Source organism: Nipponia nippon, unplaced genomic scaffold, assembly GCF_047370975.1.
Source record: "Nipponia nippon isolate SJK-2023a ecotype South Korea unplaced genomic scaffold, ASM4737097v1 scaffold_5, whole genome shotgun sequence".
Lineage (NCBI taxonomy): Eukaryota > Metazoa > Chordata > Aves > Pelecaniformes > Threskiornithidae > Nipponia > Nipponia nippon.
Genome location: NW_028262369.1, coordinates 97,478,768 through 97,608,005, shown reverse-complemented (window position 1 = coordinate 97,608,005; position 129,238 = coordinate 97,478,768). Strand labels below are relative to the sequence as shown.

General features: G+C 40.2%; 1 long non-coding RNA gene across 3 annotated transcripts; it reads left to right on the top strand.

Annotated features, from left to right (window-relative positions):
- Window positions 1–60,943: 60,943 nt before the first annotated feature.
- On the top strand, window positions 60,944–120,146 carry LOC148052400 (uncharacterized). Of its 3 annotated transcripts, none has more exons than XR_015698953.1 (7): window positions 60,944–61,080; window positions 61,336–61,398; window positions 92,256–92,344; window positions 100,081–100,221; window positions 101,435–101,513; window positions 117,511–117,626; window positions 119,237–120,146. It is a non-coding gene; the product is annotated as an uncharacterized LOC148052400 (long non-coding RNA). The 3 variants fall into 3 exon arrangements; XR_015698952.1 differs by having other exon boundaries at window positions 117,511–118,028; XR_015698954.1 differs by lacking the exons at window positions 100,081–100,221; window positions 101,435–101,513 and having other exon boundaries at window positions 117,511–118,028.
- The last annotated feature ends 9,092 nt before the right edge of the window (window positions 120,147–129,238 follow it).

Sequence of the window (129,238 nt, the reverse complement as noted above, 5' to 3'; positions counted from 1 at the left end):
TACCGCCACATTTCCATACTCCTTCCTCCGTCACCTTCACCTAGAAAGAAAATTAAAAATACAAGCACCTCCTGTCAATGCTAATAGTGGACGTAAAGTCCACTGCTCAAGTAATGTGTAGTTCTTATTGCTCTTACTGGCATAACTTGCGTGAGCGTTGAGTTGCAAGCCGTGTCGTTTCTCATGTCTCTTACTCGTTCCGAAGTCACTTACAGCTCGTATCTGAAATTAGATTTTAAATTTTGTGGCATCCTGTGCGTTTGTGAGCTCCCATAGTTTGCTCAAGGATCTGGCTGTTCTTCATAGTCTTCAAGAGTTCTTATAAAGAACTGTAAAACTTTAGGTGTAAAAAGACCATGAAAATGATAAATGTTACTATAAGTTACTGTTATTACTATTGATATTTTAATTAATACTGAATTTATTGTTTATGTTTGGCTTGTCTGTGCCTGAGTCATTGGTTTCCCTGAGTTCAAAGACTAGCTGCCTCTGTCTCTGAAGAGAGAAAGGGTTCGTTTCAGGGATGGTTTCAGAGACAAAGTTTCACTTGGGTGACAAGAGCTGCTCCAACACCTCTATTTTTGTGTTGTGTTAAAAAAGTCAGCAGAAGTCAAAAATTGCCAAATATCAAGCAGATTTGCTACCATGCAAGGATAAAATACCTATTGCTGACAGCGCGTAATGTGAAATCACCCTTAAATGATTGTCCTGTTGTGTTTGAGTGTCAGCCTGCACTAGAGTCATACCGAACGTGGTATATGGAGGTATGACCACACACAAGATCAGGGCCACGGTGACCTGCTGCAAAGACGTTGGGGCTCTTCCCTGTACATTCAACATTTTATTTTAAGAGATTCCTTTAATCGCTTTGTTTAATGGGTGCAGAGAATAAGGAGCAAGCGCAGCAGATGTCAAACTTTCCAGGTTTGGATGTCTAGCTGAAGTTGGCCAGATTTATATCTGGAGTCTACACGGCCGTTAATTAAAACACCAGCCTGGTGTTCCACACATGGAGTGGCTGGGGAAGTGGTGAGAGCGGAGAGACGGAGGGAGCTGCCAGGCATCCCCGGGCCCTGGCAGAGGTGGCCAGAGCTTGGTGGGCAGCTCCCGCAGCGGTACCGGGGCACCGTGCGGGCGGCAGCCTCCCTCTTCTGCCCTCCTCTGTGCTCGAGGGGCCACCAAAGGTTTGTCCCTCCCGTGTCTTCTTCTCCAGTTGGTGTGAAAACTGTCTTTTTTTCTCTTGATGAGTTGATTCTTCTTGAGGACAGGAACTGGTACAAAATGGTTCCTTTTTTGCTGTGTTAGTTTCCTGCCCGTTTAGCGAACTTAGCTGGCTGGTGGAGGGGGCCAGGTAAATGTTAGAGCTGTTGGAGGGAAGCAGTGGGGACACGCAGCTGGAGTAAGCGGAGGGGAGCAGGACTGTCCCTTTCAGGTGGACCTGCTCATAGATCAGCTAAGACACCTAGAAACCTCTTCTGAAGCAAGAAAATAGTAGCCTTTTGGGTTAGTACAAAAAAATCCAAAATCCATTTTGGATCTACTTCACAGAACACCATTTTTCTTAATCTTAATGAAATTAACAATTGCAAATTTTTCTTCGTATACATAAGTACCTCACTGATTATCAGAATAAAATTTGGATGACAAGTGTTGTGTAGGGAAAATATGGAATTTGCACATGAGAAAAATCTATAGCTTCCTTAAAAACCTTCACAAAGACTGAAAACACTTTTAACGAGATTTCTTTATTTACTAGCAATCTTTATGTACTAGTAATCTTAATTTACTAGCACGTTTCGTGTATCAATAGATATTTTCTAGTATATTTGCCTTTTCAGGTTACCAATAATCTTTATTCAGTCTATTCTGCCTTATTCTGTCTATTCATTAATTTGCCTTTCCACTTCCATTCAGACATGATCCTGTGGTTTCATTTTCAGGCATTGTGTTCTGCTGCAGCTGTTGGGTTTTTTACTTTCTTTTGTGGGTAACTTAAATCTTTCTGGGAAGAAGTGCAAAGTATTGAGGATATTTCAGCTTGACTTTAAAGTCTGATTGAGAAACACTTTTGATTTACTGTCAAACGGAAAAATGTCTGACGCAATTTTGGAGGTCTTAAATCTTTAGTTTCTAATTATGATTGCTTTTTTCGTGCTATAATATATATTCTTTGGCATTGTTTAAAATTGTTTTCCTGATCAGAGGTCAGATGAAAATGAAACAATGTTATCAGAAGCAAACTGAGTACAAATTTGCACCTTTATGAGGAACATTAACTTGATTAATTCTTGAAAACAAAAAATACAGAAGAAAGTGTAACATTGATTAGATGGGTTTAAGGAGAAAATTAAAAGACTTTAAGAATTATAACTAGAATTAAAGGGCATGAGTGCTAACTTACTGAGAAAAAAAGTGCCTCCTTTCTTCTGCCCAATCATATTTTTGATCATTTTATAATATAACAATAAAACTTCTCTAGCACATTGTGTTCAAGTTTTTAAAGGTCACCACATTTACACTTTAAGTAAATCAAGATGCAGAGAATGACGTACCCTAGCCAAATATTTTTACCAGTATAAAAAGGCATAAAAAAAATCTACTCTTTTCTCTCCTATTTTAATAATATATATTTTTTTTAATGATGCAAGGCAGGTAAACCTCAGCAGTCCTCCAAAGACCTGTCGTTTTCTTCTTCTAAATCACTCTGAGTGAGGTACGACTGCCGCCCTAAGTCAGTTGCTGCAGTATTTCCCTGCCATTAGGGTTTCCTACGTGATGCACTGCCATTTCTCTGTCCTTTGGCATGGTCAGCCCATGGTCCCACACCCTGCACATTCATGAGAAGATCCGAAGTGATCCTGCCTTATCTCCTTAGCCTGGGGGTGCGCGGCCGCCTGGCTCCTTCGGACGCTTTCAGGATCTGCCGGAGGCATTCTGGGCCGTGCCAAGAGCCGGCATGGTTTGTCCTGAGGTCTCTCTGGTGCTACGAATCATCCCTCTGAGAAGCGGGGAAAGGCAGCTCCGCATGACTTACGATGCCAAATTGAAAATTTCTAATAGAAAGTACAACACTATGCTGAAATGTATGAAAATGGCCTTATTGTATCTCACTGGAGCTGCTTTTTGTCATGTAGTCCTTGCACCTTCCCCGTGAATCCCTTGCTCCAGTAAAGTTAGTGCTTTGCCATTTACTTTGGTAGGGCCACACTTTTGTCCTGGTTTTGCTTGTTTTTATCTTTCATGACCTACTTTTCCCTCTGTAGATCCAGTACGTATGAAGGAGAGCAGAGCTAGAATTCAGTTCTGACTCAGACAGCCAGAAGAAAAAATTAGCTGTAAAATCTGGCTGCCAAATCTTGGTTGTTTAGTAATCTGTGACTTGGAAAGAATCCAGAACTGGAGTAAGTTTGCACAGCTCGTATTAAAAAAATAAACCACCAACCCTCTACTTTTTTACTTATAGTGTGATTTGATTTCATCTGGAAATTACCAAGATGCCATAAATATGAGAACCTGCAGCAGAAACTTTTCGGAGCCACTGTTCAGAGGAGAGCTGCTCTTCAGGGAAACTTGATATTATAGCAGTAGAAACCGGTTTAGATTTATATTTAGTGACTTGCATACTTAGTCAGTGATTAGACTCTTTTCCATTTTCTGGCATGGGTGAAATGGTATGTTAAGACAGGATATAATCCTTTCACACTCTGCAGGCAATGTCACAGTATGATGTTGGCACCGTGTTAGGCTTCCTTAACCCTAGAACATGTTGCGTATTCGCTCTTGGCAGTATTTTAGAGGCTACAGGCAGTAACCCAGAAGTAATCTTATTACCTGCAACCAACTGTATCTGCATGGAATGGGGTGCTGACTACTGAGCGAAACACAGTTACAGGCATTTGAGATTCAATTAAAAACTGTTGGTTCAGTCATTTTTGTGAGTCTGAAGCAGGTTTCTTCAGCCTCCTCTTGGAACTGACAGTTTCATTGAGAATTTTCTGAAATAACAAACATAAACTGCTGGTCTTCCTTCAACACATAAATTGCATTTTAAATGCATTTTGCAACATGTTTTGTAGACAAATGTGAACTATACTCTTATTTATCTATACAGTGTATGCTGTTTGGAATTCTTGTTTCTACCAGCTTGGTCAAAAGGCTTTTATTTTGGAGAAAATACACTGCTTACACAAGTATTTCTTTATTATGAGATGTTTCTGCAAGTTTATCTCCCTTCCTTCTTGCACAGCACAGCTCATCCAGGACCACTCTATGCATGCGCGCTAAGAACTTGGAGACAGAGACAGGAATCAAACCTTGTCACAGAAAAATAGCCTTCTCCTGCTAAAAAAAAAATCCCTGGAAAACCAGAGCACTTTATCAACAATAGCCACTGCAGCAAAACAGAGCAATTTTCTACAAAAGAGGTGGAGTTTATTCTCTTGCACAGTTCCATTCAAATATCTTTATTTATAAGATAGAAAAATAACTGAGAAGCTGGATGTAAATATTGTGGCTGGTCGACCTTGATGCTATTGAGTAACATTGTATGGCTCCTGTGCAAGACTGCTGGTAAGAGGCAAACTGTATATATATACATATATACATAAACAAATGTATATAACGGTTATAAGGGTCTATAAGGACGGTAAGGAGTGTGGAACTGCTGAACACTGAAGACTTGCTTGTGACCAGTGAAAGGAATGATGGAGAGAGTCCTTTTACACCCTTAACTCTGTGGATTAATTGTTTATCGTAAATCTCCGCTGGCACTAACTGAGGGTATATCTGGCTGGTACGTGTTTTGTGACAAGTTCTGTGGGAGGCAATGTCAAACATCTTATCACCAGCATTTCAGAGTACTTAGGTACAGTCATCACTTCTAACAGTTTAATCAAAGTCATATTTAAACTATTTTTGCTGCCCAAAACTATTCCAGTCCATTCTTTACTGTTATTTTTAATAAATCAGTAAGTAAACTTTTACGTTCATTATGAGTCACCAAGATTTTTAGATACTTGCCAGCGTATTTTGCAAGATTTCTGCTGTTCTAATTAACCACAGAAAACCAAAGTGTAACTGCTTGAACCGTAGGGGAGAATCTCAATGACATATCTGTTAAAGAATGGTAGAAAAAAGACAAAAGACATTTCTAGACTTTTAGCTCCTCTTGGGCTTTTTGGCTGATGTCAGTACCAGCAGCAAAAACTGTAAATCACATTACAGTTGTTTGTGTGAGCCTTAACCACATCCATGAGAACAGCACGCTGCTCACGTCAATAAATTACCATAGTCCAGATTAATTAAAATTGATAGTTTCATTCAAAATTATGATTTATTTGTTCATGAAAAACACATTCTTTAAAATACTTGTGAGGTTTAAAAGTTTGTTGGTTTTTTTTTCCCCAGGATAGTCTGGGTCCTATAGGCTCTGTGGTTTTAATATTCTGATAGGCAAGTTCCATGTGTGAGAGTAACATAAACTTGCTGTTTCCTCAGTGAGATGCTAGGACGGAGATTTTGTTCTTTATACAGGCACATGATAGGCACTGTCTGCCAGTGACAGTACACGTGAATAACTGTAAGTGAGATCCATCCTGTCTGCATTATATCTTCTGAGTTCAGTTATTGATACGAGAGGGCCACTTGAGTTACAGCTGGGGGACCAGGTCCTGACTCTGCGTATAGGTGGTGCATACATATGATCAAATATGAGGTTAAAAAGTAACAGCACGGAAACTTGAGAGATGAATTGGTGAAATTGTTTGCCCCAATGGTTTACATCATTCTTATAAATAGCTTCCTGTTCCTCCTCTGAATCACGAAAATCAACCAAAATCCATTCCCTTCTGAATCTGGGCACAAAGCTATCGATTATTTCTGTCAACAGATCTTTTTATAGACTTTGTAACTCTGGGCCCAAATAAGCTCCTGTTTAAGGTGTGTGTATATTTTTATTGTCAGTAAGATGGCAGATCACAAGTGCAGCAACCCAAAAATTATAATGTTCGGGGATTGAATTTCTGGAGTTTGGTGCCCAAAGCAGTGCAAGAGGAACAGGAGGTCTTTGTCATACAGCTCGGTCAGTCCACTTCAATATTCAGCCATTTGATTCTACCTTCTTTTCTCAATGTACCTTTTTTCCCAAGACAAATATATCCTTTGAGGTTAGAGCAAGGGCTGGAAGGTTTAGATAGAAACAGGAAAGTTTCATGAGAGAGAGAGAGAGATATACCTCCCAGTGGCATATCTGCAGTGTCAGCAGACAGAATAATCTGCATCTTCATAAAATATGAAGCAATAACTTAAGGACAGTTCATTTCAGTATCAACCTTGACCATTTTCCCTTTTCACTTCCAAATTTACTTTGGTTAAGTTTCAACGTTTCGGGTGCACTAAATATTAGGAAACATGTGTTTCCAGTGCTACAGCAGGGCCTCGCTGGAGGTTTGGGCTTTGATGAACAAACACCTTTAGGCTTGTTTGGAAGAGCCTCAGTGGTGACCACAGCGACCTCGCTGGTATTGGCATTTGTCGGTGTGGGACGAGAGCCGGCGCTAGCATGACCAGGATTTATGCAGCATCTTGGTAGGGAGAGATTCATTTATTTTATCAGGAAAAGAGAGCAGCCTGGAAGGGAGAGCGAGAGCCCGAAACACGACTGGAAAGCTCAGACATGCTTAAGAACATATTTTTCCCCCTTGGAGAGTTCAGTTTTGAATAAAGCGCTCCCTGGGCTCTCACACTTGTTTGCCAGATGTGGCTTTCCCGTCTTTTAGCGCGCTAATTGTGTCCCAACTGGTGTGTTTTATGGCTTCGCCTGTACCTGTAGCAGAACAATTAAGAATTCAATTGTGCCTCTGGAGAGAGAGAAGGGACACAGAGGTGGGGAGGAGAGCGGTGGCCCCAGGGAAATGGCAGGACGTATTACGCCTTTACAAACCACCGTGCCTCATGAGCATTAATACCTGCAAAACACATGTTGTAAACACCCTTCCCAGACTACCAGCACATGTTTCCCTGCTCAAGAGGCCCCTTTTAATACTGCTGGCATTACTAATCTAAATCTGTTATGGGGAGAAGGATTATTGCCCTATGCTAGCGTGTACGAGTAGGGAGAAAATTCCCTACGAACATCCAGGTCTCTGTGTTTATGCTCATCTGGGAAAGCAGCTCATTTTTCTGTTTGGATTTTGCAGATAACAGATAAAATGATAGTTGAGAAAGGCGTGGCCTGCTCTGCACGTAGTAAAGGTACGAGATGCAGTTTTTACATCTGAAGCCCGTGCATGGGGGTTGAAGGAGCTGCCCCCTTCCCGGAGGACCTTCTACCTTCAAGCATGCCTCCCATCTTTAATGCAGCTCACATAGCAGCTGCAGTTGCTGGGGGTCTGCCCTGTATGTTTTATTGCGATAAATTAATCCCATTGATTGGTTTTGGTTTAATCTGATAAATACAGACGTGTTGCCAGTGTTCATCAGCTGCTTGTACTCCTGTCCTGGCTGGTATATGGAGACCTGAATCAGGTATCTCCAAAGCTGTGAGCTGCTACACATCTAACCAAAGAACTATAATTCATTGTAGATAGGAAATGATAGAGACAGGGGCTTATAACATATATTCTCCAATAGGCTATCAAATCTTTTGTCACCAGGAGTGCCCATAGTGGCCCGGTAATATGATGATGCATTACAGAAAAGCTTACTTTTTTATCAAGAGAAATACCTTAATGAAGATTGCTCTGAAAACTTGCAGGTTGGCTCTGTGTGAGTCTCTGGAGCTCTCTGTCACAGAGAAAACGTGAAACCTTAATTTACTTTTATTTTTAAGCAAAAAGGCAGACCTGAAGCATGACTTCGCCTTGATTGGTTAGGAATTGTGTGTGTTTGTTTTTAATATCTGTCAGAAGAGAAGAGGGTTTCTCAATATCATGCATTAGGTAGGGTTGCATGGGCTCGGAATTATTCGCACAGGTTTCAGGTCTGTTGAGCAGACAGTTACGTACACCAAATCCCAGAGCTCACTAAACTCTGATACAGTGCTGGAAAAACAGTAGCAAAGTTAGTAGAGACGTAAAGATAGTGATTTATAAGGGAGATGAAAAATTATCCCTCGAATGCCTCAGCAATATTTTCTGCCTTGAAAAAAAAAACAATTTCTGCTCCCTCGTACTGTCACCTGGCCCCACAGAGAAAAGTTTTAATACATTTTTAAAATGAGAAAGAAAAAAGCTGCTGTGCTCTGTTCTGTGTTGCATTATTAAAGAGGAGATGTTGGGTCATTACTAATGCAGTAAAGCACCTGGACCTTTGCACTTTGTTTAAACATGCATATCTTGGCGAGGAGATTACAGGAGGATAAAGTACAATATTTTTCAGACTTAAGTGAGCTCAAGTAGAAAGACTGTATTAAAAAAATAAAAATATGAAAGCCACTTATTACACTTGCCAAATTTAAGTGTTAATGTTAGGTTTGTTAACTTAACCTTTGCTAAACTAAGGACCTCGGGTCTGTTACTGGAGCAGATCCGCTGGTCAGGGGCAAGGCGTTCGGTGCGAGGCGCTGCACGCTCTGCAGGCTCCCCGGGCTGGGCCCACGCTTCTCGCTAAAACCCTCATTCAAAACCCTCCGGGTTCTTGGAAGCAGGGTCAGGAGTCGCTCCGGGGCTGCGGCGGCTCCTCCAGCTGCTCCGAGCACAATTCCAGGCAACGCTTGCTGACAGGGACTTATTGGCCACAGCTGCCACTGGACTCAGCGAGAAGAAATGCAAAATATCTAGAAAAAACAGAGGCCAGCCAGCAGAGAAGAGTGCAGTCCCAGGCCCGTTGCGTTGGCCTCGGCAGCGTAAATAGGTGTCCTCACTTTTTGGGCTCTGCTTCTCCATGCATCTGAAACCTGCTTCATCTCCCCTGGTGAAATTGTATTTAGGGGTAAAGAAAGTTTTGCTTTCCCAACTGCCCCTAACAGCACAGCCCAGGGCCTGCAATTGGCATGAAAAGCTGTGTGATCAAGGGTATTTTGCTGAAACTTTCAGGTTTTGCCTGATAAATGTGCGTGCTGTACGATGTAATTAGTGCCACCATGTCTTACTCCTTCAGCACGTCCATCGTCTTGGAGCAATTGCAATTCTGTGCTGAGACGTTCCCAGACAAATGGAAAAAGAGTGTGCTCACCCAGATGGATAAAAAAGCCTCTGGTAATGACAGACAAACTGTGTTACAGGACAGGAATGTCATGCATGATCAGGTATTTCAGCTAGAGCATTTAGTTTTTTTATTTTCCCTTCAAGTCTTTTGGGAAGGTGGGTTCAGCAGCTCAAGAAAAGAGATGCCATAGTTTCTGACAAGTTAATTAAGCTTTCACTTCTGAGTATTATATGTATAGTGAAGAAAAGAAACTTAATTGTCTTTGCAGTGCCTGACAAAAACCAAGAAAAATGCCTGCATATTTTCTCAGTTTTGTCTCTATTTTTGATACTTATTCAGTGTGAGCATTATACTTTCATGGGTTTAATTAAAAGCCAAGTTTTGGAAGCTTCTCAAATGTTAGTTTTGGTACATAGATGTATGCATTTAAAGAAATATTTATCTGAAATCTAAAGCCTAAAAGGAAGGAGAGAGGCTTTAAAATGGATCAGCTGCCTCCCTTTATTTCTTTTATCCAGCTACCTCCCACTCCTGGTATTCAGGATAACTTCTGAAGGGGGGAGGAAGCTGCTTAGTCCACTGCCAGGGACTGATGAACTCCCTGTCCTCATACAAACGCGACAAGCAGCTCTTCCTTTGTTAGGCACAATATTCAGCTTTGGATTTCTCTGTATTTATTTTTTAATCATTCTGTGCAGCACGTAAGCAAATTGTAGGTTTCTAAATAGCTTCATAAACAGTTACAGGAGGATTATTTTTTTTTTTTACCTTCAGCCATTTTGTCTTTTGCTGTGAGAGTTGTTAAAATATAGTTGCTATAAATCAAGAGTGGCACTGAGAACATGAATAAAGAATGATTATTCATTATTTCATGATAATTCAATAATGCAAGAATTGAAATGATAAGGTAGCTGGATAAAAAGAAATAAAAGCAGTGCTTATTCTCACAAGGTATAATTGAACCGTGGATCGCAGTGCGACAGGGTGGTGGTGGAAGTCAGGAGTTGTCTAAAGGGTTAGGAGTAATTTGAGTGATGAATTTATTTGTGGCTACTAAAGGACGATCTGGATATAGCGGACCGCTCAGGCAGTCCCTGTGCTGGCTGGTGGCAGTGGCTGGAAGGGTACAGGAGGAGAGAGTCCCTGTGCTCCGTGCCTTCCCTGAGCATCCTTATCTGTTACCGTCAGGGGTATGGCACGGGGCTGGACCAAACCTGAGATTGTATCTGGTACAGCTCTTCTGGGGTCTTCCAACCTTTGCAACAAATGTGTTGGAGGATTTTTTGCTGAACTTTTTTACTGAACTTGGGAAGATGGAGGTAAAGTGCCATGAAATATTTACAGGTCAATGCAAGAGAGGGGAACGCCAATGACTGAAGGGTTGGTTAAGGGAGAAAAAAAGAATAACAAAATAGGAGCCCAACGTTAGACAGGTGGGTTGTGTGCTATCTCTAGTAGGATGCAATTATTTAATTGATGGCCTCTTCTTAGTGCTTATCACAGGGCAGTTTCCATGAATGTGATGTTAAAGGGAAGCCATGAAATTTTATAAATATATCTGAAGAGATCATTTTGTGAATAGGGACTCTCTGTAGGTGTTCGCTGAAGAAGGGGAAAGGGAGTAAGCTATTGCTTTTCCATGCAGAAGCAGGATTTCTTCCTAATTGCTAGTGAGATCTTCCCTATGTGTAAAGTATTCATGCCACTCTGCACTTGGACAGTTTTTCCTGGAAACCCCTTTTGGAGATGGTACATTAAACAGTATTTCAATCTCTGACTCAAAACTTACTGGAAATCCAGTTATCAACCTAAGAGAGAGATAGAGATCTAGGGCATGATGAGCAGAAGTTTGGCTGAGCGCTGAAGTATCAGAGGCTCATTTAAAGGAGTGCGTGTGTGTCAGCAGAGATGCTGGAGGCAGGAGGAAGAGTTGACTATTTATTTATTTAATTACTCAGCTCTGCCAAGGCCTAGAAATCAGATTTTTAAACTGAATCCTCGAACAAGCTTTTTTTTTTCTCTCTCTTTTTTTTTTTTTTTCCCTTTTAAATTGCTAGAATAAAATATTTATTAAGCAACTCCAGACGTGGCAGGCTGCCTGGGCAGCACACAAGATCTTGCTTTTCTTTCTTGCAATCTTCTGTTCCAAGCACCACCTAACGGCTTCGCTGCAAAATGCAGAGCGCGCAGCCCCGCGCAGCAGCTGCCACTTGTTCGCCCGCGGATCGCTCCCAGCAGAAGAAAGCTGCAGAACTTCATAGATCAAATACCAGGCCAAAAATGTAATAGCTGGAGGGAGCCGGCCTTCGTTTTTATAGCATAATACAGCCCCAAATGCCCAGGATATTATGATTTCACCGTGTAAATGCATTATACTACAAAGTAAGCATTCAGAGCGGCAGACAGAGTGCTTGGCTCAAATGATTTGCCTAACAGAAACGGGGAAGCCTTAACTGTTTGAAACTTCTATATAACATTTGAAGGGAAGCATTGCACTTCTTATTTCCCTCCTTATTTTAACATTTTCAGCGAGAGGGAGCACAGAGCAGGAGCATTACTCAGCTTGGCTTCCCTGCCACTCGAATGAGATTTTTGCATCATTAAAGCATATCAGATGTGCTACTCCCATGCTACAGGCACAGATAATTTGATAAGGCAAACATGCATAACATAGGCTTGTATCAATAATTAATTTCTTTTAATACTGAGAATCTAGGGAGCCTGGGAATCTGGCTTTCCCAATAGCCATCTGAGCGGCTGTCTAGGAGCCAAGGTTTCTAGTAAAACAAGTAGGCAAATGACCCGACAGGAACAAGTCCTATCAGATTGATATGTTCCCCAAATCATTTTGATTTCAGCACGTCAGCATTTTTGAACAAAGCAAAATTTAATCAGAAACTCCTGGAACAGCTTTAGTTTTGACCTCAGTAATAGTTCTTCATGGTTAGAAAATGCCATTTCTTTACTCTCCTGTCGCTTTTCCGTCCTTTCCTCTGCTTTCTTGCTTTTTTCTTGCTTCATTTATGTTTTGGAGCATGATCTCACTGCTGCCAGATCTCATAATGTTGTTCGGAGTCTTGTCATATATGGTATTCTTCCCAAAGCCGCAGCCCTGCGAGTGCGTCAGGCTCTCAGTCTGAACTGAAGCAAAAAAGGACACTTCCAGCCCTTGCCAGTTTGAAAGAGTCCAAAAATATAAAATCTAGCCGCTAAAAAGCATCTTTTTAAAACTATCTCCTAGTTTTGGAGTAAGAGAAAGAGATAGCTCTGGTTTCTAAATGTCTGAGGCTGGCGCAGAGACCTGTGTTCCGAGCTTTGGTTTTTTGAAATTGCCTAAAAACTCTAACGTTTAAGCGAAGAAGGTGGAGGTGTCATAAAGCTGTTATGTGACACAGAAGAATTAGCCTGGAACATCTCAAGAGAATCACAGGCCAGAAACTGCAGGGGTTGAATAGCTCTTTGCTTTCTCTCTCTGCCTCCCCTTGCACGTGTCTAAATGCCCCGAGTTTCTAAACCTTGACATCAGAAATTAAAGATCAATAGTGCTGCAGGTATTTGCTGTCCCCGAAATCAGCATGTTTCCAGTTGTCTTTCATCAGGAGGGGTATTTTACTCTCAAATTAACCTTTGTTCTCCACAATTCTGCTGTTGTGCAACCTTTATTACTATGAATCAGAGATGCTGGACCATGAACTTGAAATTATATGTATCTAAAAAAAAAAAAAAAAAAAGGTAAGTAATTAATTCCACATGACAGTGAGTTTCCTGAGGAGACAGGGTGTGGGGGACAGTTTGTCCATCCCCCACTTCTTGCAATTCCCAACAGAAATTGTAGGCCAGCTGAGAAGCAGAAGAAAGTAGGGTTTTTTAAAAGGAAATTCTAATATCTTTTTTCTTCTAATCCAGCGACACACCCACACTAAATGCACACAGGGTGGGGGTAGCACCTGTTTTGGTATCCTCACAAAGGAAGCCCAGAGTTGCACACCTTCTTGTTTGCTGTCTTTCTGCTCAAAAGTTTTGTAAGTTGTTGCTGGAGTGGCACAAATCCAACGAACCGTCTGGTCCATAGCCTGCTCCTTGGCTTCTCAAGTAGGAGATTTATCCTGGGATATGAGGGGATTAAATGCTATAATTATTTTGATATAATGTGTGCTGCAGCTCTGGCTGAATTTTAAAATGGAGGCGACTTCAATACAATTTGAAGAGCGACTGCTCCCATTGCAATGTGTTAATTGCAACACTGGACACTTTTAAGACTCAGCTGGACAGGGTGCTGGGCCATCTTGTCTAGGCTGTGCTGTTGCCTAGAAAGGCTGGACCAGACGATCCCTGAGGTCCCTTCCAACCTGGGATTCTATGATTCCATGATTCTATGAATTGTTGTATCGGCTGCGTCAGACCCCAGCGGGTACCAGAGCCCTCTCCCAGCACCTCTGGATGCGCTCAGATGCAGTCTGGTAGGTACCTGGAGGACTTCCAGGCCAAACAGGATGATGTTTCGTGAGATTTATGTTCTCCCAGCACAAGTGGCTGGTGAGAAGGGTTGTTCTGGTTTATAGCTAGGATTGAGTCAATGATCCCGTGCCAAAGTCATGGTCAGGTGCTCAAGTCCTTCTGTGGGATGTAGCGCATGCAAACTAACCAGAAGCCAGAAAACTGCCAACGTAGGGTTTAGATGTTATCTACTTTTTATAAATTAAAACATTTTCATTTTTAAAAGGTTCTAAGCGCGCACATTTTTTAAAAGGTATCCAAAACCAAAATGCTGAGGTTGCAAGGGCAGGAACCATGGAGTTTTCCAAAAGAAAGGCACATTCTTCAGACTATCATTTTCCACATGTATTTATAAAAAATAGTACTACCTCCTAATTACAAATAAGTTTTAAAATGAATGCAGTGAAAATTAGTTTTTTCCAGTGCAGTTGAAGACTCTGCAAACTTCACCCTAAAGAAGTTGTGTTCAAGGAGGACATTGCTACCTGAGCAGGGACATTCATTCCTGTGGTTTTCTTGGAGACTTTAATACTCTGCATTTAGTCTCTCTGGCAGTAACCTATTTTTAAGAGGTTAAGTACTCATTAAGATAAGATGGAGCGAAAGATGGAATGCGTTGTAAAGGAACATTATCCATAAACTAATTTAGAGCTCAGTCACATGAAAGCCAAGCCCAGCTTTGCTCACACAGTACACGATAATGATATGTTTCAGGATTGCAGCTGAGAACAAATTTGACAGATCTGTGCACCGTGCAATCACATTTGCTAATGTTAGTTTTAAAACAGTAAAAATCAATCCCAGTTGAAAATATTTTCTTGGGAAAGCTGAGAACCTATCTTAGTATTGCCTGGTAATAGATATGGGCACCCATTCAGTAGGAGCACGGTGCATTTGCCCTTGCAAGGATATTGCTGCTGGTGGCCCCCATGCTGCCTGCTGTGTGCTCAGGCAGAGCTGCCGGGGACGTGGGTGCCCGATCAGTCACTGCTGTGACCATTCGTTATGCACATCTACAGACGCCTGCTCCAGGGCTGGGTTGTCTGTCCTGGGTGCTCTCAGCACGGGCACTTTGAGTGACCAACTCAGGCTACCAAATGAGAGCAGCGACACGGAGCATCCATCATCTCAGCTTGGAGATCATACAGAAGTCACCCTGCAGCTCTTTCTGAGCTGTATCTTGCCCGATATTTCATCTCTAGATAGAGGTTATGGTATTACTTAGGTTTAAGGTGTCATACCTGGCCTTGGACAGGCAAAATAGCTGCTTTTCCCAGTGCCTTCCTATCTTGCTGAAGGTGCCCACTCTGGATCCCGCTCTCTTTCCTACGGATGATAAGGTGTTGTCTGGCAAAACACTCCCTGGGAGGGCTTTTGGATTTTGGAACATGCTCACTCCAAGCCTGAATTTGATAATGTCTTGATATGCTGCAAGACATCTGTTTGAGGGGGTTTTTGGAGAGGACTGTGAGATTGCTTCCCATAGTGATGAATGAATAGAAAGAAGCTTCCATAGGTGTTTTGCTGGCTGAGTTCCTGCTGTAACAATTATTTCAGTGCTTCTGGGATTTCGTTATATTGTGTAATTAGTGAAGGTGTCAGGAAAATTTGAGCCTGGGATAAGCATGATTTTATCACTTTAGATCTTAATAAATAAATATTCTGAGGCCTAAGCTTTGCAAGTGGCTTAGACATGTGGGTCTCAGACGTAGAAGTCACCAGCATTAGCTTTGGGGTAGCAGCCCATGTACGTGCTGTTACTCTGAGGCAAAGGCAAAATAATTCAAATGAGAGAGCTGAGCTATCTCTCCGTACTTTATAATCATCACACATCAAGAATTCACACACTGACAGCTAAAACAGCTCAGCCAAATTGGGACAGCTGGTTATGTGTCCAACCCCTGTGATCCTTCCTCCTGTCTCTAGTTCACTTCTTAAAATACAGGTTTACGTAACAGGTCACATTTTTCAGAAGTTCCCAAATCTTTCTAACTTATTGGAGAGTTTTGTAAACGTTCAAAATATCTACAGATAAATTATGCAGATAGGATGGTTGAGAGATTCATCTGAACGCACATATTTATGTCCTACTCCTGCAGTCGTACCAGGGGGAGTTGATGCACATGAGCCGTCTCAGTGGATCCTTGTGGTTGTTATTGCAGAACTGGGCCTCGGAGTTAATCAAGTTTTGAAAACGCAATTTCTTTCCTATTCGAAATATAGGAAACAAAATTCTCATCTTATGCTTTTCTGTTTTGCTTCCAGTGTTTCAATTTTCTTTTATTCAAGTGAATTAATTTTGCTAGCTAAACGCAACACCTCCTCTGGAATGCCAAGCAGAGGGGAATACTGCAGCACGTTTTAATCTCGAAAACAAAATAATTGCTTTAAAAATAGTCCTGTATTTCTTCATTTTATGACGTGCTCTCTTTAGACTCGATAATCATCCTTTCTTGTACTTGAGATACCTTCCCTCCCCACACCCACTCCCTCCTATCCCCCGGAATGGTAGAAGATGTATCGGCAGCCTTATTTCCAACACTGGCGCGGGAGATGGAGGCAGCCAGCCTTCGACAGGGTTTTGAGAGAGAAGGTTTTTAAAATTTTTTTAATAAGATCTTAATGTGTTTCAGAAGCCCTTTGCTATCTGCAGCCACGTTTGGATGGTTTCTTTGGCACCCTAGGAGTTTGCAACTCCTAGAGCAAATGGTGGAGCACGTGCATGGGATCAGCTGCGTGCGGCTTTGCTTCAGGTGCTTTAGTAAAGGGCATTTTGATTTAAAAAACCACCAACCACCACCTATATTCACTTTGGGTGCAGAGGTGTGGGGAGCTGGGAATTAAAGGAACATGAAACAGTCCGAAGGATGTGATCAAATCATAAAAATGAATTGTTTTGGCTTCAGCAAAGCTGACAGTTTAGAGCTAAATTGGCTTTCTGAAACATACCTCAGTAATGACAAATGCTAAAAGCAGGTGGAAACAAATCTATCCAGCTGCCGCAGCCGAGGGGAAGTTGGAAGTAGTCTGAATTCAGCAGGTTTCTACATGTTACATGAAAAGCGGTTGCTTGTTCAGATTGCAGTGTTGAAAAGCCCATATTTTCTTAATGCTTTTTTAATGAAAAGTCAGATCCAGGAGAACTTTCGCATTCCTTCTGTTTTTAGATTGGCTTTCAAATGTTTCTTAGTTATCTGAGAGGTCACTGTAATGCTGGGCAATTCAGAAATATATGAAGCCTCCTTAGAAAATCTGTTTCAGGAAGGGAAAGGCTTTTGTTTCAATATGAATGACTTTTGCAAACGGAGTTCATTCTTTACATTCTGTTCTTTGTTGTGGCTCTGCCAAGTTATGAGTAAACAAAACACTTAATGCACATTTCTGTGTATGATTTGGTGAGGATGACGTACAAAGTTTGAAGGGAAAGTTAAAGCTTTTAGGGTGAATAAAATCCCAAGCCTTAAAAGTGGTGAATACTTCATGCTGAAATCCTGTGAAACAGCAGATTGTGCAAGAGTTCTCGAAAAAGATAAAAAGGGAGGGGGATAAGTAATGCTTCTGTATATTTGCTGTCGTAAGAAATAGGCTAGGAATGAGCCGTTCTCTGGTTCGGTCTGTAATCTCCTGTTAAGCAAGTGCTTATCGTGTATATTTTCAACCCACTTTCAAGGAAAATTTTTCCATCTTATTCAAGGGCATCAAAAACCAAAAGAAGGGTGAGGAAGGTGCTGGGAAGTGTGATTCTTGTCCATTCGAAATAACAGGAAAAATTGAGACTAATTTAGGTTAATAATTAGCTCTTTCAATTTTTATGTAGTTTCTGGCCTGTTCTTTCTTCTGGTGCAGAGGGCAGGGCAAAGGGGGAAACATGCCCTTGTTTTTTCCCCATGCACCTCTCACGGCGCTCGCTTTTCTCTCTCGCAGCCAAGCAAGCGGCGTGCGGGAAATCACCCCGGTCGTGGCTCCCGCTGTGAATTTGGTGATGTGATTCATGCTAATGCATTGCAGAGCATTTTCCTTTCTCCCTCAAAAATGAGAAACACCAAAAAAGAGAGTGTTATTTTGGGAGTCCAGATAATTTTCCTCCCTCTCCATTTCTTACCATCAGCAATAACCTGAAGGCTTCCCATGAAAATATTTTGTGGCTGATTCCAACTGTTAAAGATATTATAGAAGCTCCCAGAATTTGAACTTTTTTCAAGGGGATGGTGTTTGTTCTTCAAAGAACGCAGTAAATAATATTTCATTCTGAAGTCTGAGGTTTTCATGGAAAAATTCTGCTTTTCTTTCTAAGCAGATCGGTGGAAGCTTCTGGGTTGTGAATGCTTTAAGAAGTGTGGCCCCAAGGTCTAGTGATTAAAGGCAGCTTTAAATGTACAAGACATTTTTCACGTTAAAAATCTGTACGGGGAGACCAGTTAATATTGCAATCAACCTTTTCTAAAATGCCAATAATATAATATATTTTTCCGGCATAATAAATACATGTTGTGTATATACATCACTACAGGCTGGAGATTTTTGCACAGTAATTCCTGAATATCTAAAGCAAAATAGTACATGCAGTATAGCAGTAGATAAAAGTGCCGATCGTTCGTGTGTAGGTTACTGCAGAGTTACCACCATTTTACTCAGTTCAGAGAAGAGCAGCATAGGTGTAAACCAGGGAAACTGCTCTTAGCGTTGTGTTGAAAAAAGAGGCTGCTGCGGCTTGTGGGCTTTTATGGTTCAGACGATATGAACAAGCATCTAGTAAAACAGATGCAAAGCGTTTGGCCAGCCCTAATAACTGCGGTGCTGAGCCTTGTCTGAAATTGCAGACACTTTTTGGAGCAGCATCAGAAAAACAACCATAAGAAGTAAAGCTGGTTTTGGAGATTATTTGGAGGTTAATCTCCACGTTATTTGGAGAATACCCACGCATATATGTTTGTGTTGTTTGTTTTGGGTTTTTTCTCCCAGGTTCCTGTACTTTATTTTGTTAAGTGCACAAGTTTACAGAAAGGAGGGCCTCTGTGTTCAGTGGTGGAACCATGCATGCTCAACCTTTGGTAAAATGTCTTAAAATTTGGCTTTTTAAAGCAAGTTTGATGCAGTCCTACTGAAGTACTCACATTTGTACTTTGTGATAACTCAAGGCGTTACATAGAGCCGTGACCTTTCAAAGAGTGCAAACCCCGCGGGCGCAGAGATCAGCCCTTCCCGCAGGATGGAGGCAGCAAGAGAAGCACAACACAAACAGACAAAAACTCAGAGGTGAACTGCATTAAAAAACCCGAGGCAGCCCAGTTTGCCACGATGTCATCTTACTGGCTCTTTAGGAATTTCTTTGCCGTGTAGGTGTGACTTCCAGGTACAAAGAACCACTTCATTTTAGGGGTGCCCTGCTTTTGCGCCTTGCTTGAATCTGGTCCCAGATCCCAGTCAAACATTTCAATGATGATTGCATAGGTCTCAGAGGGGAAAAAATTCTAAAGAATAAAGTGAAATTTATTTCTGAGCTTTTTTTGACAGGCCTCCTATGTCATCCAGCTTTGGATGGAATCGGGCCAGCTTGGCACTTAGTGCCCCGGCTGGCCATGACCGCCGGCCGTGTAGAGGCCTTTTCTCTTTTCTAAGGAATGCTTCCTTCTCTCGAAGTGGTCTGAAAATATGCAGATTACACGTATCAAGGCGGAACCACGTCAACTCTTTATGAAGGGCGGTCACTTGCAGTGAAATCCAAGCTATTCTGAATAGAGGAAAAAACCTAGGACAAGTCTATGGAATAATAGGCAAAGTTTTTCCAGAAAAAAAGCACTGCTCAGCGTCAGCGATACATAAGCAGAGCCGAGGGAACCGAGCTGAGCAATTACAGCACTTTGCAGAGTCAGAAAAGTAAATAGCAGACTCTTATGAGAACAGCCACTGTGATCCTAGTAGATCTCGGAGAAAGAGCTATGAAACGACAACAACAACAACAAAAAAAAGCAGGAGGAGAGTTCAACGTCAAACTGGCAGACTCTACAGTGTCATCTGTAAAATGATATCATCTGCCAGAAAGCCTGCTGCCAATTCATACATTTTTCTGCATTCACAAGTTACAAGTGTGCAGCTGTGAGGCTATTGAATTTCATGACTGTACATTTGCAGCTTGTGAATTTGTCAGTAGGCATTTCCATCTTGATAATATTTGTTAAGAGCTGTGCAGTATGTATTACCTTTACGTTAGATATGCTTAGTAGAGTCTGCAAATGCTAATCAGAGAATCTCTGCTGGACCATAGTAAAAGTGTCTAAGACACACAATTTGCTTACTGGTTAGCATTTATATTTCTTGATTTGCCAGAGCTCTTAATCATGACTGGAACCTCATTGTGAAGAGTAGTTGAATATATATACTGAAATAGGGGAATGTCATCCACTCACATTATCATTATTTTCTATTCTTTGCTTTTTTGTGTTTAGCTCTGAGGAAACCTCATTCCCCAGCGTGCAATACCAGAATGCCAGAATCTTGTTGGGCTATTGTACAACTGTTTTTTTGGTTTTATTTTTTTTTTTAATTTAAACATGTTAAAAATACAACAGCGGTAATTTTTCACGTACATTAATTTGTTTGCATTTGTAGACCTCCAAAAAGTAAGGAAGCATTTCTTTGGCAAATGGAGGAAGCACAAATGTCTGTTTAAAGTAGTTTTCTGAAGAGCACATAGGAAATCTCATTTTTAGCAATGGTCTATAAATGCAACTCTCTTAAGCTGAGTATTCTAGAAATTCTGGGCAAAATTGTGCCTTAAAGGCACAGTTCTGAAGTAAAGGGATATCTGTGTGGAAGAAGGGGAGACCTAAGAAAAAAAGTCTTTTTCGTTTGGAGTTCACTTTGTAATAACTGGGCAGCACATTTCGCAGCGGGAACGCTGCCAAAAGCCTAGCTGTGTAGTAAATAAACATTTCGGGGAAAAGCTGGCTGAAAGAAGATGGCTAGCCAAGTAGGATCTTGAACAGCTATTTAGTCATTTATTTATTCACTTTAATTCTGTCCTTGTATATGGCACCTATATCTTCATGGTTGGCAAATGACAGGTTCATCCACCAGAATCAAAATATAATTAAACAATACCCTGCTGTGGCTGCAAATGCCAACTCTTCCTGCTCTAAAATGTGGTCTGAAGAAGCACCCGTCTCACCCAGAGAAAAGAGCAAGTCCCACGGTGTTGCTGTCTCCTCCCAACAGCCAGCCTTGCCCCCATCCCGCGCCATGTGAGATCTGCTTCACGAGCGGAGCTGTCACCCACAGAGGGGCAATTTGTGACTTCTTAGGTTAACGTGATCACAAAACACGTCTCGTGAGAGGTCAGACACCAATATGAATTATGCTCAGTGGATGTTTGGGATCCCAGTGCTTTGGCTGGCGACACACCATTGGGAGGAGGTCACCACCTTCTCTGGCTTGTCTTCTGGGCTCAATTAAGATCAGTAAGTGCAGGACTCTCAGTTTGACCAAACTGTGCCTTACAGTAATAAATCCCGACTGGGAAAGCTCCTTGTGCAATAACTCTTGTAATTTGATTGCTTTCTTCATCACATCCTTGGTGCTGGTAAGTACAAAGTTTCTCTTCGGGTTGTCCTGAAGGATCCTTCAGCCCAGCACACAGTTACTGGAGCACACACTAAAGAAGAAGCAAATTGTGAATTGGGTTTTCCCAGTCTGTCACAATCCGTGGCTGCTGGAGCAGTGAGCTGATCCAAACGCAGCTCTCGCTGGAATTATTTATCCCTTGCTGATATGTCTGCAGCGCCTAGGGAATAACAGAGCTTGCTGAAACCGAGATCTGTCTGCCACAAAAGTCCAGGTGCATCTTCATTTTTCCGTGGAGGTGAATCTTATTTCACTTTCCTCACCAGCTCAGGGGAAGATAATGCTAAAGATCTTTTGCTGGCCATAAGTAAATAAATAAACAAACTCCGGAGTTCAAGTATGTGTGGCATCTTGCTTTTCCTTAGCAAGCAATGTAAACAAACAAAGCAGTCTTTTTTTCCACTACTTCTGCAAAACTTTGCCAATTGATAACGTAGTAGTAATATTAACACATGCCTGTTCAAAAATGTGATACATACTTTTGGGTCTTTGAGATTAGTTCCTCTGAAGTGCTTTTTCTTCGGCTGCCTGACAAGGTTTTTGGCTCCACTTCAGTCTGGTAAGAAGACAGCTGCTCAACTTCTGATACGAATGAAGAAAATTGATGGTATGCCATCTCCAAAATTCCCTTTTTCCTGGCAGGCACTACTAGACTGAGTGATAGGAGTCATTCAAAGTTTCGTTTGTTTTTTTTTTTAACATTAGTTGGGGCAGGATTTGGGGATTGCTTAGTTGGCTGGGCTGCTTCTAATAACATTCAACACTTGTGTAGGGTCTGCATCTCTGGGAACATAGACAAATACCATAGCATTAATACTTACACTGCTTATACAGCTTGCTTGCTTAGCTGCTGTTGTGTACTGAATTATCATTAGCACGGTTTTGCATAATGTCTTAGCCATTTATTTATCTCTCTTTGTCATGGAAATGCAGGAGGCACAAACTCCAGTGAGGGTCCCTGTAAGGATGGGTCTTCTTGGGGTGTTTCTGCAAGTCTGGGTCCTCCTGGGATGTTTCTTTAAGGAGAGAAGATATGTGTCTGGGTGACCAAGAGGAATAATGTTTAGGAATAATGTTTAGGAATAACGTTTAGCCGCTAGCAAACTTACTTTGCCGGCCTTGATATTCTCCTGAACTCTCTGATCCTTTCTAGTGTGTGAGCCTAGAGATGCTCTCAGGATTTTGAAGACCACTCACTACAGGGTCCTTGTGTTTATTGTTTTAGCTGAGCACAAAGGGAACTCCTTTCTTCGTGCTTTGCTGCCAAGGTTTTCCTGCTCCTCAAGATAACACGAACTATATTTTCCATGTTGTTCCTCCTGGACTGTTTCCTGAGTCAAAGCTTTCATCTGCAAAAGACCTCAGCTGTTTGGGACTGTGTAAAGTATACCTTCAGCCCCCTCCGTCTAAAAAGTAGTAAAGTTATTGTGTTGCTATCCCATTACTCCAGAAATAAAACCCTACCTTTGTCTAGTTTTAGACTTCATGTCATGATTATCATTATTGCTGCAAAGAAGGGGTTGATTTTGATACACATTTTGCTATTCATTTTTAAACCTGCATGGAAGAGAAGCTATGTAAAGCTCTGAATAATGCACATGACATATGCTGCCTGCCTTGCAGCAGGAATTGAAGAACCTGACAGCACCGTGCATTTTTGGAGCTGGAGAATAGAGGCAGTAAGGTTTAGTCAGGAGTTTTTGGGACTTGGAGGTCAAGCCAAGAAGAGGAGTTCAGAGCCGCTCTAGCAGAGATGGTAATTAGATGGGGCACAAAGGATGTGCTCAGAGCTGGCCTGAAATGAAATATAATCTAGTTACTATTACTTCATAAAGACACCGTTTTCCTTGGGATGGTAAAACTTGTGTCCCTTGGATAACAGCGAAATCCCTTACCTAAAGTCCGAACATTTGGCAAACTTGCAGGAATGGGCAGCAGGATCTCACAGTTTTATATGTAAGGAAATGCTAATAAAGGTGGTGCTATTAACTTTGTCATGGCAATAAATGATGGCTATGTGCACAGCTCAACTCAATTTTCTTTGTTAGATGTGGAATTAATAACTACTATCAATTTTCATTACTCTCTACTGTTGTTACTGAGCAGTACCTGAAAGCTTGCATGCGATGGGTGATTCCTTTGCAGTAGCTATTATGCCCATATAGAAAGTAGGACACACACTGGTAAAAATGCTTTGTTTCTTTAAAGTAGGTAAAAAAGCTATACCCAAATATGTTGAAGCTGGGCTGCTATTAATTATTTTGTGAAGATAGCAAAATCCAGTCTGATGAGGAACTCTTGAGAGAAGAAGATTGAATTCTTGCTTGAGGGAAATAAGTGAGATTTTGTTAAAATAAAGTAAAAAAAATTCATTTTCAAGAATCAAATACTGACACCCCCAAATCTGATTTTGACTTCCATTCTTCATGGTGAGCTAGAAACAGGCTTAATCAAAAATGCCAGTTTTCTGATAAATATTTGGATGGAAACTCTTTCGTCAGCTCATTTACCAGCCCTTCGGAGGAGGCTGCTCCATGCGCAAGAGGCTGCTGAGCACCCGGTGGCAGCTGCAGCGCTGCCGGGGCTGCGTGGACATTGCTCTCCCTTCCCAGCGGCGGCGAGGGGCCCGCCAGCGCACGGCATCGACTTCGCGTCCATTAGCGACTGAAAGGGGATATCCTTGGATTGTATTAACTGGTAGCTAGCTTTGGCATTTTCATCTCAAACAAGTCCATTTCTTTGTTTGTTTTAAGAGATTTGGAGAATCGGTTTTGTCCAGCTGAGCTTTCCCAGAGCGGTGGTTTTGGTTTGGATCTCGTGCAGGTGGGGAGCACAGGACTCGTGCAGCAGAGTTTACCTCTTAAAAAAATGCAGCTAGCTCCTTTGTCTCTTAGGCAACTGCAAAAATAACTCCATCAAGAATAAACCTGCAAACAAGGGCGAAAAAGCAGAACTGTGTGAAGACATGAAATATACTGGTTTAAATAGCCCTGTAAAGCTATTTCCTCCCCATGTACCCTTCCAAGGCTGTAATGATGTGCTCTGATTCTTAAACACGAATCCTGACTTGCATAAATTCAGAGATTTCATCTGTATAGATCTGCAAATTGCCAAGATAGTAATACCTGGATATTTTATGGCACATCCTTAAGTCAATAGGCAAAAGGTTTCTGAATAAAAGCCTTAAAATTACCTTATGAATTATTAACTATTCCCTATATTACCTTTGAATTATAAAAGCATAGAAAAATAGGAAGGAGAATTGAAAAGCATCAATCTCGGGTTCTTTAAAAGTGTAAAACTAATCATTTGAGCAGTGTACAAATCTTTTATTAGAGATAAAGAGGAAGCCATACTTTTTTATTAACTTGAGGACATGTTCAATCCACATGATTAAAAATCTCATTACTAACTCAAGTCAAGGAAGTGATTTATTACTGAAACAAAATAGAAGGCATTTTGCTGCCCATAGCTGTATTTATCGTGAAAAAAACTACCAGTTTGTATCTACTTTTGTGTGTTAGGTGTTTCTAAGGGTGGATTAGGTTTTCCTGGGAATGGTGGGGCTTCGCTGCAGTCTGCAGCTGAAGTACTGCTACCTTAAGAGGGAAAGCCTGAACCAAAATTATAGGTACCAAGAGATACATTTTCACTCTATTAAATTTAGATGAAGCAAATGATTTTGTCTGATTAGGTAATGGGATGTGCAAAAATTCAGGATTTTATACATAGGTACTATTCAAATGTAGCTGATCCTGTAACTCAAGCATCTAACTGTAGATATTTTGGGCGTTCTTCATGTATCACGTATACTAATATTTATTGATCAGAATAGTACAGATGTACTGTTCAAAAAGAGCCCTTGAAGTCTCAGTTTGCAATGATAAAAAATGATCGACTCAATGTTATTTCCAGAAATACTATCGTACTTAGGGAGCTGTATCTATGGAATATATATAATGTTCTTCTCCTTACCGAACCTTAAGCAGGTCAAATATTTTGTCTAAGTGTTAGGCAACTATCTGGGTGCCTTGTCCTTGAAAAGGGTAAATGTCTTAAATATTGAATTATGCCCAGCATAAGTTCCAGTACTATTTATATTACATCCTACAATGTAAAATGGAGATAATACTGAATTTATTTACGTCACAGCAGCTGTGGAAAAACTGGGTTATACACACTTGCATATAAAGACAAGACATTAAATGGTGCCATCAATTCCTGCAAGCCAGCAGAAATAGCTTTTCTCTTCCTGATACCCATGCCTGGATGGCTCCCAAGGCTGAGCGCTGGTTTTGCGCATCCCACAGGAAGTTTGGATTCTCTCCTGCATCGTGGGTGGAAAATGCCTGGTATTATCATGACAGGTGCAATAGGTATTGAAACGTAAACCTTTCACCGATCCTGGGTAACATATTGCCAGTCCTGGGCTTTGCTCCAGAGGAGTGTTTTGGGAGAAATTACGTATCTTGAGGTAAAGAAACATTTCTGGAAATAGGTTGCTTCAAAAATTTGGCAGCTTTTCAGATGTTCAAAATGTTAGAAGGAGTCAAGGCAGAGATCGAACAGTGGGTGGAGGAAGGCAAAGAAAGCAGTTAAAGGTGCATAATGTATTGCAAAACTGTGGGAGAGATCTGTTGCACAAACATCGTGGTCATTTAAGGAGGGATTCATGTGACAGTTTGCAAAACTGTGATAAAAGAAATTGGTGGGCACCTTTACTCATCTCACTTGTTCTCAGTCCGCTGTTCCATTTCCATCTGGATTCAGTGTTTAACGCACTAAGCGACTTCACATTCCACTCACCAATTTCAAAATTTCAAATATTAAAAAAATAACTAAGGTGTCAGCGTGTTTCCAGTTGCTCCACTTAAAACTACGTCTTAATGATCTCAGGAGAGACCCAATGTAAAAGATTGTGCATGTGAGGTACAGAAATGCTGAGGGACCTGAGGGGACTTCTTCCAGAGGGTGGGACGGGAAAGCTGTTTTCTAGCGAGGAGGAGGACATCTTCCGCTTCCAGTAAGACCTAGCAAGTCCAGTAAAAGTCCAACAGGTCCCATAGACGTTAGGTAGTTTGCAGGGCAGGAGTAAATATGCTATGTAAATTTGCAGAGCAAGCCTTAAATATGCTCAAATCTTCAATTTGAGAACTTCCAGGATAGCAGAAAGCATAGGAAATATAGGTGGGGTTCATACTTCTGTGTTTGGCCTGGGCTAATTAAGCTACATGACTTTATGAGGAATGGCAGCATAAGAAAAATGCCACCAAAACATCTTTTTAAAATTTCACTTAAATCTATCCCCAGAGTGGTTTTTGTTGTCACAGTTTTGGCAGTTGAGGGAGGATCCTCAAGAGAACAAGAACTTGTTTTTTCTCTGGAAAATATGCTTTTCTTTCTTTTTTTCTCCTATATTTGCACATAAGTGTTGTTATGTTTTCGTTTCCATCTGGAAGGTACAGTCTTCATCTGAAATCTTTATGTCGTAGCTTTGTGAAATAGCATCAAAGTAGGTGATAATGAACATATTAAACATCTGATGATGATTAACAGGATACTTTTAAGATCTTGCTTTGTCACATGGAGGAATTTGTGTATGTAAATTCATTACATGCCAATGTCTGCTCAGTCTGAATCCTTCCAGGATTTCTCCTGCTTTCAAAGGAAAGTTTACATGAGTATTTTAGATTGGGTTGAGGGTGTGACTGTCCACATTTCTGTGCTTAGGTTTGCACCTTGGAGGCCCTCAGCACCAATTCTTTTGCTCTCTTGAGATGACCCTATTGGCTCTCAGTGCTCGCTAACGTAGACATAGCTTAGGTTGTTCCTTGCATCCTGTATTGTGAATGACAAAGCATCAATTAGACAAGATGAATTTAAAAAAGATCAGTGCATATGCTAAATGAGATAGCTGCTTACTTCTGAGCTTATGTGAATTTTGTTTTTCAGATGTTTACCTTCAGGAATATGCTTGGCAACTAATACATATTTGCCCAAAATACTGCATTCTGGATTTCATCTGCCAGACTCTGATTTTTCTCTTCATAAATCTTTGGTAAGTTTGTATTTGTGATTTGGCTTGAGTTTAACTTTATTTTAACTGTATTTTGTTGTAACTGTAACGTAATTTGTTGATTATTGAAAACTCTGATTTTGAAAATCTGGGAAAAAGACAACAGCTTGAAAAAATAATAGAAAAATCACAGAGCTAAATACTCACCCAAATAGTCTGTCTAATAACTATCAAAGTGATAAGTTTGGATTAGGATCTAATTTACGGCTTATACATACTGTAACTTTTCTGCATTTCTCATACCGTAGAATACCAAGTCAATGTCAATGATTTGACATTGCTTTCAAAAAGTACAATTATAGTATATTCCGCAGAAGAGTTATGTTTCACAGTAGTCCTTTGTTATAGTTGGCAATAAGTTTGACACAGCTTGGTTCAGAGCTGAGTAACTTTTTTTCAAAACATGATTCGATAAGACGCTCATAAGACTTTGCAATGTATTACGAAAAAGCTCATCTATGAAAATAATGCCATAGTTGTATTTATTTATGTATATATGTATTTATTTATGTATACGCATGTATTTTATGTGTATAGATTGATAAGTATGAAAAGTTTTCAAGGTCTCTGATGGAATATGTGCCCAACCTGAAGAGGTGAATCTCTGATAGGTATGCGGTAGCTCAAGAAATGCCACAACGATCCTAAAAAGAGAGCTGTGAAGAAAAGCATGATGTTGAAAGGGAATTAACATATATATTTTTGTTAACGTTTACGTTGTGCTTAAACAGATCACTCTAGACAAGGTCTGGCCTCTTTGTGGTGATTGTTGCACGTTATGAGAAGGCCTTTTTGTTCAGGCTTTACCTGGTGGCTTCTCAAATATCTCTGTGGCTTTTCAGGCTGGCGTTTTGTGTCTTGGGCTGAACCCTGGGGCTACTAATGCTTCTTATTTCAATATCATCCCATGCCAGCGCGATGCTTTTCTGAAACCAGGTTAGAGAAAAGCGAAGACTGAAATGGAAAAAATAAAATTATAGTTAGATAATGTATAGAAGACCCTATATTACGTTGTGTCTTCCTCCCATGTTCATCACCTCTAACTTGCCATTCAGGGTACAACTGCAGGGAAAAGTTTGTGTACTGTTGTATAAGTGAAGCGCGGGCCAACGGAGTGCCAATCCTGACTGGGGCTGTGGCAGAATAAGGGCTCTCGTTTCAAAAAGCCTTTAGATATGTATGCAAATAAGGACTCCTATGGAGAGTTTAAGCAGATTAGGCGGGTAACTCCTGTTGATTTCTTATGGAAAGGCACGCTTTACATCTTAGAATTACCTGCATTAGCTGAAGGCTAAATGCTGTTCAAATCCATCGCTGCTGTTTAATGTGTTTGAAATACCAACATTATCGTCTGCCAGCCAATGTTCTCAGGTAGTTTGTGGATGTAAGAATTTGTGTAGTAGTTCAAATTCTCCTGACCAACACATTTTTCCTCTCTAGTTTAATATTTGGGATAGGAGAATGATGAGACCTGTATTTTTCTTTCTATGTACTGGTATGTATCTGACAGGAGGGAGTGAATAACTCCTAGCCAGATCGTCAGGACATTCGCCACAACTCTGGAGGATCCCTCTTGTCTGACACGGGACTGAACTGACGTAGAAAGGGGAAAAAAAAAGTCATAAATGAAGGACTCTTCATGAAACAGCATTCTTGGTTTTTTTAGCCAACCGAACACAAAACTTGCATCATGTTGACTTCCAGGTCTCAGCCTGTTGGGTTAACAAGAGGCTTGGGGCAAGACCAGATGAGAGAGGTGCCGTTGTGCAACGTGGCAGCCTGTGTTACCACCTGTGGTTAGACTCTACTGTTTAGGCTTGACTGCCCCACTTTTGGGAATCCCACAACCTGCTGGACAGCAGACATTTTAGGAATTTCCCAGCAGATAATGGTTTATCTAATCCTTTTGGATTTACTACCTTAAAAGTGATACCATGTTTTGACAGATGGTGTCAACTTCACCACAAGATCTAAGACATGTTTAAGAAGATATTTGCCTAAAAATACAAATTTTTGGACCAAAACACTAAAAAGAAATATGCACTGTTAATATTATATGCAGTAATAAACACTGCTTTATTTGCTCCTAGCTTTGATGCAGGAAATATACCCTAGGTCTGGCCAAGCCAAGAGAGCCGTTGGAGTTGTGTATTTACTCCTGATGTTTAGGATGAGCAGTGTTGCAGGCAGCATGACACAGGCCTTGGTGATGGTCACTCGTCTTAACTTTTATAGTTATGCTCTTTCTGTGAATGTTGTAAAACACAAATTTAATACAAGAGACAGTGAAGCTGTGAGCAGCATACCTTAGTTTGAGTAAGTCCTCCTGCTTCTGCTGGGGGCACATTGCAGGAGCTGTGTTTGGCTCAACATGAAGCTGTTTGAAATGAATGTTCAGCACTTCACACCATCAGCCTCTGATCATAAACCTGATGTAATGGATGGGGCCTGAAACCCAAAGCTTTCAGCTCTTTGGGGCTGGGGTCTGTCGTTAACTGTTTCTGAAGGACATTTACAGGGATGTTCAGAAACAGAGGTCCCAACCCTACTGTGACTTACCTTAGTGTTATTAGGTGATTCCTTCAAATTCCTTCAGTGATATTGCTTTGGTGTAAAGGCACTAAAGAAGCAGGCTTAATGAAGTAATTATAATGAATATTACATAGGGGTTTAGAGCCCTCAGGCAGGAGTCTTAATATCATGGTCTAACACTTGATTTAAGAGAACATCTTGTATGTATTATTTACGTCAGATATTAGACCTGCTGTGCCAATGCCAGTGACTGCAACCCAGGGGATTTATTAGCACCAGATAATGCTATTTATTTGGAAGAAATACCATGTAATACTTGAAGCTACAAAATCAGTTTTGAAATAAATAGATCTTAATATCAGATAAACGGATGAGGGCTGCGTTCAGACTGCCTCCCTGATAGATCAGGGCAAATGCTCTGCTGGAGATTTAACATCAATGCAGCACAGCAGGGGATTTTTTAGGATATCATCCCCAATCTCTGTCATGTAGAGCAGTGATACATTGGGCTTCTGGAACGTCATTGCAGAGGTCTTCTGGACTGTGAGATGTTTCAGCTTTTCTTGTGATTACTTAAATACACTTAACTCTTTTTCATGTTCAAGTAGCTTCAAAAACTTTAACTGATTTTGTTCATTGATAAGGCTGAAAGCTTAGGTAAGGATGAAGAGAAACCGGTTACGATGGTGAAATGGCATGGGCACAGCAATCCTCATGTGTAGGTCTCAGAGTCAAATGGGGGTTATTGAGTCAAGCTGGAAAAACCCTTAATGTTCTGCAGGTCCCCAAAAAGTCTTTCTGTGGTGGAAAGAGATGCGGTTTTCAATTTGGTTTTAAATATTATTTTTCTTGAATGACTGTGAAGATATATGATCTTCCTATTGACACTTGGTGTTATTCCTACTGATACTACTGACAGTTATTTCAGCACAATTTTTGATGTAAGCCACGTAAGCAAGTTTATATCCAAATAAAACAAGTGTAATAACTGGAGGCAATATGGGAAAAGCCTGAATGTGGCAATGATGAAGTCCTGATCCTGAAGGTGCCCATATGTGTGCCAAAAGTGCTGCGTGAATGCATTTACAGTTCTGGATCTGGGACTTGTGTGATAACTTTCCTGTGGAAATCATCTTAAGAAAATAAAAATTTTCTCTGGCCAAGCATCTGGAAATCCCAAAATATAAGGGACTGATTCTCCTGAAACATTTTGGCCCTCTGGGTTTGTTCTTTCTCCCTCCCAACGATAGGCATGCACAGGTTTCTTGTGCTGCGAGAAGACTGAAATGTGGCCTCGTTACAGAGTTTTGCTGGCATAGCTGTGTTTGCTCCAGTTGTGAAAAATTCATGCCTCTAGACGATATCACTATGCAAAAGCCTATGATGTGGATGCAGCTACCCTGACCAAGGAACTCTTGTCCGCTTCGCTTATGTTCCTAAAAGCTGATGTTACTAAGCCAGCAGAAAAACTCCTTCCATAAGCATATGCTGCTTCTACTTTGGGGGCTCTGTCTATGTAACTACAGGAGTGTACAGAGACTTCCTTGTGCAGGTGAGGCATAATTTATATAGTAACTATATTTTTCTATAAGTGCTGCAGGTGAACTTAGTAAAAAGAATAGTTTTGCTGATGCTGCTACTCTTGGTTATAGGTTTTGTATCTCCTGTATTGCTGCTGAGGCCGGTTATTTCTTGATCCATAAATGTACAGGGGTTGTTGTAAATTTAAAGTAGCTTAATTTCATAAAGGAGAATGCAACTTGTGCATCATCTTTTTGGTCCCCCAAACAAGAAAGTAGATCTTTAATTCTGGGGATGAATGTACTGTTCTCTGTGCATCTAGGAACCCGTACGTACTAACTAACAGCATGCAGTCTTGGAAGAGATTTTGAAAAAGAACTTGGGCAAATACAATCCAGGTCAAAGCAATTCTCTTTCTGTTTCTACTTTGGCCTTTCATTTATTACTATTTTTTTAAAATTCATTTCTTTTCAGCACATGGGAGGAATACTGCCCACTGAGCTCCAGCTAACTAGCTGATTTATGGTTTACTTCCTATACACCCCAGTTTAATTAGGATGTTACTATTTCCTGCCCCTCATTACACTAACCCTGATCAGCGACACAGAACTGGAAGCAAATTATTATCAAAGCACAGAGGAATACAAGGCTACTAATTTGTTTTGGTCTCTGCTGGAAAATTGAAATTGTACATATTGCAAAGTGCTTTACAAACTGTATTATGGCCTGACAGAGAGCTTGGATATCTAACTGTTGCTTTTCAGAGGAGAAAGCTTTTGTTATATTATTAATTATACATAACTGTATATGTATTAATTATATTATCCCTTCCTCTTAGGACAGAGAAGGGGATTCAGGCGGGCAGTTCAGGTGGATGGGCTGCAGACCAGGAGGGCTCTTACTTTTCTACCATGGCTGCACATTGTGGGAAAACATACGTCCCTGCAGCCACGAGGGAAAACAGGAGAATTTTTAACAGAGGTTAACTAGCACATGTTAAAATCCTGGTGCTGAGATCACAAGTTGTAATTTTAGTATGTGTCAGCTGGCTGAGTTAAACCCTAGGTTAGAGTATTGCAGCCATATAGTATTCTGGCAGCGTTTTGTTTGCCAGGCGAAAAAAAACCACAACAAAAAAGACATGAATTCTGTGTCTGTGCCTTTCTTGTTTAGGTTTTAATAATAGCAAGTGGGGCAAATTCACCAGCTGCACAAATGGGTTCACAGGTACTGGAGTCATAGAAATCACGATCACGCGTGGCAGGAGGGGCTCTTTCACGCGAGGGTGGCAATGGCTGGGAAGCAGCGACACAGAGGAGAGCCTGCAGCTGAGGTCTTGTTTGCTAGAGGGCTTAAACTACGCTGATTTAAATTCAGAGTGCTGCTTTCTTCCTTGGCTATGATAGCATTTGCCTCGATGTGCTCTCGGAAGAGCTGGGGAGTTGTCGTGGAGAAATGTAGATGAGTTGCTTGGAGCTTAAGCACACAAGATGAGGAAAATATCGGTATAAAAACAAAACTGAAAGAGTAAGATGCTCGTGGCGTATTCGGAAAGCGTCCATCCTTGTCAGCCATGCGTCCGTAACATGTGGCGTTAAGGCCGTTGATGTAGGCAGTGCATTTTGGGCTGCAAACCCCCGGGGACACGGTAAGGTTTTAATGAAATACAAAGCCCTGCTAAGCTGGTTGACGTTGACACATCACAAATGCAACTACGGGCGTAAAGGACAGCGTAGTGCAGCGCTTTAGGTTCTTCACATTATACTGTGCTGACACCTATCATATAGGCAGGATACCGTTGTCCCTCTTTTGCGGTTTTACATTATTAGGGCCTGTTACCCACGTGCAGCTATGATACCTGAATGAAAACCGGCTTCTCAACGTGCAAAGCAAAAGATTTGGTAATGAAGTAAATTCCCTTTCCAACTGTTTGGCTAAAAATGGGTATTGTAAGAGATTTGCAAAGATTTTTAGGTACCTGAAACTGTTAGTTAATGGGAGTTACATATCCTACTGCCATTTGTAAGTTTTCCATTTGAAAGTTTACCTTTTTGTTATTAAAATAGTGTGAAATGTTCCTAGTAGTGACCCAGACTTGCTTCATTTAACCTCATTACAAATGCAGACTCAATTCATTAACTGTGTGGTTTTTGAGACACCTTCTGTGGGAGGAAAAGGGTTTATTCTGAATTAACGGCACCACCTTCCTCCCTCAGTTTTCTATTTCTGTTTCTATACCATGAGGCTTTGTGATGTTTATTATTTTGCAAGGTTTGGGTTTCCTTGAATCCGAGAAAATACTGCAGGCTGGAGCAGCATCTGGGTATCCAGGGCAATTCGAGCAGAGCTGGTGGAGGGGAAGATGAAAAATAGTGCACGGCTCCACCTGCTCCTGTGCAGCATGGGTCTCCAGCTCACAGCTGAGGGCCAGGAGCAACTTCTCTCTAACTTGCTGCTGCTCTTTGAATGCTCGAGGTGACTCTTTCCCTGCTTGTAAGTAAGTTGTTAATCCTGCAAGATAGCTGGTTTCTGACATAGTGTCTGAATTTGTTTGGTATGAGATAATATTGGTATTTGGGTTTGAACAGCATTGGCTTTCATATTAAGCAAAAATCTGCTTTGGAAGAGCACTTCCATAGTCTGACAAAATCAAACCTGTGCATGAAAGATGGGCTGGGGAAATTCCAGTTCTTGAACTAAGAAAACATGAAAGTTTGTGAATCTGGACCAGACTGTAACCTCTTTTAAGTGAATATTGGCATTATTATTTCTGTGCTCCACTAATGAGTCATAGAGGGAGAAGAGCATCTCAGATTCAGTTTGAGATTCTCCAGCTTGAGACGAGGAATAAAAACAGTATAAGAATTTAGAGGAAGGGAGTGGATAATGTTTAAACATTGCTCCATCCTTCCTAGAGAGACTGCATAAACTTCAACAGTATTGGAAATGACAGCTGAGATTAAAACAGGTCATCTCTTGTGAACGCTTTCACAATATCCCCGTTTCTGTGACATTGTAAGACGGAGAAAGTCTGCTGTTGGCAAGCCGTCGGGGAGAGCGCGTTTTGAAACGAGTTGTTCACTGTAGAGCAAACACGAGCGAGGACATTCTTTGGGAGTCTGTAAGAGCCCGCTGTTGGCTCGTGCTGTTTACAAAAAAATCTCTTTTCTCTAGAAATGCAAGTCAGCCAAACTGTGGTTTAAAGCTCTTGGTCTGGATATCTTCCTGGTTTGTGTAGGATGTATGGTAGTCAGTACTACAGCCTGCAGTATTTCATCCCTGAATGTGTGCTGAAATACTTTTCCTTCCTGTAACTTTTTCCATTCTTGATCATTCTGGGCGAGCCAATTCCGGATGGGTTGTGGCTGCAGAGGGGACAGTACGCAGAGAAGGAATATAATAATTTCCCACAGGGAAGAAATTTTTTCTGTGCTGTGACAAGTCAGATAACAATAACGTTAATGACAGACCAAACTTATATTTGCAGACCTTCCCACGTGCGGCTGGGAGCTGCATTAAAGAAATAATGAGTAAAAAGGGTCTCCGGTTCCCTGCGCAGGTGGATGTGGGACTGAGCTGCTTCTCTCACCACTGTGATTTTTTTTTCCCAACTGTGGAACATCCTAAAATGTTTCCCCTTTTGTAGGGGAACTTTTCATCTTAGAAGGATTGAGGGGAGTTCCTTCAGCTGTTCTTGAATTAATTACAGCACATCAGCTGTGAGCAGTGCAGCCAAGGGAGTACCCTAGTGCAACCTCTGCTTTCCTTGTGAAAGGCTCCTTTGCCTTGCAAATGCTTCAGGTACCTCATTTATCGCATTAAGTGCTTTAGCAACCGGGCGATTTTCCTGAACCGATCACAAATAAGTGTTTTCTCGGGCTTTAGAACAGCAGTACCTTCTAGAAACTTTGTGAACAAACTCAGGAGAAATTACTGCGTTCTAGATCTGCAGTCATAGAAAACAATAGCATTAGAAAAAGAATATCAGCAAAAGAGATATATTTTTCATTTAAGATTATACCCAGCTTTCTTAAGAAAGCAAATTAAATTGCACTTAACCAAAGCATACAGATAACAGTATTAAGTACAACAGAACATTTTGATTACTAAGAAAAACAAATGTACATGTCTGTAAGTGTAATTAAAGGAGTGCTGTATTTGCTGTGCATTAGTGTGACTTGTATGTCTGCAGTACAATAATTGACGTAATTCATCACTTGTTTCGGACTTGACAGTATGGTTCCTGTAAAGCTGTACGAGAAGACAGGAATTTGGTGCTTAGATGCAGCCTGTTTGTCAGGGTGTCTGCCCACTGATGGAGCGTCGCTGTCGTTTGTCTTTGTCATAGCCCAGCTTCAGACTGGCAGTTGTGCTCCAGGTAACTTTGTTCTGGTTGCCTGTGAGCTCCCTGGCAGCTCTCTGGGTTTGCTGGATGCCTCCATAGATGTCCTGCTGACGATACTCCAGCTCTAGTTTTTCATCCTTCGCTCTGGGATCAGGGACATGGATGGCTCAGGAGCTATCGTGATGCTGAGGAGACAAATCAATGCAATCTTTGCTGCAATAAGGACCGTGCATTGCAACATGTCGCTGTGGAAGAGTACTGGGTGCAGAAGGTGTCTAAGAGGGAAGCCTGCAGGAATGAATGGGAAGAGCCTAAGAATCGAAGAGGCTGAGCTTGTTTCCCAGATCTAGTCCTTGCAACTGTTTTCTCCTCTAGCTTCAGGATGCCCAATGACAGTAATACAGTCTTCAAACATGGAAAAGGCTGCTGCGAGAAGAAGCAAAGCAGTCTATTCTCTATGCCCCTTGTGATAGAAGAGGAGTAATGATATCAAAAAATCACAGCAGGGAAGAGTTGGTTAAAAAATGAGGGAACCATTTCTAATATTAAGCTGGTTAAGTACTGGAATAAATTCCCTACAGAGACTGTGAAAAGTTCTTCCCTGGAAGTCTCAGGACAGTATCTGAGGAAACCTTTCTGAGAAGCACCATGGTGGACCTTGATCCCTCCTTGGACCAGGTGAATGGACCCCATCATCTTCGGCCACCTCCTCCAGCCTGATTCCTGTGACTCCAGGGTGGGCAAACCCTGCTGTTTGGGGAGCTCTGTGGAAGACAGAAACCTGTCCTGGAGATTCCCCGGGAAATCCCTCCTGAGCAGGCAACGTAACCGCTGCAACGGGTTCCTCCGTGGTCACTACTGACCTCTCCAAGGAAAACAAGCAAATCCAGGTAGGAAATGATTCCTGGAGGTGTAACCAGCTCCCGGTCTGTCCTAGGGTTAAGAATATGTATCAAGAGGTAGGATAGACTTCTCTTTTTCCAGTCATCTTGAATTCATTTTCAAGCATCGTTCACCTATAGCTGTAGTGGCCAGTAAAAGTGCTTTGTTTGTGAAAAATACTAAAAGGTAGGGAACTAACCTCTTGTCACACATAACTTTGCACTGTTTTAGCAGGACAGCAAGGTAGTAAAAGCCAAGTGATGTTTCTTACACAGAGGACCTGCTCTCCCTGCTGTGTCCTTGCAGGTACAGACGGATCAGGTCCAAAGTGGAACAATGTCGTTAGGATAGCTGCTGGTTAATAGTTAATGAGCAGCCTTGGTTCAAATGCACATTCCAGAGATACCCCTGCTGACTGTATTTAAGCAATAAAATGCAACAGGCGGCTCTTTTCAAGGCGATTACAGTAGTCCCGTGTGGTGTTATAATGCACAGGACTGAGAGCTCAGTGACTTTAATCGCTGGAGGACTGTAAATTCACTGCCTGCTATTAGGAGATGGACTTTGAGTTTAAAAAAAAAAAAAAAAAGGCAAGTAAAACAGGCAGGCCTGTCAATTTACTGAATGTTATTGGCAGAAACATGATTTAATTGGCAGCCAGTGAGAAATCACTATTTATGCAGAAGTACCAGTAAGATTTATATAGCATGAAGGATAGATTATAGTTATTGTATAACCAAGTGATATATTTGATTGCATAATGCTAAGGTATCTACTTAAACAATGCTGTGCACTACGTTATTTGTTGTATTTGAGATGCTTTCATATATGAAGTTCTTTTAGTCACAGATAATAGGAACTATCTTGTTAAAATAACCCCAAGATTATAAAATTGTGATAATCCAGATGTGTTCTGTGCAACCACTGAAGCAACAACAGAAAAAGTATTTTTGTTTTTCCTTTGGAGCATTTTAAAAATATCAATAAATATCTTAAATTTGATTTCTTTTTTCAATAGAGTGATTCTAGGATGCCTGACAGTTTTAAAGTAAATCTAAGCAGATTTCGTATCCACTTAATGCAACAGATTTAGTAGTAAAAATAATTCTATTTTATGTGGAAGAAACATAAAGAGGCTAAGGCGACGTCTTGCATGTGAGACTGCTAAAATAGTTTAAAAGCTACGCATGCTCCTGAGAAAAACCAGAGAGCTTCGTTGCCACTCAAAGGGGCCTAAGGCAGAAGCAGCATTTGCTTCAGTAGCTCATGCGGGAACGTGCCTGTGCCCACATGTTTTCCAAAAGGCGATAGCTGGGAAGATGAACAAGAACAAACCTTTGAATTTGCATTGCATGTCTGGTAACAGGCGGAGATCGGCGGCATGGAGAACTGCATGGACCTGGGAGAAAGGCGTCTCAGCAGCAGAGAGCAAAGGAGAGGGCTTAGCTCACAACACGGGATTTTGCTCCTTAAGCCTCTCTTCAGTACTGGAGAAGGTTTCCTGGTTATCCAGCCGGGTTTGCGATAACACCATTCTTCGGTATACGTGCCCCTGATTTACTTTTATTTTCACTGACTCTCTGCTTTCATTTTGAAACTTCTTGATTTTCTTAAGCTCAAAGAAAGCTGCCAGCTGTCTTGGGCCATCACCCTGAGCCATGGAAATCTGACTGATTCATTAGCCCCCGAAGAGTGAGCTCAAAGCTTGAAACCCTTTTCAGACTCTGAGTAAAAGACATGGATTAGGGGGGATCTTGGTTTCCATCTCCCAGAGAGCTGCCAAATTCCCTTCTCCTCTCCTCCGGTTCTTATGCCACTCTGAAGAGTGCATTAAATAACATGACTAATATTTGTCATGTGTTACTTGTCCTTTTGGGCCTCTGTGGAAGGAGAAATATGTGCGTTGTTTTGACTGGCTGTTTTAATTTTTATTAATCTAAACATATGTAACTGTGTATGTTAGAGATAGTAGGTAAGAACGCATGGGGCAGGGTGTGATTTGGATCTGGAGCACTCTCTACTTCCAGAAAGAGTTTATTCCAGTCTGGGGCTAATTCTAGAAAACCTTATTTTACAGAGTGACTCGGTCTTTACTGTCTAATGAGCTTATGGCTGTAGCAGCAAGTGGGGGGACCCAGTGGGAGCAGATCTGTAGAGCAAGATGGTGCTGAGAACCCTCTGGCTGTGTTTGGTGGCTTTTTATTCTGACTCGTTGCGGTCTGGTGCCACAGGAGAGCATCCTTTACCAGCGCATCGGGGTTTTCCTGGGGCGCGTCCTTCAGTTTTGCTTCATCCAGAAGTCCAACCCCACAAGGTGAAGCAAAGCTCAGGTAGGAGGGAAAACTGTGCAAAACCCTGCTCCTTGTCTGAACTAAACCCACGGTGTGGCCGTACCCCCAAAAATGCTGTTGAAAAAATAACCCCCCGTATCAGATGCATGAGCCCTGTGCTAAAAGGTGTCATTGCCACTGAGACACTTTCGCCAGGACATTATTTGGCACATCTAGTCTTGCTGTTTTATTACCCTGCAAATGAGAGAAACAGTAATACCGCCACTAGAATTATATACAGCACCACGTATACTTTATATATTGCAGTCTCTTGTTCTCTTGTTAACTTATGGACACCGACCTCTCTCTCTGCAGCACTCATGAACCAGCGTATGTCTTAATGTGCCTCCTGTGCAAATTATTTTTGTTAGTTCAGCATGTCTCTAATAATCAGTCTCTATAATTTGGTTTTCTCCATTCATTGATTGCCCCAAATATGATTTTGCAATGCAAAGATCCCCTAGTCATAACTACAAAAATGACAGGCAGTACTTTTTGTAATCTCCATATTTGACGCATGAAAGAAGGCTAAATTCCTGTTTGAATAAACAACATAATAAGGTTATTGAGAATAAGACCATTACTATATAAAATTATGTCTAAGTGGCAGATATAATTAACATTGGATTGTAATTACACTAATTACAAGTCACATTAAGATACTCCAGTAATGACAAAGTGAGCACCCTATAATTGAATGGAATAAGCAGGGAAACATGCTGCTCACACTAATTACCTAAATGAGCTAATATGTCTTCAGAGTGACAGTCATGCTCAGTGTTATTACACAGGCAAGACAATTTTGTAAGTTAAAAAAAAGTCTAATTTCCTTCCTTCTCTTCAGGACCCATTTCAAATCAGCAGCAGCTTCAGAATTTCTCTCTTGAGCCAAAAATAGAGAGATCCCACAGTTTAGGCCTTTTCTAATTTTGTTCAGCAAAGTACAATTTTCAGGGTTACACTGTGATTTTGACGTACTCCTGCTGCTTTAAAAGTAAAATTTGGCTTGTTCTGTGTTTATTGGTAGGCTCCTTTGACAAGCCAATCCACTGTCGGTTTTTTTCACTTGTCTAAATTCGAAACAAACAAAATAATGTAACTTAAGCTCAGCGTGCTCTACAGCATAAAGCATACTTATTTTGTTGGCTCCAGAGTAACAAATATGGCTTATAACAGTCTGGCTCCAGTTGTGCCCTTGAGAGTGGTAAAATTTGAATTATTCAAGGCAATTAGTGGGAGCATTGCAGTGGAACTCAAATTTCAGCACGAGCTTCTAAGAATAAAAACTAATATAAGAATAGGATTTCTACATATTGTGGAAAAATGCACATTACTTTTTTCTTTAAACACCTCCAGCTGTCTGGGGCTGTGAGTTGGGAGGAAAAATAATGTAACAGACATTTTAACAATCTAAAATAGTTTGCTAAGAATTAAAAAATAGAGCCAATGCACTTCATCAGATTGTCTATACTTCAAAACTATCTGAAAGATTTATTGTTATTATTTTTACTTTATGTGTGGTTTGATTCTCAGGGACCCAGAGTACCAACGATTCCCATTCTTTTGGTGATAGCCAAAAATCTGAAGCATATGGTTTCTTAGCAATATTTCTGACTGTTGTTGTTTATTTTTATCCCGGGGCGTAGGAGGTTCACTCGCAGAGCAACTCAGTGCCAGCACTTTGATGAACTCTTTTCCTGTCACCAGGAAAGCCATGAGTTTTTAGGAAGCATTTGAGAGAGGATGAGGAGGTAGTTGAGTGGGATGGTGTCCTCAAATGTAAAGATATGTCAAAGCCGCTTATGGAAAATGTAGCGCAGGGGTGTCTTGAAGGTCCATCCTCCCCTAGAGAGAATGGAGAGGAGAAAAAAGGTGACGGAGCCTTGGAAGCTAAGGTCAGGGGGGAAAAAAAAAACTGGCAAGGAAATTAGGCAATTGGTGGTTTTAAAAAGGATGAAGTCATACTGGTTTTTGAGTTTAAGTAGAAGTAAAAGAGATTTGCAATGTTCCTGTCCTTGGAAGGTGGTTCTTTAGCAGAGCTGAAGAAGTCCTAGGGGAGGGAAGTGGAGGGAGGCGATCTGGAAGAGAGTTAGGGGGAAGGGACCCCGGGGAGAGATGGCAAAGCAGCTCCAGAGAACTCAGAAAAAAGGGGGGAAAAGGAGAAAGGGCAATGGGAAGACCATGGGTAGCATCAGGTGTTTTTAGGATGGCAGAGGCTAAATATGTGTTTGCACCATGAGAGGAAAGAAGAGCGGAATAAAATCTTCAGGGAATTTGCAAGAAAGAGAAAAAGAGGGATGAGGAGGAGGATTAGGACTGGGCTTCGAATGGGACACAGCCAGCGAGGGGATAGGAGAGTTCAGGGAGGAGAAGTGAACATATTTCTTTCTCATGGCCTTAAAGAGAGTACACAGAATTAGCTCATATATAGACATCTGTGTTCTAGACCGTGAAAATTTTATTTGGCTTACAAAGAATCACCAGTTCGATGGACCCCTGAACCATCCTTTATTGTTCTTGCAGGTAGAAAAGGAAATAAAAGATAAAGTCGTCGATCTGCTTAAACCTTTCATCTGGAGTCCACCTGGGTCCTGCATTGCCTTTTTCCTGATGATGCAGATTCATTTAGGGATGTAGTTAATTGTTTAAACATGTAGATCCTTCCTTGTGAAAGATGGAAATGTCAAAGTTGACAACATATTAGCAATCCACGCTACCTGTGATTTTTGGCCAGTCATATGTGACAACGTATAGAAAAAAGAGATAAAATAATATCTGAATTTATACTAGCAGTTGAGTTGATTCATTAATCTGCAGGCATGATGCAGATATGTGTTTTACAACTGGCTCGCAAAATGACATTGCTTATATTAATTAATTCCTTATTTGAACAAATAAATGAAAAATTGTTGCCAAAATGTATCAGTACATTTAAAAAAAGACCTTCAGTAACCAAAGTTTTTTGATTGAAAGCATTTACCCATAAAAAGTTACCTGAGAATTTAAATTCCAGAGAAAATTGTGATTTAAATTTGCAAAACCATCAAATGAATAATTTTAACAGATTCTCAGCTCTTCTTAAACAGATGACTGTGTGTTTGCAACTGAATGTTTGATAAATGAAAAGAGACAAAATGTTCTACTTTTCAGCACATTTTTATCCACAGCTGGTGCACAGACTGAGACTAAGTGTATGTTAGCTTTAGCCGTGATTTTTCAACTTGAGGTTTACTATATTTAGCTCTACATATATTTAGAATTGATGGAAGTAAATTTTTTAACTTTGGAAAATGTTGCTGAGCTGGACTTTGGTCCAGTTGAAAAATATCGGTGGTGCTCCTTGATCCCACGTCTATGATGTTGAGAATTGCTGGCTCCAGCGACCCCAGCCGAACCCGGTGAGAGGTTTTCATCGCTCCTAACGGCAGAGCGAAGCAATCGTGAGACACGCTCCCTCCCTTCCCGAATACGTGCACAGAATCCTACGCTCAGGTACATTCTGTTGTAGGCTCTGTGCTTTAATATATTTGTAACAGAAGGTATGTAACTGTTTATTAGGATCGTGCAGTATGTTTGAGGCATATCGTACACGTTTGAGAAAAATAAAGATACCTGGGGATTTGCTTAAGCATTTTTAATATCAGTTAATATGTTAGAAAGTATTTAACTTGGCAGAAACTTTTAGTGTATATTTTTCTAAATGGCTGTTTGCCTAACTAGTACGATAATAAAAAGGCAATTTCATATTCCCATTCCTATTCAGTAGGTGTGACTCTGCTTCAACACCTGCTGAAACATTCCTTGAGTCATCACAGTAATTACGAACATCCTTAATTTAATGTAGATGGTTTATATAGTCCCTATTAAACATACCCTTAACTTTTACGGGAATAATTGTTATATACTTTCTGCCAATAACTTTCTATGTGGCTGTGCAGAAGTTTTTCAACGTACTGCTTGCATTTCTATCTGTAAAATGGGGTAACATTGCATTTCTAGCTACGGATTGTGTTCTAGTATTGGTATTGGTATTGGTGCGGTTTTCTCGATTTGCTAAATGCTATGCAAGTTCTAGCTTATGAAAACATTATGTTAAAGCTGTTGAGTAAAAACGTTATTTGAATGATTATAAAATAAACAGCTCAAGGCTCTTACCATGCTAATCAAAATACCAAAGTTAATTTAGTTGTTATTTAGAATAGCAATTCATTCAGATAGGCAACAACATAGTTCCCAGCCACTCAAGATAAATAACAATCATTAAAAAAAGAGTAATTTATTCCAATTCGATTATATCAGCATAAGCACAATACTGCTGGACTGAATAGGGAAAATTGAAGGCTCTGTAGCACTTCACTATAGCTGTCTCTGCCAAACTCCTTCAGCAAAGGTGTTAACTGGGTTGTATCAGCATTTACTGTAGGGACAGCCACTCTACAGTCAGCGTACTATCTGCTAACGGATTGCTCCGTTTTCTTAATACTGAGATTAGCATAATGTACCTTATCTGTAATGTGGTGTAACTACACCTTTTGTATTGCAAAAATACAGAGGGATTTTTCGTGGTCTGTGTATGTTCACAGAGCTGCTTTCAGCTGGGCTTCCGTTTGGCCTGCTTGAGCAGTGTGTGGTCCAGTTCTTGCACACGTCCTCCCGGTAGCTTCAGTGTGCATTTTATTTTAGGCTGCAGAAAGAAAACATGAAACTCCGCAGTGAGGGCAGTAAGGGACCTTAACCTGGTCCCACTCTTGCCTTGCTGAAGACATGAATTAAGGTGGTGGTGGCCACAGTCTGTGCTGTGGAGGAGACCTGCATCTGAACTACATGTGGCTACACAAATAATAATCCTCTTGGTTTACTCTGTAATTAAATATCTTTGGCGAGTCACTCCTTTCACATGATGCAAATATTTACGGCTTGTAAAGAACATGATATCCAATCAAGAAACAGACTTTTCTGGTTAGTACGGAGAAAACTAGATATCTGAGAATGAGAAACTCGGGAGATCGTATTTGCTTAGGAGAACAGAAAGACTTTGACGATACAAAGTGTCCTCCAAAGCCAAGCCAAATCCTTGCTTTGAGAAACCCAGCTTTTGTTCAGACTTTTATTAGGGAAGGTGGGGACTCTCTAAAGCTCTGTGAGATGAAAAAAATATGCAGAAGTATTAGGCGTCTGGATTCAGCCGCTTTACATTGCGACATATTAGTCCCTCTTTGGAGCTACTGGGCCTGAAATTCTGTGTTTCTCAGCCAAATACAAGTTTAATATTGCCTTGCTGATGGACGTGTGGTCCTACGAGACCAGACCTCCTGCCCTCCGCATTCCCTGTTCCCACAGCCTACCAGCCAGGGGGGTTATCCGTCGTCGCTCCCCTCCACCGGCACCAGCTTTGGACATATTGAAAGGAGGAGAGAGAAAACAGGAATTTGGTTATAGCCCGCTGAAGTGCAAAATGAATTGATGTGCCTCCGTCCTTTCAGAGCCGGCACGGCTCGTGATTTATTTTGAAGAAAGCTCGTTCAGGTTTTAGGGTAAGCAAAGAGGATCCATCTGGTGATTTTACAGCTCATGGGCTACGGAAGGGACTGAATTGACAGCTTTTATAGCTCTGTTGTCTCAAAATCTGGAAACATTAAAAGTTTTTCATTAGAGGAAAACACTGATCAGGAAACAGCCTACACTGGGAGTCCATATGAAGGGCAATTACTGACCAGTTCACTGATGTATTGAGTACCAGTCTAATTTAGTAATTTTAAATTTTGCACTTTTTATAAAAATAAAGGACTGTGTGATTAAAACATCAAGTCTGATAACTCAGGCTCACAGGAAGCAGTGACCAAATTAGTTCACTAAATAGTTATCCGTCTTATTCAGATCTCTCTTGAGGAGTTTGAAGCGTTTGTGCCAGGTCTGAAGTTGCTTCTTGATAATCTTAAGTATAGGAGACAGGCAGGAGTCCTACTTCATAGATTCCTCCTCAATCTGGAAGTGCAATTAATCCCTTCTCCCCATCCCCACCCTGTACAATAGTTGGTTTGATTAGTGCCAGTTGTTTATTCCTGCAATTCATTTATATAAATTACCTCCTGTTTATTTTAATGTAAATCAGCTGGGAATAGAGATATTCCCAAAGTGGTTTGTCTTTTATAATGGAATATTTAATGTAGGAATGCTACAATATTATAAAACCTGCTAAAATGACTTCACTCTTGCACCATTTCTGTGTATAATGAATCAGTAGAGGTACTAAGAGCAATTTGGAATGCAGTATATGCCTTGCCAAATTAAGAGATTAGGAGAAGTATATATAAGCTAAAAGCACCAAACCTCTTGCCAAACTGCAATTGCCAGTTCTACTTTTAATAAAACCAGTTCATTTGCAGAAAATAGGAGGAAATCTGAAAGGAAAGTTTGTTCTTATTTTTTTTTTTTAATTGAAAAACTGTAATCTTGCTTATTAGAAACAGTTATTAAAACTTTATAAACCGAAAAAAAATGAGCTGAGATGAATCACGCTGTAGATGAGCATATAAAGGAAAGGATGTTTCATGCTCTTTTTGCACATATGGCTGTGTGAAATGAATGTAGCTGTTATCAGCCATCACACTTAGAGTGAAGATGATGGTCAGGGTTTTATGCATTTTCTTATTCATCTTCTTCTTGTGAAAATGACGCGTTTCAAGCCTTAAAGCCATCTTTTTCATCTTTTCATCTTTTTCTTGTGAAAAAGATGGCTTTAAGGCTTGAAACATGGCAAATCCTAGAGAAGAATGGCCTGAGGAAAGAAGTCTCTGAAGGTGCCCTTTGAGAATGTGCTCCCCATTCAGTCTATTGACTGTTACGCTTGTGTTACCATCAAAAAATAAATAGTTCACATATCCTGCACCAAAGCTGGAGGACTCCAGGACTGCACGAGGTGCCAGGTTGTCTAGCCTGACAGGACAGGGATTTTATTGCATCTTTTCTTCATCTTCTTGAATCTGGGGCTGATTGAGGACTTCCTTTTCTGGAAAATTACTCGTAGAATATGTGTTGGAGGCACATCTTGTTTTTCAGTGACCCAAGACACAGGGACATCTCAAGACTTTAATTTTTCCTATTATTTCATATTTCCATTTCTGCTCTGCTGAAGTTCCATAGAAGCCTGAAATTTTATGCTGCTTCTTGCCTATTCTTTTCCTTCCAGTTTCCTCCTGGAGTAGAAGGATGGAATTAAATCACCATAAAGCTTTGGCCGGTCTGGAACAAGCTCTGGCTACCGGTCTGTTTTGCAGAGCCGTTTCAGGCAGTGACCTGAGAAGATTATGAATTCGGTACAGATGTTGACAGCCCAAGTCTACTTTCTGAAATCTGTTTAAATGGCTTTAGTAATAAACAAGGCAATGTGGTAATGTGTAACACTTAAAACCATAATTGAGTAATTTCAGTTACTTTAAACCTTTTATTTAAAGGCACAGAAGAGTGATGTGATGCGACCAAGCTATTGCTATCAGCTAAGGAGTTTCTGAAGTCAATTCCTGCCTATTCCTGTAACACAGTGAATTCCTGGTGCTGGCTGTTTTGGTAGATCTACAACCGAGCGATACACTTTTCCATGCTGGCCACGCAGGAGACTTTTTGTAGGTGGCTGCTGCCTCCCAGGCCATGGTTATGGGTTCCTGGTTCTATAGCACAAATCAGTATTCAGATGCTTCTGGCTAGTTTCTTCTCAGTTCCTAAAATTCCTCTTTACTGATGTAAAAACTTGATTTAAAAACTTGATTTCTGTAATTTTACCATCTCTGAGGCTCATGTCAGAAGAAATGTGTTTGGATTCCATGCTAAATCTGGAAGCTGGGTTTGTGTTACTAAACTAGAAATAGCATTTTTATTGAATGAGGATCTAGCTGATATGTATTGTGATCGTAGTCCAGGGTCCTGGTCAAGCTATACTCAAAAGGGTAGGTTTCAAAAACTAAAGTACTTTTGGGATAGAGACTGTCAAAGACGGCTCTATCAAAGATATCCAGCATTAGTCTAATGAAATGAGACTATAAATTATGTCAGTGTGAAGTGAAACACTTAGTAGTTCTGCTGCATAAAATGGGACTGGCAGCATCTTCCTCGCTGCCATGTGATGTAGTTTCTTAATTACAACCACAGCTGAAATGAGTCGTCTTTGGGAATTGGAATGAGTTCATATAAGCACTTACATTATCAGGAAATATAAATAGTTTATTTATTCATAGGGCAGCTACCATCTTCCTACTATACGTTTTTGATGGACACTTGTGCTGTCTCAATCCACTCAGAATTCAGAATTGTTCTTTTGTGCAAGAACTTTATAGGCAAAAGCACTATAATTTCATTTAGTATAATGTCTTTAAAACAATGATGTTTGTTTTTTAAATGAATATTTTATATGTTGTGTTTAATTAAAATAAAAGTCTGCTACTGATCTAGGAAACGCAAAACAGACTCGAGTTCGTATTTATGAAGTGTAACAATATTGGCAAGAAACAACTTATCTTGTTTATGAGACATGCCTCCCATTACCGCTACAGATTGCAGACGTTTTATTGCTGAGCTTTACATGGTTTACAATTCAACAAATGTAGCGAAACTGTCATCATGAAAATAAGCCTATAAATGTAGGTTTGGAGGATTTTGTTTTTAAGGAGAGTATTTACAGATCAAAATGTGTTTCCGGTAACTCTGCATTCTGGAAGATTTCTTGCTTTTAAATCCCTGTAAAGACAGAGCAGTCCTGGGGAACACTCTTCCAAATACAAAGGGGAAACAAGTGAATTTTTTGCATCTATTTCCAAGTTACGTATAAATGACAAAGCGTGGCTTGACTCTCTAGAAAGGGGGTTAATTGGTTTGAGAAGGAGGAGACTTGAAAGAATGAAAATACTTGAAAAGTATTGCCCATGAATATTGCAATTATTAGTTTTGCTCTTTGCTCGGCGGAGCTGCAAACGTTGGCTGTGGCCGTCCCTGCGCTATGAGGAGCAGCAGATTGAGAGCTGAGCTCCTGCTGCACCCCTCCGTGGCTTTCACAATACTTTGCTCTAATTAACGAAAGCACACCCAGGTCAAAGTACGACTCAAAGCTTTTATATTTTTCATTAAAACATCTGACAACATTAAGTATCTCCTATAGCTAGCCATTTAGTTGCATATCTTTCCAGGATACTCATTAGCGTGGAGGGTCTGTACTTCAATAATAATAATAGCATTATGAGCTGAACACTCTGCTGCAAGAAGAGGTAATTAATTAAAGCAAGATCCTTGTGATGCCAGCAGACCTTATCCATTTTTCATGTGAGAAAAGGTGAGGTGAGCAGCGAAGTGGATGTGCCATGCTCGTACCATGTGGCATGGGAAGAACGGTGACTAAAATTCATGACTTTCTCCTTCCAGACAGGGTGCACAGTAAATGCAAATGGAAACCCTCGGTGGTAGCTAGATGCTATGAAACTGGTCAGCTCACTCAGTTGCAGGGGTAGGTTTTTATAAAAGATTTGTTGTTTTCTTGCTTCACATCCACATTTATTCAATGGAGACAAAATAAACAGGAACAAAACAGAATAGGTTGAAGCTACAAAGTGGTACAAACCTCTGAGCACTATGGTGCAGGGCTGTTTTTTGCGACCCCCTGCCTGTCTTCTCCTGCGCTCCGTCTCATCCTGAGCATGTTCCACGCTGACAGATTTCTTCTAAGGTTTTTCAGACGACTCAAAATCCAGAGATTCATTATCCTCTGACTTACTCATTTTTCACATAACAATATTTTGACCAGTTTAATCATCTGCATGGAGAGTGTGGAAGTCTTGGCAGCTACTTGGCATACTAAGATAGATTCCCAAAAAGACCAGATATGCTTCTGCAATGCTGGAGGAGAAGTGATGATATATAATTTGCTTATTAATCATATAGGCGAACAGACAGAGTAATGCCTCTGCTCTTCACTTACTTCTCTCCCTCTCCCCAAATTCTTTCTTGCCTGAATACCTGAATCACTTAGGAGAGAAATCTGTGCTTTGTTGTTTCATGTTTATTTGGCTCCATTTCTTCTTTAGAAAAGCAAAATGAGTTTCTTAAATGTTGTGCTTTGTTATTCTGTGTTTTTGTGGTTTCTAATAAAGTTCTGTCCGTACATTTTCTAAATGTATATAGTTTTAAGTCTGAACAGTGTAAGTCTTAAATGCGTAAGCAGTCAACAGCTTTTTATCTGCTGCACACTAGACCCATTTTTTTTCTTGTTCCCTTGAAAAAATAGTGAACTGTGCTCTCAAGCAAGTTATGTGACTTTTATCTTCATTAGCCATTGTAATGCTGATGCTCTTTTAACATGTCATACCTTCGATTTACAATATTTTTACTGAAATAAATAGGACTACTTTAGATATAGCTGGATTCTTCTTGGTGGTAAATCTATGAGAAATTGAGCTTGTATTAGACAAAGTCAAATGCCTTTTCCGTGTGAAATAGGAGGCGGTGTGAAATGACACAACATGTAGAAAGCTAGATATTATGTGTTCTCTGATGTCTACACAGACAGGCAAGTATCAGTGCAGAAAGTGATTATTCCAACATATTTCATATCCATATGTTTATTCCTCCTTTCTTACAAGATGGCAGCTTGCATGTAATGAAAAAATGTGCAATAGGCTTAGATCCGTTGCTGCATGAATGCAGCAAGGTTCTTGAACAGGAGTGATCTTAATATTGGCCTGTGTGAGAGTTGAATGCACTTCTGCTATGCTCGTTATAGAAATCTTCAATATTGGGTGTAGCAGATGTAGAAGTGCCCAGAGCAGAATTCTGGAGTAGGGACAGACAGGTGGGTCATTGCATCTAGCTGGAAAATATAAAGGGAAAAAGGAGATGAGACTTCTGCAATGACTGACAGCTGCTGTGTTATTTCTGTCTTTCTAACTAGTTGCTTATTGAACTAGATAGAAAAGTACGAAGTGTTGCAGTTCTGTGCTGAGATCCGTAGCCCGTCCTAGTCTGGCTCTTACTGGTGTCAGGGAACACAAACGCAATGGAGGTATTAAGCGTTTTTTAGACATAGACGGGGCAAAGTTAGTTGGCTTTTGTAGGTGCAGAAGGAATTTTGTGAATGTATGAGTTAATATAGATATTGGTTATCCGTCATGTAAGGATGTGAAAACTGCATTTGTAAATATTGTTCATTGTACTACAAAATCTGTTTTTTTACATTTACAGTAGGTCATAGTATAACCTATTGGTTCTAATATAACTCACTGGCAGGTTATCATAAAGTAGGTAGGGTATAACGTACCTTACTGTAAAGAAGACTGAACGCCTTAATGCTCACTTAGAAACTTAATATGCCAGATGTTTACTTTTCAGATGAGGACACACTTGAAATTGATGAATATTTAGATCTTATCTTATATATTGCAATTAATTGAAGCAATTAGGCTTTATTCTCATTCCTTTGACTTGCAGATAGACATTTGAAAGTCACTTTTGTAAGAATTGCAATCAGCTAAAATCAATTCAATGAACTTTTTTTTTAATATTCACGGTCAAAAAGTTATCTCAGTTACGGTGCTGCTACGTAACACTCTTAATGCTCATTTATGATACTCCACTAATGCTTCAAGTAAATACTGTACACCGCTAAAAGGTTTGAGATGCCACAGAGGTTTACCTAGATATAAGAAGTAATTTTTTGCTCTCCCTTCATTTGGGCATGGTGCTTGTTTGCTCTTGCCGGCTTCAATCTGGGTCCCAACACCAGGCAGGGTTTAGACCCAGAACAGAGTGCAAGTTTATTTAACAAACCTTAGCAAAAATGCAGGGGAGAGTTTCGAAGCTCTTGTTTGTTGCAAAATTTTACAAGAGAAAAAAAATGAGTCTGAGTTAATTTGTTGGAAGCTGCTTCTTTGCTTCTTTCCGAGTATCTCACCTGGAATCACTGTGCCGTGTTTGGGGGTGACTGATCCGTCTTTCGGTGGTAATCCTGGATCCCCTCCCAGCAGCCAGCTAGAAAATACTCCTCTGCATGCCCATAATTAGCTATGGCCTCCTCATTCTTTTCAGGGCAAATTCATCATTTATATTTTTTCCTATCCTGTTTTGTTTTGTTTTGCTTTTTTTCTTAGATTCGACTTCTTCCTCGGTTTTCAGATGTTTCTGGAATTTTTCAAGGTTCACTGCAGATCACGCAACAGAAAACAATAATAATTGCATAAGCGTTGTCTAAGTAGCGTGTGCTCAGACTTTGTAGCTATCACTTACAGCATCTTTGGACATGGTATTTATTACCAGAACCGTGAGCACAACACGGTGTCCAGGTATGTCTCGGATCTGAAGCCCATTAAGTTTGGCAGTGGAAGCTTTTTCTTCTAATGTAGCTGTAATCTCAGCTCCAGATGGCTCGTAGGTAAAAGGGAGGTTGGGGAGCTTTCTTTCTCTTCCCTCATTTTCTCCACTTCTGGTGCCTTCACTAAATTTTCTCCCAGGCTTTATCCTGGGGCTTTTATCCCGCTCCGCTCCCCAGCTTCCCCAGTCCGGGCTGCTCCCCCTCCCGCCTCGCCTCTCCCCCCTGCCGATCCCGCGGCTCCAGAGAGCGAAGCCGCCAGCCGCAAAACCCATTTCCACCGTCTGTCCTTCAAGTGTGCCTCCTGTCAGGGCGTCTTTTTGTGACATTAAAGGCATTGGGGAGACCTATTTTAATTTCTAGTCCCTCAATCCATCCGAAGATGCCTTGCTTTTATGTTGGCTGCTACGAGTGCAGGAGCAAAAAAGCTTTAACATAGGAAAGATTTAGAAGAAAGGTCTCAAAGATGGTAAAGCTGTTCTGCTTTACTGGCACAGAGAGTCACTTTTACTAGTTCAGTTCAGACTTCTGGCAGCTTGTTAAGCTGCATAACGCAGGAGCTCCATGTTGCTGAGATGACTTTTATTATGCTACATGCATAATTATTTACGAAAATTAGTCTTTGTCTTGCTTTCTAAGTCAGAGATGCCTAGTTACAATTCACTTTGCAGTCATGATGCTGCCTTTGTGGACATTTTAATGTACCTGGATAGCAGATAAAGTCTGCAGATTTTTTTTTCTTTTCACATTTTGCTAACATAAATGGTTACCTGTCCAAATATTTGACCATAAAACTGCATTCAAATGCTGCAAGTACAAAATATTTATGTGCAAGGGAAATAGCCTTGAAATGTCATTTCAAATGTTTGGAAAAATTTAAATTTGGCTCTGATGGGCTGTCAAGAATGGTGCATACTCAGGGTAATATTTACATCCCAAATGCAGATAATAATAACCAAACCCTCCCACTTTATTCTGTCAGCAACACTTACAAGTGTGCTGAAGCTACTGTAACACACTATCATGCTTTCTAATGACTGTAATTCATCATATGAAGCTATCAGCTTGAAAATAAAATATTGCTACATAGCCTGGAGATTGATAGCCATGGCTTGTTTATTGATTGCACTGGAAAAATGAAAAAAAAAATGGGAAAAAAGATTAATTTTTTTAAAGCTGATAGCACCATGATAACTGATTTGAAATCTGCCATTTTCTTTTTTACAGTTCTGTATAATGTGGCTGCAACATAGAAAGATACAGAAAATATGGTGTTATGTTACCATGCAAAAGCCAACTTCACATTATTTTTCTTTCCATATGTTTTTCAGTGCATTAAATATTTAAAACAGTGTCATCACTCTTCGAAAATGAATATACCTGTCAACTCACCCCTATTAGTCCTTTAAGGCTTCATTTTTCTCAAACTTTGAAGAGTCTTGAATTCCATAACAGATTTTTTTTTTTTTTAAATAAGAGGAAAACCAATTGAACAAAGCATGTAAAAGGACAGGGCATCTTTTTGCCTAAATAAATCAGATTAAATCTGATTTTCTCTTTTCTACTTTCTTAGTTTGAACTGAGTGAACCAGATTCCTGGTTCCTGAAGTTCACAGTCCCTCTGCCAAAGGGAGAACAAGACCTTAGACTGTAGGACAGGTCAGCGAAGCCTCAAATCAACCAAAAAGTAGGGGTGGGGGTGATAGTAACACTGGAGTGGATGCTACAAAATGGGCTAACAGATCCGTTAATGAATTTGGTGCAGTGTAGGTCTCTCTTCTTCCCTACTTGGGAATGCTTTCAATAGCAACTGAGAAGATTTTCCATAATTCTGAGTCACAATTGTAGTGGATCAAATCATCTGCATTATATACGTCTTGCTGGGTTCCAATTTCAGCAGTTTATTTGGTTCCGAATTTGGTAGCCATAGTTACGACCACTCAAAGTAATCTCCACTTCTGAAAAAAATTTGACCTTAATGTCTTTTTGTGAAAATAAGAAAGCAGAAAGACATTTCCAAGTATCTGTATTTGTTAAATTCCAAATTGCCTTTCTAAAAATACACTTATGAACTCCTTGGGAATTAAAAAGAAGAAATCTATTTCAGAAAGCACATTTTAAAGCAATTCTGTGCTGAAATGAGTCCTAAAATTCTGGCCTTTTGTTCTTTGTCATGGAGGCATAAGGAAAGAGAAGCCCGTGATCCAGCGATCAGAATAAAGAACATTTTCTGATCTTCCTTCTACTTGAGCTTTTACTGACTTTGATGGAACTCAGCATCTTTCTTCAGTCGCAAATTCAAGGACCAAACTCTGTTCCGTTAATACCATTGTAATCTGTGGAGCTAGTTAACAGATGATTTGTTTAAGACTGTTCTGGCTCTAATGGCAGATTCAGATGTGGTTTATAGGTTTTTAATCTTTTAATCCTTGCTTGCCTCCAAATTTGCAAGTGATTAAATAGCCTAAGAATAAGAAACAAAATCAATGTCAGTGGTATAATAGCTATACTTTATTTAAAAAAAAAAAAAAAAGCAGCTTAATATTTTGGGGGTATTTTTCTATTAAAACTGGGCTTGAGATTTGGCAGGAGGAGTCCAGAGCCATTTGCAGTGGTGGAATTTGTGTCACTTCTCATGTTCTCCTTTGGTCCAGCCTTAGCACCAGTCAAGGGATGTTATAAAAATTTCTTGCTCTTTTGAAGATCTTGGGCAGCTAGATCCAAAGCCATGTACTATAAAAATACAAATATTCAAAATGTGAAGTTGGAAAGATTAATGATTACATTAGTTTGGTTACATCATTAAGAAAATGTCATTTCGATAAATTCTCCTTGTAAAAACCTCAAAGTGTTCAGTTTCAGAAACAAGAAAAACATCACCAGGGAAATGGATGATTTCTGGCCTTTGTAACTAACATTGAAGAAATTTCTGTGCTTCTTCCGAAGCTACTGTCTTTGGAGATGGACTATTTGCAGTCAGGTCTCTATGGGGCGTATTGTATGATACCAGAAAAGTCATTCCATCAGTCTCATCATCACGTTATCTAATTCTTTACACTACTGTGAGAGATATGGCGTGAATGTTTGATATATTTAAGGTAACGGTAATTAGAAAATTTAATATTCTGAAGAGCCAACAGAAATTCACAATATAGAAAGTTTTAACTGAAGTGTTGCATTCTGCATTGCTTGCTGTAGTCCATGGTCATAAACTACTGTTGTGGTCCTACTAATTACTCTAAATATTTATAAGATAATCCTAACCATTGTTGCCACTTTGACTGAAATCCCCACATGTACAAATAATGTCAGTAATACTTAAGAAATATATTTGAATAAATCAGATTTCACAGACATTCATGTTCATCTATCTGTTAGTTTCACAGTTCCACACAAGGCCCTCACCACATCTTATTTCTTATTTTACATATTTTTGACAGCATATGAAATGTCCTGAATTTTCAAATGGACTGATTTACTTTGTTCCCAGCTATATTTCAAGAAACTTGGTGTCTGTAGATGGTTTTACAGTGGAAGCTAATGTTGTCAGAGAAATGTAATTCATTAATGATTTGACAAAAATTTAAAAGTCATTAAATCAGAAGGCAGCATGTTGTGTTGTCATGATCTCTAATGACATGGGACATCTGTGATAATGTAGATGAGGAGTTTTATGACGGAAGAATACCTTCACTGGAGCCTTTCCTCCAGTACTAAACTCCTTCCAAAATGAGGGATATGTGGGAAGCACACAGTCTTTAGACATATAGAAATTAATTAAAGAAAATACTACCTGGGTACCTGTATGCTGTATATTCACCTGGGAGTTGTACTTTATAATATTTTTAAAGTACTTTCTCCATATAGTAGTACTGTTGAGTCTTTGCTAATACCATGTATGGATGTGAAACTGAAATTTGCACAAATAATTGGCATGAGAGATCTCAAATGAAGGTATCATCTGTGCTTTTCTAGGCAAGAGAGGTTCAGCTAAGAGTGTGAAATTTGTTTTCATAGTTCTGCATACTTAACAATGTACCAAGGTTAATTAATTATTAGTGAAGGTCTTTATCAGTCTCCACATTTTATTATCGTTATCCACAGTGGGTATTATTAAGTGCAGAGAATGTTGGTAAAAAAGCAAATATTTCTAATACTAGAATTGAGTGTCTTCAAGGCCTGTCACATGGAGAGAAAAAAGATATCAGAGCAAATAGTTTGACTGGCTCATACCCTGATACCCTGATGAAGTTTGCCGATGCTACCAAACTGAGTGGGGAAGCGGGCGCTTCAGAAGGGAGGGCCACCCTGCAGGAAGACCTGCATAGGCTGGAAGAGTGGGCTAACAAGAACCTTATGAAGTTCAACAAAGACAATGGTAAGGTCTTGCACCTGGGAGAACATAATTCAGAAGTGCAGCCCAGGCTGGGATCTGCCCGGTTGGGGAGCGGCTCTGTGGAAAGGGACCTGGAGGCCCTGGTGGAGAACACGCTCAATATGAGCGAGCAGTGTGCTCCGGCAGCAAAGAAAGCCAACAGGCTGCTGGGTTGCATCAACAAAGGCATCACCGCTAGAGATAAAGTCATTATCCCACTCTACTCAGCGCTTGTCAGGCCACACCTGGAATCCTGTGTTCAGTTTTGCAAAAGAGATGTGGACAGGCTGAGGAAGGTCCGGAGAAGGGCCACAAAGATGATCAAAGGACTGGGAAGCCTGCCATATGAGGAAAGGCTGAGAGAACTGGGTTTGTTCAGCCTTGAGAAAAGAAAGCTTAGGGGCAACCTTATCACCATGTTCCAGTATTTAAAGGGTGGCTACAAAGAAGATGGAGACTCCCTTTTTACAGGGACTCACATGGAAAAGATGAGGGGTAACGGGTACAAGTTACTCCTGGGGAGATTCCGACTCGACACAAGAGGAAAATTTTTCACAATGAGAACAATCAGCCATTGGAATAATCCCCCCAGGGAAATGGTGGGTTCCCCAACACTGGACACTTTTAAGATCTGGCTGGACAGGGTGCTGGGCCATCCTGTCTAGACCATGCTTTTGCCAAGAAGGGTTGGATTGGATGATCCTTGAGGTCCCTTCCAACGTGGTATTCTGTGATTCTATGAAAGATTTTTGCAAATACAGGTACATGTATACATACATATGCATGCATGTATATACACACACATGCCTGCCTCCCATATATAGATATAGATATTACTCTGGTGAGTTCCAAAAATATCTTGGTTAAAAGTAAATAAATCCAACATGTCCAGTCAAGGATTTGTTTTAAGCAGAGACTATAGCTCCCAGGACTTTGTTACATTTTAATTTTGTTTTCGTACTACAAAGAGAAGCCTTTGTTTGCACTCAGGAAGAGCACCTGTGGAATCTTTAAACATTTTCAGGCATGTTTTAAAAGCTCATCCTTGTGGTAAAGATTTAATCTATCAAAGTGGTATAAATAATGTAGACATAGCCTTAGGTGTCACTTCTTCCCCTTGCAGGTCGGAAAATAACAGAAGTATTGCTCTGCTGCATTTTAAAATATTGCTCAGACATAGCAGTGACAGGATCCTGTGCTATCTTTGAATTATAGGCATCTAACTATTACTGATTATTTATAAGGTCCAAAACCACATGTACAAACCACCAGGCTTCTGACCAAGATAAAAACATAAATAGCAAAATAGCGTCTTATTAAAAAACAAAAAAGTTGCACGTATACCTCTAAAGGTTTTGCTTTTCAAGTAATTAAAAAAAATTACTCAGCAGAGGTTAGTTGATTTATGTTTGACAGATGACATACCGCTTGATGAACGTCTCTTGAAAACTAAATCTCTCACTAAGACAAAGCCACCTCAGTTTTGGTAAGATTTAAGTAAAAAGACCTACAGTATGCAACATAAAGCATACTTCAGTTATGCAGAATTCAAAAATATTCATGTTTTGCCAGAAGTCTGTTTTCACAACAGAATCCAGCAGAGCAGCCGCAGTTATTGTAACCTGTCTGCGCCCGAGTGAGTTCACGGGTCCTCCTGGTGCTTCAGGGGTCATTCATTAGCAGACAGAATAACTCCAAAACAACCCCCAAACCTTCCTTCCCATTTTTGTTAAATAGCTGTATTTTGTATCATGTCTTGAAAGATGTCTTTTGGCCTGGACGTTGATGTATTGTGAATTCAGATTAATTTAATAAGTGTAAATTTATTTCATGCAGTACAGTACTTGCACCACTTAGATTCAGAAAGGTGTTTTCTACTATAGACATAATGATTGAGAAAGATGATAATTTATGGGTGGATGTTTCATATGAAAGTGCAACTGATGAAAAGTGCTTTATTGGTTGCAATGCACATTTACAGTCACAACTGATGAGGCACTTCATGTGTAGTTTCCTATATAGGATGTGCTTATAAAATGTGGCATTTCTTTCCCTCAAATATGCATGTGTGAAAAGATCATTTTATGAGGTGAAGACCAGAGTTGAAGAAGTCCTATTTGTCTGTTGCTGCTTCAAACATCTGGAGTTGCATAAATATCATGCTTTGTATGCTTGCCATGTACATATTCAAATGCACAAGCAGAGCTCCCAAATTGGGAAACAACTTTAAAAAGTGGGTTCAGTGAGTGTTTTCGTTTGCTGGGAGTCAGCATTGGTTTGTGGGCATGCTTGGGAGGGCCTGGGGTCTTTACCTGGGTTGTGTGACAGAGAAAAGAAGCCTTCAAAGGAGGGTGAGATGAAGGGGAGAACTGTGCTTTGCGGGTGATGGATGTTCAGGCATGTACAGAGGACCGCTCTCTCCTTCCGAACATGTATTGCTAGCCAAAACCAGATCAATGCAAGCGTAATGCTGACACCTCCCCACATATCTGAAGGAACTGCAAGCCTAGACTTAACAGACACCTGCTCTTTCTTTAATTTAGCATTTCAAGATAACTAAGCCTGGGAAGGGTGTTGCTGTCATGTCTTGTTTGCATCACCTTCCAGGCTGCTGCATTTGGTTTGGAGAGGCGGCTCTGGAGGGTCTGCTCCAGAGTGTCAAGTGTCTCCAGGAGGAATTTCTGTGTCTCACCCTGTAAAACAGAGCCAGCCCACCTGCACCGTGGCAGTCCCGAGGGCCGGCCCTCATTTGTGAAGGTTCAAAAGGTTCAAATATGTAGTGATGATTCATAAAATATGCAGCTGAAACTTTTATCCTTGTAAATCTGTGTGGTATTGTACACAAATGCCTTTGGTGTCTGACCAGTGCAGTGTTAAATGTGCACATTTTGCAGTGTAGGAGTTTCCACAAGTACTCTCAAAACCTGCGGATCGAAGGTGTGACTGGTCAGAAAGCCATAAAGAATAAGAAACAGCGAAACAAACCAATACGCAGCATAGTGTTGCTGTCACGCGTGCAGCAGGTGCTTCTTTGTCTCTTCCAGAGTCTTAAATTAATTCTTTGAAAGCTTTCAGCCAGATCACCAGTGGTGTAGAAAGATGTATGAGGGAAAAGGGGAAGAGAACAGAAAAAAACTGACTTTTCTGCTTCCAGAACTCTGTATGAGAACGAAAACAACTGTTCTGCAGCTTATTGGGCGCATCCGTTGTTGAGGGACACGGCACAGCTGGAGACGCGGGGAAACGTTGCGTGCATTACCTTCTGCCTTGGGGTATATCGCTTCCCTGTATTGCCCTGGTAGGCTCTTGCATGGTGTGTTAAGGAAAGCAAAACAAGGGTGGGGAGGCAAATTCTGCTGGATGCACACCGGGGAGTCCTGTGTGGTGGGAGACAGCCTTCAGCCCCGGTCCTTTGTGCTGCTGAAGAAGTGCCGTGTCCCACCTGGGCATGAAATGTGACCTTTTCTGTATTCTGGGCATTGCACAAAAGCATTTGTATGCATAGTGTAAGTGCCTTAAATTTATTACAGGTCTTGCTGCAATTACCAGAGTTGATCTTAACTCTGCCGTCGGCAAATATAAGTCACTAAGATATTATTCTATCAGCTAGGCAAAAATCCAAAGTGAGGAACATTTGCTAAAAGATGTAGAATATTTAGAAATATCTGTAAGCATTAGTGTAAAAGATGGGGTGATTTTGGAGCGTTAAAGGCATGGCAGTATTTAAACAGAAAGTTGTAGATTAAACAGAAAGTTGTAGATTAAAGAAAATTAAAGAAAAAAGCAGAGAAATGTCTGAGGCCTAACATGGTGCAAGACAAACATTTTAGTATCAAAGCCTCAGGTCAGCAACAGTCCTGATGCTTGCAATCCCGTACATCTCCAGTGGTACTCCGGGGTGAAATTTAGCCCTTTAGGGTATAGGTGCATAGAAGTTGTTTCTTTCAGGTCTTAAGGGTTTATCTAATCATACAACCAGTGTATCTCATCTCTGCCTGTGAAAATTAGTTTTAACGTGCCTCCTGGTTTTTACTGGTGGAAATGAGGTTGAAAAGTTCATGGGTTCCTGTCTTACCACGCAACTTTTCTGTAATGGAAGCCCATGCTGGCTCCAGACTTTGCATGTATTTTAGCTACCAGCTCTGTAGAGATGAAAAACTTTTATAACCCTGTAAAGTAATCCCTGTTAAACCTTATAATTCCTGTAAAGTTGCCTAATTCCTGAAAACTTTTCTAACTCTCCTTTGGTTTCATATGCCAAGGATTGAGTTTTTGAGAGGGAGGTATTAAAAACTGGGGGGAAAAAAAATGAGCTATATTCAGTTTCAGGTACAAAAATTAATTAGCCAAAGAATTTCAATTTTAGTACTGGCAAGTCATACTAAATTAGCTTTCCTGTGGGAAAAAGAAAAGTTCAATTAAAACAAAAGGCCTGTGTGGAAGAGATTCTACAAACTATTTCAAGTTCAGTTTTCAGATGGGTGACAAATTAACAGGGATATTAAGATTTTATTCAGGTCTGCATTTTAAGAAACTCCGCAAAAGATAAATAGAGTCAGTTCTGCATGACTTCTGATATAAAAACTAATAGGATGGAAAATTACTATGAAGTAGAAAAAGTGCCTAGATATTAGATAATTAACACTGCTTAGTTGAAGTTCAGTAACAGTTGACTGACAACAAGGGTATTCACTGTCTATAACCTGAGAGCAAAGTCTCTTTCTTTACTTGGCTTGACAGAAGTGATTTAAAAGCAGCAAAGATGAAAGAAAGGATGGTGCCACAACAGTCCTTTAAGAAGGACTCGCACATACCCTCACTGCACATTTCAATGCTCTTTCTTACTCTCTTTGCCCGCTTCTGCTTTATTTTTTGTGCTTTGGATATGTCTTCTAATTTCTTGCAGTGTTGTACTGCCCGGTACTCATCTCATCTAGGCTGGAGCACTTATGAAGAACGTAAGTTCATAGTGGTTTTGGTCCTGACTTCCTCTGTGAAGGCAAATAAATAATTCCTGAGGTCCATATAGCCTAATTTAGTCCTTACACTCTAAGAACTTACCAAAAATTTAAATTAGCTCATTTAGTCTAGAATAAGTTGCCTTGTCACATGAGCATCTCAGTTAAGTGCCTGACCTCAGGTGAATGAAGTCAACAAGTTTGCAAGCTCATTTGATGAAGACAAGGTTTTGAGAAGCACCTGGGAGCTTCTTATTGAAGGTCAGAGGCAATTTTATTTACGTTGATGAAATCACAGGTTGCAGAGAGGGTTTGCATAAGTGAGTGCAGTAGATCGGTGGCAGAGTCTGGAGGAGAGCAAGGGAAGTCCAATAATTTTTTTTGCTCTAATGGTCTGCAGTAATGTACTGGAATCCATCCCGAAATGAGTGCTTTCTCTGGCTGCATATTCTAGCGTGTAAGTAACAGTTGCTTTAGTTTTGTATATGAAAATAGATAAGAACATAAGAAATGACCCACTGGAACAGGCCAGTGTCTATCCTGGTCCACCCTTCTGTCTATGACAGTGCAATAGGAGATCCTATCCAGGGTGAGCAAAGCCTGGCCACCTGAAGAACAGAAAGCACAATAGCTCAGAGCTGTTGGCAAGCACAAGCATAAAATACTGAGGCTGAGCTGACTTTCCTTTTTTTTTTGATTTTTTTCCCCCTAGATGCTGGGAGTCAGGATGACATCAGTAGTTCATTTTGACAGTGTTTCTTTTTGGAGCTGTTGAGTAAGTGTTTTTCCCTCTTATTTTTGGCTTAATTTGAAATCATTTTTATGCCTTCTGAGGCTTAGATACCTAATTATGTTATTGTATTTTAACCAATTACTGCACTTTACCTTTTGTTTGGCCAAGAACTCATGCAGGGTCTTACTTTGGTTCAGGTGATACGCGTTGCTTCATTAAGCTGCAGAAATCCACCCAAGAAAAACAGTGCTGGGCTGGATGTATTGCACTTTGAAGACCGTGATGGAGTTCTAGTTGTTGGGTGTGGTAAATACTATCTTTGGTCTGTCCCCGTAATCACACAGATGGATGGGCAGGCAGCTGGATAAAAGGAAAATATCTTCACTTGAGTTAGAAGGAAAAGGTTTCAAACATAGCTTTGGCTTTGAGAGTTATATGAGTAGGTGGAAGAACAGTAGGTCGCCTTTGGGCTCCAGCAGACAATCCATGGTGGAGGCAATGCTGAAAGCATCTGCTGGCGTGCCGTTGTGGCAGGCACTGATGATGCTGAGCTTGCCTGTGGTTGGCTCTCTGTGGATGTCTGGTGAGCACCAGAAGGTCCTGGTGCAGACTTCACTGCCATGACATGGTGGTCCCAGCATTGTCATGGGTTGCTGCAAGCTGAGCCCTGGTCCTTCCCTCTCTGTGGCACAATGAAGAGTACTGAGGCTGCAGAGGAATAGCAATGTATGTGTTGTGCAGTGTTGGGTAATGAGGATGGGTCATTCCCTCCATTGCGGAACCTCATCTCCAAGGAGATAAAGAGGATGGATGAGGACAGGGAATACATTCTGGGAAGCTATAAAGGACAAGCCAGCAAGAAAGGGGATGCCAAAAAGAAACAGGGAACATGGACAACATGGTGAAAAGGATTTTCTAAGAGTAATTCTCTTGATCAATCTGTATGTGTGCTTCTCTCTCTAATAGCTATCAGACTCAGTACTCAAGCTAGTTAGAGAAATTAGTAATTTAAAGTACTTTAAGAAGGCCCTCGGCTCAGAGCAAGGCACAGGCTTTCGTGGAGACCTCGTTTACCCCAAGCATGCTCGGAGCCCTCCCTGGTTTTAGCACGGCTGAGCCTAAATTAACATTCCATTTTCGCTGCTTTGCAGACACAATCTATCTGCAACATGATATTTATCCGTACAGCTGGCAGCTGTGGTGTCAAGTGCTACAGATAGATGAGACCATTACTACGATACAAATATTTTCTTTTTCCACGTTCACTCTTCGAAGCAATCACACACAACAAAGTTTACAGCAAAATTGTACAGGACAAGAGTCAAAATTCCTCCTTCTCTCTCTCATATAAGGGAATTTGGACTCTATATAGTCCAAAGATATGGAGGGTGAGTGGTTCCTGCCCAGTAAAACAGGAAGCTTAAAAAAAACAAGTTCTGCTTGCAAGTAACTAGCAAAAAATATGCCTAAAGTAAGTATTTAGCACTCTGGTTTGCATAATACAACAATTGATATGGATTTGCTGTTAAGAATACTCCCCAGCAAGAACAAATCACTCCTAAATGAAAACCTTCTCTAAAAAAAAACCCTCTTTTATCTGACAAACTCTTGAATTAAATAATACTTGGATGTTGAAAGATCACAACAGAGCTGGAACAAAAGAGAAAAGTCTACTGACTGTAAAAAGGCAAGTCGTTCAAATGTGCCTGGCAAAGGGTATTCCAGGTTTGCTGTCTTGAGCGTTTTTCCCTCATCATTCAGGCTGCTGTCATTTTCTGTATGAAACCAAAGTCTTCAAACTTGCAAGTACGGGGTACAGCTAATTGGTTGAGGTCTTCTTTGCATAAGGGCAGAAAACCAATGTGAAACAGATCTGTCTCCTTCCATTTTGGTCATGAATTTGTGTATTAACAGGGTATTTCAAGTGTTTGGGAATTAAGTATGAGATGAGGCCAGGGCAGTTTATGGGCAAAGGAGCAGCTCGTGCTCAGAGCTGTGCTGGGGAGCGGGCGCTGAGCTGGCTGAGAGGGTCTGGGACAGGAGAACTGGAGAAGCTGATGGAGGGCACAGCAAGGGAGGCATACGATGCAGAGCTGTAGGTGGACCAAAGTGTCTTCAAACGGCTGGATGAAGCCTCATAATTCCTATGGGGGACTTTAACCGTCTGCTGCAAGGACAACTGGTTAGGGTGGAAGCGATGTAGGAGATTTCTGGAGAGTGGTAGGGCCAACTGACTGATGTGTCCCCGGACGAGTTCCTTAGCGGAGGTGCTCTGCTGGATCTGCTAGTGAAGAATGAGAAGGAACTGGCTGGGGATGTGCAGATCAACGGCAGCCCTGGCTGCAGTGGCCTCGGGATAAAAGTATTTAAAACATTTAAAATGCTGTGAGAAGTGAGGAAGGAGATGAGGCCTCGAGTGACTTGATCTGGTTTTGAAGTTGGCTCTGTTTTGAGCAGGCATTTGGACCAGACACCTGCAGAGGTCTTACAGATGAGGTTATTCTATGAGTCTCTGTTCTGTACCAAAATTGGAAATTACTAGGATTTTATTTTAAGAGGTCAGAATCTTTGTCCTGTGGATTTTCTTCAGTATTAGATGATTTGTAGAGCTGTCTTTTCCTAATGCTTTCCTTGTGTCATTATCTGCCTATGACCTTTTTGGAAATTGTGCTGAATTTTGGGTTTGGTTCTTTATCACAAAGGAAAGGAAAAATATAAAGCAAAACATTACATATAGGCAGCTCTTCTTCTGCCTTGGCTCTTAGTCCTAATAGTCTCATCGAAAGTATGAATTCTCCTTTACTGATTTTAGCCTGTTTCTGTTGAACAATCAAAATACAAAGTAAATGAAAATCCATGTTCATGATGATCCGAGATGTACTTACTGTGAACCTTAGGAAACAGCTGACTATAATTTTAAAGCATTAAAATAATTTACTAGCCATATCTAACACTACTAAAATAGAAATGTCTTTAAATTTTCTTAGTAATACTAAGAAATACCCTAAATACTCTTTTTAATACCTTTTTTTTCTCTTGTCTTTCTATACAGACGCTCAAGTTAATGCTTTCACTCAGTTTCTACTACATTTGTGTAATGTTACAGTGGTTGGTCTGTAAATATCATGATAATTTGGTTATAAGAACTAGGTCAGTTTATTAAACACACAAACAAAAACCCCCACTAAGTGTGTTTTCTTTTAGTAAAAATATATTTTACTGAGTTGTATTGGGCAAACTGATCCAGCTGCATTGCTTTCAGTTTTTTTGCTGTGCAAAGTGCATTACTGGTACTTGACCTTAAAAGGTAAAGATGGGCTTGGGAAGGCAGATACCTACCTCCAGGTTATTCGTTTGGGTTTTAGACTATTTTCTAAGAGCTAGAATTCTTATAAGCCATCAGGTAAGTTTATATCTAGCCTGGGTAATTGTACTATCCCTACCAGCTTTAAGAGCTCTGAGAATTTTGGAGATATATGGTTACAGAGGAAACCTTTACAACTCATGTTCAAATTTTGATCGTACTCCACTTTTTTCCAAAGGAAATATTAAGCTTTCTTCTGTACTCCCTCTAGTGTTTAATATACTATATAACTGAAAATAGGAAACACATACAGATTTGTATTCACCCAAACCCAGTGAAAGAATTAATGTAATGTTTTCTTTCTTCTTGCTTAACTTCCTTTCGGATTTGCTCTCGTGGAATCGCAAGTCCATTTGAGCTGATAGCAAATGTGTGTTGTGTGTCCAAATGTGTTTGAAAAACTAGAGTTAAGTTGGGCTTTAAATATAAAATTGTTTCAAAATTTGCCAAATACAAAATAGGAACAAGAAAAAGCCTTTGCTGTCAGTTGGTGCCTCACATTTAGGCAAAATTATCAGTATCTAAATTAATCTTATATTCAAGCATATATTTGTTGCAGTTCCTTGCAGTCACATTTAAACTGGTACTGGAAAGAAAGACCTGGATGAAAGCAACTCGGATTTTTCAGTTACATAAAACTCTGAAAGGCTTTTACAAATTGCTTCTGTGTGGGAGGCAGCTTGCTGCAAAGCTGTCACTTGAAACTTTATCAATCAGAAGACAGTACCGTTTTTAATTATGCAGATTTTCAAAGTAAAATAACTTTTTCTTGCATGAAAATGTAGAACAGAGTCAGGTGAGATCTGGAACAATCTGAAAGATTTTGAAGAGTTTGCTAGGCTTAATTGAAATAGCTTCAAAAAGCTGCTTCTTATGAAGAAGTATAGTATACTTGAAGTGTTTCAGCTTTCTTCTTTAGAAAAGAAAAACCTTTTCTCTCCTTGTTTATTGTACAAATTGTCACTAACTTCTAATTATCTCTCTATCCAGCAAAGGAGTCCACCTCAGTGTATCCCTGAGTCTCTCTATAGTTGTAAAGATCTCCACTCTCCGCATTTTTATGGCCTAATTTAGGAGCCTTGAGTCCTAAAATAATGTGATGTAGAATTTTCTGTCCATCAACACACAGCAGGGGCAGCAAATGCTGTGCTGTTTGCAAAGTGTCTAATAAATCCTTTCCTTGTGGAGAGAGTTGGAAGTTCTCACCAAATAGGTAAAATTGCTGCAGACATCCTGATGTTTGCTAGGAAACCTCAAAACCTCTCAGCTGTGCTTTCTGGTTTGACTGTTACATGAGATGCCATGATGTCATGTCTCCTATATCTTCAGAGAGAAGAAACAATGAGTTGAATTTTATGCTGCTTTAGCAAGACAGACGATCGGAAAGGAATGTGAATTAATCATGAACACTCCATTTTGCTAATGTGTTTTGTGATGGGGGAGAGAGAGAGAGTGTTTCCTTTTGCTCTTTTACTTTTTGGGTTGTTTGACTTCATTAGAAGTTGAATTATACTGTTTGTTCTCACTCTAAGAAACATGCATCACTAACATGTCATGTAGTTATGACTGATGTGTTTTCTAAGCCCTCTTCTCCAGTGTTTATTGTGCAACAGAGTTGGCACCACTACCTGTTGAAATTTGATAAAATCATGACTTCTACCAGAAAGAGGCACGTCTGAGATTACTGTAACAAAACCAATAAGCACTTTTCCCTCTGATTTCTCCTGGCTTTTCCACTTCTTACCCCTTTTTCTAATTTTGACATTGTCTTTCTTAATTTCTGCTCCTCTGGCAGTGCTGTCCTTTTTGCTAAGCCTTATGCGTGACCGTTTTCTGAGAAATCCTAATGGTATCGCCCAGCACAAGGGTGACTCTAAGCTTCTCCCCTTCCCTGTGTGTGGCATGACTGGTAATAAAAATGATGGATTGCACCTCCCCTTCTCAGGTCCTTTCAAACACCTAGGTGACCCAGCGCTCATGCTCAGCTGTATTAGGGTAGGGTCACAGGTCCTCGCCCTCTGACTCTTTGCAGATTCCCTTTTAATATCATTGTGAATGTAACTTGCCTTTTTTTTTGTTGTTCTTTTTGTGCTTCAGCCTGGAGTTAGCCTTCTGGCAACTTCCCTTCCCCCAATTGCTTTGTCTTCTCCCTTAGCTCTGTTTTAAATCACGTTGTATTTCTGGATTCAACACCTACAAGGCTATGACCTCTTCAGTGAACTTGAAGAACAGGCTATTCTGTGGGTTTTAGTCTCTCAGGGTCACAACTGCTGCCTCTTCTGTCTGGGAGTAGGGCACGTCAAAGTCAACTGTCCTATTTTTTGGCATTCACGTTCAAAGCCAAAAAAAGAAATGTGGCTGTATCTTTGGGAATTTACATCTCCCAGTCCATGAGTTCTTTCAGGTCAACCAAACAAAAGTGCCGACTGCTATGGACGTGCTCTTTTATCCCTCCATCTCCTAAGCTCCTGGCTCAGCAAAAAAAATAATCGTCAGGACTGTTGCAGATGTAGAGGCTGGTCTCCAAAGAGATTCTCGCAGCGCCAGAGATGACAATCTCTGTCTCTGCCCTTTCTTTTGTGCTCCGAGACCTTTGAGCGCAAAGACATTTCAAGAGAAGCTCATCTGAACACTGGCTTTCTGTTCTCAGGCTGGCAACAGAAGTCCTTGACTCCATCTATGTAATCAAAGGGAAAGAGAAGCTCTTCAGCACAGCCCTGAACCACCCCGAGGCAAAGAAAAACTTTTCAGTAGCACCCTGTGTGGAGCCAGCACATGGAGCTTGTGACCCCTTGATGATCCACTTTATGAATTAGCATACATCCCCTGGTGTCTTTGGAGCAGTCATGCTGTTGAGGGAACCGTAACCAGAAACTCCTCTGGATGCCAGTTAGTGGTGTTTGACCTTCCTTACTGCTATTCCCACTCCAACGTGATTTGAGGGAGAGATTTGCCGTTCAGCCTGTTCTTGGCTTCTGAGCCTCAGGAAGCATAGGTGTTCTGACAGTACTTCAGAAATCCACGTGGAAGCCAAATTCCTCTCTCTTATTTACTTGTCTATGAATTATGCCTGGAAATTACCTAAATTTATTTAACTAGTTGAGCATCTTGTGATTCATAGGTGTCTTCCCAGTAGTACTGCAGTAGATGGTTATTCACATCTAGCAAAGGCTCCAAATTTTATTTTCGAACTGCAGACTGTGAAGTGGGATTGACAGTTGCTGAAATTTGTGGCATTTGTAGTTGTAAAAGAAAAGGTACTCTTTGAAGTAGCACCCCTACTGCCTTTGGATTATAGGTTAGACATACAGAGCATTTCTGCGCTATCCCTAATGAAGAAAGAAGAGGGAAATTCAACGTTTAAAGATTTGTAACTAAAAGAAGAGCTCTAGAAGTTGGAAAATCTGCTTTTAAAATTTGCTCACCTCATTTAGGAAAATGGGGTGATTTAAAATGCCATTTTGAGATTGACATGAAAAGTTGAAGACTGTATCAGCGACTGTTATGTAAATGGTTCTTGAAAAGTCTCTGGATCATTTACTCAGAGGCGTATTTAAAGCAGGAAATGAGTTATTCATGCATTGTTTCATGAACTCATACTGTGATTTTTTTTTTTTTTTTTTTCCCCCTGAGCTACTTGAAAGGAAGCTCAAAGAATTATGAGCGTGTAGAAACCCAGGTGATAAACAAGGGCAGCAGAGTGGGCATGGAGGTGACACGAAAACAAAACCTGGGAATAAATACTGAACAAACAACTGATAGAAGAAAGCAAGCTGAATGAAATTGCTGAGCAAAGTCTTGACTTGGGATCTTTTCACTGTGAATGTCAAAGTCTTTCAGGAATTTCACTTGAAAACAAAATTAACACTTCAGGCTAAGATGTTGTGATAATATCTGCCTGCCTTAGGCATTGATCTAGGGTCAACTCTTGCTTAGGAAGGATTCTGGTCTTTTTATAGGGTATTGTGTGCTTTTAATCCTTGACAAATGGTTTTTATGCTGAGAAGGTGAGGTGGTTTTAGTCATGAAAATGGCTACGATAAAACATGTCAACCAACTATCAGAGAAGGTACAAAAACAATTCAGTCAAGACATTACTGCTTGTATGGAGGTTATGGCTTTTAGGCCATTTTTTTCTTGCTCCCATAAAGTTGTGTGAGAAGGTCATTGCAAGTGAATAACCTGAGCGTGGGGAAGCACAGAGAGACGTGAACTTGGAAAAGAGATGAATTTGGCAAAGCTAATTTTACAAGGTTTGTTTACACTGCAGGCACTTTGCCTAAATAGGATGCAGGAGACCTATTTCATTCCTGAATTTCCTACTCTCTCAGGATCCTGTGTAACTTTGGACACATGATTTAACCCTTCATTTGATTGATTGTTTTATTGCTTTGTAAAGACCAAATGCTACTCTTCCCATTGCGTAAGGGCATTAGGAGGGACCAATCTACTAGCAGCTGGGAGCTGCTCAGATACTTCAGTGATGTGAACCCTATGATTGCCTAGCTAATGAGCAAGGAGGGACAAATTCAAAGATCCTTTTGAATAATATTATTGCTGACCCCAGGTTCTGTAATAATGTATTTGTGATTTGATTTATTCTTTCTAGAAATCTTTTTAATATGACTTTATTGTTTCTGATTTAATTAATCTCTACCCAGTTCTTCAGTTTATCAGGATCATTCTGTTTATATGTTTATACTATCTACTAGCTCATATAGCCACAAGATTATTGTGGCACAGAAGAGCTTTACATGTTATGTACGTTTGGTTAGCATAGTTTCTGTTTTGTTTTTTTTTAATTTGTTAATTAACATGTTGCTCAGCATTGTCTTAAAAAAAAAGGTCTGTGGGAAGCATCAAACTATCTCCTTGAAAAGTACGTTGGTAGAGAAATCATCACAAATAAATCCGTTTGCTGAATGGGCTGTAATTGCACAACTTGTATATCAGGTTCCTGTTGGAAGCTGTGTCCATAAGAGAAAGGCACCATGGCATACGTTCAATTGGCTGTTTCTGCTCCTGTGAAGTTGTAAATAAAGTATTAAACTTAAGCTCAGATTAATTTCTAAGTTTACAAATACAAGCACCAGCTCTAATTTTACATATGGGCTTAAGTTTGAGTACACTTTTCTTCTATGTTCTCAGGTTTTTTTACTGCTTATTGATTATTGCAGATCACTTTGACTAGATGAAAAATAAAGTCTGGAAAAGGCTAAATGTTGAGTGCAAAGAAAATGTATCTTTATACCTAATGGACCAGATGCCCCTCTCTCCAGAGGGAATAGATTTTCTTCAACATGGAGAGTTTTTCAAAGCGTGTTGTCTTCTGCCCTCTAGTAGACCAGCTTTGGTGACAAAAGGAGGGTATCTAACTCAGTATAATCAATAACTTGACTGCATTTCCTTCAAGAACCACAGGCTTCTTCAGGTGTGAGTTTTAATTTGGTACCTTTCTTAAAGCTATGCAAACCATGCTAGGGCATTAGTCTTCAACGCTTTGGGCTTTTAAACCTGACAGTCCACATACAGTCCACATACAAGTCCAAGAGAGGACTCGGTCTGGAATGATAAAGAGTTTCTAGTAAGGATGGCTTTGCCTTTGTGCAGATCTGGGAAGGTCAGTTCATTCTAGTATTGACAGCACTGACCCTCATGGACAGACCAACTGCCGCTCCTTCAATTTACAGAAAAAAAACATTTTCAGAGAGCCCTGGGGCTTGCTATTGTGATATTCTCAGTTTTATTTGAGTAAATGACAATGAAAATTTCTGAAGATGTCAGAGTGACTCCAAACCAGTAATACCTTGTGGATACAAATCTGAATGAAACTGCTGCTGGCAACAGCTGCTGTAGTCTAGATAGAGATTCACACTGATAAATTTAATATAGAACTTCTACTATCGCATTTTTATTTGAACTTGTGATGCTTAACTCCATTTTGGAAGTAGAGCTAGAGAAACCTTCACAGTTTTGTAGTTCACATTCAATAATGGCTTTTAATTAATAAACTAGATTCAATGTACTTGCCACAGCCATGTAAGGAGAAATGCGGCTCAGACCTCCTTGGCATCGTGCCTCTGTAATCAGCTGTCCCCGGACTTGAAGGCAAAGGTGAAGATCCAAGGCCATGAAAGTGAAAAGGTATCGGAGATAGTTTCTCATATTTATCTTTGCCAGTCGTACAGAAAAGGCACCTTTGACCTGAAAACTCCTCCATGCTGTGTAATGATTGATTGTGCTATATTGGGATGAGAACTTATTTTTCATAAAATACCACTCAAAAGTTGAATTCTAAACTATTGAAGTCCCTGCTTGTTCAGTGCCCCTCTTCTGGGGCCGATTTAAAAGTGTCCTTGGAGGAATCCTGTCATTTTTTGCCTCCCTCAGAGCTGTCTACAGTGTGCTCTGGAGGAAAAGGGCATGCTGAGCCTCCATAGTTAGCTTTAAACAAAGATTTAGTCAACACAGACACTATGATTGGATTTTATGGTATTCTATGCATGAACTAAACAAGAGAAATCTTGTGTTCGAAAAATCAGTTCGTGGCAGCAGGAAGAATTTAGTCATGCAACCTCTGATTTGCAGGAGGCAGAAAAGCAAGGGAGAAAATGGTGCTGAGAAAAATTAAGCTTAAAAGAAGGCATTGTGGTTAAGATTTAATCCTTGTTTTTTAACCGAGAAAAAATGCGTAACTCAAACACTGAAGAGAGTACATTTATAAATCTGAATAATAAATCAAGAGAAAAGCATGTGTTTAGGCAGGGAAGTTTCTTGTGTCCCTCTTGAAATATATATATAGTATTTCTTATTCATGCAAGTTAAGAAATAAGAACTTCAGGACAGTAAAAACAAAATTCTTCGCTTGGCTCCACAGGGTAATAATTCAAACAGTTCATCTCCATGTGATCTACACATGTTAAAGCAAGATAAATCAAGCAACGGATAAGAGTTATTAATTGCCCACATAAAAGAACTTGGGACTGACATCATGCGGGTGGAAGGGATGATCAAACCAGAGCGGGGTTTGCAGAGAACAGTAAAAGAAAAAACACTTTTTCATACATCTTCCCAGATGTATTTTGCCACGGCCTCTTTTGCCATCAGCTGCGTGTTTGTCTTTATGCATGGTGTGGAAAAAGCCTTTAAGTGGAAAAAGCAGAATTAAACCTATCCTCAATATTTTGCTTCTCTATGTTTGGTCCCTTTCAACACCGGTAAATGACCATTTTACCTTACTTCTGTGAACGTGGATCAAAGCCTGTTTTATTCAACGTCTCCAAACACCTGATTATCTTTGGTACCTTTTCTCTTTGCTGTCTGTGTGTGAATATCTTGTTAGGACTGAGATTTGTCAGTGAAACAGATGCTGACCTGGCCTCTGTGTTACTTGCTCTGTATGTTGAAAGAAAAAGCAGTAGATATGCCATGGGGTTTCAAATCCCGCCAAACTGGATTTTGCCTCAAAGGAAGGAGTTTTTCTCTGTTATTGGACTATGTCAGTGATCTGTTGCTTATTTTTATTTGCTGTTCAGAAAGTGAAGCTATGTAAGTGCTTGCATATATAAACATCACCAATTCTGATAGACAGTTTAATAAATAACTGAAACTATATTTTTCAGTGCCACCGTCACTCTGAAGTGCTGAGCGCTTTGCAGGCAAAACAAGCCGGATCCCTTATCCTGAGATTTTGTATTCAGTAGCCCCAAATTCTTATCGCTCTGAAGAGCCTTTTGTGCACACAATCACGTCTTTTAGGTATTTAGATATTCAAAGTAACTTCTGTGCAGAAGCATCAAAGATCAGGGCCTAATGGGACAAGAAGCAGAAGAAAGAGCTCTTTGTCAGCAGGTAATAACTCCTTGTCATTCTCTGTGGGAGGCTGGTGGAGGTTAAAAAAACCTGGGAAAGATCGTTGCTAAGCACTTGCCATATCATCTCTTGGTTAACCAGCTCCCAGGATAGCCTGGTTTTAAGATGTCCTCTCCAGAAAGTTTTCAATAGCTGTCCTGCGGCCTTTTACTGGAAAGTGAAGCTGAATTTACTTAATGTTCTGAGACAAATAGGTATAGCTAAGTATTAAAAATACAGCATGATTTGATCCCTCTGGAACATTTTGTTTTCATATTAACTTTTTTCCATCAGTATTTCATATTTGTCATGCCATTTTAGTTTTGATTTTTGATGATTTTTAGTTTCACGTTTTCCTATTTAATGTAGCATTGCTGTAATTTGATCTTTAACCCACGTTTTTCTATATATGTGCGTTACCCTTATGGGGTCGCGAGAGGGGGGACTCCTGAAAGGCGGCGTGGCGATTCCTCATCGATTCTGACAACAGCAAGTGAGATTTTGTGTGGCTGTATATGCAGAAATAAGGCCCATGGACTCCACTGTGTTACTTTGTCATTTATAACATATTTGGAAATGTCTTTAAGCTCCATCGTGGCAACATGGAAACTTGTGTCCCAAGTTGAAATCTTATCAGAATCCATTTCTGCAGATGAAAGCCTACTGATTTTGCTCTGAAGCCAGAAAGGAGGCTATTAGACATTTGTTTGTTGGCTAATCTGTTTGAGAAATCTTACATAAACTCCGGGAGGGGAGCTGCCAATTTCTGCACGTTGGAGGAGAAATGCTTCCTTATTTGGAGAGGTTTGCTCCTACTCGGGGCCACAAGAGTGGTTTCCAAACGCTTCTGGTATTTGATGACTGTGGCATAACTCTGGAGATCTTTGTGCGCTTTATTTTCCTCCTTTCAGCTGTTTTGAGATCAACTGATGTGAAAGGGTGGCGGTCGGGGAGGGAGTCCTTCAAGCTTTCCTGTCTTTGGAGGGTTTATTGCTGGAGTGGGATGGAGGGAGGGGGGGCTTTTTCTATGCCAAAAAACACCCACAGAAAACCCCAAAACAAAACCACTCTCCTCCTCCTTTTAACCTAGGCTTTTTTGTTTTGCTACGAAATAGAAAACAGCAAGAGGACGCTATGTCCGAATTTCTGTGAGACATCAAGGGTGGCTGCTCAGCTTCGGGAAGGGAGCGCAGGGTCCCCACCTGCGTCGTGGGCAGGGTGTCCGTGAGCAATGGCAGCAGGGGCTGAGCCCTTTCCTCGGCCATGGCCTTGCCTGCCTGGTGTGATCCTGCTGTGCTGGGATGTGTGTGGTCCCTTGGGACAAGGCTCCCTTCTCTGGCCATTAGGGTCGCTCCTGTGGCAGTGGTGCGAAGCCAAATTTGGGGGTTGGAGTTGTGCTTGCTTCCACAGTAACTGGCTTCTGTCGGTGGATCTGGACATGAGCCAGCAATGTGCTCTTGCGGCCCAGAAAGCCAACCGTATCCTGGGCCGTATCAGAAGCAGCGTGGCCAGCAGGGCGAGGGAGGGGATTCTGCCCCTCTGCTCTGCTCTGGGGAGACCTCAGCAGGAGCACTCTGTCCAGCTCGGGGGTCCTCAGTACAAGAAGGACATGGAGCTGTTGGAGCGGGTCCAGAGGAGGCCACCGAAATGATCAGGGGGATGGAGCACCTCTGCTATGAGGACAGGCTGAGAGAGCTGGGGGTGTTCAGCCTGGAGAAGAGAAGGCTGCGAGGAGACCTTATTGCAGCCTTTCAGTACTTAAAGGGGGCTTATAAGAAAGATGGGGACAAACTTTTTCGCGGGGCCAATAGCGATAAGACAAGGGGTAATGGTTTTAAGCTAAAAGAAGGTAGATTCAGACTAGATATAAGAGAGAAATTTTTTACAGTGAGGGTAGTGAAACACTGGAAGGGGTTGCCCAGAGAGGTGGTAGATGCCCCATCCTTGGAAACATCCAAGGCCAGGCTGGATGGGGCTCTGAGCAACCTGATGTAGTTGTAGACGTCCCTGCCAGTTGCAGGGGGGATGGACTGGGTGGCCTTTAAAGGTCCCTTCCATCCCAAAGCATTCTATGATTCTCTCTAGTGCAGCAACATCTGCACATTAATCACTTTTTTGGGCTACAGTGTGGCTGCCAATGCTGTAACGCGGGAGGCTTTGGAAATACACGTGGAAAGGCTGACCCCAGGGACTAAAGTCGTTGTTTGCGGGGGCTGGCATCTGGGGAGAAAGTTTCTTCTGCTGCTAAAGAGTCTCTTTCCCTTTCTTCTGACCTATATATATATATACTCAACACACCCTCTGCATTATGCTTTCCTCAGTTTACCTATTTTTTTCTTCTAATATTTGAAGAGTTGTTTGTTTAGGAATGTGTATTACTGTTTCTCTGGAATTTATTTGCTAACTGCCTGCTCCAGAGTTGGTTTTACATGTTTAATTTTATTATGTTCATGAGGCAACGTTGGCAGGAAAGGCACTATAAAAAGCATTCATTTCATGGAGTGGTACAAACATGTTTTCAGCTGAATTGATGACACTGAATATAAAACACTTCTCATTTACGCTTCCCCTTAAGGTTTGTTTAATGATCGAAAGTTTTTCATATTACTTAGAGGTGCAGTTCTTTCTACCCGTCCAGAAAGGACACGAAACTTAATATGCATTTACAGCTGCCGTCTGTAGTAAAATAACCTATTTAGGAACCTTTCTCCATGAACCTTAGGGTGTTACGGCAATTCCTCCACTTTTTTCTTTTTTCTTACTAAATAGTAACCTTGAAACCCTTGAACCTTGAACTCTTTTATTGTGAACATAGAAATAAAAAATGACCATAAATGAGGAGATCTGGATTGATAAGCCAGTTGTCAAGGTATGAAAATTTTGATGCAGGTACATGTTTATACTGTGGGGAACCAAAGTGTTTGAGATGCACCAGCGTTTTTGGTCTTCAGGTTGCCTTGATGCTGCCTGTGAACAAACAGCCATGATTTCCCAGTGCAAATAATTTATTGAATTTACATATAATATTTTTCCCTGGCAGTGGGATAGTGTTAATTAAAACGCTCATTACAACTTACAGTCTGATCCTTCGCAGGAGGCACTTCCTTAGGCTATTAACAAGGGCTGTAATGAAAAAAGCATGTTTCCGATGCTATTGCATACATTGGTATCTAGAGGCTGGAAGTGGTCCTGCCCAATACTGCTCCATCCTGGACTCATCTTAATGCTTAATTAGTTTTCTGGTGAGGTTGCACAGGTCTGCCAGGTCATGCAGGGAAACTGGGGAAGATCTCAGACGTGTAAAGCAGAGACTGAAGAGGGATAATTTGACTGTGCTGCTTTCCCACATACAGGTTCTGACATAGAGTTAGCGCTTCATCGAGGGGTTAATCTCCTGCCATCATTTCGGCTGACCTATATTTTAATGTAAATATTGAAAACAGTTAGAACAAGGTGTTGCGTAGAAGACCGTGTCTTATGTTCTCACTGTTTTAACTCTTTGGCCTCCAGTGTAGCTCCTTTTTCTACCTCTGGCACTTGCCTGTTGACAGTAGCTTCAGCAGGAATAGCTTCAGTTTGGGCGAAAGTCAATTAATTTATCAAACTTTCCATATACCTGAAGGGCAAATTAAAATGACGAACATCAGCGTGCATGGCAGATGAGGGCGACCTCAGGCCTGTTTGTACATACTGGTTGGAGGAAGCTGTTTGTTACAGAAAGTAAAGCATGGCCAGAACTATGGGAGGCTTGTTCAAGAGCATAGAGGTTACCGTTCTGTATCAATAATGGGTATCGCATCAAGAAGATGCCATATGCCTCACTGAATATCTGATAGACATAGGAGACTTTGAACAGAAAGAAGTTTTGAGCCAATGACTTATCAAAGGCTGTCAGAATAATCATTTTTCCCCTGATTTCAGTCAATTGCCGTCTGACAATTGAAAAGCAAGCCTATTCAGAGAGCGTTCACCCACGCTGGTGCCTGATCCTCAGTGCTCTGCAGCCATATACTTGGAAGCAAAAAGGAAAAGTACACATATGAAGCACCACATGGAGGTTGTTAAACACAAACCATATGTGTTATTTAGCTTTGGAACATAGTGAGGTTATGAAACCATTCTTGGAAAAGAAGACAAATGCATTTCCTGTACATCAAAATCGTTTGTAACAAATAGATGCACAAAAAGCTTGCTGAAAGCTGGGGCACGATAAAGATGACAGAGCCCTGAAATTCAGCTTACAACTGGAGCCTATTCATACTGCGATAATGAAGGAGTTGTCTAGGAACATGATTAAACATGGGGCATGATAACGATTCGTAAAGGATTTTAATTTATTTTTGATGGACTTTGTAGTCTCCTGAGTATGAATTGGAAACATACTTCCAGTTCTCACTAGTGTTGTTGAATCTGAACTCAGTATTACTCAGTAATAATACTGAACTCAGTATTAATTGGTGTCAAATCTGAACACTTTGTATTAAAGTATCATGGTTTAGGCTTACCTGTCCATGTAATTCTCAAAACTTATGTTGGAACTCAGTTTGTAACATTAATTCATTTTTGATTGTATGAGAGGGGGGAAAAAGAAGATGCCAAAGGCTACCCGCAATCCAAATATTTTACGGTGCATAGTCAAATGAAATCTGAACATCAGTGATTACATTTTTAGTAGGATGAGTGTTCTGACTGAAATGCAGCAATCTGTCACTTGGCCTTTCTGTGACATTCAGTGTATTGAAATTACCAGGGAAAGATTGGGTTTTGACATGCTAAATTAACTAAGCTAGAAATATGAGCTTTATCATCTCTGCTAATTGTTACAGGGAGAGGGAAGAGTTGTTTCTCTTATTTTCTAAGCAGGCTATTCAGACAGCAATTAATAAAAAAAAAATTAAAATAAAACTATTCTCCAAAAAGGTCATCTTTGGAAGTAGTAGAATTGGTTGATTAAGAGAAACAACTTTTAATCTGAGCTGCAGCAGTGCAGTGATTTTACTGAACGCTTTCCCTTCAAGTCCAACATAACCATAATTAGTGTTTATCTGCATGACATTTGTCGCCGTGCAAGTCGACGCACTGCATTGGGGCATTGACCCTCTCCTGGTCAGGCTGAGGTTGCTCACGTCCACCCTGCAGTGGCTTCTGGTGCAAACCAATATTTACTTTCTTTTCGGGGCAAAGGCATTAATTTTGGATCAGGAAATATTTTTCTTACCGTTAGTTTGTTTTCTTTCTGTGGTGGATGAAGACAAAGCCAAATTAATTGCTGATGGAGAAGGCAATCTTTCATAAATAGAAGGAAGACCTGGCAACTGCATTAGTAGGTGAAGAATAAATGATCTAAAAGAACATTTTTAGGTACCTAGAAATTTATGTTTTTGCCCATGAATGATGATGTTTCACTCCTAGGTTTTTTTCTTTTGCTGTGATGTCTTCAGAGATGTAAAAATCCACTTGACCTAAAGATAAATTATGCTTCTTAGGATACTGTGCAAAATCTGCTGCAATTGCAACCCTTATTTTTTTTTTACTAAAAATTGAACAATGAAATGCTGTTTGTAATTACCGTCCCTTTAGGATGGGCTACATTTTGTTTTCTGTCTACTCATTTATCAAAATAGAAGTTTTTGTTTCTGATTGATGGATAAATAATAAATCCATGTAAATTGTGCCAGGACCCTGTCTGTAAAATCAGGATGTTTCAGGTCTGAAATTCTGTTTACTCAAGCAGTCATTATCTATGAATGTCAGCAAATCCATTTATTTTTAGCTCCCAGCCAAATGTGAGTCCTGGACAAATGTGTAAATGAAATTTCTGGAAACTTTCATTGGTGGTTAAATATCTACATCACTGACCTTGTCGTGAAAGACAGTGAATATTGATCTCACTGGTATTTATCAGTTATCCGAGAGTTGTCCAACCTTGGCTTCCTATTCCTAGGTGTTAGATATGAATTCGTAGGCCTTATGCTAAGCCAATATTTAGAGAAATACTTGGCTAGTCTGTGTGGGAGAGTAGAGGGACTTCAGGAGTAATAGGATGAAATTAAGAAAGGGCTCTTGTCCACGAGGTCTGTTAGCCTTACTGTCATTCTCCCTGAAGCAGAAAGAGCTACCGAAGTACATGAGATAGAAGAGCAAATCAGATGACCCTAAACATTTATATTTAGTAGTGATTTCAGGATAAATTTAAAGCTGTGCTTGAAAATGGATGTTTACGTATATATACACAGAGTTATTTCGGCCCTATCCAGCACTAGGTGAAGAGCGTGGGCAAAGACGTAATTGCAGCTGTTCATGTGTAACTGTTAATAAAAAAATTCTGTGGGCAGCCTGACTTATTGCCAGGCAAATTTAGATGAATGGGAGCATCAACTACATCATTTTTGACATTATATAAGTGCATGAATTAGAGAAGGCTGCTTTGCTCATTCATTCCACTCCTGCTTTTGGAAGGCAGTTTCAGGTAGCAATGGCAGTTGCATCACCGGTTTATGAAATTTGGATTTATGATGTGTTGCGTACAATGGGAGTGTGGTGAGGCCAGTTGCATTACCAGGACTTCAGCACGCCTATCCTCCCTCCAGTAGTCCCATCCTCAGAGCACATGCTGAATTAATAGGAAGAGATGAAGATTAAAGGAAGGTAAAATATAGCATGTGATTTGCGTGCATATGTACCTACCTACAGGCGTACATAAATCTGCTCGGTTCCCTGTTTGCATCCAAGGAAGAGTTTGCAAATAACTCTTACTCAGGATGAAACCACAGGAATTCAATGTGATGGTGTGAGCAGCATCCTCTCCCAAACAACGTGGTCAAGGATGGGCAGCTTTATGAAAGTTTCCTGCAAAGCTCACGTTGCATTCTGAGGCGGAGCCTAACATGAGATGTAATGATTGATGACATCAGGACAAGGTATTTAATGGTTAATTTAGAAAAATGAAAAAGATCTTTTAGGAAACCAAGAGGATGTTTCTTCGTCAAGTCTTTACTTCTTCCATATCGTGTATGGGGAGAAAAAGAGCACAAGGCACTGCCAGCTTGATCCAACCGCTATAATTAAGTGTGTGTGTGGGGAGGAAAGGAGCCTAACTGATCTCAGGAAAGCTTTGCTTTCCATTACTTCATGTGTACGCAGTGCTGACTTCAAGACATTTAATTCACATAAATACCTAAATGTCTGGAGACCTGCAGCACTGCTCCTGTGAAGCCATCCTTGGCTTGCCTGAGCTCTGCCTGGAGGTACGAAAATCCCATTGCCAAGTCCGCTCGCTGTGCGCACACTGGGGGAAGGCCACAGCACGGGATTTGTAGATAAGGCAGAGAAGTGCAGGATTTCTCGCTGCTGAACCCAGCTGAAATGCTCTTTCATTCTTTATTAAGTAGAAAATGAACAGTATGATCATGCATGGTACAATGCATGCAACGCATCAGTGCAAAAGTGAAGAGTAAAGCAGTCGTGTCTCTTTATCACAAGGATTCAAGCTGTTCTTTTAATTATAGACCAAGTTAGTTAATAAAAGTGAAGAAAATGAGACCTCTTCTGAGAAGTATACAGTGTACTGTCAAATCTCTTCCCATTTAATGGTAATTAGTAGGTAGAAGAGCGTGGTGCTTCACTGTTCTGCCACCCTCCTGTTATGCGATACGCGTTTGTATACGCAGCTTTAAATAAGGGAGCAGCTGAAGTCGGTGTAGGTGGAAGTTGTGTCTCAGAAGTTTTGTCTGTAAGCTTTTGGATCACATGGCCTTATAAGCAGTGAGAGACTGAGGACAGGTATATAATAACGTTCCCTAATATTTTGGCTTACTGTGTGAAGACACCTTCTTTAAGCTAATTGTTATACTTAAAGTTCGCTAAACGTGCGAAGTTAGGTGAAGCTGCTATAAAGTAATATAAGGTAGGAGAAATGTCCTTGTGTTTTAATATTTCAGGAAGACTCTTGACAAATTATACATTTACTTCATGATGATTTTGTTTTTCAAAACGCTTCCCCTGTATAGCCTGCTTTAATTCCTCCGAGGGGAACCAGGACGAACCATGGCAGCACCTTCCATTCCGGGGGTTCACTCTGGTTTCTGGGTCTTGCCCCTTCTGGGCTCGGGGCTCTGACATTTGGGCGGGGGATGCCCACAAACCGGGGAGGTGCCATGACTCTGCACCACGTTGTGTCCGTCAGGACTTTTGAGTGCTGGTAACAACCCCTTTTTTTCCGTGACTTTTGCTGAATGTTAGCCCTCTATGTGGTGGCAGTGGTGGAAGAATATTCAGAAGTTGATTGTGGGGTCTTCTGCAGTGGAAACAGAACCGGAGCGCAGGAAAGCACCGTTATTTAGTTTTTGAATTAAGCATTTGACAGCAGGAAGGACCGGGATTTAAGGCTATGTGAACTTCATCCAGCTCCCTTCTCTGCACGTGGTATGATATAGTCTGTAATTACACCTTCTCCGCAGGAACCCAGTCATATCCAGTGCACGTGACAGCAGCAGCGAGGGGAGGATTAAGATACCAAAGTGAGCTCAAATTGAATCATTTAAATTTGTGATTTAAATATTTTAAATGTTTCTACATGCATACAAGCTTTGTGCAATTTGGAGTGAAAAATCACCTTGGCTGCTTTAGCACCTACTTGGTAATGAATTATGTCAGTAATAGGTTGGTGGGAGACATCCAGGCTGTGTGGTTAAAGCACTTCTGTATGAATACTTAAAAAATAAAGCTAAAAATGCAGAGATGGCAGCACTGAAGCTGCCAGAGATGCTGGAGGCCAAGAAGTGGTGGAAGATGATGGCAAGGGAAAGCTGCTGGCCAGCTGTCTTGCCAAGGGGACGGTGGCTGCAGCAGCACAATTTATGGGACAAAATATAAAAGTTTTATGCGTCTCATCTCAGATTTCCAGGGTCAGATTTGTCTTACTCTTTGCCATATATTGCCTGTGAATTTGATCACTGTTGTTATCATCTTGAACTTGCTTTTTGGGCAGAAAAACTTGCATCTCACCATTATGATTATTACTATAAAGTTTCTCAGCGTTGACTCGTAAATGAGAATAGCAAAAAAAATGGATTTTGTCTCCCCGGCTGGGGATTTTATCTCTCCACGGCTTTCCCGAAGGCTTGACTGGGATGATTTGGGGTTTGTGATGCTGGCCCTGCACCAGGGGCTGCTCATCCTGGAGTCACCCAGGCCCTGCAGGGTTGTGCTTGCTTTGGTTTCAACTCTTCTAAACCTGTGAATTTTTGAGGAGATGGCTCCCTCGTGTGGTGGCACCACACCAACCTCATCTCCTGCTTCCTCTCGAAAGAAAATCCAAAATTGTTCTTTTTTTTTACCATGATAACGGTTGTAACGAAGCCATGTAGGGACCTTTTCCACCACTCGAGAGGCTGAAAAAGAGAGAAACTTTGCTGAACTCTTGTATTCCTCTGTTGGGCTCGGGGCCATGGTGTCATCCATCACTGGCATTTGAGAGAGGTGCAAACCTGCCCATAAGCTTCTTATTAAAGCTTCTTATTAAAGCCCTATTGAGGGCTCAATGTTCAGAGTGGTTATTAATGTAGTTCTTTACTGATGGGCAGGGGAGGAATTTAGCTGAGCAGGAAAATCATAAATAAAATAGTGGTAGTATTATACAGAAGTCTAAGGAACATCAAGAGTAAGCAATAGTAAGAGTTTTGACAAAATCTTTAGCTGAATGTAAACTGTTCCTGAGGCTCCACGTAAGCTTTTAACTTAAAATTAAGTTGCAGAAAATAGAGAGCATGTTATTAGTACGGTGTTATAGGAAAATCGGTATTCCTAATGAAAAATCAGTATCCTTAAAACAGGATACAAAATTTTACAATCAAGTACTGTTGCTTAGTGACAATTAAATGAAATCAGTCTATAGCTTTGGTCTATTTACTATTTGATCTACTAAAAAGTTCAGAATGAAAACTGTGGCTATGGGCATGTACACCTTCATGGTATGAAAGTTGGCTCTAGTCAGGGTGCTGTGCTGCTCTTGCATTGCCTCTGTGAGATTTCCAGTTTCTGTAGCGGAAAAAAATTTCAGCTATTTTTCCTTAAAATTTAGCCAGTAAGCTTGTGTCTCCTCTGCATTCAGTGGGCATCATGCCTGTCTTTAAAAACTCAACTTGCTTGGAGTTAGCCTACATGAGACAGAGACGAGTGAATTGTCATCACCATCTCACTGTTTCAGCGTCATAAGGGAGTTTTATTTTTCATATTTCGTAGCAAGAGCTTGTATCTTTTTTTTTAATAAGTCTTTTCTGCTTTTGGGAAACTACTATTTCCTCTCCAGTTTCACAAATATTTAAAATTACATTTGCATTAAAAAAGACTGGACTGGGAGTGTTTAATATTTTTATTTTTTTAATGCAATATCAGAGGTATTTCACTTACAGATTCAAAGTATCTTTCTTTCTGTGCACCTACGATTAAATATGCAGCTGTAGATACGTAACTCACCTCCTTCTGATCTGATCCCTTTCGCGTGTGGTGTTTCAAGCATCATCTTCCTCGTGTTTTCCAGTAGCGTGTTGTAAAATACTCAAAATAAAGGGGCATCTGTCACAAAAGCCATCACGTTCCCAAAATATTAGCTGGATGAAGCCAAGCCTGCTCTTCGGGAGCAAAAAAACCCCAACTTTCTACAAGCGGGGAGCCACAAGCAGAACTGCTTTTTATTGGCTGCCTTATGATTTGCAGGTTAATACACAGTATTATAATTATTTGTTACATCTTGTTTTCTGTGTAGTGTTGCAAATTATTCAAGAAGGAAGTTGAAGTTGATATGCTGAGATCAGGACTCTTCTTGTCCTCTCCCCTCCTCAGCATGAGAGCGGAGGGAGGCCGGGGACGTGACGCCGGTACGGCTGCAGGGATGGGACCCAGCACCGCTCATCGGACAAGCGTCCACATGGACCCGTCTGTGCCGTGCCGCCTGGGGCCAGGGGTCACTCCCGAGACAGATGCCTTTCACGGCGTAGACGTATGTGTTTCTGGTTTATAAAAAAAAAAAAAGAGAAAAAAGCCACCAAAACTCTTGCAATTTAGACAGCTGGTCTGGCAGTTGGTAATGTGAAGGCCTATTAAAATATTTATGCTATTTGTTATTTAACTTCATTTGTTTTTTTAAAGAATTTGGAAATGGGCTGATTAAATAAAATAGCATGAGGTCGCTCCGGTTGGGAGTGACATGTATTGGCAGAAATCGGGGGGCACTGGCAGCACAGGGGACTAATATTCTGTCTTTCACTCTCTTATAATCTAGTCGTCTTGTTTTCGTTCTGAGCGAGAGGAGGTGCTGATAAATATGCTGAAAATATTTTCACACTTCTGTTGGGTGGAATTTCAATGCTGTAACTGGTACATGAAGGCCTGGCTTCATGAAAGCTTCTGAGTCAGCGACAGAACTCCTTTTGACTCAGCCGTAGCAGTGGAAATCAATGTTAAAACTTATACACACACACACACCCCCACCCCCCAAGGTTTCAGTGGCTTGTTATTTTAGGACTTCAGAAAACTCACTGTGCAGGTTTTAATGAGGGATCCAACTTTTAAAACTTCTCAACTGTTTAAACCGTGACGCCCCAAACACAAAGTTTGGACAAGTTTCAAGTATCATTTAATTGCTTTCCAGAGTGTTTTGCAGAGTGGCTATTTTAATTAGAGATAAGTAAAACCAATATAATTAAGTTTAGCATCCTTAGGGAATGATGATACCAAAACTAACACAACCACTTGAAAATTTAGAAAGGAAGATTTTAAAAGTAAGAGGAAGGGAATCCACATGTCCACTCAAGGCAAGAGCTGAACAAATTTGGTCATTCCCTGCGTGCAGGGGAGCCCACGTTGGATGTGCGCGTCCTCGTCCATGAAAAGTGAAAAATTCACGATGGCATGGCAATCCAAGAGGCATTTTCACCATAATAAAAAATCAAAATAAATGGTCACCAACAATGGCCAAGTTTTGAAACAAGGAAAGAGGAACGGAGAGGATGGAAGAGAGAGAGAGAGAGAGAGGGAAAGGGAAAGGCAGGAGAAGAAATTCCCCGAATTGCTCCTTTTCCAGTGTCCCACTTGAAGGACAAACTTCCTTGAAAATTTATGTAAATTTATTTTAAAAAATACATCTAGCTAATCAATCTGCAATTCAGCTAGTTATTTAGCTAACTCCTGATACTGGCTTCACTGGGTTGTGTTCAACTCTTTTGACTTTTGATAGCTGTGAGTGTTGTGAAAGCTTTAACATAGAGACCAAGAGGTCAATTGTAATCTATGTTCAGAGATGGTGATACAGCATGAATAAATGGTGCTAGACATATGGAGATCAAATTAGTAAAGCTTAGTTTCATGTTAACCATAGATAACATGGTGTGAAATTTTTTAATTAGTAAAAATCCCTAGATATTCTGGGAAACAAAAAGGAGCAGATTGGAAGAGAAGCAATGTTGAAGTGGTCAAGGAGATGAGTGAGGGCGTCTCAGAGGCTTCATATAGAGGAGTGAGAAAAAGGGCAAATTTTGTTCCCTGGTGAGCTGGAGTCACGTTAGCTCTGTTGTACGTGCGTGGTGAGGAATTGGCACGCAGGTGCACAAACTGCATGTGTGTACAGATGGGCGTCCGTGTGCACGGCAGCTGCGTCTCCTGCGCTGGACCCGGACATCAGCCCTTCCTGATGTCTCTCTTTCCCCAGCATCTCATGTTATTTCTATGTTATTCCCATGCTTTAAGGTTGTTATTTGCAATTTTGTAATTTTTGATGTGTTACTCATTTTGGAGAGCTGCTGTTTAGAGGCTGATCTTTATTACGGCTTTTACAGATAACACTATGGTAAGATGTTAATGAACTCTCAATTTTTTTTTTTTTTTTTTTTTTTTTAAGACTGAGAGTTTCTAACTTGCCCTCACAGCAACCTGTTGCTCAGGCTTGTATGTATTTCTCTTCAGAATACATGTAGAAGCTTTTTTGGGTGCTCAGCTGGTTAGTGTGGTTTTCTCTACCAGCCACCTGGATGGGTTGGTTAGACTATATTTGGCATGAAAATTTGCTTCAAGTTCCAGCAGCAGAGAAAGCTCTTCCCTCTTTCTCTTTTCTTCCTCTATAATTTTTAAACTTTTAATATAAAACATTGCACTGTTATTTTAGTCTTTTCGTGACCTGGACTGGGAGGAAGAAAATGTAGTTAGATAGCTTGAGCTGGTCACCTTATTTAAACTCTCTTTGGCTGATTTGCCAGGTAACCGCTTTTATTTTCCATATCCTTGTGATTGCAATAGGAACTGGAAGAGGAGATATAGTGACAATACATACAAATCTTATTTCAATGCTTATGATTTTGCTTTTAATTAATCTACATTAAGTCACTTAAAGTTAAAATATACATCTTAGTTTTTTGTACCTATATTAAATGCAGTGGTTGATACATTTGTTTATGTTTCATCTAATATGCTATAGGATTTGCTCATAGTGTAAAGGTACTTTATGGAATTGTTACACTTTACAGTCAAAATCTGGACATGACTGGGTTATGTTTCATTGCTTTTTCCTAAACCACAATTGCTGCAGGACAGCTTATCTATAACTTAAGCTTGTAGTTATTGTTAAAAGAATTTTTCAAAACAATCATCTTTACCCTTTTTTTTTGTTTGTTTTATCTTCAGTCCAGCATCAGAGGGGAAATTTGGGTTCATAACCTTGCAACTACTTAGAATGAAAGATCTGATGTTAATTTGGAGAGAAGGCACTCACACACAAAGTGCAATCTTTACTTTTAAGTGATTATAGTGGAGCTGCATCTCCTGCCTCTTCCACACTTCCACTCCTGTTATGTATGTGAAGTTCAGAAAAGCAATTTACAGCGTGAAGACCTCTGAGCATTTTTAATGGTTCTGTTGAGTCTTTATATTCTTTCTTTCTTAGATAATTGATGTCATTTAAACCCACGATAACTAAAAGAGGGGAGAGTACATGCAAATCCATTACCTGGCTTGTAATTTTTTTTTATCCTAATAGACAAGATTTGGTTTCTTGCTAATGTGCCTTTAGAAATATTTTGCTTTAAAATATTAAGACTATTTATGTATCTTCTTTTTATATATACAGGGTGGAAGAATTGGGAAGGCTGATGGCTAAGATAGCTGGTTAGGGAAAGAAGAATTGCACTTTTTCTTATGACTTGAAAGAAAACCCTCTGAGCAGCTCAGGCAGCTCGGTATCTTTTCAATTATGGCAGTTAAACTGCTGTTTGCATTTTGCCAAATGACTGAGGAGAATAGCGGCCTGAAATGGTGTTGATTTTGTTAAAAAAGCGAACAGAAAATATGACTATGCGTGGCCTCAGCAATGCTTGTCTGTGTGAAGCAGCATTATGTGTGTCAGCAATTCCTCTTCAAATTTGCCAATATAAAAGCTTAAAAATTCTCTTCTGATACCATGTGCTGCATAATTCAGTTTAGGATCTAAAAATAAAGTGAGGTTCTTTACAATACTGTGCACACGCAGAAATGAAGTAAACACGTGTTAAATCTGTTCTGAGTTGTCTGATTAAAATAATCCTAGTGTGAAGGAAGAAGGCAGGAGGGCCAGAGACAAGCATTTCTGAGAGCAGAGAGGTGTTGTAATGATCTTGAAAATTAAGGCTGTGAGAGATTGTGAATATATACAGCATGTTAAAATTATTAGGGTTCACGTGGGCGCAAAGATGTTGACAACTTGAACTTGCAATTTCTTTAAGCACGGCCTTAAGTAAATTTATATTAAATCGGCAATAGGAGGCGAAACTGTGTTTGATGAAATTGTCTGACCAATTGCTTTTAAGTCTGGAATTTCATTTTCCAAACATAATCCTGTGGACAGGGAAACAACAAGCCAAAATGAACTGCAGGTTATTTTACTGTTCGGGGAGACAAGAGGCTCTTTATAGTTCTGCTCTATAGCTTAATTTTTTAGGGCCTGTATAAATAGAATTCAATCCACCAACTGATTCGGAGAGGATAATCCATCAATATTTAATTTGGTAAGAAAGAAAAGGCTTTAAAATAATATAATGTAGTTCATGAATCAGATGCACTGTTGGATTCCGCTATTAAATGTAGATGTATAATATTGGTGGCCTTGTGTTTGTTATTTTAATAATTCTAATTAACTTTTGGTAATTGTAGTGGATCTGCTGCCAACTATCCGGGCTATGATCATTATTCAGGGTTATTATTTTCAGTAGACAGTCAGGCAGTGAATATAGGAAGTTTTATGGCAAACTAAACTTAAATAGCCCAAGAAGGTTTTCTTGTTGAAGAAAAATGCCTCTTGGTGAACTTCATCATGATCTGTCCGTGTTTAAGAGATGCTGAGAGATTCAGGCAATCTTTATGATAATGTAGTAATTTACAAACCCCCTATAAACAGTATTTCACTCTTTCTCCCTGATTATTAATGATTAGTGAGATTTGCGTGAAGAAGTACAAGCTTTCTCCCTTACAATTATCCTGGTCCTCTTTTCTCTGTCTTTTTATGGTCCCACACTCCATTTTTTTTTTATACCATGGTGGTGGCTGTAATAGTGATAAACCGAGACACTCCAGACTGAGCTGCTGCAAACATCTTAGTGATAGAAAACTAATCCATTTATGCATGCAAAGAAATATTCTTCGCTTACGCTGAATGATACTTCATTGCCCAAGAAATCCACAGAAGTAAGGAGATGCTGTTGAAGATGGCTCTAAGAAATGAGCTTGTGGTCTTTGTCTTTCCCCTGTGAGACTTCTCTCATGCTGGAGATGGCACTCTGGAGTGTGTCAGCAGTTTTGCTTGTCTAGATTACGTCTTTCAGGTGCTGCAAAAATGCTATCCCATTTCAGCTGGAAAAATGTCACAGGTTGCAGTTTCTCATCAAAGGTGTGTGCTTGGTGCAGGAGAGGAAAGCTGCTGTCACTAGCATTGCATTGCTGAGAAGGACTTTTAAAAACAGTAGATTAAAAAAAACCCCAAAAATGTTATGATATCCAGAACTCCATGTCCAATCAATTGGAGATGTGGCTATCTACAAAAGTTGGAAAGATTTCTTTTTCTGCCATAGCAGCTTTTCCATGGGAAGGAACAGTTTCAAACCAGGAATTTTATGTAATCTGACTTTGTTTCACTGAAAAAAAGAAACTTGCTGGAATTTGAATTATTGTAATTTGAAAAAGAAATTTGTAATTTGAAAAAGAAATTTGTAAAGGTGAATTTGCAATGGTCCTCAGGATAAATGAGTACAGTGAATGAAACATCTTGCAGCACCAGTTCCTCCTAGACCTGTTCTCTTTCTTGAATTTACCACATTTTCTTACAGGAAGGCAGGTACTATCCAAAATGTTACTCTCGCCTCTTTAGCTTAACAAGTGAAGGTAGGACTCATGGAATAATGTGTTAGAGGTAGAGGAGAGCAGCTGAGATGTCTGGGAGCAATGAAACCCAAACCATGGGCAAAGACTTTTGGAGAATTTGAACATTGCAAACATAAGACCTGATATATGTTGCTTGGAAGAGGAACAAGCGCTTTTCTAACAGTTTAATGTGTGACCAGATTTAAAGGAGATATATTGTGTATTTTTAATTTGGAAATAGAAAATTTTGTAAGTAAATTGAATTAATCCCAAAAGAGTGTTTGGGGTGTAATTTAAGACTCTAAAACAAAAAGGAAATTCAGAGTGAATTTACAGATTACAGCTGTTGAGGAAGATGCGTATATGACACCCTACGAGTACAGTCAGACTGTCATCTGATGAAGTTATTAGCACTGAGGGATAGCACCCATTAAAATTGCTGCTAAGCTAGCTGACTGCTCTTTCTTCAAAGCACATTATGTTGCTGAGAGAGTGATTGAACTTATTCTAAGCCGCTAGACAATGCTCATCTCCAATTTGCCCATCAGAACATCCATACAATTATTTGGGGCATCTTCAAAGTGTTCCATTGCTTTTGAGTAGATCATTGAGATAATGTACTCTCGTTTGATAGTGGCATGCCTCCTGGATGACAATGTAAGAAAATGAAGCCCCCACCTCCCAGTGGTCTTTTCCTTTCTTCCTACACATCATACAAACAAATGCAAACTCTGAGATCATATATAACCTATAGATTCCTCAAAAGAAATTAATCCTAACTGGTTTTATCTCATTTTCTGTGTATTGCCTACTGCAATTTGGTCTCTTAATTTGTTTTTGCAAATGATGAATTTGATTTCCTGCTATCAATGAGTGTCTGCCTTTCAGTAGGCTCCAAGCATGACTGGCATAATGAAAAGTCTTTCTTGCATTGGAGTTGTATGTTTTTATATTAAGAACTTCCCTCTCTCTAATAACTAAGATCAGATGGCAGATCTTCCTAGTTCTTCACTCCAAGTTGTTGCTAATCTTTATCATCAAAGTGAATAAGAATAATACTTATGAGGGTACAGCAAAAATAGAAAAAATATGTGGAAAATCTAGTAAATGGCAAATCTCGGCTCTTTTCTTCCGTTGACTCTCCATGAGATCCAGGCCTTTAAAGTGCTGTTGCGAAAGAAACATTTGGGATCTATTAGGGGTTTTTTGGTTGTTGGAAATAGATGTGGGTGGATCTTGAGCTTTTTTTTTTTTCTTGAAATACAAATATTTTTTGTTGCTGTTTAGAAAGTGTTCGTATCAGAACTATAATAGCTTTCTGTTTTTTATTTGGCAGTGACAACACAAAATAAACCATTATACCCTCAATTGCTCTAAGGTGGATGGGAGAGTTATTCTAAGTGGATGTATAGATCCCTGATGTCCAGGCAAAATTTGTTTTGGTCTCGGGGTACAGACAATGCAATGATGCTGTTCTCTCCCAGCAGTGTAAGTAGCATACTTACCTCTGGGGTCTGCACTTGGCTCTTGTATCTGAAAACGTCGCTACCCAGTTAACTTCTATTCAAGTAGTTGTTTGCTGACAGATGGGAGGCATTCAACGACTGCGGCTCGAACCAATGAGGTTCTCAAATTTACAGCGGTTCACACTCGACAGTTTATTTTTTATTTTTTTATCTACATCTCAATTACATAGTAAGATGTTCTTTTTAAAAACTTGTTTGTTATTAAGATATAAATCTACTTATTTTAGTCATGTAGTGCATGCCAGCGTAATGCAATACAAGAAGATTACAAGCTGATGGTTAGATGTTAATAACAGTAACACAAAACATTAAGGCAAGTGACATTTACATAAGTATCTTGATCTTAATACATGTAATTTACATATGAAAATTTAATCACCATAGAGATAAACAGCTGCAATGTTTAATTAAACTCTCCACACAAAATCAGCCTGCAAGAAGTAGTTTGTCACTGCTAATTTATCACAATTCTCATAAGTATTCTTCAAAATAAAAATGCAAAATAAATGACTCTTATTGATAATTTAACTTCTGGTTACTTTATCGTATTCTCAACAGGCTTTGATGATACAATTACAATATGAAGATTCTAGGCTCATTTTCTCACAATTTAGAAGACAAAACATAAATATATGGAGAACAAATGTATTTGTTTACAGACTTAAGGGTCAGCAGTATGGCAGCACTAGAGTACAATTTAGGCAAATTTAATGCCATGATAAGTTATGTGTAATGAAGGGATGCGAGTCTCTCTCTGTGGGGCTGTTTAAGGAGGAAACAATTATAAGTGAAAATTAATGCCAGCATTATCGCGGAGTTGGAACAGGCTCCTCGCTCACAATATCACTGACTAAAACACACATTTTAGAAAGCAGAGATGTGCTGACATTCAGAAGTTATTGAAGCCTAGACTTTGCTTCTAGTGATGTATTTTAAAGCAAAACAAAGCGCTCAGTATCTTGAAAGAAACAATTTACATATCTTTCCGGGGATTCTTCAAGAAAATTAAAATTAGAAGGTTGACTGCATCCTCTTCACAGCACTAAGATAGCAATAACAGCAAAAAAAGAGCTTTTTTGTAACTTCAGGGTAGGTAGGAACGGAAAACAGATATTTAACATTTAGTACCTTAAAGTATATATTTTTAAGTGTGAAATTATATTATATCCCAAGTGGAACAAACTGTATAACGAGGTTGTGGACCGTGATGAGGGCATCAGATGTGCCTTCTGCATATGGTAAGAATTGCCTGTTTATATATAGATTTACTGAATTTCCTATACCATGGTAACCCCAGAACACTGGGAAACCTTAGTTTGCATATGGCAAATTAACTTACTCTTATGGACCCACTGAAAAGATGATTCTTGGAAAATACTATTTTTGCCTTGGGTTTGGATTTTCTATTTATTGCCTGTATCTCTTTTCATGTAAGTTTTATTTAAGGATGTGATCTTTTAAGGTTACTTAGGTGATATGCCTAAAGATGATACCCAGGTCACAGAGAGCAAATGGGGTTATTTGGTCCTGGGTTCAAAAATCCTTGTTCTCAATTATATACCAATTTAATTAAAGTAAAAACCGGGTTAAATTAGCCTTATATTCATAAATGAACCTTGTAGGAGAACTAGATGTGAGTAAAAAAACCCGTAATAAGTAGGAATTAGGTCTCACTACAATGATAAATCAATAACATACTGCAAAACAAAAATCAGAATTCAACATTAAAGCAATGCAACTCTTTTTTTGGTTTTATTCTGAATTCCAATTTTGCAACATAGGTGGAATTAAAAGTGAAGAAACCTGAAGTGCCATAACTTTCTGCAATTCTCATGCATCTGAGCGGCCACATCATCGTTGAGGAAAGGAAGTAAGGTCTTATTCTTAAAATATTATCCCACGTGCGTAATGCTGATTTGTTTTCGGTTTTGTTTTGGTTTGGTTTTTTTTTTTTTTTTGTAACATTGACTCTAGGTAGTGTTTTTCCCAGTTCTTGAATAAAAAAAGTATCCATCAAGATTTATTGCATTTAGGGCTCAATTTGGTGGCCATTTCAGTTGCCCTTGGGTGCTCTGGCTGGTCCCTAGCTGCCATGGCAGGAGCAAGCAGATCCTGTGCTCTGTCTGCTAGTCCCATGTGCGTGCCTTGGATGCCCTAAAGAAGTGGCACGTGATCCCTATGCTTAAGCAATTGAATCAAGTTCTTATACTCCAGAAATCAAGAAAAGGCTTCTAAGTGAATACATTAGCAACCATAAAAATCATACCTGGCAGAGAGGCAAAAGTGTTCCAATAAGTGATGTTCCACTTCACAAGAACTGTGGAAGGAATAACCTCTATACCAGCTTAAATAGGAAATGTTCTCGTTACCAGGCAAATACTATTTCATCTTTGAATTTGGTGTGGTTATAATGTGTTGGCAGGCAGCTGATTGTAAGTGGCAATTTCCTGGATATGCTGCTATTAATTGCTTTGTGTTACAATACATATGGTCATGATTTGAACTAGAACGTAGCATATTAGGTACAGTTCCCTAGTAATTAAAATATTTGTATTCAACAAAACAGAAGAAGCGGAATGAAGATTAGAAGAAGTAAGTAATTCTGTAATTCCAACATTTTAAATTATAGATTAGGACTGCTTGCTGAGATCATGAGATCTGTAGGTGCAGAATCTGTCAGTGCTAAGAGGAGAAGAGGTGCTAATCAGAAATGGCATCTTGGAAATATATAATATATTATTATACATAATTATATATAATATCATATAATTACAGCCAGAAAAGAAAGTGTAAATCTTTACAAAAATAATGTTGTAGAATATTGTTGTTTTGCAGTCAATATAAGTGAATATGTTTCATGTTATCACCTGAGCGTGTTCCCTAATGTTACTTAATTCAGTGATTTGGGATGTCATTAGTTTACTACTGTTAAGCAAGAGCTGTGTAAAATTAAGTACATTGTCTTCCTCTGCTCAGTTATTTTTTTAGCTCATAACCCTCCCAAACTCAAAAAAATGAATAGAGATCTACTCTGTAAGATCTGCTTGCTTGAAGGGCAGCATCTATGACGACAGAAAAAAATGTCCCGTTCTGAGTAGAATTCAACTGTAATATTCCCCCCCCCCCCAATTATTTGTTCAAATAATGACACATTTTTTCACCTGCTTTTTCTAACATACCATGATCTCTTGTCTGGAAAATGTATTTCTTCAAAATTCGCTGTCAGTGCAGGGCAAATCTCACTGTTAAGGCAGAAATGTCTGCTTTTCCATTCTGGACAGATGATTTTGAAAGACTGCGGTGTGGGGTTCTGCACTTTACCTGTCATCAAGCACTATTGTAATTACATTTTGTATACCCTTTTTGGGTATACAAGGTATTCTTATACATTGAAGCTAACCTGGTTATTCGGCAAGCCTTTATTTAGATTGTTGATGGTGATGTATTAGTTATACATATATAATGCCTTATTGGGGAAGGGCAAGTTTTTCTATATGGGGACGTGACATGTCTCCTGGTGGATGTATGGGGACACATAGACACTGGGCCTTCAGCTCACACGTAGTCATTAGGGATTTAGGGCATTCAGCATCTCGCAAAATCAGGTCCAGTTGCACAAATCCATGAGTCCATAGGATAATGACGACCAAGGAATATATTTTTTTTATGATTATTTTTGGTTGAGGTAATTTCCTCCTGGCCATGCAACATGATACTGAGCTGGTCTCGAGGACGCTGTAACAAGTGGCTGTGGGAGGTGTGTGTTATCGCTGGAGGTGGGCGAGGTGTGTCCTTGGCATGGTGCGAGGGAGAATGTCGCTTGCCTTTCTGAATGCATCGCTTTTGTTAAATTGATGCCTGTACAATACACTGTAGAAAGACTACACAGGTAGGCTGCCTATTTCAAAATATAAAATATATCTCCATGGAAAGTGATGTAGGGTTTCAAGACTTGTTTTCTGGGGGCGTGAGGGACCTCACTCCCTGCTGCCCACCTCTTCCTTGTTAGCAAGTGCCTTCTATGGGTATTAATGAGCTGTGTGATGCTCCCCATCCGCACCATGTGCTGGAAATACCCCTGCAGCTACAGCAGTCCAGGCTGTGGTCTCATGAGATTGCATATATAGCAGGGTGTAGGCTGGACTGACAGACAAACAAATCACATTTGCTCCTGGGTAGAGCCAGGGGAGTTCAGCAGCGCCAACGCATGATGTTGGACTTTCCTTCTGCCTTGGTGCTCAGGCAGGGTGCAGGAAAATGCATTTGGGAAACCTTTTGAATTACATGGGCTAGGTTTGACCATCTATTACTCCTGCAAATCCCATGCTATCTCCTTGAAATTCAAGTGTATAATCCCACAGCCCCTGGCCAGCATCCTTAGCTACGCTCTGCAGACCCCATGCTGATGTGGGTGACCCTCCCCCATCTGCACTGTCCTTTTGGTACCATGGTGCGCCGTTAAAGAGGCATCTATATCCCGCTTAAGAGGAGGCTTTATGTCGGCTGTAGATGAATTAACTGCTGTGTTGATTAGATTTACAAAATCTTTTGGGATAAAAGTATTAAGTAAATACAAAATGATTAAAATCCAGCTCTGTACAAAAAAAAAAAAAAAATGCAGTGTCCCTTGTATTTCCTCTTCTGGCTGGGAAACTAGTGACATTAGTAAGACTGTGGGCTAGGAGTTGGTAAGAACATGATTTTGCTCATGTTTGTTAAGTGACCAAGTACCACAGCTGGACAAGGTCTGAAACGAGTGGACTATCAAGGACTGACTCCTTTAACTGCCACCTCCATCACGCTGAAAATAAATCAATGTCTCCAACAGTAGAAACATGTATTTCAACAATAATTAAAAATAATGCAAGAACACTTTATTTATTTGCAAAATACACGTAACCTCCCGGTATAAGTATAGACTTTCTCCCTGTGAGGAGTGATCGGTCCCTCGGGAGATCTTTTCCCCCTATCCCTTGATGATGTCAGTGAGTTGTTGATTAGCTGCTGACATATGAAATTATGGGGGATCAGCAAGGTTAATGAAAGGCTTCTCTATATAGCCATGCCCATACGCTGTCTCGTTCTATCCTCCTCGGCTTTGGGCTGTATGGTGACCTCAGTGACAAAGTCAAGAGAGAAAATATACACTATGATATCAGTACAGTCTAATCAGTGGTTCTCTGTTAATATCTAATTATTTAATAAAGGGGCGATGAATTATTTGCAGCCCAGAGTTTCTACAAACTGGGGCTGATCTCCGTGGATGTGCTGTTCAACTGTCTCCGCAGTATTGTCATTGATTAGCTCTGTCTTGTTTAATATATTTTTGCAGGTGTGACTTGCATAGGAAATTCTGTTTACAGCCCGGTGATGAAGGCAGATGGAGTTTGTCATTGCCTTGAAGAAAATGGGGTTGTGCTGGAATCACCAGGAGGGCAGAATGACTTGCACAAGTCTTGTACAAGTCAAGTGCGTTTGTCTGTGCCCTCAGTGATGGTGGCTGGAAGTCAGCTACGAGAGCTGTTATTGCCAGCCTGCTGTAATGGTAGTGTTTAATCACTGTAACTTCTCTGTGCTTTTCCTAATTATACTGTAAGAGAGTAATATCTGACAAGGAACTACTGATTTTACAGTTCCCCATCTACATCTTTGTGTTGATAGATAGGACTTTCAAGGAGCACCCTTTCTGTTGTCCTTCTCGAGAGGATGCTGTCGGGTCAGCCCGTACTTTGGGCAATCTGCTTGCTTCTCCTTTGGCCTCTGCCTGTAATTGCGGTCACTGTTGTGCAGCCTGGGTAGCTGAGAGTATTTGTACCTATTAATTTAAATCATCCTCCTTTAAGGATTCAGCTTAGAAAAGATTTTCTGAGTTGGAATGACCTTAACATATGTCACGCTTTCTTCAGAGTGGGTGAAGATTATTTCCATATTAATTACTGTTGCAAAGTTTTTCCTTCCCAGCTGCACACAGCTCCCGTCTGTTCCTTCCTCTTTGGATTTTCCTTTTTATTACCCTCCTTCCCTTTTGAGCTTATTCATCCTACTGCGGGAAAAAAAGGAATGGCTGAGAATTTGTTTTACTGAAAGTATTGTTCTTAATATACATTTATTTCAAAATACGTACGCATATATACATTCCTCTCCTCCACCCCAGCTGGGGACATGGAGCGTGTGGGCTTTTCGTTCCTTGAATTTCCCGTAAGGACAGTACGCTCGGTCTCAGTCTAATGAGGTGTGTGCTGAAATTGAAGCATTGGTGTAGTCTCATCAAATTTAATGTGGCCTCTGTTTTGAAATGAGGAGCATGCAAATAAATTGCCAGCGTTGTGCAAAGCGGCTGACTTGGGAGCCCCGCGGGACAAAGCGGATCTCTGGGGAATGAATGGGCCGAGGTCATGGCTCTGAAAAGGTGAAAAGAGGAAAAAAGGAATAGAGTAGCACAAACAAGGGAAGAGATGTCATTGCAAAACCTGTTGGAGAGATGCTTTTGCCAGACCTTTCCAGCAGAAGGAGAAGGGAAGGGACCTGCTGGGAAGTGGTGAAGCATCAAAGTAGCAATGAAAAATACTGGGGTTTTAGAGGAGCCTGAAGGGGAGACTGAAAGCACACGGGAGATGCTGCTTAACTCCTGTAAGGCATTTGGGAATCTGGGCTTGTACCTCACTTCGAGATGAGCCCACGTTACAAAGTTAAGATTTAGCTTTGAACGTTTGTAAAGGTCTTGGGCTTTAGAAGGAAACCCGATGGGTAAGGAGGGAGGAGGACGGGAAGGCAGGTATGAGAAGGCTGGCACAAAGTCTGCTTTCTGTTTTGGGAGATAAAATTAGACAGGTTTTATTGACTCAGGAGAGAAACATCTGCTGGCTGGCTGCTTTGCTGCTTGCATGTGTCTCTGGACCACGCCGACCCCAGAGCTCTCCCTGGGATGGTTGGGAAGTGAGTCCTGAGATGAGGCTTTGGAGCTGAGGTTTCCTTTTATCCCTTCTGCAAAAAGTGAGACAAGGCCTCCAGCAGCAACACGCATGTGTGGCCGAACAAAGGAAATTATTTAATGGGCAAGAATGTGGGAATAATTCATCTGGGCTAAATAAAAACTTTATTATGCAATTCTGAGTGTTACATGTGTGGGTGATGAAGGATGCGAGCGTTGGTGTCTCAAGTCTCCATTTTTGGGTTGTAAGTGATTCAGAGTAAGCTACAGGTATTTGCTGGGACCAAAGCAGTTATACAAATGGAAATGCTTCTATTTATCTTTGCTTTTGATTTTGCCTGTATTTGTTTTAAAACTGCTGTTTAGCAGCTTCAAAAGTGTCTGGCTGTATCCGTACATTTAATTAAAATGGGCCAGATCCATGGTCCTGCTTAGCTCCTGATAAAGACAGTTGTTTTGGCTCAGAGAGAAGATGTATAGTTGCTCTCTTATTTCTAAATCAATTGCAGAGCCACACTTTGGCTTAGCCAAAGTGCCAGGGGCACGCACATGCAACCCGGTTTAATCTTTTTTTATAGGGGGGATAATTATAGAGTGAAGAAAATGCTTCCTGCAGTTTATCTACGGGCAGGACCTCATGCCACGGAGCACCGCTACGGAGATGCCACCTGGCAAGCGGGGCCATGGGACGTTAAAGGCTGTGTGTTTTTTGGCTCACCATTTGCTTCCATGGCACCTTAGTACATGTGTGAGCTTGATGAGTTGCAAGTTAAGGATAAGTTTAACTGTTTACATACATGCTCTAATCAAGTAAAGTCCCAATAAAGTAGGAGCAAACTTTTTTTTGCTTGTCATTTACGATAGAGCCATAAAAGCAGACTTTTTTTTTTTTTTCTTTCAAAGTAAAAAGCCCATGGATAGTGAAGTAATGGAGGTTTTTAAAGTCCTCCATCTCTTGGTTCGCCTTGGGTGGGATGGAGGGGCTGGTGCAGGGTCTTTTCAAGGTTGTCATAGATAAAGTGCTTTTCCCGTGTGCTGTTTCAGTCGGCCTCATGGCCCTCAAATAACAGTCACAAATAACAAGTCCAGGTTTCAGATGTCTTGCTGGGCTTATATCCTTCGGTGCTTGACTGGAGCAATGTGAGACGGCCCTTTCTTAATACTGCGGTTTTTCACAGTATCCTGAATTAAGCATGTGAGGTGATTTAGGCTTGAAGCTTCTAGGAAAGAGATAATTGTTCTTTTATTATAATAATAGATCAAAATAAAATCAGCTTGCGCTTCTGAAATGGAGAGTTTTTTAGCTGGAGAAGTGTACAGTAATTCTTTTACAGTGTTATCAAATGGCATAATAAAAAAGCAAAAAGCATCTCATTTTCTAGGCTGTTTATTTTACATATCCTCTTTGAATTGATAAATATTTATATTCAAATCTGGGATTCTGTTTGGAGCATCAGCCACAGAAATGATCCAGTAAATACCGCTCGATCTTAAAAGAGCTAATTTTTGTGTGTGCAAAAGTGTACAAATTATTTCATGCCTATATTTACACAAACGGTTAACTTACAGCTGTGGATGCAAAAGAAATATTAATGCATGCTAATAGCAGTTAAGCATCTGAAGTGCCATTTCTGTATGCAAATACCAGAATAATAATGTTTAAAAGAGTTACTAGCATTTACTTAGTACCTGTGGTATCTGGCACACAACTGAAATAATTGCATATAAGCCTAAGTAATTCCCTGCACATTTTACTAAAAAATACTACTTTGCTTTGCTGTATTGTTCTAAGAAAAACTTAAAAAACTTCATATTATCAGAAATCTTCCAGATTATTCTAAAACCCTGTGTTGCTGTTCTTTTTTTCATAAATTTAGCATTCTCTAATAACTGATTGAAACCAGAGCTAAAATGCCAGGGTCGGGATGCGCCATCGTATGCAATACAGAATTACAGACGCACAAAGTTTGCAGAGGAGGTCCAGGAGAGCCGAGCGTCGCCTGGGGCTTACCAGGCCCTGAGACGTTCCCCCTCGAGCAGCTGCCCGGCTCTGCCCCTTGTGCGCCGAAATGCACAATTTCGACCCCAGGCATGTGAAGCAGTTAAAAAAACACCCCAAAACTTCTGCCTTCATCCAGATACCTTTTAATAGTACTTTTTCCACTCTCTGTTCAGACGTTTGAAGAGCAGGGCGGATCAGCCCCCCTCCTGTTTCAGTGCCTGTTTGCCATTCCCAGAATGGTGGCTGACTTAAAAAAAAATTACACAAATTTTGTGCCCCAATTAGCACTGCTAATTGGGGCACACAAGTATTTGCACTCTACCCTGTGGAGATTGTCAGCCAGTCAACCAGATCACTGAGTCACCAAGAGCATGACTCTAACCCTCAGTTACTATTTAATCAGGTGCAAAATCAGAGGTCCCTCCAGGAAGGACACAGTCCTGCTACTGGGTATCAATGAGAGGAGCTGCTTGGGGCTTTTTTTCTTCCTCTTAAAAAAAATTTTCCTTTTTTTTATTTTTTAAAGGCCAGAGTTTAAAATAAAACCCTGAACAGTTGGGAAGGAGACTGCTGGTAATTCAGCATCATGTGCTAGGGAAGTTTAGGGTTTGCGGGGTGCAGTTAGCTCCTCTACAGGGATATTTTGGTTAGAGAAATACCATTTCATCTGCAGGTCGGGAGCAAATCTGGCCGAGCGTGGTGACGGTGGGATGAGCATGGTGGTGTGCCCTCCCAGGCAGCAGGTCCAGTGCCAGAGACAGGGAGCTGGACATCCTACCTGGGATGTTGCCTTCAAATATTTTAAAGCAGCAAGGTAAACATAAGTTTGAGTTGAAACCTCCAGTGTCTTGGCAAGTGCGTAAAATTTCATTTGTGCAGCCGAGTGCTTCATGAGCTGGGTGATCAGAGTTTCCCAGGCTGGGGGAAGGTGGGGAAAGCCACAAGTGGCTGCAGGGCATGGTGACACTTCTGCTCACTGCTTAAAAATGTGCTGTTTGCAGGGAGGGAGAAGCCAAGCAAATTTTACTGACATGGAGCAAGGCTAAAAATCATTTGGGAGCACTGAAGAAGCTATAAATTCCTATAGTGACACCCATGCAGTTAGGTATATGGCAATATGCAGCAGTTGTGGATGCGGATCATTGACCACATCACAAGCACAGTGATTAATATATTATTTCTTTCCAGGTGAGTGAGCAAAGGCTCGATGAGCCTGTAACCTGGCCAGGGCTGAGGAATGAATACGGTGCTGCAGAATTAAAAATAATGGATTAGTTAATTGGACGATACATTTATGTGTTTGAGAGAAAAACACCTCATCAATACGCTGCAGGCAACACCACTCAACGTTATTTTGGAAGCTTGTCTGAATTCCACTCAATTTTTATCAAACCGTGTGCTCCGAAGAAGGCAAATATCTGTGTGAGGTTTCAGGGAAACAGTGGGAGCGGCTGGCAGGGTGGCGAGACGCATGGCAGCACTCAAAGCAGATACACCTTCTGGCACCAAGAAAATAAATTTTGCTTGGGGCACCAATAAATTTTGCGTAGAACAAGCAAAAATTTTGGAACAAGAAGCATTTTTAGAAAAGTGCCACCAGGCTCAGTCTTACCCAAGGGGCTTCAGGGAAAACAAACTTCCCCAGTAAAACCCAGCTTGAAGAAAGCTGGAAGCAGAGCTTAAATTCATTTGGTTTTGAAGGTTTCGATGCAGTTTTTGACCTGTCAGGTATTGCAAAAGGCAAAGGCTGGCGTTGTGAGGGGGGTGCAGGTGATGCTGCCCATCCCTTTCTGGGGGAAGAGGTCTGAGAAGTGCCTGGGCCGTTTGGTTCTGCGGGTGTAAAATAGTGCTCCATACTTTGCAGTGTTGTGGGAACCACGGGAGTCACTTTAACTCCATTCTGCCACATGTGGAGAAAGAAAACTAGCTTTCTATACCTGCCAAACAATTACTTATTTTTTAAACATGATGAAGTCAGTCAAGGTTTTTCTGCTTTTCTTATCTGCGCTTTCACTGTCCTCCTACAGTGCAGATGAACCCCACAATGATGAATGCCCGATATCCTGATCCTTGCGAACGATGGGAGGTATTTTCTTGAGTATGCAGGTAAGGGAGCAGAATCTAAAAGTCCTGGCTTAAAATCATGTCGGGATCCTGTAGCAAAAGCAGAAGCCAGATCCTCATCACTAAACCCAGCATGACAAAACCCCTCCTCTTGCCCACTTCCAAGTAGCGCTCAGCTGTGTCCATTTGAAAAGTGTTTTTTTGAGATGTGTTGGGGGGGAATTTTCCCTCCATCAAAAAAAAAAAAAAAGATATTCTGGAGTTGTGTTTTAGTTAGACTTGAAGGAAGAAGCGACACAGTCATTTTAAAAAGGAGAATATCACCGATGCACATTTTAAATTCTCTCTGCTTTGACAGTGTGTGATTTTAATGCTCTTTTTCTGCAAATGCCTTGGATGAAGATCTTTGTGCAGAAGTAAATCCTGAACGCTGCCCACTTGGGGCCATGAAGCTCTGCCTGTCCTACCCGGACCAGGCAGCGGCATCGCGGGAGCCGGTGACGGACGCCGGCAGGACTCCCCAGGGACACGCGCCGGGGGCTGATCAAAGCAGGTGTAGGGTCATAGCTGTCGTGCTACCTAAACCACTGATAGCATAGCCGTAATCTTCTGAAAAACTCAATCAGTGCTTCAGAGGAGAAATAATTTCTATTTCAGTCTCTTTGTTTGTGAGAATCACTGGTTAATTGCTGTTCATGTTTTAAGATCTGGAATAGTATTCTGACCCCAAAGCTCTTTATAAGTTATAAAGATAACTGTGAGCTCAATGATGCCCTATCTGCCATCTCACTTTTTTATTTTTTAAATTTTAAGCACTGTCTCCCTTGGAGTCTATTTTCTTCATTTTTAATGAAGTGATGGTGTTGTATTACAGGCTGCAATACACGGAAATAAACACAATGTGGTAACTAATGCCATATTTTCTATAAGACAGATAAATTCCATATATATGACAGGTTAAATATTTTTTTGTCTCTATTCTTTGATATTATTGTGGCTTGCTGTAAGTAATTAGATCCACTAGATGGTGGTAAAGACCATCGACTATATTCTCCTGTAGCAAGGAGAAAAAAAAAAGAAGAGAAAAAAGTTAAGAGTACATTTTAAAAAACCAAACCGCTAACTAAACAAACACAGCTACCTCTCTGTTGTACATATTGAAACCGATTGCAAGCACGAGGAAGCAGTGATGCTTTTGGGCAGCATTATTATACTATGAGGAGCTCTCCAAATTAAATAGTTTTGTCAGGATAAATATTGAGTAAAACGATTATGAATCATTGTGGCAAGTTTTAATACAGATCAGAAACTAAATTAATCTCCCTCTGACTCATGGATTGTGGCTCTCTTTTTCTGCAGATACAAATGAATAGTAAACAACATTTTGGCAATTTTTAGGTTAATCATGTAGAACTGATTACTCAAGAAGAATGCTATTAACATTTAGTCAATTTATACCCTACTATGTGACAAATGAAAATTAATGTTGCTGTTTTTAAGATATCAAATGGGTCATGATTTTAAGAAAAATGATTACCCCTAAAGATAACTGATAATGATGGCTAAAGGCAAGGAGCACCAAGCAACTTAGTAACATTCATAATTCCCTAAGCAAATTCTGTGGAAAAGTAAATACAGCTTAGTCTGTCTGGTGGCTAAATAGGCAGCGCTCTAGGTATTATTTGTTGGGTCTTTTTGTTGTTGTTTTAAGTGTAACATTCCATGTTAATTATTTGTTAATCATTTCTCAGGAAAAAAAGGCATGATTAATGGTGTCCCAACATTTAATAACAAAACGCAGATTTCTTGAGTTGAATGTTGTGTGCTTTTGGTGAGGATGTAATAGTTTATCTTCCAGAATCAGTTATTCTTGTTGGTAAAGAGTTACTGAGTCTGTCTCTCTGCTGCTTCAATGCTGTTTATTGATAAAGAAATGTTTTGCTGTGATCAGCAGAGGTGATGCCACGAAAACTGCTATGGGCATTTGCAACAAGTGGGGATGAGAAATGCAAGCAAAACAGGCAGGGGACAAAGGTCTTTAAGGAAAAGAAAATGTTCTTCATTCTAGAAATATGCATTTGATATCATGGGACTGTTGCAATTAGACTATATGAAGGATTTTTGAACAGATGTTAAACAGGTATGAATTTATCTCCTATCGTATCCTATTATGTTATGGGGAGAACTGGTACTCGCGTGCCTCAGTGCGGTACTGGAGTCACTGAAGGGCTCTGACTTGCTGCTCGCGCCTCTCCATGCACGCATGTGAAGCGTTGCCATACTTTCCCATAAAATAATTGGAAAAAGTCTTGACCTTTTGCAGAACCAGAAAAAAATGCTGCCAGCCCGGTGCGTCCTCCGTAGCTCGGCCGCCTTCGGGAGTGATTAATGGGCGCTTTCGAATCAGAGTGCTTGCGCTTTCTAATAGAGGCGGTACATTAAGGGGAACATGTTTGTTTTAAATCACTTTTCATATGTTTAAACATTACATTGCATACTGTAGTTTTATCATATACTATGTACCTATGATCAGAACACAACTTTATTGATTTTAACAACTTCTCAGACTGTAGACATTTAAAGCAGTTTTTGGGGGGAATTTTATGGTACTTATGGCTCTTTGAGGATGGAAGACAAACACTCAGCTCCTGGCTTTCCTGTGTAACGAGATACCCAGTATTTGTGCATCCGTGGAGTGATTGCTTTGCTTCACCGGTGCTCCATCGGCAGCAGTCCAAACCCAATCTGTATGACATATAGAGCCCATTTCAGCCTTACAAGAGCGCAGCCATCACCAAGCGGAATATATCTGTAACCATGCCGGAGCCGACCTTTGCAACCTAAGATGATTTGTGGAAGCTTGTTAAAGTTGGTAATCTACCTTTCTCATTGCTTACCGTGGCATTTTCACTTTCATTTTTTTTTTCTTGGCGGAGGTTGCATGCTGACCAGCTCTGATACCCGAGTTGGTTAGAAAGACCAAGATTTTTAAAAGGCTATAAAGGAGCACTTGTGTTTGAGAGCTGCGCCGAGATCTCGGTTTCTTTGGAGGATTGTTCCTGGCAGCATTTCCTTTATGAGTTACTCAGGGATGGAGGAGCCGTAGCTACATCGTGGCTCTCTCGCAGGGGGAGGCTGACAATGACTTGAACTTCACTGAAAATTCCTTGCGTGAAATTTTTCTGCCAACTCAAATAAACAAAAAACCCCTATAAAGCTTTTCTTTCTTTCCCCCCAAATATTTCCTAAACATATGGCCTACATTGCACCAGGGCTGCCTGTCTTGGAAGAGAGTTTTTCTGGATTTGAGGAAAACTGCCCCGGTACCGGTGGGCCACATGAGTCTGAGCCCAGAGATGGTTTCCCACCCAGCTCAGAGCAGCAGGTGAAGCTCACCATCGCTTTCTTTGCTTGTTTTGGCCAATGTTGCTTATGTCTGCCAGCAGCAAGGGTTTGTGTTGTGTGAAAGTGTTTTTCCTAGGTGTTAAAGATCAATTGAATCATTTGAGGGGAGGGTCCATGAACTCAGATTGCTTAAAAAACAGTCCTTTACTTGCAGGTGGGAGCAGGCTGGCAGACATCTTGATACAGAGGAGGCCATAAATGATCCCTTGTTACAGAATCAGCAAAAAGTTAAATTCAGCTCTAGGTACACGGGCTTCAGGGAACACATTTGTCATTGCTGCTGAGATTTGCAGGTTTGGGGTTGGGTTAGAGATGAGGGTCTCTAGCATGTGCAAGCAGCGGGTGGTTTTCATAGATTCGATGTCACTTTTCAACCAGGTTGGGTCCCCAGTGCAGAAAAGTAAGTTTTGAGTTCTCTGTTTTCTTAGGATTTTTTGAAAGTCATCTTCTTGAAGGTGTGTTATACTGCTTCTTGATAAATGGAGTGTCCTTTTTCAACATTTGGCCCCATCTGTTGTTTCTGTTTCATTTGCTGAAATTGTGTTAATGGCAATGAAAAGAACAAACTTGGTGAATGAGGAAATAGTTGGTCGTAATGGTTGTCAGGAAAATTCTGATATTGTTTCATTTGTTCCTAAGTGGCCATAGGGCCATAACAGTAAAGGGATTTCAAAACAAAAGTAATGTCAAATTTCATTGTCAAATTCTTGCTTTGGAGAATTACACTCTTCTGTGCTGTAAACACGTGGATTCCTCACCAAGACTTGAGATTGGGGAGGAATGGCTTAGTAGCTCGAAAGAAAAGCTAGATGTGTTACCTGCATTCAGCTATCACAAAAGTCCAGTGAAACCTCCAACTCGGTTACGGGAACGACACTTTGAAAGATGGTTTATTTTTTTTTCCAGCCTAATATTGGACTTCGGTCTCCAACACTGTTCAAAAATGAAAATTACTTCCCAGAAACCAAAACCATCAGGGTGATGGGAAGACAGATAGATGAAAGACAGGGGAGCAAGTGACTGAGTTTATTATTTACAAACCAGAGAGAAATAAGATGAAAGGGTCACAATTAAGAATTCTCAGAGGCAAAATAAACTTGGCAGACGTGCTGCTGTATGGGGAGGGCAGGGGATGGCACTGCGAGCCGGAGGAGGGACAGGGGACTCCCCTCCCAGCAGCCACCAGTGCCCGAGCGGGGCGAGACCAGACCCGGAGCCATGGCAGAAGCAAGGCAGAAGGTCAGGTTTTGCCCAGCAAAGGATATGACACTGCACACCAGTTGAAAAATAAGCAACAAATAGCTGGAAATGCATGAAGGTGAAGGTGAGATGACGGAGGTGAGAGAACACTGCTTTGCGCAGGCTGTCGAGCCATGCGAAGGCTGTCAGAGGCTCCTGGGCAGTACAGAAGTACTTCAGGTAAAGACCTCTCGTCAGTCCTGTATATGCTGTAAGACAAAAAGTTCTCTATGGTCCTTTTAGCACAGGCATTTTAAAATAAAATATAGGGGATGTGCACTAAAAGCCAAATCCCATTTAATGGGGCAAATCTTGTAATTTTTTTTTTCCTATAAACCCCATCAGATCAGAGTCAAATTTAAAAAAATGTGGTTTTATTAATGTGTTTTGGGTAGTGCTGCAACACCACATTTTTCTAAACGTATGATCAAAAACCAGTTTCTTGAAATATTTTCTCTTCTTATTGCATACACATTTCAGAAGCATGGTAACTCCTAGAAAGCAGCATCTGGTCTTCCGACCCTTACAATGCCTTGAGAAATGACTTGCATTTTCTTTTTCCTCTTCCAAGAGGTTTTTGCAAGTTCCAGTCAATCTACCAAACTTAAGTGGATCACAATTTCTAGAACATCTTACTTCTGAGTTGCTACTGGAAGTGAAAAGTGGTTCCTAAGTCCACAGATTTTCAAAAGGAGTTTTTGAAAACATACTCTGAGATTAAACCAAGCCAATCTGTCTTTACAGACTTATTCTGCTCTTAAATATGGCAATAGGAGCATTGCTTGTATAACTTCACCAGCAAATACAGATTTTAGTTAGCACTGAACCAGTTAAAAGAAAAACAAAGTATTTTTTTAACCAAGTCTAGCTCCACTCAGGCCTAAATTATTATTTTTTCTTCAGAAACAGGCATTTTAATGTGTCACTTTTCAGTTCCAGCTCAATAAACAACCATTTATTTACAATTTTAAAGCAATCTTCAGCCTAGTCAGGTAAGAATTATTTCAAAAGAATAAAAACATTTTCATTTCCCATCACTGCCAAAAATGAAAAGAACATGAGTTATGAGTCTTGCTATGTTGTCTTAAGTTGATTACTATGGAATGATTAAAAAACTAGCTGTGCTGTCATAGCAGAAGAGTACATTATAAGTGTAATAACAGCTTAGGGATACAATCCATCAATGCCGTACTTGGAAGAAGAAAAAAAGTTGATCTATTTCTTTGGTCATCATTTTCAGCATATTAGATGACAAATAATTGTACATTCATCAATAACAATAGATTAAAGTTGAAATGATTTATTGCTGTTACACTGCTGGTATGATGGAGCACTAGGTCACTCAAGCATTGATGGGGTCTGTATTTAATTTTCACGGGTCTCTTAGCAGAAATAATAGACAGAGAGGAAACCACCTGAAACAAGGTAGATCAAAGTTGGTGACAAGTGATTTGTAGGTTTGCTCTTTGGGAGTGGTGGGCTGGAGGTGGCAACTCTCCTGCTCGGCGCTCTGAACCACTAAATCAGGCGGCTCCTCACATCCTTGCTCAGCCAAGCAGCCTCAGAAGAAAACCTTGAATGCCATTCCTGAGGGTCAGGCCAGTGAATAAGGAGAAAATTATCGTGAAACTTTTTTGATGTGAAAATTCTTCGATGAAACATTTTTATTTACTCTTAAAATAACACAGGAGGGAACGCAGTGCTATTTTTCAAAGGTGTGAGTAGGACTTCTGTTAAAAAACAGAGAACGTTAATTTGTTGGAGTGTTCTCTCAGCTTTTAAACTCAAACTTAGTTATTTTTCTGAAGACTATCTCCAAAGAAATGTTGTGTACAAATCTGACATATCCCCTCCTGCACAGAGTATCTGTCGGAGTAGACCTAGTTAAAAGGTTTCTGCTGAAACTTTTTTTTTTTTTGAACTGGAGTTCAGCATTTCATCAGCATCCACATAGGAATGGTTGTGTTTTGATGACCATGGGACAGTCCCTGATTTCCTGCCAGCCTGCCTGCGCTGCTGCCTGCTACCGTGGCTGCTTTTCTGGAGTTTACCATCTCAAAAGTGGGTAAAAATCTTGGTTGCCTCTTACTGAAGACCTCAGGGCCTCCAGCATCCATCGCTCCAAGAAAGTCTGTAGAGCGTAATTCATTCCTGGGTACCCCTCAGCTGCAGCTTTTACAACGAAATAGTGAGATTTCAGTTGAGTAAATTTTTTTAAGTTCTTGGATTTTGATGCAATTTTCATGAAACTGAAACTCTGCCTAGAACAAGATGATTTTAAAGTCAGCTTAAGTTTAAAATGATTTCTGCTATTATATTGATTTTATGAGGAGGCAACTTTCATGGTTAAGATTAGCATTAAAAATGTTTAGGAGCTTTCTCTGCATTTATGGGATGGAAGCCACCATTGAGCATAATGGTGAGAGAAGGGACTGCTAATAGTCAAGATCTCTGTTTCTCATTAGCCAATAATGTTTTGATAATATTTATAATGATGGAATCCAAAAATAATTATTAATGTACCATTTTAACATCTCAATGAAACGAGAGAGAAGACAGAGAGAAGATCTCTGTCTGATACTGAATGTTATCACAGCTGGGAAGAACTCAGGAGTCCTCTGCATATGCTGTGTTGCCTAAGACTTTAGGATAGGTATGAAAAATGCTGACTAAATTAAAGTGCAATATACTTAGAATGTCTCTGAAAGGCTCTGGGCTATTTTTTATTTATTTTTGACAATATTTATAAGCTTGCCTTAGTACTGTCAATATTTTTATACGTACCAGAGCTGAATTAGGCATTGGATGGCTGAGAAATGATTTAAAAATAATAATAGTAGTAGTAATAACAATAATCATCATCATCATCACCATCTAATGTACTAAGTTTCCCTAACTTTGGAAAATTCATTGACTGTCTAAATAATCTGTTTTATGGTGTTTGTAATTTGTAAAGCAGCTTCAATACCTGGCCATGTACTAATGACCTGGGATAGCAGAAGTAAGCACTTTATTTCAAAGTAACAATTGAATCGACGTGATTTTTTTCAGCTAAAACTCTATGGAGATGAATTTCCACTCTGTCCCTCCTCGAGGCACAGGCAGAATCTGCATATGCTAATGCCATTAAAAGTTAGAGCAAGTTGTATGGGGTCTTTAAAATACAGAAATATCTGGATTCACACTCCTTTGAAAAGCCATACCTGCCAATAAGTTGCCAAAAGTAAGTGACACGAATAGCAAAACGGTTTTAATTTTCTGTCCAGTCAAATCTTACTATTTCACACTCAATTTTCCTTCCTCAGTAATCTAAATAATTTCCCACCTTGCTCATGATGAATGTCTTGCCAGTTCCTACTCAGTCCTTCCACTTTACACAACCTAATTAAAGAAAACATTCCATGATTGCCTATTTTTCCTCATGCATGACAACCTATTATTTTTTCTACCACCTGATTAGGGCTTTATTATCCTTGGATTTAGATTGATTTGCTGGGCACTTTAATAAAACACTACTTAGTTTGATTTAAAGGGCTACAGGTTTCAGTCATTCATAGAATTACTCTTATAAGTAACTCGCATTTGAAGCACTGTATAGTCTCCATGAAAAGGGATTCGAGGGTGCCATGCTATCAGTCTAAAGAAAGGAGAATCACAGGTGGTGTTCCAGTTGTATGTGTTGTTAATATTTCTGTTGTAAGCAGTCAGGAGAGGACATTTTGCAATATAATTTGTCAAGGGTGATAAATCTGTTTCATCATTTCTGTCAAGAATGGATCCTGTGTATTAAAACTACTATAAATATTTTCTCAAGATAAACCAAAACTTTCATATGATTAAATAATAATACATTTATGATGACAAATTACATTTACTATGTGTTATCTGAAATGTGAGACAAAATTAGGTAGTTAAAGTTCAAATGGATGGAGATCAGTTTTGATTTAAAATCAAAGGAATTTTATTAAGTAAATGAGATTTTCATCATTATTTTGTTATATCTAACATTCTCTTCTTTCAGAAATATTACTTATGAGCTTAGATGACAATTTAAAAAAAAAACAAGTGAGCTTATATTATAGCAAAATGTAGTCCAGAGAAAAAGTTCAGTAGTTAAATGCCACGGTTATTCCTGTCTCCCTTGCTGGTGGCTTCGAGCGTTAGCAAGACGAGCAGTGATCCGCAGGCTGCTGTCCCTGCCCCAGCGAAGCCATGCTTTGCGATCGCTCTTGTCACACCTTATTCGAATATTTCTGACTGCTTGTGCCTTCTTCCAGAGCACTTTCTGATGGTTGAAGATTCAGCTCTGTTTCTCACAGCTCTTCCTCTAGCTACAGGTACTGAGAAGCTTGGAGAAGCTTGGCTTTGCTGTGTCCCGTCGACAGGCTTCGTTCAATAAAACGTGGTAGTAGGTGAATATTGGCATATCAAAGTTTGTTTTGGGAAAACGTAGTTGTTTCAGCTTTTGCTACTGTACACTTTCGTCAGGAAATTTTTCAGCATCCTTCAACGGAATGAAACTTTCTTACCTTAAGATACCTGCAAGGCAGCTGGCACCAAATATTCGCATTTTAGGGCTTGCTTCAGCTTGTAGGAGATGTACGCTGTATGGCGCTCCAGCTTGTGAGCCTGAGCCACTTGGTGATTCATTTAAACCTAGGTGTGGCTTTATATCTTGCTGCATAGAAACTTTAATGCACGTAAGGTTTATCTATTACTGAAGTAACATTGTGCTGGCAAATTGGGTACCAAACGGATATATCCGTGTACCTGTGGCGTGCTGCAGATCTCAGTATGGGTTGCAAAGCTAGTTTGTACCTAGCTCGGATGTGTTACACCAGCAGTGCTAGCACGCCTCTAGATGGACAACAACAATAACTGCTTAAGATATAGAAAATCTTGGATCCAGTGCAGCATTTAAAAGCTTGCTCAAAGGGAATCATGTGAAAAAAACTCATTTTGTACCCACATGCTGTGAAATTGCTTCATCTTCCTGGTGCGGGATCGCTCCAGCAATGGAACAGCATCCATTTCTTACTGCAAAATGGGACAAAAGAAATTGTAGTCTTCTCTCTTTCCGTGATATGTAAAATGTCTTCTGCTGTTTCTCATAATTTCTTCCTGAATAAAAGTGCTTTCTGGGCTGTAGGAGCCAGGTGTGTGTGGATGCACCTTACACTCCTGATCATCCCAGTAAATCTATTAATGTAATTACTCACGTGCTTAAATTTAATCACTTGTGCAGCTGGAGAATTAGAAAGAGCTTCTTTGAAGGGGAAATAATTTTATTTTGTGGTTGGTTTACTAATTTCCCTCTTTTTTGGGCACTTTAAGAAGTGGAGAAGATGGGGTTTGTGTTTGCATGAAGGCAGGCTGCAGAGACGATTATAGTGAAAATAAACAAAAGGATCATATAAAAGCCAAGTTGTAGTGCTGAAGAGACTTAATAGCTATAAACTGGTAGCTATTAGCTTCTAATTACTCTCAAATAATTACTGAATAGAATAGTAAATGTTATTAGCTTACTTTAATATTCAACATAAAACATTGCTTCCAACAATAATTTACTGTTTGTTCCGTTTTAATATATACACATGTAAAACTGGGCTGCTTCCTAAACATCCCTAATAAATGCAATTATTGTCAGAGTTGTTTCGAGGAGACCCATACGCTGCATGCCCATACTCTGCTTGCATTGAAGTTAAACTACTAGTCCATTTACTGTGGAAGCAAACTTAAATACTGAAAAAGAAAAAAAAAACCAAAACCAAAACAGGAGGAGAATAGGAGTTACGTGTTTAAGTATGGTTCTGATTTCCAGAATTTGAGAGCACCATTATAGCTCAGGTGTTGCATCTGCTGTCTGCGGAGCTGCGATTTCACTTGCTGGCTAGCATCTCTGCTGGTGATTTTGACTTAGTGTCAGGTATATATATATTATCAGGAGGAGCTGATTAGTTTGTCCTGACTTAGTGGCCTAATTTGTATTGCTTCATTTTCTTTGAAGAGTTTGTACTCTGCTCCCTAGAACTGACTTGAGACCTCATTTATCTTCCTGAAGGAAAAGGGTTTGGGTTTTGATGTATCAAGAATAAAAGCCTACTATACCTTTAGGGCATCGTGTAATATCCAGAAAAATTTGTAAACCTTCAAAGTCCCTAAAGGAGGGCTCTTGTTTATAACAAATGTATATTTTCCATCAAATGTCCAGTTGTAATATTAGTTTTCTTTATTTTTGCTTCAGAACCATGGAATAGCCAATCCTATGATGCCATAACCATAAAATAATGGAGTATCAAATAACAATAATTTTTTTTCATGCTGTATCTCTCCTTATGCTGCTCACCTTTTTAGAGCCTTTTAATTCACTCTGTTTTGTGGATTAAGTTTTTAAGTTTACATTCCTGTACATTTCATTCAGTCCATTTCTGGGCTTCTTTAAATTTCTCTTTAAACATTGAGATTTCCACTAGAATAGTGTTTTCAGCTCTTTCGTGGTTTGCCAGCTGCCTCTAGAAGGTAAATTTGTAATATACTGCTGAATTCTCCCTGTGTATAACTTGGTTACATCCCTCAGTCTTTACAGTAACAGCCTCTTTTCTCTGTGTTTTCTATTTTCCCTTTCAACTAAAAGCATTGAGTCTATTTTGATGTATCTGTTGTGCCAACGTGGAGTGGTGTGGATGAAGGAGGATGGAGCACTGTAGCTTTATTGTATTAGTGGAATAGACAGGGGCAATTCAGAAATGATTTCTTTCTCCTCCTCTGCTGTCATCCAAGCCCTGGTCCTTCACCTCATTGTCGTGTCGTGGAAGTATATGCCTTCAGCTTAGGGCCTTCCTGTTAGTCGTGAATTTACCTTTTATTCCTTTGCTAAGGATATTTTGCTCTAGATTAAAAGATGCTTTTATAAACCCCAATTGACCTGCTTAGCCAAACTTCGTGAGATTGACACCTAATTTGTGTAGGGGAAAAGGGACCCATCAGGCATCTTCGCCTGGCAAGCTCATGTGCATGCGTATCTGTTGCATGCTCAGTTACACACCTCCAGTCCCCAAATTCTGCTTTTTATTCACGTAGGAGGGTGCCCACGCTGGGGCTGAGGGGGAGGGAAAAAGGCAGTGAGAAAAAGGGGTACTGGAGCTCATTGCCAGCTCTTCTAAATGTAGCCTTTTATGTGTTTAGCATGCATTAATCCTGTTTTCTTTGATTTTGCCCAAGAGTGAGAATGGATAACTTTTTGCTTTTCTATTTGTAATAATGAAGCTTTCCTGATGTGGACAATTAACGACTTTTTGTTCTTTGGAAATTATCTAGGTGCATCACTCAGCAGTCTGCACAGCTGCAGCACCAGCCAGCTCTGTGCCAAAGGCGCCTCGGCTAATGCGTGAAAAGAATCAACAAGGCCTGTACTTAGCGGGGCTTTATTTAATTTCACATTTCTTTCTTCCTTTTTTTCTTTTTTTCTGTAATTTCAACTTGCTCACAAAAGTGTGTGCCGAGCAAGAGACAGATAGGCAGAACCAGAGGGCAATCACGGCACGAGACGATGAGATGGGGATCTTCAGTTCCGCTGGAGCCCGGGATGCTCCTATTCCTTTTAACGTCCTGAGATTTATCACAGGATTCATTTTTTTTTACAAGTATTGTTTGTCATTGAAAGAACTCCAAAGAACCCTTTTTTTTTTTTTTTGAAAGGTTCTTGCGGCAGACAGATTTTGGCCTCTGAAGCTATTTTAAAAGCGGGCAGAGAGACCAAAATCTACATTTCAACTTCATATAATATTGTATATTCATAACCCAATCTTTCCTTCCTATGTCACCAGATAAATACACTGTTCCAGTGCTCTACCATTTTTAAACTTCATCGTTGGAGATAATCACCCAAATACATAATAACAACATCATACAAGTACAAGAAAATATGTTTGAAATTTTCTTTTTATTGTAACATAAGATAGTGCTTCCAAAATCCCAAACTGAATTGCTTTTCAGTAGATAAGCATCAAAAAATACATTTCCTGCTTTCGGTGAAGGTGCAATAAGGTGCTGTATCAGTGTAATAGTTCAGAATGATATGCTCTAGTAGTATTTTGATGAATTACATGATTATAGCTAAAACGAACGCTTTCATCATGCCTGAATTAATAATGGTGGTATGATTTGGCAAGTACTCCTGCAGTGTTCTTTAACTCATCACTTGAGAAGACAGAGTTTTAGAGCCCATCCTTTGTCTCGGGGAAACACAGGGATCCTTTACGGTTTAAAAACACAAGAAGCAGGAGAAATGTGACAGCTTTAAAAGGGAAAAAAGAAACTAATGCATGCATACCTTCTCAAGCTCATCATGACTTAATTGGTTTATTTTTCACTGCCTTATTCCAATGTCTAAGGTACCTACGACTGTGTCAAAAAGAAAAAGATCAATATTTTTTTGTGTGAGAATAGGTTTGGTGTATTTTATTTCAACTGCTGTGTTTCCAAATTATTCTAAAGACCTTATAAGGACATCATTTTCTCTTAAACCATTGGTTTGACTTTAGAACTTGGGTAATCAGCATGTTCATTTCTGTGTCTTCCGCGTCGGTTAACGTATGAGGGAACCCGCCCCAGTACTTTAGCTACCTTGGGTGAAGCTGTGTATTGATGTGGCCATTTCGGGGCTACTCTGGGTGGTCCAACCCTGTGCATTAAAATTTCCCATGCTGGAGGCTTCCACAATATTGTGAGTATCTGTGTTGGTACATCACTGAGAAAAACCTGCACTGCTGATAACATGCTAAAATTGTTTGGCTGGTAATAAATGAAGGCTCTCAGTCTTTACGACTGTCATCTAGTACCTTTAACGAGAATTAATTTTACTTGAAATAATAAAAATAATAACCAATCTGCTGTAGATAAGAAATGTAAACTTTTGCAGGCTATTGTGAAAAATGGTGATCCACAATGCATCAAAAACATCTGGGACAGATGTTTCTCTAATTACAATACACTTGATGATTATGCTGTGTTCACTGGCCTTTGCTGGTACCCTCAAAGCTGGGTGATGTTACAAGCTTGTGCTGGTGCGCTGAACTGGAAGAGAGGACATACTGTCTGGGGCAAGACCCGTCCTCTCTGTTTTCCTAAGTGCTTTCTGTCCATTGAATTTTTGCTTTTGGTTAATTATTATCTTCTATGTTTGTATCAAATAGTAATTTTATGCCATGAAATATCTCAAGGCTGCTGATGCAGAAAGTCGAGCAAACATAAGCACACTATTTTCTGAACTCAAGCTACAGGAAAGGTAATATTTGGTGCAAATGAGATGATTATAAGGAACCTCTTGTGGGGTTTGGTGTAGTTATGTATATTATGATCTATGCAGGAGTACGTGACTAATTCTTTCTGTTTAAAGAATCTTATAGTTGAAGGTAAAGATGTATGAAAGACTTAAGAGACCTGAATAGGTGACCTCAAATGAGAGCAGAGGAAGATTAGCTCAGGAGTGCTTTATATAGCTCTGATCTAGTGCTGTTAGAAATCTCAGGATAACCCCTCTGTTGGGCCGTGGTTGGCAGTGGCAAGCGCCAGGTTTCTAGTCGCTGCTAAATATCTGTCCAAACCCCGAGCAGAAACTTGGCAGAACGAAATTAAGCCATGTGGATGCTTAGCGGGATGTAGTACCTTGCTCACAATTACATGTTCAGAAGGTTTACCAAAACAGGACTAATGTTTTAAAACATTAAATGGGTCAGTAAAGAGGGTGGTAGCCAATAATCAAGTACCTCTTTCCCTCACTACAATAAAAAGCATTTAGCAACCCTTTTGATTTCTTGGTAGGACAATGGCTAAGCCAGGTGGATGGGTTTGCTCCCTACAATAACGTCCCTTTGGAAATGTCTGCTTGTCAAAGTCTGGGCTTTTGCCCCTTATCCTGGGGCGGGTAGAGGAACGACCTTTGTGGTCCATAGAAGCTAAATGACTTAACTGTTTTTTTGGTTTGGTTTTTTTTGTTTGTTTGTTTGGGAGGTTTTTTAGGTTTTAGTGCAGGATATATTAATTTTTGACACTCTAATAGTGTAAAATCTGTTAATAACTTGTGTGTAGAGGCACAGCCCCAGTTTAGCTCCTGTTATAATGAAACGAATTGTAATTCTTAATTGACTTCTCCTATGGAAATACCAGCAATATAAATTGCAATATCACTAGAATAAGAGAGGGGGGAGAAAGCCCTTTTTACAAGTCTCAGGATGATAATTTATAAATAAACTAAAACTAAGAAGCCTTAACAAAAAAATCCCTGTGGAATCCAACATTAATAGCCTTTACTTTTAATCTGATACAATAAATCTTGCAGCTATGTACCCACAACAGAAATAACAGAAACCAGGGCAAGCTGGAGTAGATATGGGGGAGCCGGAGAGAAACATGCCCTTTCTTTAATTAAAAGTATATGGTGATTTTCTGGTATTCCAAAGTCAACAAGTCATTGCTGCCAACTCACTGCCAATTAGCTTGCTCTAAAGGAGGCTTTTTTGGTTGGACCCTTTGCCTGAAAGCAATGCAGCATTGCCAGAGCTTCAAAATCCACATGTTCTTGGGAATTTTCAGTATTCGTTTTGAGAGCTGGTCTTCAGACCCCAGGGCTATAATTGCATGTGAATCTCAGATTTCTATCTGTTTTGTGAACTGCAGTGTTTTAAAAGGAAATCTTAAGGTCAGATATTAATTATTTTTATAATGTTATGTACTTTGGAGAGGTTTTTTGAATGGAAGCAAGGATACTGTCAAAAATTTGTCCCGATAGAGGATATAGTGAGTTTCTGCAGTGTCAATGGTGACTGAGAGTGTGGGATGTGGTGTCCTGTGGCACCTGATGTCTGGAGGGCAGGGTAGGATGCGAACAGGTCCTTAACTGGGTGTGTAGGTGCTAGCAGAATGAAGAAATTTAATCTACTACATATGTCACACACCAAGAATGGGAACTAGGGATTTTCATAGGCTCATAATATTGCCAACACCCTACATTCAAAGATCTTTAGCTAGATAAGAGAAAAATCATGGAATGATCTTAAAATTGTGATAAAAACCAGCACACATTGGTCTCTTTATTTGTCTACTTTAAGAATACTCCTAGGAGTATTGAGATTGAAACTGATTTTCTCAATAGTGATCAGGGCCTGGGTTTCAGCGTTATTTCTTCAGAGATAGTAGCATTTTGTATAACCTTGGTTTTTAAGTCTCGGTAATGTAAGAAAGAATTAACTTTATGGTTTTCCCACCATCACGATGAGGAGCGCTGATAAATCTGCTACAAGTTTTTTATTTCTATACTGGTCTTTGTCAACCTAGAAGGATTTGGATGGGAACATACAGGTTTTTGCTACAGATCTGTTTTTACTTTTTCCTGCAGAGAAAAGCCTTGTTGTGTCTACAGGATGGATGAGTTGAGGACGACGGTTCTCCTTCAAGAACCTGCAAATGCGAAGGCCCAGATTTAAGCCAAACTCTTCGCTTACCTCATGAATGGTGACTTAGATTAAGCAAGCTGCCTATCCCTTTAAACACTTTTGTGAGATAAGAACCAATATCCTGCATATGCACAGGGTTTCCAGCATTTAATGGGTTAAATAGAAGATAATTTTCAAAATTAAAGGCCAACACCAAAGTGTTATAAAAATATTAAGTTTATAGGACCAACGAACATAGTTTCCCCTCAAAGCAGAGGGAGACATCATGACTTAGATTTGATAAATATTTATATATATTGAAATTTGAATTCCTTTGGCAAACTCTATGACTGGGCAGAGAAATACACATATCTGATTGAGTGCCCTGACAGTAACTTAAGGATAATGACTTTGAACAAAGCTGTAGAGCAAAGACGTTCCTGCCATGAACTTCAGAGGGAGCGGAACACAGATACTTAAGGTAGAATTTGTCCTGTTACTTGCATGTGAAATTTCTGTTCAGACAAATCACAGTACTATGTGTATTTTTTCTCAGTTTAGAGTGCTATTTTCCCACTGATTGCTTGGGGTCATGTGGCCGGTTTGTATTGTTTGATGACATATACTCCAAAATAACCCTGAAAAAGAAAAATGTTATAAAAAAAAATCCTACCTTCCTTTTGGGTATTTTCTGCATTGTAAGTGGTATGAACATGCAGGGAGTATGTACAGATCTCCAGTGTTGGACATAGTGCTGCTCGGTTTTAAAGATCTTTACCAGAGGAGTTATGCCAAGCCTTTTTTTGTCTACAATTTTTAATAACAGCAACAGAAAAGTGGCATAGTCTCAAGTCCGTTCCTAAACCAGAGCAAACTGAGAAATCCACAAAGTCAGCGGCTGGGTTGACTTATCCTTTCTGGAATGTGACAACATCTGACCAAAATTGTATTAACTGACGATTAAGTGCAAAAAATGAAATTTCACCCTTTTCCAGAGCGCAGCTCTGCCAGGAGCGAGCATTACTCCATTGTCATGCGCTCGGCTGTAATTGCCTATCTGAGCTCGGAGATTAACATCACAGTTCTTAAACCATAGGCTACATATGCCAGACCGCGGCGCGTTGTGTCAAGCCACTTAGGCATGAACCATCAGCGTGCAGAGTGTTACTAAACGCTTTTATTTTTAGGTCATGCAGATGCAGATGATCCTGAATATTTCTCTGGACAAATTGCTAATTGCTACCTTGTTCAAAATCTGTTGGACAATTCCTGTGCGCTGCATCTGATTATAATTTTTTTTTAAAAGTGATACAAGCAATAATATGAAGCTCACTTATGAGGCCTGCATAAAACGGTGTATAACAACCAAGTACAGTAAATTAAACATGATACTCATTACATAAATACAATTATATTTATCAGCCTTTTATAACCACACAAAGCATTTACCAGTTAGAGTTATTTTGGAGTAGATAATTCCCAATTAACTTTTACTACTTTATTTTTGCTAATTTAGTTAGATTTAATTTTTCAAATAAAAAAAAAAAAGCTGTATCAAATGGCATCTCTAACTATTACACTGGAGATGAGATATAATTAAAATGTTATGTATATGGAATTGCAACTGATGGGAACCTCAGCCTAAACTCTTATTTTTGTCTTTATTTGATTGTTGCCTGCACTGCACAGATAACATGATTGAATTGCAAGATGGCTGTGTGCCCACAGTGCCGGCACCAGGAGCTTGGAGAAGAGAGAGAAAGGAAGAGCTTGAAAGAAAAATTACCTGGAAAATCAAACAGGTCAAGGTCTGACCTTTAACGTGCTGAGGAATCCTGTGAGAAGTCCTTCTCCGACTGGACTGTGTTCTTCACCAGCCTGTTAATAAAACTTGTGATTTCGCTGTCTAGTGTGCTATCAAACCTGAGCATCACGCAGAGCTTGGGACCGTTTGCTCTATGCCAGGAAACGCCCCCATGTCTCAACCCAGGTAACAGTGCAGAGCACTGGTCAGAGAAGACTCCGTCTAAAATTACCACCAAAACTCCAAGTTCAAAACTCAAAGAAGCTGGGTCACTTGGGCAAGGTGTCCTGAGTTTTTGAGGCTCTTTTCAGCTCCTCATTTTCTCAAGGATGGTGGTGAGAGACAGAGCCTCTTGGGATGAGGAGAATGCAGGGAATCCATTGATCCAAATCTCATCATAGTGCTTTTTAAAGAAATCTTCCAAAGTAACGAGGACAATTCTGAAAAGGCTTCCTACCTAGTTTTTTTCTTTTCTGGTTTTTACTTTGTCTTGAGATGTAGGGCTTAAAATCTATAGTTGAAACAGAGGGTATTGGATTTAGCCATCGAAATCCATCTACAGACATGCCATGTCTCTCTTTCCCCATCTCTAAACCAGGAATAGTCTAACTGGTCTCCCAAAGAATCCTTCTCTTGGCAGGATTAAACATGCTGACAGCTGTTTAAGGCCACTGGTGTGGCTTTACAGATTTTTTTGGTTCAGGACTTGGCTCGGGGGCCGGGGGGTCTCCGCACCCCGAGACTGTGGGTAGACACGCTCGGTGATTTGTCACGGGGGGGGGTGTGTGCAGTGGAAACGTGCAATATTATTAGACTGAACCTCTCTTAATTTCACCTGTCACTAATAATTAAAATGTAAATGCAGTGTTGCTAATTGTGTTTCAGACAATATGATTTTAAAATAAAATAAATCTGAACTCCAAGTGTTCAACACCGCTCTAAGACAAGAATTAATGTGTTTCACCAGGGAAGGGGGGGCTTTGGTGATGGTGAATATCAGAGCTATCTTTCTAAAGGCGAGGACAGTTACAGACCCACTGTTCATTACTTTGGATGTGTCACATTTGCTAGTATGACAAGATGTATTATGGACGAGGAATTTTACAGATGGAGACAAATATCCATGTAAGTTGTTTATTTGATTTTTTTCAATATTTTTTTCTTTTCTGTACTACCCTGTCCAACCTTGGGATAATGGAATTATTTTATGCCTTCTGCACTATCATCAGGCTTTGGATGGCTGCACAAAGGCCACTGGCAACAGAATAAGATGGCTGTAAAAAAATGCAAAAAATTGGGATAGAAAAAAAAAAAAGGTACACCCAATAACTTGCCCTTAAATTTAAAAGGAACTAAATGAGGAACTTCTGGACAATTTATCTTGCTGTTTACAGATAACAAGTCACTTTGTTTTTATGTGCTCAGTCTAGTATTCCATAATTTATTTGAAAGAAGATGAGAAATAATGTAGATAAATGATGAAGTGTCAGGGTCTGACGCTCTTAAATGAAGCTATTATGGTCAAAGAGAAAACGTAAAACCTGCGGCTCATTATGAGAGCGTTCTACTTGTCAGTTAAGTGAAAAGGCCTGGAATGATTTCCAGTTTATTTGTCATTGCAGTTATTAAAGCTGTCTTTTTGGTGCCATGAAAATGAATTGAAGACTTTATTCGAAGTAAATTTGTACTAAAGCTTTCAGATGTATCTTATGTGAGTTCAGTGAGGCAAGAAAACAGCTTAAAAGCTGAAATATTACAAGAAGGCAACTACTGAAGTCCTGAAACACACAAGAATATAAAGTCTGAGGAAGTTACACAAATAAATGAAGTATTTCGTCTCTTGGGAAATAAAGCTTAGTTTTACTATATTGTACACTTAGACAAAGAAATCAGCCCTTGTTAGTGGCAGCAAAATATTGTCTTTCACGGACTTGTGCCTGGTGCTTACTTTTATATCAAGCTATTAATTTTGGGACAAGTTTATCAGAGAAGCGGGGCTTCTCTCTTCCCCTCTGCACAGACCATCTGTAGAAATACCATCTCTGAGTCAAAGAGTAGATGTTATATCCGTGGCAAGATGAGGCTTTTTATGGTCATCATGACTAATGTGGTTCAACTGCAGGACAGAACGATGCATGGGAGATAACGGGGCTGGGGAGCCCAGCCCAGGAGGATCCGTTTCCCTAATTGAATGACTGTGCTCCAAAGCAGCGCATCTGACTACAGGGAATGGGAGACGTTATTGATGTTTTTATCCCTCTTGAAACAGTCCTAAAACATTTCATGAACCTCTCATAGCTTGGAGTTTAGAGTAAAATTTTAGTTCTCTGCCAACTAAAATCAAGTGAGCCCTGCTATTGAGGTGGTCGTTGACACTCGCTTTATTGCAATCCCTTCTTAAGATTATTTCTACTGAACTGTAAATCTTGAATTTATGTAGAGGCGACTGATAGGTTTATTTTATTCTGTTTTGTCTATTGCTCTGGATTTCTTTTCCAGTAGTCGTGTTCCCCACTACTGCTTCGTATTTGCCAAGACAAATTAGTGTAGTTATACTAGGTTTGGACTGTCCAAAAGGAAATTAAGAGTCTTTTTTTATTTTAAATTGAAAGCTGTAGGGGCACTAAACTGAATGCTTAACTCCAAGTTCCAGCAGTCTTGCAGCAGTATAGTTGACACTTTATTGCAGATATTACAAATGTTATGACATGTCTTCAGGGTCAAGTTAAAAACAAAAAAGGTTCCACATTCTCATCAGAAGTAATCTGTCAGTTTTGTCATCAGATATTATAGCAGCCCTCAGTAGCAGTGTCACAGTCAAGGGTTTATCAGGCTCTGTAGTATATGTATACATACTCTGATTTCCAGGGGTTTATATCTGCAATAAAAATTCCCTCTGGGCTAAAACTTGGCATTCATAGCCCAAAGGGATTTTTTTAATTAAAAAAAAGTATCAGTGAAGATTTTCTTGAATGATAAGAGCACAAAAAAAAAAAATCTATTCTGCATTTTTAAAATACTTTAAATCTTTTAAACTGGCAGACTTCAAATATTTAAGCGGCCAACTCTCTTTACATAAGAGACCATTAAAAAGGACAACCCAGGAAGGGGATAGGTGGCGGAGTAGACAAGTGCTTTGTGCTCATCGTGAGTATAAGTGTTGAGCATTTGATGAGATGTATAATTAGCCACACATTTCTAAAGCCCTTGGTGTCTCTTTCTATTGAAACTCTGCATGAGGGAATTAGGATGTCTGATGCACAAATATAAATCATTTCTTCCTCGCCACCCTCTGGCATGGTCCTGCAGAACAGGGCTGATACGGTGTAAGCTGCTCGGATCGAGGCAGCCCTTCTGATATATGCGTTACGTCTGTTCTGCGTGGAAACAGAGGACTTCATTTTCTACAGCTGCTGGTCTGGTACTTTTTTGCTCCTGTTTCTGTTATGGTAGCAACCAAAATATGCAAAGCACAGCAAGGACACTTAGAGGGAAATGTGGAAAAGAAAACAGCACAAAAAGAAATGCCCATGCAAATGATGGTTATGGAAAGGATGCTAGCACTGACGGTGTAGTGCTGGTTAAGACCGTTACCCCTGAACGCTCATTTATTGCTAGGTGATGTTGTAGGGTTGGTCTCTGAATAATTGGTGAGGAAACTAGGAGCAACATACTAGATACAGAGATGTTGGCACTAAAGAGTGATGAAAGACTGTCTCTTATCACTTTAAAAATTCCATCCTTAAGCCTTCGCTTGGATACCAAACCCAGACTTTGCATGAGTATTTGCAAATGCTTTGTGTAACAGTGTGCCATATACTGCAGGTACCACCTGCCCCTATTTATAATCTGTGGCTCAGGGACAGCGATAACAAACAGGGCATATTAAAGAGTCACCAGGATTCTCCATAAAATCCCGGTAAACCAGCAGAAAACAGACACTGCCGAGTAGCGGGAAGCGAGGGAAACACGCCTATGGTGTACGTTTGCAGGTTATTATATTGTGATTTATTTGACTTCCTAAGGGGAAAATAAAAGAATGTGAGTAAAGAAAACCAGCCCTGGGAGGGTTCCCTGCCATGTCCATGGGGAAATTGTCCTCAAAAAAACCTGCATGTGTTCTGTTAGCGCTCCCGTGGCGGCCAACCTGTTCTGTTGAGGGGAAAGCACAACTAAGGCCTTCCATTGGGAGAGTATAGATGGCCTCTTTGAAGATGCTTCCTGTTCTCCATATCTGAATTCTGTCTTGAGGTAGCACCATCCCTTTGCCACCGGGAGCTGCTTCTGAGAGTCATCAAGAAACTGCTAGGAAATGAGATTGGTGCCAAGGGTATTCTAATTTTGGGGTGGTGTATTTAATCCTTTTTTTCTTTTGTATTTTTTTTTTTATTTGTGTCTGGTGAATCTTTTATTTGTTAGCAAGAATTTAACTCTTTATTTTGCTCGAACCCAACTTCTTTCCAGTTTTGACTTCTCTCTTGTGGTCAATGTGAACTTTGAGGACTCTGACCAGTCCAAGGCACATGTGTTCCCACAGGCAGCTAGTCCATACAGAAAGGTGTCGCAGAGTATCTCAGACAATGCCAGCTTGGAGGTCTCAGAAATAGATGTTTTTTTCTTGACAGTCTACAAGAGTTACAAGCTGGAAGTACCAAGATCCACAATAAAGGAGTTACTCAGGAGTTACGCAGTTGCTGTCTGGTAAGGGGCAATGTTGGGGAGGCACCACCTAACACTGGGTAAACCTCTTTATCACAGATAGCCAGGGGTGATCTGGATTTTTCAGTTTGTGTGTTAGAATATTTTTCTTGACATGCAACTACAAAAATAAATGTTACAGACCCACAGTGTCTTCAATATGGTTATATTTTACATCTGCTTTTGCATTTTTAAAGAATGTCCTATTCTTAGTGCCTGTGTTCTGGAAGTCCAGAGAAATCTACTGAGAAGAAGAGACCCATCAGCCATCAACCTCTTCCACAAACTTGGTTGATCCACCTGAGCAGAATCTCAGGAGCATTTGCGGGCCCTGGATGTGAGTGAGCATAAGTAGGTATACTGTTTTCACTGACCACCGTAACTTATTTCCTACCTGCCCTGTAGCACAAATTCCCACAGTTTTGGGTGACAGCTGCCTACTGGCTGCTATTTGATCTCTGGAAACATCTAATATTTCCTAAGTCTTCGTAAGAAGCTCAATGTAAAGGATGTTATTGGAAGAAGATGGGGACTATCTGAGTCACGGACAGTCCCGTATTTAAAAGCTACGTTGGTTGGTTTTCTTTTTGCTGTAGCAAATGTACAGATTAGCGCCATTCTGTGACATTTTAACAAACTTCCAGTTTCTGCATCAAGCAGACTAAGACTGATAGCGACAAGTTTGGTGCCCTGTACTGGGACAGAAGAATGATGAAATGCAAAAAGAAAGAATGGTCTCAAGGGAAGAAAATGGTTTCCATAAAGGCCCATAAATGCAAATCTAAGTACTCTTTTTAGTAATGCTGGTCTATTATTACAGCCTAAAGGAAGTTAATTTAATTAATAATTAAGCTCCTCATCTTCAAGTTGCTCTCAGTATGAACTTTAGCGTCAGAAATGGCCAGGAATTTATTTTATGATGCAGCTGCAAGTGAGAAAAGACAGCATCAACAAAAAAATCTAAAACTTTTTCCAAAAACATATAACTATTTTGTAAGGTTTCAACAGGTCCAGTATGCTAATTAAAGCCAGAGAGAAAGAGAGCAAAATCCACATTAGAACTGGTATCAAATAGCCATCACAATTACTCTTAGCTTTAACGAGACAGCACAGAGGTGATAATTATATTTCAGACAAATTACCTGGGCACCCAACTACTTATTGCTCAGGGTGATCTTTGGCAGTCTCTCCACTTGCACATGCTGCAATGAGAAGGTAAAAAGCCTGTGCCCAGGTCCTTCCCCGTGGTGGGACCTCCTCCGGACCAGTGCTGGGACCGGCATCCTGGGCAGGACCGCAGCCCAGCCGGGGCACTGCCTCCCTTTGCAGCCGGGTTTTCCTGTGCACTGGGCAAGTTGTTTTTCCCGTTTCTGTTCCATTTTCCAGTCTGCAAAACTGTCCTGGTAATGGTTAACCTGCTGGGATTTTAGAGATCGTAACCAAGAGAAGCAGCAATAAAGTGCTTTGGATTTTCTGGATGGAAGCTGCTACAGAAATGCAAATTGTTGGGTTTATTTTTTTCACCTGCATTTTCTTTTCTATTTAACAATTTAGGTGGTTAGGAACTGATTTTGTGTTGTACTCTGTTTTAGCCATGCTCCTATTTTCTTCTCGTGTTAGCTGTTGTGGTGTGGTTCACAAGCTTATTCAGTTTTCTCTTTAATCACTGATTTTACTTGTCTCAAAACCTCTTTGAATAGTTTATTCCATGTGGCAGCTGTATGCCACCAGAGCAGTTTTGTCTCACATCTCTGTGTAGGGGTAAACGCTTGTGTCTTCAGAGCGCAGAAGGGGAACAGGTATTAATTTCTGAGGCTCAGTGGTTGCTGCCCACTTGGGTGAATAATTTGGACTCTGTATCTAACACCATCGGTGAGGAAAAAGTATTCACATACCCTATAATTCACAATAATTAATAAATTATAGTCTATTATTATTATTATACAGATAAGCTCTAAAAGATGCATATACCTTGTGTTTTTCAGGCTTTTCTGCTGGATGGGGCTCTGAAAATCTGTGTTTGGGCAGCAGGAAAGGAGCACTCAGCACCAACCCTCGCTGCCATGCTTGCAGTTTGATCCGGTGCCCAGAGATGGAAAGATTTGCATTGACTTTGTGTGCTGTGAGATTGGGAACAGTCTGACTGCAAATATTAACAACCCAGATGCTGAGGATCAGGGTCAAGAAGAATTTTTTTATTTTGTTCAATGATGTCATCAGAGATGGGACATAACAAGTTGGGGTGTTTTGTTTTGGTTTTTTTTAGCTCATGCAGAAGAATAAAAGCCAAATAGAAGCAGACTTATCTCATTGTAGAAGAGGAAAATGATCCAATAGTTCAGAGTAAGGGAATAATAAAATGGGTAGCGTGGGAAAATGTTATGCTAGAAAATGGGGATAAAATTACATTGCTGATCATCTGCTTTTACTGGCATTATTTTACAAACTTCACTAGGAAAAAAAAATATTGTTATTCTGCAAAATTTTTACCTGAATGGATTGAACTCAACTGTGATTGTTCTGTAAAAGGAGAGAGGGTTTCGTGGTCAGCCTCGGCAGGTAAAGTAGTGTTCTGGGAGTCTGAGAAATTGAGAAAGCATAATTTTGAATTTTTTTCTACCAAACTACACAGGGACAATACATTCTGGCTGGAGCCTGGCAGCCTGCGCTCTAGCATATATTACTTAGTGCAGGCTTGATTTTGGGGGGGCTTCGCCTGCTTCGGCCACCTTTGAACGCCCTGGTGTGGCTTTTTGCGTGAAGGAAGCTGCTGCTTCCCAAGACCATCTCTACGGCCTCCCCACCCTCTTGTCTTCCTTAGACCTGCCTTCTGGTTCAGCCTTTCACACCAGTTACATGGCATGTGTACACAGGTATCATTAAAAATAGAAGTAAAAGTGCTATTTAAGAATTTCTTACCTCTGAAAGCTTGAAAGTTCCTTTTCTATGACTTTTCTTAGCATTGAAAAATTAACTAGTAAAATAGGTGGCATAGTCTTGCTGCATCTGTGCCCCCATAGAGTATTTGTATAATGTAAAAATGCAATAATTTTTCAAAAGTCTGGAAAGCTCTAAGACAAAATATAAAGTTAATTTGACAGGCAAAGTTTCAAGATAGAACACATCTAAAATTTCATTTTCTCACGACAGCATTTCCATGTAGAAGGGGATTTACATCAAGATAATGTGCAGATAAGCTTGTGAAGTAGGTAAGTGGTCTTATTAGTGATTTCATGTAAAAATTCATTGTTATTTCAGTGCACTGAGTAGTGGTCCAGTGGTGCTCGCTGCCCTAAAATATGCAAAATTAATGCAGTGAACATCAGTAAAAACAGTTCCAGAGACATCCGACCTACAAAGACAGAAACGAGTTAAAGATAAAAATCTGTGACATTTGACTGTTCTTTTTCCCTGCCTGATTTATCTATAATTCAGACTGCTTAACTTAACTTAAATACAGATACCATAGTCGGAGTATTTGTTAAAGCACTAAGCTGACAAGTACAGAGCACCGGCCATTATTTCTGTTTGAGAGTCAGAGGTTTGAGCTATTCATTTTGTAGCCCGACACTCAGCACCACGATTCCTTGAATTCCCAAAGCTTTTCATACGGCTTCCTCAAGGACAGCTATCATGTCTTAGCTGCTGCAGTGACAGATGGGATACAACGTGTCATGTGATGGATAACGCTGGAGCCACAGTACTTAATCCTTCTAATACTAATAGCGGCATTATCATAGAGATTTATGAGAATGTCAGTTCCAAGTTCCCAGTTCCATTCATGGGTTTTTAAAACTTCAGCTGCAAAAAACATGCATCCATCCCATTAATTCTAATTATCATGGTTCATCTTCTCAGCAGTTTTGTACTCCGGAACCTTTCAGTGCAAATTAACGTACCAAAAAAGTGTATTAATTAATATTTGTAGCTTTTAATTTCTGCAAGAGTGTTGTCTGGAAGCAGCTGGCAGTACAGGGCCGCTGCTATTGAATCTTTGCCAAACAAGTGCAGATGTAATTTTGTTATCTCTTGCTTAGTCATTTACGCAAATTAATTTGAACAATTAGCCTTTTACTGGTCCTTCATGAATCATGCAAAAGGGATCTGCCAAAAAATTGCTAGTTGACAGAAAAGAATTGGTTAACATTGTAAATCTTACAAAAAGGTATTACTATGTTTGGGATGAAGCACAACTTCAGGAAAAATCATAGAGGGTTTTTTTTTTTTTAAAGATAGTGCCTTATCTATTCCACTTTACACTGTTGATTATTGTTGGAGAAAAAAAAAACTAAAAGAAGAGTAAGCAGTAGAAATTTGGGAACTTTGTTTTGGATGAATACCAAAAAAGTTAAGTTTCTTGCCTAAATGTTGTCTCGTCTTCACTGCTTGCAAAGCTGTGGTGGGTCTTTTTTGAGAGGAGGTCCGTGGTGAGATCGGGCACTCCAAAGGAGCAGATTTGCTCATTGTCTGAAAAAACATGGACATCTTTAGTTTCTTTGGACATCATTCTAAAGGAAGTCTGTTATCTTACCCAAATGTCTCTCCTCTTAGTAAAACAGGCTTCCACATGTACACTGCAGCCTTGACCTAAAGAGATGCTGGGGTTTGTCTTCAGGTACCTCACAACATGTGTATGAGCTGAAACTTTTATTTAACTGATGTTGAGAATGCCGACTCATATGTGAAGGCTAGGTTTGAATGAAAGTAAACTCAGGCGTTTCAAAGAATTGTATCATTGCTCTTTTCTTAAATATCAAACTTATTTTTAGTCAGATAAGCCGGATAATCAAGCTCTCCAGCAAATGACACCATCCAGAGACTTTGAATAATGCTGGGAATGAAAACCTGTCTCATTTGCTGGTACTGTAGCGTATATACTCTCCCATTTTTTCCCTCAAAATTCTTATATATCCTTTGATTTAAATTGTATTGCATAAATCATAGAATCATAGAATCATAGAATCGTTAAGGTTGGAAAAGAACCTTAAGATCATCGAGTCCAACTGTTAACCTATCACTGCCAAGCCCACCACTAAACCATGTCCTCGAGCACCCCATCTATCCGTTCTTTAAACACCTCCAGGGATGGGGACTCAACCCCTTCCCCGGGCAGCCTGTGCCAGTGCCTGACAGCCCTTTCAGTGAAGAAGTTTTTCCTAATATCAAATCTGAACTTTGTGATCGATATT